Here is a 118,322-nt window from a genome sequence, read left to right as displayed (position 1 = left end):
CTTTAAAAAGTACTGATGTGTTTCCCCTAATTCTTGTGGACCCCTAACACCATGAAAACGTGCCCAGGCTACCGTCCTAGAGAAATGTGAGGGGGACCCAAGTCAAGGTCATCCTAGACCATCAGGCTCTTGCCAGCAGATGCATAGGCTTGTGAACAAAAACAAATGTTTGCTGCTCCACGCCACTAAAGTTTTTGTGGTTGTTTGTTACACAGCAATAACTAACTGACACAGTGTGTTTGCCTGAAGTTTTGATGCCTGGGGGCAACCCATGACTTGAACTGAAATGGTGAACAAATCCTTGTACTTCAGGCCACACTGATATTATAGTTAGCAATCTGGAGAGGTAGCTTGAGATCTCCATTCTAGGTAAACTGCCCTTTAATTGTTCCCTAAATACAACCTTCACAGCCCTGTCTCTGCATCTCTGTACACAATTTCCTTTCTCCCTACTGCAGCGTCCTTCCCTCTCTCCTTTGCCTGTGTAAATCACAAGAGATCTCCGAGGACCTACTTAAAACCAGCCTTTTCTGAATGACTGTGGCTGCCCTCTGCCTGCAGTGATCTCTCCAGCTATTAATTCATAGGGTATTTCTCATCAGAACCATAGTTTGGACACCCAACACATGCTCCTCATACGGCTACTATTTCTTATGTACAATTGTTTACTAAACTAGATTCTAAGCTCCTGGTGGGTGGGGCCCATCTTCCCTTTTTTTTTAACCCCCCGGCCCCTTTTCCCATGGTCCTTACATTAGATATTCTCTTTCCTTCCTTCAAATATCTGTATCTCTTTAGTTGCATGTAATATCTTTTAGGGGACCTCACCTAATTTCCCTTGTGTGATAGCTGGGCATGTTCTTTCTTTTGTGCTCACCTCCACCATGCTGCACTGTCACAAACGGGGGTTCCTAGACCAGAGGCCCCACTTTAATTCCATGTGCATCTCTAGCACCTGGTAAGGTGCTGCTCCTTCAGCAGGTGCTCCAGTATTCGGTTCCTACTTTGCCTGTCTCCCCTCTGTGCATTTATGTGAAATGCCCTGATTCAGGCCCTCATCATCGCTCATACAGAAAACTGCAAAAGGCTTGCAAGTGGCCTTATATCCCTTCCTTCCTTGTCTTTCAGCCAGTTAGCAACACGCAATATGAAATTCTTTTTTTTTTTTTTTAGGAAAATCTAGCCAGACCATTCTGCTACAAAACAAAACAGAACAAAACAAAACAAACAAAAACCCCTCTTAACGTCTCCCCCTTTCTATGGGGTGAAAGCCACGTTCTTAGCACGCGCGGCCCACTAAGATCTGCCCAGCCTACCTCTCCAGGCCCTCTCCCTTCACACCAGCCTCCACCTTTACCCCAACAGGGGGTCACGGCCGGTGTGACATTCTTTGTGCTGCACCGTTGCTGCCCAACTGTACCTGGCCCCTTCCTCCCAAATATTTCATTTGACCAGCCCAGCCCATCCTGCCCAGCTGTCCTGCCCACCAACTTCCCCCCATTCCCTTTCAGTTTCAGACTGATCGTGATGGTTTCAAGGTGGCATTCTGGTTGACCAAGTGGCAGTTTGCCGAGAAGCAAGGCTGAGTTGCTAACACCTTTGTAGGAGCACAGCCTCGCACCGCACCCAGAGCATAGAAAGAAGCACTGAAACAGTGTTGGAAGACTGGATGTGTCCAGGGGTCTGCCTGAAGTGGACCAGTTCTCCCTCGACCTGTCTGAATGTAGGCTCGACCGAGGGAACTGGCGTCCTCAGTGAGCTCGCCCCTTGTCTTCTAGGACTAGAATGGGATTAAGTTGGCTAGAGTTCGGCGCCAGCTTCTAGACACTCCCCCATCATCCTTGATGCCCAGGCCCACACTGGGCAAAAGAAGGTTTCCTTAAATGTCAAATGATGGTAGCTTATATATATTGAGCACTTAAACCGGGTACCGGATATCGTATATTGTTCTAAGTGTTTTAAGTAAATTAGTTCATTCAGTTCTCACAGCGATCTTACAGGGTACATGAACTATTTTACAAACGAGGGTTAGAAAAGGTTAATAAACTTTTCTAAGGTTAATAAACTTTTCTAAGGTTGCCTGGCTATTAAACAGAGAATCTGCGTGCAAAGCCGAGCAGCCTGTCCCGAGGGCCTGCCATCGTCACCGTCGCGTATGTCTCCCCAGGTTCACGTTCTGCCACTTCTCAGTCCTTCCCTCTCCCACGCTGGGAGGAGAGGTGGGGGCTAAAAATATATATATTTCTGTTTTATTTTTTAAAAATTTATTGTTTGCTTAAATTCCCATTTGAATACCTGCTGATGCCTATGTGGCCCAGACGAGGCCTATATTTTCTCATTTTTATCTGTGTAAACATATACTTACCCATGAAGATGACTTACATACCCAAATTGGAGCAATTAGCAAAGAACCATGATGCAACCAGTTGGCTTTCTGCAGGCCCTCTCTGTTTCTCAGCGGGCTGGAAACCACTGCTTCCTCTCTGCCTTCACAGTGAGACCATAGCGTTTGTCACTCGGCGTCTGAGCGGCTTCACCGACGCCACCCGGAAAGACCTGTGCTGGTCCGAATGGCACGCATCTCGTGTGTGGCATCTTTCTTTCTCTTTCTGAGTAAGTGCCATTATTCTGCATGTTCCTCTTGTCACTGGGGCTGTTGGGTGATGGAACAGGACAATTTGGTCTCGACATGAAAAACCTGGCCGCATGTCTCTGGTGTTGGCAATGATTCCTGACTCTTGTCTGGGATGCCAGATGCGTGCTGGCTCTGCCTTTCCCCTGCCTTGCTGGGCTAGCCCATCCCCCGAGATAGTAAGGAGCTTAGCTCCCCAGCCTGAGACGTGATCTTAAGGTTTGCCTGATGTCAGAGCTTGACAAGGGAAGTGTGCCTTGGGGATGGAAGGAAAGGTCAGGGAAGCACTTAGTAGTTTGAGGCTAAGCTAAAAGAAGGTTCTGGGCTTCCCCTGGGCTGAAGTAGGAGTTGACTAGTGAGAGCCTGAGAAGGGCCAGGGAGATTCACTTGGCTTTGCTGAGAAGCGTATGCAGGGGCCTCAGCTAGTGCAGGGGCATTTGTGCATGCTGGAACACGAAAGTACGGGGTGGGGGAGGGCGAAATTTGAAGGTAAACGGGAGAATGGGTGAACTGGGCAGGGAATGGCATGGTTCCAGAGCAGCTAAAGCAGGGAGCGGGTACTGTTTTGTGCTGGGGGCACCTTCACCATCTGGTAAAGCCCGCAGACCCATCTCAGAATAATTTCTTAAGTGCATAAAATAAAATACAAAGGATTATGGGGGAATCAGTCATATTGAAATGCAGGCATCAAAATATTTTTAAATAGTTGGTGATGTAGTCATTTATTTGTTTCTTTACACATTCCATAACAACCTACAGATGGTCTGTTAACCACCAAATTCAAAGCAGTAATGAACAGGAACAGCATTTCAAGATACCTGCAGCAAGTGTGATGTGATGTGAAAATATTTATGGTGTGTTTCTACATTCATGACTGAAGGAAATACTAAATTTCCAGGAAGATCAGTGAAAATATAAGAGTAGGGTTTTTTTCCCCTCCGCCCAGGTTTATGGCCCCTTTAATCCCATGTGTGGACCAGGCTGAGGGCTGCTTTACAGAGACGGGACTGGGTGAGCGCAGGGGTTTGAATGACTGGAGGGAGCCCCAGCGGAACTAGAGCAAATTACAGCCGGTGTGACCAGGGCTGTGGCTAAGCTCAAAAAGCATGCAGTGTTCAGCCAAGGAGGTACCTAATAGACATTGGCTTGAGTTCAGCCGGGCTCATGATGCAAGGGACATTGGGTAATGTGAGTCGAGGGTCAGATCCGGGCTGGACCGGTTGAGAGGTGGCCTGGTGGAAAATCACTAGGACTACGTGCTGGGTGATCGGTGTCCACTGAACCGGCCTGGGAGGTGTTGATGGCTAGTGGGGGAGGGCTTGCAGGGGAGGGCTCTTGGGGACCGTTGGCGAATGGGGCCCTGTTTGTGCTGTTCAGCTGTCTGAGTGTGATGCTCTAGTCGCAGGGGTGCCCAACTTTTTACATCTCTGGGCCACACTAGAAGAAGAGTTGTCTTGAGCACACATTAAATACACTAATACTAATGAAAACTAAGGAGCAAAAAAAGGGTTTTAAGTAAATTTACAATTTTGTGTTGGGCTGCATTCATAGTCGTCCTGGGCCGCATGCGGCCTGCGGGTGGCAGGTTGGACACCCCTGCGAGTGTATGCGCTTTGTCAGTTTGGGGCATGTGTTTGGCCTGTACGTAGGGGGAAGCTGGGCTTATATTGGGCAAGTCAGACAATTACAGATTCTCTCTCTGTCTCTGTCTCTGTCTGTCTGTCTGTCTGTCTCCCTCTCTCTCTGAGCATGCTGGAAGTTCTGGGGAAAGAAAGTAGTAACCACAGTTCAAAAAGTTCAGAAATACTAGCATCTTTTCTTTAATCCACTTAAACAATGGCCTACTCTGGGTTATATACAGGGTCTGGCAGAAATAATGCCTGCTTGAGTGTAGGTGGTAGGGTAATAATACAAGTGTAATAATTTATAGTTTTAATTTGAACATTTCACCTACAATATCATAGGGTGTGCTTGAGTGTGATACTGTCCTGTTACAGAAGCACACGCTTATGATTTTGTAATAAAAACGGGGCATTATTTTGGTGCTGGACTGTATATTTCCTTCTTCTAAATTCTGACTCATCCTCACCGCTGATTGTGTATAGAACCACAGTTTTTATGTGAAGAACACTTAAATCAGGAAGTAACTTGAAAAAACTTCAGAAGCCTGCTATTGGTCATCACGGATATTGAGGGGTGAATGAAAGGAATTAGGTGATGACAAATTGATTGATTGCATCATTTAGCAAAGATGTGCTTTGTCCTAATTTATTTATATTTTTGTAAACATGAATCCTGTTGTATTGTGCTAGATGAGGTCAGTATCACGGGTGAATGAGCTCCTGGATCTAGCCCATAGTTTTGCATACTTGATCTGTCACCCCTCACCCTAACTACATGCCCTACAAATAAAAGCCATTAACATGGGAGGGTCCTGGGGTGGGGATATTGGTTGTTTTACTGAAACTGTAGTCATGAAAAAAAATCCACAGAATTATGGGTGGAAGTTCTCCCAGCCTTCACGCGTATAGGTTTTTGTATGTGTAAAGAAAAGAAGGGTATGTTCTCTAGACAGGATTGCTATTAGGTGGAATCATTTGAAGTTGCTGTTTTTGTTTATCGGAAATGGTCAAATATGAGCCACTTTCTGTGGTTCAACCTAAAGGCTTCCATTCAAAGAATACTGGAATGGCAAATTTGGCTGTTCCAGTGATTGTTTTGAAAAAGCCAACACTGTTGAGGAATTCTTCTCGTTTCAAATGTATGAGTCCGATGTGGTGTGTCGGCACCACGCTGTGTGCCCATCAGTCAGTGAGACCCGCAGCTGCTGTGCAAGGGAATCTGACTGCTCCATCAAAAGAGGAAGCAATGGGACAGTCCTCCGAGGTATTTTGTTCTTTAGGAGGAGGAGGAACATGTACCGCACACCCCACAGAGAATATATTTGAAATCAAGTGCTTCCGCGTATGATTGCAACGCATAGACATTTCAATTGGTCTCTTTATTCCTTCCAACTTCAAAAATACCCGTGAAACCTCTACGCAATGTCTTCTGCTTTTCTGAGAAAGCGGTACCATCCCAGTCGTGGTCTTGACCTCACACCTCTACAGGAACTTACTTCATCCTTTCTCCGTCATCATCCGTCTCTCAATGGTCCCTGCGTCCAGCCTGACCCTCAGTGCTGCTCCCTACCCAGCACTGAGTAGGTGCTCAGTCCACCACGACTCTCCAGCTGCCATCTTATTCCTCTTCTTCCCTTCTCCATGAACCTTCTTGAAGGACCATATTTTTCTGTGTATAATGCACACTTTTTGCCCACATTTTTGAGGGAAAAATAAGGATGCACATTATACCCAGGAATTAGTACTGAAACGTGGGTGTGCATTATACATGGAAAAATACGGTAGTTTACACTTCCTCTGTTGGCTTGTGACCCTTGAAATCTGCTGCTTCTGCTTGACAGAAATCTCTTCTACAAAGGTCTCCACTGACACCCTCATCATTACACTGAAATGCTTTGCTTTCCCTTTAGACTCCTCAGCCTCAGCGGCAGTCCGCAGGGCTGACGAGCCCTTCCTTATTGGAGCGTTTTGCCTCCTTTGGTTTCCAAGTCACTGTCCTGGCTGCCCTTTCATCTCCCTAACTCCCTTCAATAGACCTTGTTCTTCATCTAACCCCCTAAATAAAGAGATTTTCTAGTAGTCTCTCTTTAGCCCTCTTCCTTATATTCCCTAACACTTCCCACTATTACTATGTAACCGGCTTAATTTGTATCCCTAGCCCAGAGCTCTCCCTAGCTACAAACAAGCACTTACGCGAAGGCATGAGAAACCACAGAGACAGCCAGAGATTTGGCATTTGCAAATCTAGCTTCAACTGTGGCTCAAATGTTTACAAGTTTTGACATTGCTAAATATGGAATTATCATAGAGTTCTTGAAAGGATGAAAATATATGTATTTTCAAAGGGTTGAAGACTTTAAAGCACCGATATACATATTTAAATGTTTCCGAATATTTGATAGATATCTTTCCTGTTTAGTCCATGAATGATCAAATTTAGTATTTCTGAGACTAATTGCATTATCTTCTTCCTCACCTTTGAACACACAACAGTAACTCTTCCTGATGTCCTTATTTCTGTTACACAGCACCACTTTCCTCCCAGTCACCCTCACAAAACCTGGGCATTATCTTGTATTTCCTCCTACCTTCCACCCCCTCCTTTCACTCTATCACCTCCAAGCACCCAAGACCCTGAAAAAGTAGATTTTATCACCACAGTGGCTTCTATTGTCTTGGTCAAAAAGTTCGTTGGTTTTTTTCTGTAAGATGGCTCTAGTACTGCTTCATTGTCTTTAACTTCATTTGAAACAATTTTGTTAGATTGTGTTGTGACAGCTGTCATATCAGAGTGCACTTTTTACAAAAAACATCACAATTGGTGAGTTTTTGTGTAGCCATTTTAATACTGAAGATTGAAGAAAATACGTAACATTTTCGGGATATTATGCTTTATTATTTCAAGAGAGGTAAAAACACAACTGAAATGTAAAACAGGATTTGTGCAATGTATGGAGAAGGTGCCGTGACTGATCGAATATGTCGAAAATGGTTTGTGAAGTTCCATGCTAGAGATTCCTCACTGGATGATACTCTACACTCAGGTAGACCAGTTGAAGTTGATAATGATCGAATTGAGACATTAATTGAGAACAATCAGTGTTATACCATGCAGGAGATAGCTGACATACTCAAAATATCCAAATTAATAAAGTTATTGGTGAAAGTGAAAAATGTGTCTTTTATTTTACAGAAAAAAACTAAACCAATTTTTTGGCCAATTCAATAAATCGTCGTCCCTTTCTTGCCATTCCTATTGCCTTTGTCACTTCTCTCCTGGGCTGCAATAATGAACTCATATCTGTTTCCAATTTCCATCATCCTACATGCAACCATCAGGTTCATTTCCCTAAGACCTTTCAAACACTTCCAGTGGATTTCCCATGGCCTAATCAATCAAGTTCAGACATTTAATCATGAAAGTCAAGTCCTTCGTGTTCTGGACTCAAATGTCCTACCTAGTCTTACCTTCTTCTGTTAATTAATCTTCATGTGGTCCGTCCCCTAATCTAACTGATTACTCCCTATTTCCTTTAACAGGTCTTTTGATTCCCACTCATTCAGTCTCTTTGGTGAAGTCGGGTTACCTAAGAGACCCTGTCTCCCCACTTAAATTGTCACAGTCTTTTCAATTCCCTAAAGTCCATTTCTAACATTGTCTCTTTTATAAACCTGACCTATTTCCCTCCTCAAAAAATATAATCTCTTCTTGCTTCAAATTCCTAAAAGCATTTTTATCGTATCTCTCTATGAGGACTATTACCCTACTTGACCAAAATATAAAATTAATAAGTCAGAGATGATCTCAAACTCATCTTTGTATCTTGGTTCCTGAAGCATCAGAAATACTGTTAGTGGTTGAATAAATACTTATTGAATTAGCAAATAAAGCCGGAGAAAAGGAAATGCTAGTTTTCACAATAAAGTGTTCTCAGTGCGGTATACCCATCTCTCTGAAAAGCCACGCAAAATGTTGGTGTTTCCTAGCTACCAAAAATAATGTGGTGGAAACATGCCCTGATATAAACAGGTTAGCGGTACCTCAGAAACCATATTTTTTAAAGACATTTTTATTGTGAAATATGACACAAAAGATAAGTTAGTGGAACATAAATGTGCAGTTGAACAAATAAGTGAAGAGTAAAGTCTGTGTAATGACTATCCAGGTCAAGAAATGGGTAGAATGTTGCTAGGACTCTACAGCACCCACCATCCTGCCATGCACCCCCTCTAGATCAAGGTTCCGCACCCCACGCACCGTCACTTTTCTGACTCACGGTAACCACTTCCTAGCTTTTCTTTCTCTCTTTAATTTTTTTTTTTGCCCAGTATGTTTGTATCACTAAATAATACAGCATAGTTTTACCTGTTTTAAAACTTTATAAAGAGTAGAATCATTCTCTGTACAGTTGAAAAGATTCAAAAGTATTTTGCATCTTTTATTAAACATGGTTATTCATATTATTGCAACTAGTTGCATTTATCCACTTTAACTTCTGTTTTTAATCCTCACTCAAGGATATGTTTATTGATTTTAGAGAGAGAGGAAGGGGGAGAGAGAAAGAGAAACACCCATCAGTTGCCTCCTGTACCCACAACCTAGATATGTGTTCTGACTGGGAATTGAACCTGCAACCTTTTGTTGTACAGGGTGATGCTCCAACCAACTGAGCCACCTGGCAAGGGCCATCCACTTTCATCCCTGTATGATATTCCAGTTCATGTATGCACTGAGTTCACCTGTTCTACTGTTGATGGACACATGGGTGTCTCTAGTTTGCGGCTGTAATGAACAGGACAGTGGTGGACGTTCTTTCATGGGCAGCCTGGTGCATAGGGCACAGGGTTCTCTAAGATACAGGTGTAGGGCTGGTGGGCTTTGTCAAAGGTGTTCCCAAATGCCTTTCTAGTGGAACTTTTTTTGGTAAGCAGTAATTTAAAATTTTCTCCTGGCTGGCATAGCTCAGTGGATTGAGTGCGGGCTGCGAACCAAAGTGTCGCAGGTTTGATTCCCAGCCAGGGTACATGCCTGGGTTGCAGGCCATGACCCCCAGCAACCGCACATTGATGCTTCCCTCTCTCTCTCTATCTCCCTCCCTTCCCTCTCTAAAAATAAATAAATAAATAATTAAAAAGCAAATTTCTCAGTTGGTCTAACTTCTTTTTCTAGGCATAATACAAATATAAAATAAATAGAAAATTGAAATTTATGAATAAATTAGTGTATTTTAAATTAGTACCAGAAATGTGTGTGGTTGGCTGATTGGTCGGTTGGATGTTTGTGTGAGTTTTGCATTGAGCATGTATATGCGGTTTGCAGGTGACTGTATCACGTGACCACTTACCCTCTCTGCCCACTTTTTGAGGCTCCTTCTATCAGAATTGTTTTCATTCCAGAATTTCTATCCTCAGCCTTAACATGGTCTTGGTAATGTCATTTTTCCTCTCTCACTTTCTTCCCCTTCAGTCTCCTCCACTCTTTGTCCTGTAGAGTCATAAGATTCGACAGATGCTCTGCTTCTTTCATATCTTCTTATAACCCAAATTCTGTTCATTCCTTCAGACCAGCTCTCCCAACCTGTGACCTCTCCTGCTGTCTCTCCACCTTCCCCTCCCGCTGGCCCTTGGCCCTGGGGAAGGATCTAGCTCACCCTGTGGCATCTCTGTCATCTGGTCTTTGTTCATTCTGTAATACAAACTAGCCTTTAAAATGACCATAATAAATAAACATTTTAATTTCTGCGAAATGCTTGGTTTTGAAAATATGTATATCAGAGAACATGTTTCTATTGGCAGTGAAACAGCGCCAGAACATTATGTTCGATTAAGCCTCGGTTCAGAAACCTCGGTGCTTGAGTACTGGTTAAGAAAGAATTCAAAGGCAAGACTCAAACTATAAGAGAAAGTTTATTTAGAAAGTCACAGAGGTAGAAGAAATGAGCTGTAGGAGAAATGGCTCAGGAAGCAAGTTACAGAGGCAAAAGAAGGGCCCTTGGAACTTGGGGGGTGGTGTAGGGGTCAGTGAGGGGAAAAGGGAGGGAGAGAGAGAGCCAGAGAGCCGCTGGGTCCTTCATCCTAAGGGCTTTTAGAGATGGGGATCTTAGGGGAGGTCCCAGAGGAGGTCCTCAATAGAATATTCATCAGCTTCCCAGGTGTGTCCTTTCAGGGTCATGGTCTCCACTGATAGGTCAGCACCAGGGCAGGGGTTCATTAGTCAATGTAGCTGGTCCTGTTGTCAGCCATGGTGTTGCCCTGCCTGGCCTTGCTGCTTTTCTGGCCCTGGAACTGAAACATGGCTGAGGTCTAGATGTTATCTCTAGGGTTTATTGCTTGAGGAAGTGGTCATGCAAGGGCATTTGTATAAGGCTATTTTTTGGTCCTCTTGTCTTTCCTCTAAAGGGGTCTACCATTTGATTGTTGATATGAAAGTTCAGCTGATATGACACATCAGCCCAAGACTAGCAATACGATAAGGGAGGAAAGGTCACCCTGGGGGCGAGGTCCCACCCTACAGTTGTCCGTTGCTAGGCCCCCAGGGCTTTCCATCCTGGTGACCTTTCAGTACCTGGCCCATCATTCCTACTGGACTCATACCTGTCTAACTTCCCACCACATTATCATTTAATAATGGTTCCTCCTTTAAATCTAATACATGAGGTTTGTCCCAAAAGGAAACATTCCATAGTGGTCCCAACTAAAAACTAGGGGTAAGGGAAGAACTAAAATAAATTTTGATTCCAGATCCTGTTGGACTTGACTGTCATCTTTATGAAGCTTTTCAATAAAGCTGTAGTGGCTCTTTTAAAAATTACAAAACAAAAATCACTCCTTAGTATAGAAAGGAAGTACCACTGTCTCTTCAGATGCTAATTTTAGCTGACGTTACATCAGATGTGGCCAAGGGCTGCAAATAGTTCCAACCAACCCACAGGCGAAAGCGTAGTCCCCTGGGCAGCACTGGAGACTTTTGATCACTTCTATGAGAAAAGCTACCTAAGACTTTGAGGCTTAAAGAAGTGCCCGCTGAGTTTTCCCAAAAACTAATGGAAAGGTGAATCATCATACATCATATTTACTTTAAAATAAGTGCACTTGGATAAGCAGATATGTGTCGTGGTAGAGACCATGTTACGTGGATGAAGCTAGACTTGTTTTTAAGAGACTAGAGATTACAATGGAAGTTAAAGTTATAAAAGAACAATTACCTCATCAAGCCTTTCTTCTGCTCCTTGGCCTGGAGAAGGTGTTGAACATTTGGGTTGATTATAGTTAATAACCCACGATCTCATTTACTAGAATTGTAATACAGGGAGCTGCAGAAGGTGGCACATTGGGAACTGGGACACTAATCTATTTTTATTCCCCTTTCTTTCTCCTACTTGCAAGCTAAGCTCAGCATTGGCCAGAGACAAGTAACAGTTCAGAAAGGACCACTGTTTAGAGCTGAAGGCTACCCCATCAGCATTGGCTGCAATGTCACTGGCTACCAGGGACCTTCTGAGCAGCATTTCCAGTGGTCTATTTACCTGCCAACAGCTCCAGACCAAGAAATCCAGATCATTAGCACCAAAGATGCCGCCTTCTCTTATGCGAAGTATGCAGGACGCGTGCAAAGCAGGGACATCTACGTGGAGAGGGTCCAAGGCAACTCAGTCTTGTTGCACATCTCAAAGCTCCAGGTGAAGGATTCTGGGGAATATGAGTGTCACACCCCGAACACCGATCAAGAATACTATGGGAGTTACAGTGCGAAGACTACTCTCAACGGTAAGCCGTTTGCCCTCCTCTGCTAGCCCACCCAAGAGGGAGACCCCCCATCCTCATAATACCTGGCGCTGTGACACGGCTTTGTATTGTGCTGTTTGCTTTGGCATAAGATCCCACGTTTCCCTCTGGATAGTTTGGAGATTTGTCACAAGGAGGTATTTCTTGTTTTCTAACATTCTCAATTTTTCCAATCAACATTGCCATGAAGATTGAGATAGGGTGTTATCTTCCCAAGGCCGTGTCTTCAGCTACCCATAGATGGATAATAACAACAGCATCAGTCAAAGCTTTGAGAGTTCTCACCCTGTTGTGTCTCCTCTTGGAGGCAGAACTTTCACTGGATAAGAGCTGGTATTGATATGACAGGTGGTAGGTCATTAACTTGGAAATGCTTCTTTTCAAACTACCATTCTCTAGCATATTTACCTGAAGGGAGAGGGTAACAGTTCTTCAGTTACCATCTTGTCCCTTTGCCTGTAATATCTTACCACTCCCTTTTCAACCTAGCAAACTCCTACGTATACGTCAAAACGCAGTATAGATATTACCTCTGCTGTGGAACCTGTCCTGACTGCCTTGGGCACTTTTCCAATCTTTGTTTCCTCTTGATGCTCTACTCACACCACTAATACTAGCACTCACCCATTTATGTGGTGATTTATGTGGTAAATGAGCCTCTCATACCTCACCCTGAGCTCCAGGAGAAGGGAATGTTTATCTCAGCTCTTTGCACAGGGGCTAGCCCTGAGTAGATGCTCAGTCAATATTCCCTGATTGAATCTAAGCATTGCCTTCCCCCAAGTTCAGGCTGTGTGACTTCCTGGAGAGAACAATAAGGTTGTAGGACAGTTATCAAAACTTTTGGCCCTGGCTGGTGTAGCTCAGTGGATTGAGCACGGGCCTGTGAACATAAGGGTCTCCAGTTCAAGTCCCAGTCAGGGCACATGCCTGGGTTGTGGGCCAGGTTCCCCAGTGCGGGGCATGCAAGAGGCAACCACACATTGATGTTTCTATCCCTCTCTTTCTCCTTCCCTTCCCCTCTTTTTAAAAATAAATAAATAAAATCTTTTAAAAAAACTTTTGTAAGGTTGCATTTTGGCTCTGAATGGCAGATAATGACAGATTGCCTCAGAATTTTATTTTATAAAGGCCCAAGAAAGTGGCGTGACTTGCTCCAGTTCATATAGTCAAATAGAGACAGATTTAGGGTCAGAATGTAGGTCATCTAGCTCCCTGGGGCTTTTCCCCTTTGAAAGCTCTGTGTCCAAGTAGCGAAATTGGTCACAGCTCATGCTAAACATGTAAAGTCGGGGTCAGCACGTCAGTGAGCCATCGGCTTTGCTGCGTTCCATCGGCTGCATGTGCACGGATGCTGACGCTTGCGTCGGCAATAGGGACCCTGGGCTACTGGAAAAGAAACTTGAAGCGTGTATTTAGAGACGAAGGGTCAGGGCACCATCTTCGTCTAAGGAGGCCAGTCTGATCGATGTGGGGCCAACCGAGTCTCATCATTTCTTCACTTCCAGTGATTCCAGACACCCTCTCTGCCGCCATGAGTCCCCAGACCCTCAGGAAGGAGGAAGGTGAGCCGTTGGAACTTACCTGCGAGGCAGCCAAAGCCACCGCTCAGCACACCCACCTCTCTGTCACCTGGTACCTGATGCGGGATGGACACAGCCCAGCCACCGAGATTATTTCCCTCTCCAGAGATTTCATGGTGATGCCCGGCCCCTCGTACACAGAGAGGTTCAAGGTTGGTGACGTGCGGCTCGACAAGCTTGGGGCCGCCACCTTCCGGCTGTCCGTGGGGAGCCTGCGGCCCTCGGACCAGGGCCGGCTCTTCTGTGAGGCGACTGAATGGATTCAGGACCCGGACGAGACCTGGACTGCCATCACGAAAAAGCAGACAGAGCAAACCACGCTGAGGATCCAGCCGGCAGGTAACGATCTCAGAAAATTCATTGATTTTGCTGGTAGTAGTTACTTACGGGATAACTTGTTGTTTTTGTCCAGTCTTTTGTTGAATCTGAAAAAAATTGTTTAGGGAGCTTGAGTAAATTTTCCTTTTGACATCTGGGAAGTGTAAGTAAAAGAGAGACATTGAGGTTTTTTTAAAAATTGTTTATGTTAGCCCTGGCTGGCGTAGGTCAGTGGATTGAGCACGGGCTGGGAACTAAAGTGTCCCAGGTTCAATTTCCCAGCCAGGGTACATGCCTGGGTTGCAGGCCATAACCCCCAGCAACTGCACATTGATGTTTCTCTCTCTCTCTCTCTCTCCCTCCCTCCTCCCTTCCCTCCCTAAAAATGGATGAATAAAATTTAAAAAAAAAGAAGAAAATTGAGTGCATTTATTTTAAAAAAATTGTTTATGTTATTACAATTGTCCCGATTTTCCCCCTTGTGCCCCCCTCCCCCAGGCCCCCCTTCCCACAGTAAACCCCACACCGTTGTCCATATCCATGGGTGGTGCATGTAAGACATTCAGTTTTCGGCTCTGTCCACAGGAGGGATTGTGGGGGCTGACCTGTGGAACAGTTCAGCAGATCCCACAAGACAGGCTGTATGCTCTGCCTGAGGTCACCCAGCCGCTGAGGGGTGGAGCTGGCCTTTGAGGACAGCTGTGTCCCTCAGACACCCGGGCCTCAGAATAACTGTAGTGTCCAGTGTGACATCTCATCTCAGTCAGTGATGGGATTTCCTTTCACCCGACCCCTTTTCAACTTGCAGTGGTGTCACTCTTCATGATCCATTGGCATTGCCATCAGAATTCGGCTGTAATTCTAGGTCTCTCTAAACAGGCTTGGTGCAGTAAGAGCAGCTCACTAAAGCCATTTATATCCATGCTGACAGTGGTGATCCAATGGATGACCATTGGAGGTTTCCTTCCTTCCTTCCTTCCTTCCTTCCTCCCTTCCTTCCTTCCTCCCTTTCTTTCCTTCTTTCCTTCCTCCTCTTCCTTCCTCCCCTTCCTTCCTTCCTTCCTTCCTTCCTCCCTTCCTTCCTTCCTCCCTTTCCTTCCTTCTTTCCTTCCTCCCCTTCCTTCCTTCCCTTCCTTCCTTCCTTCCTTCCTTCCTTCCTTCCTTCCTTCCTTCCTCCCTTCCTTCCTTCCTCCCTTTCTTTCCTTCTTTCCTTCCTCCTCTTCCTTCCTCCCCTTCCTTCCTCCCTCCCCCTTCCTTCCTTCCTTCCTTCCTTCCTCCCCCTTCCTTCCTTCCTTCCTTCCTCCCCTTCCTTCCTTCCTTCCTTCCTTCCTTCCTTCCTTCCTTCCTTCCTTCTTTCTTTCTTTCCTTCCTCCTCTTCCTTCCTCCCCTTCCTTCCTTCCTTCCTTCCTTCCTTCCTTCCTTCCTTCCTTCCTTCTTTCTTTCTTTCTTTCTTTCTTTCCTTCCTTCCTTTCCTTTTTAAAGCAAGAGTGTTATTCTATTCCACTAACAATCATCCTGTTGGTGCCCTGGCCAGTGTGGCTTGGTTGGTTAGAGCATCATCCCATAACCGAAAGGTTGTAGGTTCAATTTCTGGTCTGATCGTATATTTATGTTGCAGGTTTGACCGCCCCCAGCCTCCCACCCCGTCCAGGGGAGGACCATCCCCTCTTCGGGCATGTATGAGAGGCAACCAATTAGTGCATCTCTTGCACATTGGTGTTTCTCTCTGCCCCTCCATCTTTCTCTAAAACGCAACGAAAAACCGTCCTCAGATGAGAATTTTTAAAAAATTGTCCTATTGGCCTCAAGTGTCCAATTTATAATCAGCGAGCCCTAAGGGGACATATCAGATATGCTTTTATTTCTCCTCTTTGGAAACAATTGTTTTAAATGTAAAACAGTCTGTATTTTTCTTTAATTATTTTGATAAGTAAAAATTATATGTGTATATTTAAGGTGTACAACATGATGTTTTAACATATGTGTTCATTGTGAAGTGATTACCACAGTCAAGCTAATTAACATACTCACCCCTCACAGAATTACTTTGTGTTTGTGTGTGAGTGTGTGTGTGTGCGCGTGTGGTGAGGACGCTTAAGATCAACTCCTTCAGCAGACTTCTTTTTTTAAAATATATTTATTGATTATGCTATTACAGTTCACCTAGTATTTTCCCCTTTGCTCCCCTGTACCTGGTACCCCCATTGCCTCCGGCAATCCTCCCCTCAATTCATATCCATGGGTTGTACATGTAAGTTCTTCGGCATCTCCATCTCCTACACTGTTCTTTACCGCCCCCTGTCTATGTTGTACCTACCATTTATGCTTCTTATTCCATGCACCTTTTCCGACATTCTCCCTCTTCGCCCTCCCAGCTGATAACCCTCCATGATCTCCTACCTATTATTCTGTTCCTGTTCTGGCTGTTTGCATGTTTTGTTTTGTTTTGTTTTGTTTTAGATTCAGTTGTTGATACTTGTAAATTTTTTCCCATTTTAATGTTCATAGTTTTGATCTTTTTCTTAAATAAGTCCCTTTAACATTTCATATAATAATGGCTTGGTGATGATGAACTCCTTTTGCTTTACCTTGTCTGGGAAGCACTTTCTCTGCCCTTCCATTCTAAATGATTGCTTTGCTGGGTAGAGTCATCTTACGTTATAGACCCTTGCTTTTCATCACTTTGAATACTTCTTGCCAGTTCCTTCTTGCCTGCAAGGTTTCTTCTGAGAAATCAGCTGACAGTCTTATGGGAACTCCTTTGTAGGTAACTGTCTCCTTTTCTCTTGCCACTTTTAAGATTCTCTCTTTGTCTTTAACATTTGGTATTTTAATTATGATGTGTCTTAGTGTGGTTCTCTTTGCATTCAACTTGTTTGGGGCTCCCTGTGCTTCCATTGTCTATTTCCTTCACAAAATTAGGGAAGTTTTCTTTCATTATTTTTTCAAATAGATTTCCAGTTTCTTGCTCTTTCTCTTTTCCTTCTGGCCCCCTATGATTCAGATGTTGGTACATTTGGAGATGTCCCAGAGGCTTCTTATTCTATCCTCATTTTTTTAAATTATTTTTTCTTTTTGCTATTCTGATTAAATGCTTTGTTTCTTCCTTATTTCCAAATTGTTGATTTGACTCTAAGTGTCATGCCCTCCATTGTTGGTTCCCTGTAGATTTTTCTTTATTTCATTTAATGTAACCTTCATTTCTGCCCAGGTCTTTTTTATGCTGTTGCCATACTCAATGAGTTTTTTGAACATCCTATAACCAATGTTTTCAACTCTGCATCTGATAGGTTGGTTATCTCCATGTTGTTTAATTCTTTTTTTTTTTTTTTAGTTTTGTTCTGCCCTTCAATTGGGCCATATTTCTTTGTCTCCTCAATTTGGCAGCCTCCCTGTGTTTGTCTCTGTGTATTGGATAGAGCTGCTTTGAGTCCCTGTCTCAGTAGTGTGGCCTATTGTAGAAGGCACCTGTAAATTGTGTGGCACAGAGCCTTAGGTGATCGCTAGGGCAGGGCAATCCGTTTCACTACTTTGTGGTTCTGTTGAGGGGCGGGGGAGCTTCAAGAGGAGACAGTGCTGCTGCCTAGCTTCTGGAGTTGTGCCCAGGAGAAAGCTGTCTCCTGGCATTCACCCAGTTTCCAGTCACTTCACTTTCTCCCTGTATGCCACTTGTGCTCTTCCGGCTGTTGCCCTGGTGCTGATTCCAGAGGGGGTGGATCTGCATAAGTCCTAAGTCAATGTGAGTGCTTTAAGAGGAATCCCTGATAATCCTACAGTCTCTTCCTCTGCCCCAGTCCCCACTAGCTTTTACAGCCAGAAGTTATAGGGTTTTATCTTCCTGGAACTGGAACTCTAGGCTGCTGGGTAGTCTGTCTGGGGGCTTGGCTCCCTTGTTCCCAAGGTATCCCTCCCAGTTTTTATCCACCACACATGAATATGGGACCACCCATTCTGCCACCTTTCTGGGCCACTCCTGGGGCCCCAGGCTTCTCCGTGTCTCTACCCCCCTACCCATCTAGATGAATGTGGCTTCTTTATATCTTTGGTTGTCAGACTTCCACACAGCTCAATTTTCTGACAGTCCAGGGATCACCTCTTTGTTTTGTAGTCTAGTTGTCATTTTTTCTGTAGTTGTGCAAGGTGCAAAGATGTGTTTGCTTATGCCTCCATCTGGACCAGAAGTCCTTTAGCAAATTTCAAGTGTACAATACAGTATAAATAACTGTAGTCACCGCGCTGTACATTGGATCTCCAGAATTTATTCATCCTGCATAACGGAAGCTTTGTACCCTTAGACCAACATCTCCCCATTTTTCCCCTCCCCCACGCCCCTGGCAGCCACCATTCTATGTTCTGCTTCTATGAGTGCAATGTTTTTAGAATCCACATATAAGGACCCGTGAGATCCTGCAGAATTTGTCTTTTTGTGTCTGGCTTATGCCACTTAGCATAATGTCCTCTAGGTTGATTCATGTTGAAAATGGTAGAATATCCTTTTTTTCATTGCTGAGTAACACTCCATTGTGAATATATGCTACATGTTCTTCATCTGTTCATCTATAAACAGACACTTAGGTTGTCAACATATCTTGCGTGTTATGAATAGTGAACATGGAGGTGTAGATATCTCTTCCAGACACTGATTCCGTTTTCTTTGGCTATATATCCAGATGTGATACTCTTTGATTGCTAATTTTTAATTTTTTAGGGACTTCCATACTGTTTTCTATAATGGCCATACCAATTTATATTCCCACCAACAGTGAACAAGGGTTCCCTTTTCTCCACATTCTCACCAACACTTGTTATCTTTGTCAACCCTTATAATAGATGTGAGGTGCTTTCTCATGGTTTTAATTTGCATTTCCCTAATGACTAGTGATGTTGTGCATCTTTTCATATACTTGTTGGCCACTTGTATGGAATGTCAATTCAGGTCCTTTGCCCATTTTAAAAAATCAAATAATTTGTTTTCTTACTTATATGTCTGGGGTATTAACTCCTTATCAGATATATAGTTTGCAAATATTTTCTTCCATTTTGGAGACTGTCTTTTCACTCCGTTGATTATTTATTTTGCTATGCACAAGTGTTTTAGTGTGATGCAGTCTCACTTGTCTATTTTTTGCATTTTGCTGTCTGTGCATTTAGGGGTCAAAAATTATTGCCCAAAATTAATGTTGGGAAACTTTTCCCTTCATTTTCTTCTAGCAGTTTTATAGTTTCAGGTCTTGTGTTTAAATCTTTACTACATTTTGAGTTGACACTTAAATATGGTGTAAGATAAGGGTCCAATGTCATTCTTCTGCATGTAGATATCCAGTTTTCTCAACACCTGTTATTAAAGAAACTGTCTTTTCCCCATTTTATGTTCTTGGAACTCTTATTAGAGATCCATTGATGTAAATGTGTAGATTTATTTCAGGGCTCTGTTCTCTGTTCCATTTGTGTATATGTCTATTTTTACAGTAGGACCATCCTATTTTGATTACTGCAGCTTTGTAATATTTTTTAAAATTGGTAAGTGTGATACCTCCAGCTTTGTTCTTGCTTAAAATTGCTTTGGCTATTCAAGGTCTTTTGTGGTTCTCTGTGAATTTTATGACCATTTTTTTTTTCTATCTCTGTTTAAAAAGAAGCCATTAGAATTTTGATAGGGATTGCATTGACCATCATATTGCTTTGGGTCATGTGGACATGACAATTTGACAATATTAATTCTCCCAACACAGGCTATCTTTCCATTTATTTGTGTCTTCTATTTCTTTCATCAATATTTATAGCTTTCAGTATACAGATTGTTTACCTCCTTGTTTAAATTCCTAGGTATTTTCTTCTTTTGGATGCTATTGTAAATAGGATTGTTTCTTAATTTCTTTTTCTGATAGTTCATTGTTAGTATATAGAAATGTAAGTGGGTTTCTTTTTGCATATTGATTTTGTACCCTGCAACTTTAGTGAAATCTTTTATTATAATATTTTTAACAGTTTTTGGTGGAGTCTTTTGGGGTTTCTACATTTAAGATAATGTCATCTGTAAACTGATGATTTTACTTCTTTTTTTTCTAATTTGGATGCCTTTATTTCTTTTTCTGACTAATTGCTCTGGTTAGGACTTCCAGTGCTGTACTGAACAGAGATGGCAAGAATGGGCATCTTTGTCCCTGATCTTAGAGGAAAAGCTTTTCACTGTTCAGAATGTTAGCTGTGGACTTGTCTTACATCCATGAGCTTTTAGCTTAGGAAAATTCCACTTGATATTTTCAGACAAAACATAGAGTGAGAAGTCACAATTTACAGTAATTCAACATAGTATAAAAATCACATTACTGTATGCTTTACACATGTATGCATATATCCTGCTTAATGGGATTGCATTGAGAAAGCAGGTATGATGTTCTTTCTGTGTGATTTAAGAAATAGTCAAGGGCGTTTTTAATCCCGAACCTGAGCACCCACATGACATCCAATGCCTGCACTGACTTTATGGGCTAACACCTCTCTCTGCTGCTGCAAGGACAGATGCAGTGGCCTCTCTAAACACCTGCCTTGCTTTTGTTTCCTAGTGAGAGATTTTCAAGTCAACATTACAGCCACCAGCACGTTTGCTGAAGGGAAACCCTTAGAACTAACGTGCCTGGTAGTGGGCAGTGGCCAGGACCCACAGCTTCAGGGCGTTTGGCTCTTCAATGGTGTTGAAATGGCCCACATTGATGCTGGCGGCGTTCTGCATCTGAAGACAGACTACAAAGAGAGAGCAAGTCAAGGACAACTCCAGATTGCAAAATTAAGCCCCAAGGCTTTCTCTCTCAAGATCTTCGCTGCAGGGCCAGAGGATGAAGGTGCCTACAGATGTGCCGTGGCAGAGATGGCAAGAGCTCAGAGGGGTTCCTGGCAGATGCTCCAGAGAAAGCAGTCACCAGACAGTCATGTGCACCTCAAGAAGCCAGCAGGTAGGTAAAGTCGGGACCAGACATGGTGGGGCTGCTCTCAGACCCTCTCCTTGTTTAGCACAGGATGCCTGGTGGACAGGATGCCTGGTGGACACAGTGGAGGTCTCCTGAGGAGTCAGTGTCAGTCGGGTCACTTTGAGGGGGAGTAAAGGAAAGCACCCAAACTAGCCCAAGGCCTGAGTCCTACTCTTGAGCCATTAAATGGGTCATGGCTGTGGACACACCACTGTATTCTCCAAACCTTAGCTTCCTCAAATGTAACATAATGACATACAGTTAGACTGTCCTTAAGTCCTTTCTTGCTATCTTAGATTCTTTTATTGTATTTGCCATCAGCTCTCAGTTTTATACACTGGGTTTTTCTTCATGCAGAGCACACCTGTATGAATGAAGTCCTCAGTCTTCTTTAGTTGTGTGTGTGACGTGAGTAAGTTAAAAGGGAAAAGCTCCATTTTGCCTTCTGCCTGGGGCGTAGACACCCACATTACTGCCCCACGCTCTTCTGACATCTCTCAGGCACCCTTTATCAACTATCTCTTATCTTCACCTGACATGGGGGCTGGCCCTGAGTCTTAGTTCTGCATCAAAGCATGGCTCAGAGCGAGGAATGAGGAGGGAAATGAGAGTGGGCAGGCTCTGTTCCCTGCATTTTGCTGTGATGGAGCAAGATGCCCATCCAATGGGTCCTAGTATCTGTAGGTATGACACTGGACAGGCCGCTCAGCCGCCATTTAGTTTATGAACATTGGGTGACCTTAAATATGTTGGAATAGTCAGAGTTTTCTGTGTGGAGAGAAAACAGACCCATACACAGCCAATGCAGCGGTCTCTCAGTGTCTGCAGGCAGGTGGGTCCAGGGCCCCCATGGATACCACAGCCCATGGCTGCTCAAGCCCCTTATATAAAATGGCATAGCGTTTGCATGTAACCTATGCACATCCTCCTGTCTACTTTAACTCACCTCCAGATTGCTTAGGATACCTGCCACAGTGTAAGAGTCGTGTAAGTGGTTGTTATACTGTATTGTTTAGGGAATAATGACAAGGGGAAAAGTCTGTATGTTTTCAGGGCAGATGCAGCTGCCTTGGGCCTAACTGCATAGTACAGGTCAGCGGCAACGTGACCTTGAGTGAGTGATGTTTCTGACCCACGGCTGGCTGAGTATGCAGATGCAGCACCAGTGGCAATGGAGGGTTGGCTGTGTGAGGTCTCTGGGCTGAGTGTTAAATTCAAAGTCTAGAAAGATTAATTTGCCCAAAAGCAAAAACAAAAACAAACTAAAAATAAAGATATCTGTGTTGTACTTGCTCTCTGGAGGCATCTCCACAGATAGATACATTTCCCTTTCATGCTTTTCTTCGTCTCCCCATTTGCTAGGAGTGGAGACACAGAAGCCTTGGCCTGGACTGCACGGCGGGAAGTGCGTGGGTGTTAGTTTTCACACCCCACATTTGGTCTAACTGTCTAGGAATAGGGGAAAACTGTGTAGGTGGTTTAGATATTGACACAGAACGAAATCTCTGCTTTGCGTATCTCAGTCTCCCTGAATACACCTGCAACCCTTCCTAAACCCACTACGTGGGTTTGCGCCAAAGGGTCCCGTAGGTGTGCTTCCTGGCTCACAGACCCCAAGCCAGCAGTAGGGTGCCATTATGGGTGACAGATTTATTCAGGGTCTTGTTGAGCATTCAATTTGGAAAGTCAAACCATTATTTGAAATGTGAGCAGTTTTATCATCCTGTGGACATTTTAAACATAAGGGGGGCTCACTGGCCCTGTGAATGTAACCTGCCCACACTTAGTACTCACCAAGAGGCAATAATGACCACAGTGAACTAAGAAAACCTCATTTAAAAAAATTGATGTTAGCCCTGGCTGCTGTGGCTCAGTGGATTGAGTGCTAGCCTGTGAATCAAAGGGTTGCTGGTTCAATTCTCAGTCTAAGGCACATGCCTGGGTTGCAGGCAGGGTCCCTAGTTCCCTAGTGGGGGGTGTGTGAGAGGCAACCACACATTGATATTTCTCTCCCTCTCTTTTTCCCACCCTTCCCCTCTCTAAAAATAAATAAATAAAAATATTTTAAAAAGTAAAATAAAAATTTAAAAAATTAATGTTTGTTGAAACTAATTATTATGGTTATATTAGAGTAGTGGAATTATAACAATTTTCCCCCAATTTCTAAACTTTAGTTATGAATCTATTTTTAACTTGAAAAAATTTAAGTATATTCATGCCTCTAACGCCCCCAATTTGGAAATGTATATGTAGTATATTTGTAGACATTAAACTTCATTCTGCCTCTGTAACTTATACACATACATAATTAAAGCAGTAGAAGACTGAACTCCTGCCACGACAGGGAAGAACAATTTGCAAATTCAATTAGATCCTACTCAGGTTTCCAACGCCAGTTCTATTTTCTATTTCTCTCTTGGCTTTGAACTACCACTGTTTTCTCTAAGTGCCTATTCTAACATATAACACTAATGCTAAGAGCTAACCTTTACAGGCAATTTCCCTTGCCAGCCAGCCTAAGCCCTCTGTGTGTGCATTCACTTAGTTCTCTCAACACTGCGATGAGGTGGGTCTGTTATTACACCTAGATTTCCAGGAAAGAACACGGAGGCTCACAGAGATCAACTGTGTTGCCCAAGGTCATTCTGACTCCAGGGACCTTGGCCTAAGCGTGAGGCCGGGCTGCCTGCCATGCGTGAGCCCCTGAGGCGTCTTCACGTTGCCCACAAGGCACCCAGGGCCAGCCCTTGCAGAGGAAGTGCTTGCTGAATGAATGTCTGCCTTTCCACATGGCTTGAATTTCCCATCTGGGAACCAAATTCACACTTATAGTTTAGATAAAAGAAGGATCTCCCTTCCAACTATATATATAACTTGAAAGATAACTACATATACATATATATACGCACATACGTATTTTCCCCCAAGTACTTGTTTTTAATGGTAGTGCTGTGAACAGAAATCCTATTAACAATGCTCCTTTGCTATTGAAAACACATGCTCATTAGGGAAGGATAAGCAGGGAGAGGAGGGTCATTTTGAACTGTGAAAGTCTGAATTCCAAAAAAGTAAAACTTTAAATAAACATGGCTTCATTACTTTCAGGGTCGCACACCCACCCTAATTAATCTCACACAGTACTACCAGATGTTTTCCCAACCAGAGGTCCTCAAGGAAGGGAGGATCTAACACATTGCTAAAAATAAGACGAGTAATAAATTGTTTAAGTATAAATAGGCTCTCTGGATATTCTTTCTGCTGTCTGGTTCCCACTATTCCAGAGTTTCGCAAGTCCTTTTGCTGGGGTGCTATGGGAGTAAACAGCCTGATCGGATTTGTCACCAACCGGTCAGGCCCTAATTAATGAGAAATCATTGCGCTTTAGAAAATTTTTCATTGACTTGAAATAATTTGTTCTTCTAACCTGTAATCCCCAGCAAGAAGCGTGGTCTTGTCCACCCAGAGCGAGCAGCAAACGGTGTGGGAAGGAGAGGCGCTGACGCTGGTCTGCAAGGCAGACGGAGCCGAAAGCCTCCTGTCTGCGAGCTGGTGGCACTTCCCGCGGAACCAGACGCAGCCGGAGTTCGTGGCTGGCATGGATCAGGCTGGCACCGTGCAACGGGGTGCCTCCTATGGCGAACCCAGCAACCACGGCCGCACGAGGCTGGAGAAAATGGACTGGGCCACCTTCCGGCTGGAGATCTCCTCCACCAGCATCAGCGACAGCGGCATCTACGAGTGCAGAGTGTCTGAGAGGACCAGGGCCCAAGGCGGAGGTCTGAGCTGGGCTCAGAAGATGTCCGTCACTGTGAAATCCCTAGGTAAGTGTCACAGAAATCCTTTTCTGAACTTATGTACAGTCGGTACCTTCCTTCTGCAGCGGGGCGCAGTGGAATTTGATGGTGTCTCATCCTGAATCCCCTAGTTATGGTGTATGTACCCCAGGACACAGAGCACAGTCTCTGGATACCACGTCTGACAATTATCTCTGAAATAAAACTCAGATTTTATAAAGATCCTTGTTAGGGTACAACTTGTAAGTTGTCGTTCAAGGTTAAAAACGAAGAGATACAGGGAGTGGAGCTGAGCCCCACACACTCAGGCTTTTGGCGGCAGCAGCCCTAGGATGAGTCTCTCAGCCCCCGAGCAAAAGAACGCACTGAACCCAAAGGGGCGGGGTCATGGAGGGAGGGGTCTGCGGAGCGCTCCACCCACTCAGGGGCAGCTGTCTGAGCCGCAGACTGGGCAAACACTGCCTGTTTGTTGCCGCTGCTGGGAATGCTCTGAGAAGAGGGTCAGCTTAGGAAAACTGAGGTCAGAATCCAGGACAGACTGTACTGTGAATCCACTTCTACCCCCAAATACTTGACACTCGCAATGGATGAATGACGGCCTGATGCCTAGTTTTCTAGGCCGCGCCTTACTTTGATTTGATCGACATCTTACAAATTGCGTTTCACATTTCTGCCCACAGCGTCAAGTTTACAAGTTAATCTGATGAGCCGTCAACCACAAGTGAAACTAACCAACACCTTGAACCTGTCCTGCATAGTGGGTGTTGGCTACCCTGACCTCCAGGTGCCACTCAGCGTGACGTGGCAGTTCCGGCCAGCTGGGGCTCAGGCCTTCCACCAGCTGGTCCGAGTCACGCAACCAGGCACTATCGAATGGAGAGACTTCCCCTCCCAGTTCCAAAAAAAGATGAAAGTTTCGCAGTCTTCACTTCATTCTCAACTCCTGATCTACGACGCCACCAAGGAAGAGGAGGGGGTGTATCAGTGCAAAGTGGATGTTTACGACAGAAATTCCCTGCGCTCCAACGGCCCCGCCCGGGCTTCTGCTCTGTCTCACCCACTCAGCATAGTCATCACTTTACCAGGTAAACGCCACTCAAAATTAATGCCTGCTCTTTAAAAAAATACTACTCCCATTTTGGGTAAGTTATAAAACTGAGGCGTGAAATGCCTTCTCCTTGTGTTTGTACTGCAGAAGTCAGCACCATAGACGTGTATAAGTGATATCCAGGCTAACACTGTGTTGCTATGCACTGGTTGTTAAAACATTAAAATAGTTCCACACCAACTAATAAAACTGTTACTCGATCCCCGTTCCCCATCTTCCCACAAGTCCCACCAGCCAGCAACGCAAGGGCACCCCCTGGAGCAGTGGGGCCCCTCCCGGGCTGGCTGCAGGGTGAGGCGTTGTTTCAGACCGGCCACTGCCCCTGCTTACCAGTCATGAAACGTCTGGGCTGTCTCCGCTAGTGCTGTGGATAATGTCAGTTTCACCAGAATATATTTATCCACCCATTTTAATGTGTTAATGTGTGAGAGAGAATATATGATTATAGGAAATGTAATCTATCTTGTCGATCGGTAATAGCGCATAGAGGTTAGAAGCGCATAGACAATCTGGGCGGTTTTGCTGAGTCAAATATCTTCTCCCAAGACTTTCGTTCTCTTAGGACAGAATGTTCAAGAGCCTTTGAAGTCATTTGTAATAGATCTGACAAGCAGCATGGCTTCGGATAAGTCACTTAATTTGTCCAGGCCTAGCTACCTCACCTGTAAATTGCTCGTGTGCAGTTTACAGGTGGTGACATCCACAGGGTGCCTAGCGCAGTGCCCGCCACACCAAGCAGATGCTCTCACGTGGTGGCCGTCATTATTCTGTCTGCTGCTGAGCAATGTTTCCGTAATGGTAACGATCCCCTTATTGATTAACTTGTGCCTAAGTTGACTTGTCCTTTCTTTGGACTTTGAAATTGTTTGGCCCACTCTTTTCTTCTGGAAACTTCTTTTTTCCTTGACTTCATGATACAAGACTTTCTTGGTGTCCGCCCTGACACTCTGACTGCTCTTTCTCTTTCTGTTTTGCAGAATTCCCCTCCTCCACTGATTCGTTCCTTTGAGTTTCATCCTCAACTTCCTCTCTTCTTATGCTGTGCATCTGCTGAGGTGGGCTTATTCCCACCCACGGGTCCAACCTGTGTGCTGACAACTCCTGAGCCCATTATCCTGAAAGACTTTTCTTCCGATCTCCAGACACATCTATGAAGCTGTCTCCAAGATATGTCCACACTCAATATGTCAAAACATAAATGTGCCATTGTTATCCCCCCCAAAGCTACTCTTACCTTGTTCCCAGTGTCCCCAGCACCCACCGGTGACCCAAGTGGGGAACTGGAGTCATCTGCAACTCCCCCGTGTCCACCTCATACCCAAACTCCCGCAGCACCACCTGCGAGGTCTGTCATAATTTGGTACATTTATGTCTTTCCAGCATCATCTCCTTCCACGTTTCATCTTGAATTTGAACTTCAGCCACACCGAATTACTTGCAGTTCCTCAAATCCTCTGGGTTCTCTCTCACTTTCAAAGTCTTTGTTCAAGTTCCTTCTTTTGTGTGGAATTTCTTCAACCCTTCTCTAGCAGACTGATTAACCCTTAAGACTTAGCTTAGAGGTATCTCCTCCAGGAAGCCCTCCTCACTCCCATATTTGGTTTAGGTGGTCCTGGTGTGCGTTTTCATAGTCACCTCTGCCTACCTCTGTCCCACTTGAGTGACACAATCCTGTCACCTCTGAGCCTTTGTCCCTGTACTTAGTCTGTTCTTCTAGACTGTGAACCCAAAGAGGGGAGGCATCTACAGAGCCTGGAATAGCCTAGCGCATAACATTGTACATGCTTAATAAACGCTTATTGAAGGAAGATCAACGGTGATAAGCAGTTATAAAAGTAGAATCAGCGATGTCAACGAGAAGTTGGAATAAGCTTTGGGAGCAATGCTTGGTCCTTCTTCTTTCTGACAAAGCAGAGCAACTTTGGGGTTAAAGGAGAGTTGACTCTATGTGGATACAATATTCCCACAGTCGAGTGACTGCAAAGAGACATACAGTTTTGTTTTTTTTGGTCACTGAATGGGTTTAGTTATTGAGACATACAAGTTTAATAGCCTGCATACAACTTCCTCTTGTTTGCCCATGTTTAAAGGCGCATGCAACTGGGCTGGCAAGTTGACAACCCAGTACTCTGGCGAGAGAACACACGGGCAAAGAACCTCCTCTCCCTTTGAGGTATAAAATGCTGAGAAGAGAAGGTGTCTGCGCTTAAGTGTTTCCTCAGCAGGAGGAGCAGTGGGGGGCGGGGTGCTGCTGGAGCGGGAATTCACACATCTGCTGGATGTGGGAGGTGTCACTCTGCTTGACCTCTAGTGACTGTTCTGCCTTGAAATTCTGTTTTCTCACGAAAGTGCCTGTCTCCATTCCTTTAATGTAGAGAGCAAGCTAAAAGTGAACTCAAGCAGTCAAGTCCAAGAGCTCTCCATCAACTCCAACACCGCCATAGAATGCAGGATCTTGTCCCAGACCCCTGGAAACCTTTCGTTAGCCGTCACTTGGTACTTCTCTCCCCTCTCCCCTAATGCGTCCTGGCTGACGATCCTGGAAGTGGACCAAGCCAATGTTGTAAAATATGGAGATGAATTTCACAGCCCACGGAGGAAACAAAAATTCCACACCCAGAAAGTTTCCCATGACGTGTTTCGGCTGCACATTCTGAACGTGGAAGACGGCGATCAGGGCGCATACCGCTGCGCTGTGCAGGAGTGGCTCCTGTCCGCCAACGGCGTGGGGTACGGGCTTGGAGAAGGGACGTCAGGTCTGACAGAACTGAAACTCAGGCCCACAGGTAAACTGCACGCGTCTTTCTGTGGGACTGCCATCCTCTCTGGGGCAGCTGTTCTTTAGAGTGATTACGTGAAGGTAAAAATATGACCTGGAGTCCTCGGAATAGCGTCCCCTTCACAATGACTGTCGGGCCTGGAAGCCCACCAGAGGTGGGGGCAGGTCATTTGAGGTGAATCAACCTAAGGTTTCAAGCAGCTGGAGGGGAACACGATTCCTTTGCGTGTTTGCTGATCAGCTTGGCAGCCGGGTCCGTGCAGGTACCCAGGGTATCGTATCCTCAGATCTCCATAACAAGCTGTGTCATTCCGGTGGGGCTCTATTGTAATTTGGCAGAGAAAGAGTAATACGAAGCATATTTCTCCCACTGTGAACAGAAACTGTACAGCTCAACAGGGATGTGTGCAGAAATTGCTTTTCAACATTTGGCTGCCTAAACAGAAGGCAAATAAGAGTGGTTAACCATTGGAGTGGCTGACTGAGGGAATCTCCTCTTCCTCGGGAGACCTTTAAAAATGTAATAGACCTTCCACCCTCTTGCATTGGTCTAAGCGTGCTGCGCTCTAACAGTGGGCAGGGTTAAGTAGACCAGGGTTAAGGCAGATCTCTCAGCCTTAGTTAGGTCACCTCCACTGTTGATTAAAAGTAGATGAATGTCGCCCTGGCTGGTGTGGCTCAGTGGACTGAGTGCCGTCCTGTGAAACAAAGGGTCACCGGTTCAATTCCCAGTCAGGGCACATGCCTGTGTTGTGGGCCAGGGAATGTGAGAGGCAACCACCCATTGGTGTTACTTGCCCTCTCTTTCTCCTTCCCTTCCCCTCTCTCTAAAAATAAATAAATAAAATCTTTAGAAAAACTTCAGATGAATGTCATGGCTAAGGTTCGGGAACTGGATGAGATCCAACGGCACAATGCAAATAAGTTCATCTAGTTTGGCACTTAAAATTCTATTTTCAATGTAACATCAAAAACAGGACTATAATGAGCACTGCTGCACGGCAGGCCGCTGGGAATACGGATGGAAGGCACAGCTCTTGCCTGAAGGAGCTCACAGTCTGCTGGGCAGCAGCGAGCCCCCGGGTTCCCCTTCTCTGTGTTCCTCAGACCCCTCTTCCCCTCCCCGCTAACTGTGGGTGTTCCTCGGGGACAGGTCCCGGGCCCCGTTTTCTTCTTCTTCTCTGCTCTCTGTGGAACTTCTCACACACTGCCTGGATTTCAGGCGCCACCTTCGACGAAACGGCTGCAGGTCCTCATCCTCACCCCCTACCCCAACTGCCCGTCGGGCGTTCCTGCTGGGATGCCTGGGCGTCCCTCGCACTCAGTGTGTCCCCAGTTGCATCGGGCCTGTCTGCTATCCCACAAAACGCGTGCACACTTCTGCGTCCTCCGTCTGTGTGGCTGGCATTCCTTCCTCCCAGTTGTCTAAGCCAAATCTCAACAGTGTGTGCACACCCCTTTAAGGAGGCAGCCACTTCTGAGCTCAAGCCAGAGCTTCCCTTTCAAAGTCATGGGCTCAGTGTTTTCCGGCCTTTTAGTATCTCAAGAAGTGCCTAAAACATGTTTTTTTTTAATTTTGGGGTTTTTTTGTGACATTGCTTATTTTGAGAACGTTCACAACAAATTCAAATTCTTCTAAAATCCTGACGTGTCAAATAAAACATATTTGGCTGTGGCTGCTGGAGGGGGCCCTCGGTAGGGAGCGAGTTAAGGATCTAGTGCCCCCAGGGTAAGATGCGGAGAAGTGGTGGTCAGAACTGTAGGAGGACTGTTGTCTCTGAAATCAGAAGAGAAGACGTCAAGAAGAAAACAACTTCCGTGACCAAAACACCACAGAGAGGACAAAACACAGTGGAGGGTTCCTTGGGCCAGGAAATCGGGCCCTTACTGTGGACCTTGGCCAGAGTGTGGCAGTGGGATTGGAAGGTCGATTGCAGTGACACAGGGAGAAACTTGAGGGCAGGAAGCAGGTAAATAGTAGTTTATCACGTAAGCTGATGTTCACATGCTTTGCCATCAAGGGAAGGAGAGAGCAAAGATGGTAACTGAAAAAAAAAATCCAGGATCAAAGTTGTTCTTTTAATGATAGATTATCAATGTTTTTGTAGTAGAGTTGGAAATTCAGTGCACACTGTAATTTCTTTATTTTGTAACTACTCTGGCTTTCATTCCAAGTCCTTACCTGCTGGTTAGCAGAGAAAAAAAATGTTTTTAAGTAAATGTCAAAATCTGTTTAAAACATAGCCTAATTCAATTATTTAAATGGTGTTGTTGAGTGGTAGTCTAACACTTGCATTAAAATGTTCAGTCTCTCGGGTAGCCTCCTCTTTCCCTGTGTCTACAGCTGAGACGACACCCAGGTAACTTGCTGAGAACAAGGGTACGGTAGAATACGTGACGTGAGGGATGGGTGGGGGCGGGGCGTTCAGGGAAGCAGAAGAGGGGGCGGCCAGGGAGAGGTGAAAGAGGCCGGCAGAGCACCCACCGAAGCTGGGTAGCTTCCAGTGGCAGGTCCAGAGGCAAGAGGTAGGGCTGAAGGACAGAAATGGCTGGTTTGATTCATAGCTGAGAATGTTCTAGCAAATATGAAGAAGGACAGGGGTCAAAGAAAAGTGTTAAAGAGGAAAGATCTGATATCTAAAGATTATAAGATGGCATCTCCTCAACGAGAACTAGGTTTTCCAGAGGAGGTGTCTAGTCAAGAAGTCTGGGTTCTTCTCTGACTCAGTGCCATTTTGCTTCCCAGGAAGTAAGGTCCGTGTCTCTAACGTGCACTGGACAGAAAATGCGACCGAGCACACAGAGGTGGCCATCCACTGCGGCCTGGAGAGCTCGGGCGACTCAGCCTCCCTGTTCTCCGTGATGTGGTACCGGACCATAGAACATTCTAAAAGCAAACTGCTGGTGCACCTGCAGCATGACGGCTTGCTGGAGTATGGCGACGAGGGGCTCAGGAGGCACCTGCAGTGCTACCGTTCATCCCCTACAGACTTTGTCCTGAAGTTTCATCAGGTGGAGATGAAGGATGCGGGAGCGTACTGGTGCAGGGTGGCAGAGTGGCAGCTCCTCGGCACCCCCAGCAAGTGGGTCACCCAAGCATCAGATGAGTCACAGCCTGTGGTGCTCACAGTGCTGCCTTCAGGTAACCAGGGGTTCACCTGCCGCGGCTCATGGCCGGGAGAATCCTTGTCTCCCCTCTTATGCTTCCCCTCCCAGCTGTGGTTTGCTCCTTCTGCAGGCGGAAACCACTATCAAACTCCCTAACAGAGTGACTTTGCCTTTTCTCCCGATGGTAACGTATTTGGACAGATGAGGGCTGGATGAGGTTTTACCATAGACATTGATATGTCAGAGGACTCCGCCTCCAGTTCCAAACAAAAAAGCCCTCCATGTTATATCCCTTTAAGTAACTGAAGAGTGTCTGAAGCAGACATCCTTGGGTCTTGGCTGACCTTGAATCTCAGGGTGCTGATGTGCAGTGCCAGTAGGAATGAGAGAGGGACATGGTGACTTTGTGTTTGATCGGGTTGAACCAATGTCAGCTACATCTCAGTGCTCCCTGAGTCAAAAACAAAACAAGACAAACAGGAAAAACCTTTCTCAGTGGGTGAGGGCCAGGCTCCTTATCTCCCTGTGTGGACAACCAACTACCACACTTTCATAATGATGCTCATTTGGTGTGCTTCTCCTAATTGTACCTTGAAAGGCATCAGCAGAGGAAGTGTGCCTGGTAGAACTTGTTGACAGAAGACCATTGGCCAAAGGTAACCTTTCCCCGTGTGGGAAGGTCATCAGTTCAGCTGAGCACACAGATTCGGGAGGGATGTGGAATGAGATTTTGGAGAAGAAGAAGGCACCCTTCCAGCTAGAGCAGTGCCAAGCATATCATAGGCATTTATTAAGCATTTGTTAATGAAAGCAAAAATGTCTCCAGCCAGACCAGTAAATCTTTCCTGCCGGTCGATGAGCTGGCACAGGTTGCAGCCAGCTCATTCCCCGAGCCACTTCTGCCCGGTGGGGTTTAAGGAGAAGGTGAGAGGTGAGCAGCCAGCGAAACTTATGGTGGGAAGGGGTCACCAGAGAGACGGTGGTGTGGTCCTGGTTCCCTTCACCGGAGAAGGCACAAAGGATCAGTAATGAGAGCGTTCCTAGGACAGCAGCTGGCTTTGGTGACACTCCTTAGGAGGGAGTGAGGGCTGTGGAGAACATCTGGAAGCTTCCCAGCTATCCCAGCAAGGCTCCCAGAGTGGAAGTCAACATGATCTGGTTTGCTCTCTGGGGGTGCCGTCATCCTCTTCCCCTGTCCACTCTTCAGTGAATCTTCCTCCCAAGTCTCCAAGCAGAACTTTCCTTCCAATCAGCTATTCTTCCACCCCAGGAATTATGGGAAGTCCTAGACCTCCGAGCTGGTTCCATATACCTGTTCCCACCGGCATTCCTGGGCTCTGCAGAACCAGCACTTTTTGCAATAGAACAAATAGATAATAACTCTAAAAAGTATATATTCTGTATTTAAAAAGCACATCTCTTTGTGGGATCCTTATAAAAGCAAACAGATGGGCCCTCAAAAGAAATTGGATTCTTCACAATTGAAGAGGTTTGCAAGCCTGTGTCATGGTTTTCTTTGCAAGCACAGTTAGAGGTTCCCCAACCCATCTTTGCAGCCCAGCATCTTGTTTCCTGTGCCTGGATGGTTCTTTCTGGGAGTGGGGAGGTGGTGTGGGGAGGAGAAAAAGGCCAGGGTGAGGAATCGGGCAAACCTAGGCTCAAATCTTAGCTCTACCACCTACCTACTCGCTGTGAAATCAAAGCATCTAGCACAGTCCCTGGATACTGTAAGTGCTCCAGACAAATGTTACCTCTTCTCTCCTGTGCCTCCAAACATGCCACACACACACCCAGAAATGCACATGCGCACGTATATGTCCATCTACATAACAAATACGGTAACTTATTTAATAATGAAGTATATGAGGTTCTGAGGACATGAAAACATGTGTTGCAGAGCCTGTCCCCACAGAGCTCAGAGTCCAATGGGGGAAACGAAGTCCAACCTGCAAGTGCTGTCAAAGAAATAGTCTCAGTACACTATGACAGGAGCAGAGGCAGGGCTGGGGGGAAGGACTGGACAAGGAGGAGTCTGGGAAGGTTCCCCGGACTATAGGGCCTGAAAAAAGGAGGAAAGCCATTTCATAAAAGGGAAAGGGCATGCAAGATGATCGTAGAAACTACGGTAGGGTGGGAAGAGGTGAGGTTAGCGAGGTGCGGAGGTACCCATCTCAGGCGTGTCTTGCATATGAAACTGAAGACAGTGCACTTTATCAGAGAAGTTGTGGAGTGCCATTGAACGCGCTCAAGCAGGCGAGGGACATCCTCAGACTTGCTCTTTAGAAAGCTCCCCTCTAGGAGCAGAGTTCACAGTCAGTGGGAAGGGAGGCAGACACAGAGCAGGGAAAACCATTTCGAAGCAGCTGCAGAACCCAGGTAAGATGAGATGAAGGCTTGAATCAAGGCAGTGCTCATGAGGGCTGACAGTAGGACAGGCATTTGGGATTAGGAGGTGTACCCTTAAAGATTTAAGACACTGATTAGATGTATGTGGGTGGGAGGGGGTGAGTGAGCAGAAGGGGAGACTCAAGGGTGAACGTCAAGTTTCTGGCAAAGGTAGATAGTGGAACATTCACTAAAGAGAAAAGTCTGAAGGGGAAGATGAGTTCAAGTTTGAATAAGTTAGGCTGGACTTGAGTTCGGAGGACCTGTGAGTTACCCAGGGAGACCTCTCCAGTAGACACCAGAACTTCCAAATGAGATCTTTGCCAGATTCAAAGTCAACAGCTTATAGCCAATAATGATGCCCAGAGATGGGCCTTGGAGATACCTCACCATTTATTGGTTAGGGAAGTGCAGGAGAGGGGCCCGCGAAGGAGGATGGGGGAGGAGAAGAGAGGTGAGAGGAGAACCAAGGTTTGTGACAGCACAGGAACCAAAGGCACAGAGCGGCCAAGAGGCAGGGGAGAGCCAGCAGACCGCAGCTATTGCGAAGAGGTCAATGAAAGTAAGAATGGAGCAATAGCCACTGGATTTAGCAATATGGAGAAATAGCAGAAGCAGAGAGAGGAGTCAGGCTGCCTGAGAGAGTGGTCACAGCACACACAGGTTATGCTTGCAAGACTCTTGATGTAAAGGGAAATAGGAACCACCGTAACAAATGGCAAGAGGTGCCGGTGAAGTGTGCTTTATTCTGTTTTCGTCTGGAGACCGTGGGAACTTGAACACGTGGACGTTCTAGAGGGGAAGAGCCCACGGAGAGAAGGGGAAGAATAGAAGACAACAGACACGAGTGACAGGCCAGCATCCTGCACAAACGCACGCCACCTCTTGACTGGAGTGCCCCTCAGGCCCGTCTTTCCCTGGCCAGCACGTGCTAATAATCCTTTCCCTGCCAACTTGACTGTCACTTTCTGAGTGGCCCTGCCTCACTGTCTTGGTCATCACACCTGCTTAACATCCGTCAGCACCGTAGATGCTGAGAAGGCGGAGACTCTGAGGGTCTCATCCCCGGATTAGCACGATGCCTGGAACATAGACGCTCAAACACCCTCTGGATCACAGGGCAATTGCGCTCCTGATAAGGACCCGCTCCGAGCATTAATAAAGAGCAGATCCAATATGATGTACCACCAATTCTCCCCTCCCAAATGGTTTTCCACCGTCCCTACTTGGCAGCTCCGCGTGCAGTTAGTTTGGGACCACGTAACAAAACTGTGAGGCCTGTGGTTTAAGTGAAGGTAGGGAAGTTCAGAGGCATGTCCCTGGGGAATGGACCTTGCATTTTTTTCTTCATCTTACTTCCTCAGCTCTGGCTAAGCCAAGGCAGGGGCTCCAGCCACCTGAGTCTTTTAACCTCACCCTCAGACCCCAGACATAAATGTCTTCTTCTAGAAAATTCTCTGTGATTAATTGATAGGCAAGGCTATAGAACTTGTTGGGGGCTGGATTATTTGTCGTAGTATGGCGTTTGTTACTATTTCCCAGCTTCTGTTTGGATAAGGCTACACTCGAAGAGCAGACCCTCAAAGGAGATGTGTGCCCTGCCACACTGAAGGTTCCGGAGAGACCATGACATCTACCCATGTTCCCTCAGTGTCTCCAGGGAGGCCTGACATGGAGCGCTCCGCAAGTGCTTGCTGGAAGAATGAGCCAGCCATTCTCCTGTTGGGCTGAAACAGGATGCTGCCAGGGATTCACTTATTTGAGGACGCACTTGTATCAGCTTACCTAACCCTTCTTTTATTTTTTTGGCAAGAGTCAACTCTCCCACAGGGCCGAAGTCAGTTGCCCAGGTTTTGGTTGGGGTGGGGAAAGAGCCAGCAGCCCCCTTTCTTCTTCCGAGGTCACATCAATAAGGAACGTTCCTCGTGATGCGTTTGGCTGTGGGGGGCAGCGTGTCATGGGCTAGACCTCATGATGAAGTGTTCTCATTGCATTTTTGGCTCAGTCTTGCAGGCCTTGCACTTTGAGCCTTGGGCACTTACTCGGATTAATTCAGAATGCCAAGCCTTAATGGTTTTGACTGTACTAATTCTAATCCAGATATGGGCGAGAGGCAGATGGTGGGAGAGGGTGGATGTGGGGTCCAGAGCAAATGCCATCCTTCCAGGAGAGGCCAAACCAGGCGGTGGAGCCGATGGTTGCCGGCTGTGGGCCAGTTCAGCAGCACCGTGAGGAATGTCCTTTGACTGCAGACCCCTCTAAGTGGGGCAGCCTCCTCCCCATTGAGATAGTCAAGGGCCCTGGCAGTCCCTTCCTGCTGAAGGTTAGCGTCCCAATGGCAGAAGAGCAAGTACCAGAGTTCTTTTCACCTTCTATGTGCTGGTCCCACCTCCCCATCAGCACACCTCCATCCTAGCAATGGTGATACATGGGTTCTGTGGACCCCACCTCCCAATTCTCTGCCTCCCATGAGTAGGAAAAGGAAGCCAGAGGCTCCTGAGAAATCATGTGACTCTCAGCTGAATGTCCCCCAGTCTTGGGGACCGAGGGCTCGGAGGTTTAAGAAAGAGGCGTGGCCTGCAGAAGAACGCGACCCAGCCTGGGGCCCCTGAGAGGAACCAGCGGGCTCAGCCCTGTTTTCTCTCTGGTCTCTCAGGGGAAAGTTGCCTGTGATTTTCCTGACTTTCTCAGTAGCATTCTAGCTACTATTTATTCTCTGCTGACTCAACAAATGCACCAGACACTATATTAAGTGTTTTATTATGCATTATCTCATTGCGGCTTTAGAAATTATTATCCCCACTTGATTGATGAGGAAACTAATGATTAGAGTGGTTAAGTAACTTGTCCAATGTCAGACATGGTCGGTGGAAGAGGCAGGATTTGAACCCAGCTTTCCAGGGTGGAGGAGGTACTCAGTAACTAGTCCGCACGTCAATGGCGTGAAGTACCAAGGCCAGCACCCTTAGCCTCTTGTTCTTCAGCTCCATTCTCTTTGAGCATCTCTGTCTACACCTCCGGCTTCACCACATGCCTTCAAATGTATTCAGATGAGACGTGGCAGAATTACTGTCGCCAAGCAGGGCCTTAGAGGGGTTAGGGAGGATGTAGAGAAGGGATAATCAAGGACTCAAAATCTAGCTTTTTCATTGCCCACCCTTTCAAAATCAAACACGCAATTTACGATGGAGCTTACGAATGAGACCAGAGGAAATCCCAACGACGAAGCCCCGCAGCTCCTCGCCAGCCTGTTCAGAGCCGCCGTGTTCAGCGAGGGTTTCGCTCTGTGCAGAAGATGGCGGCCGCGCCCCTGGGTTCCTGGGCTCGGAATTCACTCTCGTGACCCGTTCATCTGTCCGTCCCCATTGATGACCTGTGGACAAAATGCTGCACAAAAGAAAAAGATGCACAAGACGTAGGCCCTGTCCCCCAGGAGCTCCCAGCGCAGGAACTGGACCAGGGTCTGGTTACTTGAGTTCCAATAAAGACATTCTTCAGGGTGCAAAATGCATCAGCAATGCCAAAAATGGAATCCTTGAAGCATGCGTTTGATCAAAATGACCTCGGAACCTGTTGTTTTCATCTCAAAGAGTCTGTCATCCCAAGAATCCTGTGGCTTAGCCTCTGAAAAAGGAATTGCTTATGCTATGACAATTTTCCAACGAAAGCACAGCCACTGTTAGCATCAGACTTTCAGAGCAGCCTCATTTGGAATACCCTGTCGTAAGTGAATGTAGCTGGAAGGCTACATTTTATAGTTGGTGTCTCATGAAGCATGTATCTTTCTCTCATCGGGACTGTGAGACTAGTCTTTTACTAGTAACTCGAGGGTCTGTGTCCTGGAGCCTGTGTGGATGCGGTCCTCTTGTCCGTGTCCCTGCTGTGTGGCTGGGACCCACTCTGAGGCTGCATGTGTGCATTCCACATGTCTGGTGCTGACAACACTCCCCAGGAACCGCAGCTGCGATGGGGCATCTTCAGCCAGTCTTTACGTGGTAACTTCTGCCCCATTCAGTCCAGTCTCGCTCAGCGAAAGTGATCAAGCGCATGTGCCAGGCACTGCAGGGGCTGTGGAAACAAGTGGCCCCGTCAGACACTCACGCACCTACGGTAAAACAGCAGAGAGGGCTAGAAGGGGACCGGGAGAGGTCTGAACAGGTCTGAGTGAGAGGGGATACAAGAGAACTGTATCCGAGGTGAGGTAGGACCCCCTGAGGGAGGAAGTGTGCTCCAACCTGGGCCAGGGGACCCAGAGGACCCAGGGGACCCAGAGGATTAGGGTGCAGAGAGCATGATGGGGTGGGGGGCAGCAAGAAGAACAGCACAGACATGGGGCTGAGTGGAGGGGGCCTGGAGAGGGGGGCGAATTTGGAGTCAGGAAGGGATGGTGAGTCTCACTGTAGGTGTTATTTTATGAGGACCATGCATATGAGAGAGAGAGAGAGAGAAGGAGGGGGGAGAGAAAGCGGGAGGGAGGGAGAGAGGCTGATTAAGAAGCAACAACAGTGGGAATAATTCAGTTAAAATTTCAGGCCCGGCAGCAGAGTTGACGAGGGTTGAATTATACATACCTTTTCTGAGGAAAGAAGATTAAAGGAGTGGTTTTCTTTTTTGTTTTGGCTTTCTTTCTGGCTGTTAGTTTTAAGTAGGTCATTGGAGCCTCCAGTGGTTGGAAATTGCTGGGCCAGGCAGGGTAGGTCAGAAGAGTTCTCGGCTCCTCACACTCTCTCCTTTGCTCCTCACGGGTGATTTAAGGGGCTGGTTCTATTAGGGCCCCTTATTGTTACAGGTATTTGCCTGTAACAGTGAATCCTAGAAGTGTTTATAATTGAATTAGCACAAATAAATCAAAGACTAATTATTTTCTTTCTTTCTCTTTCTTTCTTTCTTTCTTTCTCTTTCTTTCTTTCTTTCTTTCTTTCTTTCTTTCTTTCTTTCTTTCTTTCTTTCTTCTTTATAGAGCCCACGTTTCCTTCTAGGATCTGCTCTTCAACATCTTTTATCTATTTTTTACTTGTCTGCCCCTTCATTCTGCTCATTCTTCTGCTCATTTCTGCCCTCTGCTTATACTGGAAGACCAGGAAGCTGTCAGCACTGAGACTAGCGTCCCAGAAAGAAAAGGCCCTCTGGGTGAACATGAACGGGGCTGGAGACAGTCCCGCCAGCAGGTGGGGAGAGGAAGAGGAAGACCATTGACTCCCAAGAGGCTCCCGCAGTCCCGTGGGAACAGTGTGGACTTTGCAGTTGGACTGATCAGACCAGCGTGCACATGAATCCTGGCTCTGCCTTTCTCTTGTCTGTGGCCTTGGGTACATTCCCCAGGAATCTGAGGAGATGTTCATTGAGTGTGTATGTGGTGCCAGGCACTGTTAAGTGTTTCTTTGTGTGTGACCTCATCTACCCCTTGTATGCCCCTCCCCCCAGGAGCGGGATGGCATCATGACTCTGATTTCACTCACTTCGCCTTATGGAGGTTCAGGTTCCCCATCTGGGAGGAGAGAAGTCCCGCCCTCTCACAGCCTCTGGGGCTCAGTGAGATCCTGTGGCCAAGCCCAGTGGGGGGTGGGGGGCTCTCTCAGCTCTCCTGGGCTCTCAGTCACTGATTGCCTGGAAAACGCCCTGAGCTGCCCTCACCGTGGCTCTCGGTAATCCTCTGCCTCCAGGGAAGAGGTGTAGGAAGGGGCCTGAAGTAGCGAGGTGGGAGGAACTGGGAATATGTCCTTCTTTCCCATTACACCTGCCTCCCACTGCAATGCGGCTCCCTTCGAGGCAGAAACCCCCCTTTCCCTTCGTCCCATCGATAAGAGCCACGCAAAAGCTCTGCGTAGTAGGTGCTTAATTAGTGTTGTTTTTCTTTATTAAATAATAAAGCATTTTGTAGCCTGAGTTTTTTTTTCCCCCTGTAAGACTAAGTCATCGCTAAGGAAAACTTTTTTTTAAATCTAACAACAGTGCTCCAGTCAGCCCCCCAAGATTCGTATCTTCCCTTGCTCCCCACACCACAAGGCCTGCCTGGCTCCCGGCTCTTAGCCAATGCCCTGTCTTCTCAGACCGGACAGCACTCTGGGGCTGTGGTGGTTATGTGGGGGATGAGCGGTCCACAGTGCCATGTCCCCTCCCATGGCAGTGGGCTAGGGGTTCAGGGGGGCCGTGGGTCAAGTCTGGCTCCTCCGGATCCCCTATTCTCAGCCAGGTAAAGTCGAGAGGATGGTGGTGAAGTTGGGGTTCATGGCTTAAGGCTTTCAACGCTGTCCCCCCCAGGAGTAGACAACTGTCCCCACTGGACCTGAGGTCCCTTCCCTTTGTTTCAAAAGCTACTCAGGCCCCATTGTAGCCGGAATGGAAAACCAATCAGTGTCACCTCACAGACTTGAGAAAACACATCTGTTTATTGTCTGTGTGACCAACAGCATTGCTTTCACACTCGGTAATTTGCATTTCCAAGGAGAGCGATTTATTTTTAATTATTGTATCAGGCGCAGACGTCCTCTCCAAACATAATTAGTTTTTTTGCAAGAGAATTATCAGTGGCTGCGAGAACTCCCACAGTAGACCCACTGGCTCCATGCACTCTTCTCACTCCAAATGTTTCCTTCCACACTTCCACACGTTTGTTTTTCTCAGGTAAGGAAGCATAGTTTTCAGAGAACAAAGCTCAAGGTAAAGACCTCTGAGAAAATAAGATTGATGTCTCCCCCTCCAGTTTTCCCAGAAACCTGTATTTTCATTGGGATGCTGAAGGGAAAGAGCAGAACTAAGCCCAGCAGAGACTCAGAGTGGATTCCGGTGCCTCCCCTCCCCCCACGGCCCCTCCTCTCGCCCGGACGGCGCCTTTCCACGCTGAGCTCACACATGCCACTTTCTCTCGCTCGCTCGAAGGCAGCACAGACATCGTGAGGGCAGACCCTCGAATGTCTAGCTGCTCCCTCCCCCAGCGGGCTCTGGGAATGGTCGTCTCCCGATGAGCCTGCTGTGTCTGGCGCGGGAGGGTGCGAGGGACCCAGGGGTAACGCAAGCGCACGGAGCCCCGGAGCCCGATTACCTCGCTGGGCTGGTCGCTTGCCCGGCCTGGACCCTCTGCTTCCATTAATGGGATCTGGCACAGGTTCAAATTTCAAAGAAGCCAGTTTGCACTTTTGGCTCATTGTGAGTGTTCAGGTAACTAAAACCCCAGTCTGATTTTTTTCCTTTTCGAATGTGTAGAATAAAATTTGTTTTCATAATAGACATTTTACATGAAACCTATATTCGGTCCAATTATGTACTTGTTCATTGTAGTTCTTAAAACTTAATGGAGAACGTCACTTTTCCTCATTGATTTCAACCTTTCCATTCTGTGTCACCACTGGCTTTTCCCTTACTTTCTTGTGTTATAAATTCTCCTTGGCAACAGGACAAACCTCTGTGTTAAGAGTTGGCTGCCTCGGGCCCGTGGGCAAAATACAGCCCAGCACCTGTATTTTAAAATATAATTTGTTGGAATCCAGCCCTTTCCATTTACCTATGTATTTCCTGCAGCCAGTGTTCTGACAAAATGGCAGAGTTGAGCAGTTGCCATGGAGACAGCATGACCCTCAAAGCCTGAAATATTTGCTATCTGGCTCTTGATGGAAAATGTTTGCCAACCTTGCTCTCTTAAAGTAGCTAATGTTCTGTGTGTCTTCTCTGTGTATTATGTTCCTGGGAAACTTGATTGGACTTATTGTATCTCTCGTGGCTATGTATCTGAATTAATTTAATAAACAGTCTTGGACTCTCTGTATTGGACTCTCTCAGTCCAGCAGTTCTGAAGGCTGGGTTCTCTCTACCGCACTCCTACCGGAGATGGAGACTCCACGTCACCCTGCTGAGTGCTCACTCTGTAAGACGAGATGACCCCGGGATGACTAAGGCATGAGCAGGCTTCTTTCATTATCTTTAGTCTGCCCAGACGTTTATGGGAACCACTGATCTGTGGCAGCAGATACGCGCAGTGGCAGAAAGTCACGATGATGTCTCACAGTCCTACGGGAAGTGTTCGTCATCTCGGAGTTTCACGGCCTCCGGTGCAAAAGGGATTGTTATTCCCATCCCGCAGGCAAGAGACTGAAGTTCAGAGAGGCTGGGGTTTATCTAGGATCGCCCAGCTTGTGCAGAAGAGGGAGAGTTCAATCTGGGGTCAGCTGACAAGTCTGGGCCTCTCGCCACGGCATACGCTCGGCTCAAGTTCAGTGGGACGGGGGAAGTCTGGTGATGATCATGTTCACCTCACGTGGTTTTTATGAGGATCCGATTAGATACTTACATGGAGATAAGTTTTAAACCACTTCAGGTCATAAATGAATTGTTGGCAAGACCCACGTTTTTCCAGGCCTTACTTGTCTGTGCACATAAATAAAATTACGTCAACAATAATGATCCAAGTTCTGTAGACTTTTGTCCCCAGGCTGCTTACACAGAGTCCTGGCCCCATAGAAAGTGTTCTTCCAGGATTTCAAGGGGGTCCCCTCGGATTCTGGGAATTCAGACGAGCACAGCAACAAGCCCACTTGCACGCCATCTGCTGTGGCTCTGCTCAGCTCCGTGGGCTGCCATGCAGCTGGGCTGCTGGTGCCCAGTGGTAAGCAGGGAACAGCGCCTACCTCTCATTGTGTCTGCATTGCCCTCTGTTTGAATTGTAGATGAATGCAGGTTTGCTTGTGCCCCAGGTCACTAAAGATTCCCTTGTGAAAACAGCCTATTCTCTCCAGACACCAGCCAGGCCGGGACCAGTCTGGGAGACAGACTGCATGCTGGGCTCTTGGTTCCCCATTCTCAGATCCCAGGAACCTCTGTGTTAACCCCTTCAGCATAGGCCCCCCATCCCTCCTGCAGGTGGGACATGCAAATGAGGAGGCTCCGCACATATCGGACAGGCCCAGAGCAGGTTGAAGTCCCTGGAGGTTCAGCTGGGACTTCTGTTATGCTGGTTATTTATTTTTACCCCTAGTGCAATAAAGTGCTGTGGTCACCGAGAAACCAGAGACAACTCCGCAAAGGAGATGTCATTTGAAATGGGTTTTAAAAGTCAGAAATAATTGACAGGAGAAGTTGGAATAAACAGTAGTCTGGGGCAAAGGTAGTCGCATGAAACACTAGTGCATAGAATAGCTTTGGTTTGCTTTAAATGTCAAGTTTATGGAGAAAAGTAATAGGAGATAAATGTGGAAAGGTTGTGGAAAATTCTGAGGGTGGGGAGGGGCAGGAGAATGAATCTTAAACATGTGTAAGAACTTGGACTTTATTTGGTGGACCATAGTGAGCCACTGGGTGTGATTTAGGAGGGAAGGAGCAGCCATACTTTAGCATGAGAACAGCAGCAGCGTAGGTGACGGGTGGGGGGTTGGGGTGAGGGCTGTGGTAGTACCGAGGCAAAGTAGGGCAGTCAACCCTACCAACACACCAACTGCATGACCGTCTGTGTGCATGTCACAACATGTGTTCTGCAAGAAGCTAGGAACAGAGTATGCACTGTATGAGTCCATTCGTTTAAAGTCCAAGAACCCGCAGAAGAAATTTAGGTGGTGATTTCGTGGGCATATACATAAAGTCACTGAGCTGTCATTCCAAGACATGAGTACTTTACTATATGTAACTAACTTAATACATAATACATATATATGCTGTACAATAAATAATATATAACAATATTATAATATAATAACATAATAATAAATAGCTTACATGTAAATAACTTAAACCTGAGGTTTTTTTAAAAAAAAGTATTTTTCTTTCAAAAAGTATTTGAGAATGAACTAGATGACCAACATGGAGTGAGGAATTTTAATGTATAAAAGAAACGATAAGATTAATTTGTTCCACAAGCATCTTCTAATATTTAGCATGCGCCAGGACACCCCCTAGGAGCTAGGCATGCAGAAGTAACTAACATTGCCTGTCCTCCCAAAGAGGAACAGAACGGAGTTGACAAGTTGAGACTGCTAACTACTTGCTTTTCGGGTCTTCTACCTCAACTTTTGCTCCTTCCAGATGACAGGCCCGGTGAATACTTCGGTGACCTCGCAGTCAGGAATGTGAGGTCCGGGTTCAGACCGCCTAGATTCAGACCCTGACAATGTCATGCGCTGGCTGTGTAGTCTCTGTCATTTCATCTCTCTTGGCCTGAATTCCCTCATCCCTAAGATGAGACCAATACCCATTACTTCACAGGGCTGGCTGTGAGGATTACATGAGTCGTTCATGTGAAGGAGTTAGAAGTCTTAGATGTCATCATCATTTTATTGACATCAGCAACAAGCTGGCCATTTGAATGCTATTTATGAAAAGGAAACCAGAGAGCTGCATTTTACTACCTATTTTTTTTTTAAAAATCCTCACACAAGGACTTTTTTTTTTCATTGCTTTTAGAGAGAGAGGAAGGGGCAGAGAGAACTATCGAAGGGTGAGAGCAAGGGAGACAGAAGCATCAGTCAGTTGCCTCCCATATGCACCTGGACGGGAGATTGGCACCCGGACCAGAACTGAATACCTCCAGACCCAGACAGGGGATCGAACCTGCAACCTAGACTGTGCTCTGACTGGGAATCAAACCTGCAACCTTTTGATTACAGGCAACACTCCAACCAACGGAGCCACACTGGCCAGGGCTTACTACCTACTTCTCAACACAATAGTGAAGAGAACAGGGCAAGGGAATGAAATGTTAGCTTGGGCTTGGCCATGAAATGGGGTCATTGCTTGGTTCCTCAGCCCCAAAGGCTAACCTAGAGAAAAAGAAGTGCAGCATTTCAGAAAGAGTCAGGACAATGTGGACAGAAGAACATTTGCATAAAATTGTCTGAGTGCTTTACAGTTAGATGAGAAGCCAGGATAGTTTAATCCAGGAGTTCCAAGTGAAAGTATATAAATATATGGGAATTAGTGGGAAATGAAGTCCCTAGAGGCTGCTATCCTGAGCTACTTTATACCTGTATTAATTAGCTAATTCAATTTGCATGTAGACTTGAGTGCAAATAGTTAGCCTGAAAATTTGTACTAGTTTGCTCAGACTGCCATAACAGCAGGCCATAGACTGGGTGGCTGAAACAATAGGAATTTATTTTCACCCAGATCAAGGTGTCAGCTGACCCGCAAGGGCCCTCCTCCGTATACACTGCCAATTCTTTGGTACCTCCTCACAGGACGGAGAGAAATATGTCTCCTCTGGTAAGGGCACTAGTCCCAGCAGAGGGCCCCACCCTCATGCCCTCACCAAACCTAATTTTCTGCCAAAGGCCCCGACTCCAAACACCATCCCATCAGGAAGTGGACCTCCAACATCCGGATCTGGGGGACAAAATTCAGCTCATCGCACTGGAGAGGGTACACAACTTAAAAGCAAAACCAGTCAGGCGAGCAGAATCTCCCCCCTGGCACTTAGCCGTGCGCCAGCTCTTCCATCAGAAATGGGTGATTACTAAAGCGGCAGGAATGGTGTCATCTTGAAACAAGCTTAAGGGTGAGAAAGGATTGCTTAAACATTCAGGCAGAGCTCTGGGTAGGGACACAAAGAACTGGGCGATACCTCTTCCTCAGCCGCCGCTGTTAATGCTGCTCTTGTCTCCCCCGGGCCAAAGAGGTATTGAGGGTTGGAGGGCGGGGCTAGAGGGAAAGCAGGAGAAAAAGAGAAATGAGGGAGGAGAAATGGACAGTTAGCTCTCTAGACTGAGAAAGCAGAAATAGATGCCAACAAACCACAGAAAGGAGAACCTCACGGCCCTGGCCCTACCCACGCGCTGCTCTTAGGCACAGGTGGGTCTTTGATGCCCCAGACCAGACAGCTTCTGAAGGAAGCCGCTGACTGACAGGGAGGAAGACTGCCAGCCTGCTGGAGGAGCCCTCAGACACCAGCAGAGGCAGTGAGCTCCATAGCACGGAGGTGAAACTTCGCTGTCTCTCTGGTGCAGAAGCAGAAAATAGGTTCTGTCCGCTGTGTGTGGGAACAGGTTTGTCAGCTTCTGCTTAGAGTAAGGTGGAAGTTCAGTCCAGGAAAGGGAGGGTGAGAAAGTACTAAAGAGGAACTGAAGAACGAGGAAGAGCTAGACCTTTTGAAAGGGATGCTCTGGGCTGCCCAGGAAGGCTGCCTCAGATCTTCATCAAAAGAATTATTAACTCTACCCTGGCTGGGGCAGCTCAGTGGATTGAGCGCCAGCCTGCAAACCAAAGGGTCGCCAGTTCAATTCCCAGCCAGCACACATGCCTGGGCTGTGTGCCAGGTCCCCAGTAGGGGGCGTGCAAGAGGCAACCACACATCGATGCTTCTCTGCCTCTCTTCCTCCCTTCCCATCTCTAAAAATAAAAACAATCTTTAACAAAAAAGAGTTATTAACTCATATTCTTCTCATTGTTGGACTGTAGCAAATCCCTCACTCAGCCTTCATCCAAATGCGTGTAAGTCTTGAGAGACGGCCAAGGGGGAGAGGAAGGAGGTGGAAGGTTAAAGACGTGAGATGTGACAGGTGCTGTGAGGCAAATGGAAGAGACAGGGGATGTTGTGACTGAATGAACCAGTAGCCTAGTACCAGGCGACAGACAGCCTTTGTCCTGAACTGCCACATCCCGCTGTGGCTTCTAGGCTGCTTCCTGTGCTGTTCACCAAGAAAAAAAAAAACAAAACACCTAGATTAACCTCACTTCCTTTTCTGCTATGCTTCGCAGGCTGGTAAATCAAGGGACAGCTATACAGAGCATGCAGGATCTGCAGGGAGGCACTTAAACAGTAAGGGACAACATGGCAACTATGTGTCTCTGGGCCTGACTAAGTGACCATACATACTCAAAGCATGGTGACTGAGGCGGCATGTTTATCTGGAGGAGGTCTCTCCAGCTTGTGCTCGAGTGCCTTGTTCAGCATTCCCACTGGCAACTTGAAGTCAAAGGGAACAGGCTTGTCAAGTGCTCCGCTGACACAGAGTCAGGAGATAGCACTAATAAGTCAGCTGACGGGAACCAGATTCAAAGAGATCTAGACAGGTTAGAATGATGGATCAAAACCAACGATATGAAAGAGATAGAATCCACAGTTAAGTCGAAGCAATTAGATGCACCAGGTGAGGGAGACTTGAGTTCATGTGTGAGAAATGAAAGCAGTGGTTTGGGTTGATTGCACACCTGATAAGAATTACTGGCATGATGTGTTAGAAAAGAGAAAATGTTTGCAGCTTTATATTGCTTCTATAGAGTCATATCGAAATAAAGGCGATAGCATTGGCTGGTGTGGCTCCGTGGACGGAGTGCTGGCATGCAAACCGAAGGGTCACCAGTTTGACTCCCAGTCAGGGCACATGCCGGGGTTGTGGGCCACGTCCCCAGTGGGGGGTGAACAAGAGGTACCCACACACTGATGTTTCTCTCCCTCCCTCCCCCTCTCTAAAAATAAATAAAATATTAAAAATGCATTACTTTAAAAAAATAAAATAAGGGCGATAATTGATCCCACAAGATTCTTCTTATTGAATTCGATTTGAGATGCCTCCAGTTAGGTAACATTCATGGAGAAGGGCTGGGGAGAGACATAATGGAAGCAGTGGAAGAGGAGCGTGGGGAGGGTGAGATGACCACATTTGAGTATTTGAAAATGACGTTGAAAAGAATGAAGTGTAGTATGTTTAACCCCAGATGACAAGTAGGTGGAAGTTTCAAGCAGAAAGACAGATTTCCACTCAATATACATTACAATTAACAGACATTTCAAGATACCCAAGTAGAGAATTTGCTACGACCAGAAGGTTCTGTGCTGAACCCATTAGGCATGGTGTGGAAAAGATGAGGAGGGCATGCGAGGTGACCTTAGGGCCCCTTCCACTCTGTGGTTGACTTTGTTTCACCTAACTGATACATATTCAATTGCTCTGTGCTGTGTATACATAGTGAGTGGTGAGCAAAGCAGAAATAAGTCCCTGCTCTTTTGGCACCTACATGCTCTGTGGAAGAGACAGACAACAAGTAGACAGAGGTAACTACAAACTAAAAGTTACGCAGAAAGCAAACAGGATGCCGAGAGAGAGAGACAAGGAAGGGCCTGCTGCATAGATGAAGTAGCCAGGGAAGGTCTCGCTGTGGTGGTACTTAGCTGAGACCTCGTGGATGAGGGGCTCAGCTTTTAAATACCCAGGAAACGCATTCCAGCCAGGAAGCACGTCTTGCGCAAAGGCCCTAAGGCCAGAAAAACCTGGGCCCAGTGAGGGACTGGGCACAGACTGGCTGCAATGGACGAGAAGCAGAAGGTGAGAGAGAGGGAGAAGTAAGCAGGACCAGATCACAGAAACAGTCCTGGATCACAGGACTCCAAAGGAGGACTTAAACTTGTTTCTTAGATTAATAGAAAGCCATTGAAGAGTTTTAAGCAAAGAGCAACAGATTCCAATTCATGTGATTAAGAAGCGGAGTTCTTTAAGACCATTTTAGTACTGAAAATTAGCAGACAACAGAGGCTGTTCTGTTCAGCCCCTAGGCGAACTCAGACAGGAAGTGTAGGGGGAACAAGCTGGAACTCCTGCGGGCCTCTCCCCAGCCTCCAGCATCCCAGCCTCCAGCATCCCAGCCTCAGGGAGGCTCGCCTCACGGCAAAGGCTCTCGAGCCCTGGGCCGTGTATTGGTCCTCAGCAGGAGGACCGGAATCTACTCCAGTGCCATGTGTCGCCTCCCAGTAGAAACACCCCTCAGGGTGTCTGCCAGAGAACAAATGCATGGCCACAGAGGCACAAGACTCCAGGTCACCTGTAATTTCCAAAGAGGCAAAGTTTTAGGGAACAGGCGGGAAGTGGCCTTGCTCACTAGTAATGTTTGGAACCGTGGTTGAGGATAAAATTAAAATTCAGCACAATAACTAGTATAGAGTTAAGGGAAAAGGGAAAGGTGTGTTGCTATAAAATTTGAAATCGGATACCCACAGGGGGTGGGAGGAATGGAGACAATAAAAGAAAGGTTAATTATAGGGTGGTCGAGACTGGCATGAGTGACAACCAAAGGAGCTTAACAGGTGCTGCGCTGCAGGTGTGCAGGTGTGGTCCCACAGTCGCGCTGCTGCCCACGGCAGTGTACCCCTGCATGCTGTGCGGAAAAATGGGCAGGAAGATCAAAGACACCCATAATCCTATCATCTTAAATAAGCATTATTATTCTTTTAGTATATGTGCTCTCTTATTTTTCCTATCCGTCTGCTTTTAATGTCTTTGTTGGACTTTTAAAAACCACAAGAGCAATATTTCCGAATTTCAGAAATTAAAACTACACCCATCTTCCAACCCAACCTCTCAGAGGTATATACATATATATAAATATATAGTCTTCAAAGGAAATGGTTTGCTGTGGTTAAAGTATTTTTCTCATGACTATAATTATAATAAGTATGCAATTTTGTTAACTTTATACAAACCATTATTATTTCTTTGATCTGCTTGGATTAATGACAATTAATGTCATTTTTTAAATCCTCACCCAAAGATATGTTTATTGATTTTAGAGAGGAAGGGGGAGAGAGAGAAACGTCGATCAGCTGACTCCTGTACGTGCCCCAGCTGGGGATCGAACCCACAACCTCAGTGTGTGCCCTGACCAGGGACTGAACTCACAAAATTTGTTGTATGGGATGACCCTCTGATCCACTGAGCCACCCAGCCACGGCAACAATTAATGTCATTTTAACTTAGGTTTTAGTTTAATTTCCCTACAAACCTTTAAAGGAAAAAGCCTTTCAAGACCACTTAAAAAGAGGAAGATGATGGCTAATAAGCACATGAAAAGGAGCTCAACATCAGTAGTCATTAGGAAATATGAATTAAAACCACAAGAGATACCCACTAGAATGACTATAATAAAAAAAAATAGGCAATAATAGGTGTTGCTGAGGAGGTGGAGATCCAGGGAACTTCATACATTGGTGGCGGGAATATAAAATGGTACAGCCACTTTGAGAAACAGTTTGGCAATTTCTAAAATAGTTAAACATAAACCAACCATATGGCCAGCAATACTCATAGGTGTCTGTGGCGGATCCTGGCCCGCAGGATCTGTGTGTGTTTCAGCTGCTCGTGAACAAATGCACACGGACTACAGAAGTCCTGTGGAGAAAAAGGGACGGCATGGCCGCTCTCTGAGAGAGCGGGTGAGGGGGCCAGAGAGAGCCAGTCCCTGCCTGGACAGGCTTTTGTTCCTTCTCTGGGTGCATTATATGGAGGGTGGTCCTCATTTACTATGCACAGGTTCACTGCAGGGGACTGACTACCTTTTACAGATAACAAAGGAAAGAATGTTGCTAATTACTTCAAAGAGAAGGATGTTGCAGATCAGGGGGAAAGGTGGTTGAACTGGTCACACTCCATACTTGGGGGGTTTAGCTCAGATTTTAGGAAGTTGCAGTAAGCCCTATTGCTTCAATTCAGGGTGAGGGAGTTTAGGCAAAAGCAAGTCTCATAGCAGTCTGGGTACAATGCAGACCTGATTCCCCCACAGGAAAACCTCTCTGTGGGTGTGGTCCTGCGTGCCACTCGCTCCCCACGGGTTTTCCACGTGAGGGCTGAGCCACATTTCCACGCCATGCACAGCGGGTCCCTACAGGTATCTACCGAAGAGGAATGAAAACAAATACCCATATAAAAACGTGTACATTAATGTTCATAACAACATTATTCCTAACAACCCCATAGGGAAAACAACCCAAATATTTGTCACTGGTGAATGAATACAATGGAATACTATTTAGCAACAAAAAGGAGTGAAATACGGATACATCCTATAAAACATGAGTGAACCTCAAAAGCATAATGCTAAGTGAAAGAAAACTGAGGCAATAGACTACGAATTGTATGACTCCATTCATATGAAATGTTCAGAAAAGGCAAATTTCTGAAGACAGCAGATCTGTGGTTGCCTTGCGCTGAGACTGTTATTAGGGATACAATTTTAACACCACTGAAATTTGGAACCTAATACTACTACAAAGTATTGATACAACAAAAGAAGTTTAAAATCTCTTGTGTTTTCAAATTATAACCTGATTTGTTCTTACTATAATATTATCCTGACGGTGCCTGTGTTAGAGGACAAGTTTAAAATGGTCTTTTTTTGAAAGGTACACAATGACATGAAATTGAATTACCATTACACACTGTTAAACAAAAAAATAAAAAAGAAAAATAAAACCACAGAAAGGGAAGGCCTTCAGTTTGGCTTTCATGTTAATATGCTGCCACCTAGTGGTCCCTTATAAAATGGCAGGACTTTGTTTTGTCTTCTTGGATTTGGTAAGCCATGTCTGTGTACCACAAGGATCTGAATGCTTGGCTATGGGTAAGGGAAATATCTGAGGGAATCGCTGAATAACTTACGCATCATAAAACTATTCTAGTGGCAAGAATTGGATTGGGAGTCTTGAAGTATGGCTTCCAGTCTCCAGTGTGAGCTCTGTGACTTTGAGCCGGGAAAGACTGATCTGTCGGAATCCAAAGTCCTAGGAGAGGCTCCAGAAGGTGGTGATCAGGAGCGGGCCCCAGGACTCTAGGCTCTGGAACTTTGGACTCTAAACTTTATGCTTTAAAATGGGGACCAAAGAATACCCACTTCCTGGTAGTTGCGAGAGCTAAGAATGCATGTAAAAGCACTTAGAATACACCTCAGAAAAAGACTATAATGATGTTTCCCTGCAGTAACAATATGCCTCATGAGAAAAAACTCTTTATTATTTAAAATTAGTTACCCACAACTCCCAGTCAACATGGCAGCATAGGTAAACACAGCTCACCTCCTCCCACAACCACATAAAATTACAACTACACTATAGCACAACCATCACTCACAACCATTAGTAATTGAGTTGAACAGAAGTCTGACAACTACAGAATTAAAGAAACCACACCCATCCCGACTGGTAGGAGGAGATGTGGAATGCACCAGTCCCACATCCATGTGTGGTGGATAAAAATTCAGGATGCATACCTCGAAACTGAGGAGTCCCAGCCCCACACCAGAACCCCATCCCAGTGTTCCAGTGCCAAGAAGATAAGTCCCCATAACTTCTGGCTGCAAAAACCAGCCGCAATTGAATCAGTGGAAGAAGCTTCTGGAGTCCCAAGCAGTTCCTCTTAAAGAACCCACACACTTACTTACTCAGACTCACTCCTTCTGAGCTCCAGCACCAGGGTAGCAGCTTGAAAGGCACCAGTGGCATACAGGGAGGAACTGAAGCACCTGGCATCAAGGTGAGAGCTGGGGGACAGCTTTCTCCCAGACAGAAAGGCAGAGGCCGCTGTCCCTTTTCTGAACCCTCCCTGCCACCACAGAGCCACAAAGCTGGTGAGCAGGCGCCATATCTGAGACTCCATCAACTTGCCTAACACTGTTTGTCCCACCCTGGAGATGCCCTGAGACTCTGTCCCACCCAACTTACAGGCCCACCCACACTGTTAACAGAGACTTTTCCATAAGAATGGCTGACCTTGGCTCATGCTTCACAACTTCCTAAATTCTCTCAAACAAGCAAAGCTGGCCTCAGTGAGCCCCCAGCCCTCATACCTCTTGCTAAATGACCCCAGGCCTGGCACTAGAGGCAGCCAGTCTAGGTTTACAGCTTGGCTTTGCCTGGGAATCTCCAAGCCCAGCACAAGTAGCAGCCATCTCAGATTGCTTTATAGTTCAGGCAGGGTGGCCCTGGGAAAGACACAGGTGGAGGCTGACCTTGGCCTGTACCACCTGGGAAACCCCAGGACCTGTGTACCCAATGAACAGCTACAGACCATGTTGGAGCACCATCACCCTGTCCCTGCACAGCTGACCCTCCACGGAGGGTGGAGATTGGTGTTAAGTGGTTACAGCCAATCCTTGCAGCTGACTGGCCTGGGTAAATCTCTGCCATTGAACTACCAACAGCGACCAAGGCTCAACTACAAGAGGAGAGGTACTCAGCCTACACAAAGGACATACCTCAAGTACCCAGCTTGGGTGATAGGGGAGGCTGGGCCACTGGACTCTATAGGACACCTACTACATTAGGGCATGCTACCAAAACAGGGAGTCAAAGCAGCTCTACCTAATACATAGAGACAAACAGTGGGATTCTGTAAAAATGAGAGACAAAGAAACATGGCCCAAATGAAAAAACAGGTCAAAACTCCAGAAAAAGAACTAAACAAAATGGAGATAAACAATCTATCAAATGCAGAGTTCAAAACACTGGTTATAAGGATGTTCCAGGAACTTAGTGAGGACCTCAGCAGCATAAAAAAGATCTAGTCAGAAATGAAGGATACACTAATTGAAATAGAGAACAATTTACAGGAAAACAATAGTAAAGTGGATGAAGCCAAGAATCAAATCAATGATATTGAACATAAAGAAGCAAAAAAAAAAACAAAAAAAAAACAACCAATCAGAACAACAAGAAGAGTCCTGGCTGGTGTGGCTCAGTGGATTGAGTGCCAGCCTGCAAACCGAAGGATTGACGGTTCAATTCCCAGTCAGGGAACATGCCTGGGTTGCATGCCAGGTCCCCAGTTGGGGGTGTACAAGAGGCAACCACACATTGATGTTTCTCTCTCTTTCTCCCTCCCTTCCCCTCTCTCTAGTAATAAATAAATAAGATCTTTATATATAAAGAACGGCAAGAAGAAAAAAGAATCCAAGAAAACAAGGATAGTGTAAGCAGCTTGAGGGACAACTTCAAGGGTTCCAACATTTGAATCATAGGAGTGCCAGAAGGAGAAGTGAAAGAGCAAGAAATTGGAAATCTATTTCAAAAAGTAGTGAAAGAAAACTTCCCTAATTTGGTGAAGGAAATAGACATGCAAGTCCAGAAAGCACAGAGAGTTCCAAACAAGATAGGGGCAAAGAGGCCCAGTCCACATCAGAATTAAAATGCCAAAGGTTAAGGATAAAGAGAGAATCTTAGAAGCAGCAAGAGAAAAGAAGTTAGTTACCTACAGGGGAGTTGCCATAAGACTGTCAGCTGATTTCTCAAAATAAACTTTTCAGGCTAGAAGGGACTGGCAAGAAGTATTCAAAGTCATGAAAAGCAGAGACCTACAGCCTAGATTGCTCTGCCCAGCAAAGACACCATTTAGAATCGAAGGGCAGATAAAGAGCTTCTCAGACAAGAAAAAACTAAAGGAGTTCATCATCACCAAGCCATTATTATATGAAATGTTAAAGGGGCTTATGTAAGGAAAAGATCTAAGCTATGAACAATAAAATGGCAATAAATACATATCTATCAACAATTGAATCTAAAAACCAAACTAACAAAAAAAGAACAGAGGCAGAATCATGGATATGGAGAGCATTTTGGCGGTTGCCAGATGGGAGGGGGTTGTGAGGGAATGGGTGAAGGGGTGAGGGGTTTAAGAAGTAGAAATAGATAATTACAGAATAAACTTGGGGATATAAAGTACAGCATAGGAAGTGGAGTAGCCCCCAAAATTTATACACATGACGCATGGACATGAACAATGGTGGGGGGATTGCCTGAGGGAGTGGGGGATGCTGGGTGGAGGAGGGCAAAGGGGGAAAAATTTGGACAACTGTAATAGCATAAGCAATAAAATATAATTTAAAAAATAAAATTAGTTACCCTTCTCCACCTCATCCCAAAGCAATGAGCAAAACTGAGAGGGATATAAATTCAGAAAATACTTAGGTTAGCAACTAATTGGATAAACACACTTGAATAATTCAGTCTTTAAAATACTGAGTAAGGGTAAAGGTTACATAAAAGTTGGAATTTTACAAAAAACTTGAAACTTGGCATTGCTGATTGTTTTTAAACAATATGGATAATGATGGGGATGTCAAGGGGTGACTGTTCTTGCTGAGCCTCTCACCATTGCTGTCTTCTGGATGTCTGACATGTTTATATGAGGTCTGTCCAGAAGGTATCCAGCCATGTGCTATGCAAAATAGAGGTATTTATTGAAGAAGATGCAAGATACAAGAAACACTGTACATAGGACAATGATGCCTCTGTCCCCTTCAAAGTAGGCACATTGGGACCTCACCCAGTTCTAATCGCCATCAGCTGCCCCGTTGTAGTTTCCTGAATTGCATCTATAGCTTGAAATCTCTTCCCTTTTGATGGTGATTTTATTTTTTTAGTTAATTTATTTTTTAAAAATTATTTTATTGTTGTTCAATTACAGTTGTCTGTATTTTCTCCCCACCACTCTCCCCCGCCCCCTCCAAACCCACCTCCCTCCCTTGTGAAAGTGATTTTAGTTTTGGGAAAAGCTAGATGTTGCAGGGTGCCAAATCTGGGCTGTAGGGGGACCAAGTCACCTGGATGATTTGATGTTTCACAAAAAACTCTGCACGAGACGTGATGCATGAGCGGGTACGTTGTCTTGACAAAGCTGCCAGTCACCAGTTGCCCTTGGCTGCAGCCTCTGAATCATCTGAATAGTTTCCACAGAGGAATGTTCAAGCTTAATGCAGAATCTGATGCAGGTTCGTTGCTCTACTGGCTGAGTCATTTTGAATGTGATGGCCACACAGCACACATGCTCACTCAATGGCAGCAGCTCCCCCCACTGACTAGTACAGTGAAGTCATCATTGTTCACACATGAGCATTCCAATCTACTCTCTTGGCTGCCAGATTACATTGATATTGTGCAAACCATTCTTATATATTAGCAATGGCTTGACTTTTTCTGGGCAGAACTTATATATGCCAACCAGCACAATGCTGACCATAGGAAATATGTTTCTTTCATTTTCCCAAGAGTTAAAATGAATATATTTGGCCCTGGCTGGTGTGGCTCAGTGGATTGAGTGTGGGCCTGCAAACCAATGTGTCACCTGTTTGATTCCCAGTCAGAGCACACGCCTGGGACGCAGGCCAGGCCCCCAGTAGGAGGCACGCGAGAGGCAACCACACACTGATGTTTCTTTCCCTCTTTCTCCCTCCCTTCCCCTCTGTCTAAAAATAAATGAATAAAATGTTTAAAAATAAAATGAGTGTATTTGAACCACCCTAGATTTCATTTTACAGGATGGAGAACCAGTCTACTTAAGGAGCTACATCATCTGAAATGGGCGAGTTTCTACTATTTTACTTCTTCACTGTTTTCTTTCCTTGGTGTGTCAAGATAGTTTAGATAATCAGTCTTAGCTGTTATTTTCCACAAAGATGTTTTGACATTGCTTACACATTGTATCTTTTGTTTCTTTGTTTTGTTTTGTACATCTTTTATTGTGGGATCATTTAGAAACCCTAGAACTCACCTGTCTAAAGTGTACAGTTCTGAGTCTTAGTAAATTTATATAGTTGTGCAGCCATTACCACAGCCCAGTTTTAGAATAAACCCATCACATACTTTGCATTTGACCAGCTCCATATGGAAAGAATTTATTGTATCATTAACCTGTGTATTTAAACCATGTACCTCTAGGACCTAGCCTAGGCATTTGTTTTGAATAAACCAAGCTCTAAAGTAAAACCAATACAGACTCTAAATTTGACTCAAAATAGAGGTCCATAAAGCACATTCTCCAACGGTCTCTCTACAGGTCTGCAGGTTATTAGAGGATATAAGCTAAAAATATGGACAAAGCATAAAAGTTAATACATATACCCTGGTTTACATGTATATTGTATAATTCATTAAAGTTAATGCTGATATTAGGGCCACCTTTCACCCAGACAAACTTGTTTGTTCACTCTTATGACTGTGATTAGGTGAGACAAGCTGTCCAGAGCCTAAACACTCTGATCTAGCATGTCCCAGATTTATGAAAGAAATACCCCCCTTTCTGTGATCCGGCTGCGCCCGTTTTCATGGGGTTCGACCTGAGATGTGGGCTGGGATTCTTGCAGAGGAAGAGCTTCTTCCTGAATGGGGTAGGTAAAGAGGCCCTGAGTTTGTCTTGTTTCAAAAAGATTATTCAAGAAATAATTAAATTACCATCCCTCTCTTCCTGCAAATCCAGTATTCATGGTCTGCTTCTCCCAATATAATATCTATTAAGTATGTACTTAAAAATCTCTCAGTGCAAGAATTATAATCTGGGAATAATAAAAATGCTTCTATTTATGTATTTGTTGTTTTTTGCTCCTGTCTTATCTCCAAGTTTATCTATAGGTGTTTCAGAGGAGTAGTTATATATAAACTAACTACCTCCACTTTGGTTTCAGGTACATCTTTATCTAGCCCCAGAGACTTTACTGTTAATTCCACTATTTTATATTGATATTTGTGTTCAGTCTCTACCAAATATTGAGTAAGCTCTTCGTGTTTAGAATAGTTATTATAAACTTTGTGCGCATGTGTGTGTGTGTGAATAAATAAATGCTACATTTCTCAAGCACCCAGTCCTCACTGGGCACACAAAAAAGCTATTTAATATGGACTTGTTTAATTAATAAATGACATCTCAGATTTGCCTCCCCTCTCCCAGACCCCCATGACATTTACATTTATCATAGAGCCCAGGTTTCCTAGACATGACAGATTTTGTCCCACTGTCCCCACTCAGTACAGTAGCACGTGCCACACCATGTGTAACCATATAGTGCTCAATAGCCATCTCTATTGCAATGTCTGATTTCTATTCCTCCCTTTTTATTAATAGGTTTGATTACGATTTCAAATACAGTCTCCTTTTATTTAATTTCACTCTTGATTTTTTTTATATTACCAAAGCATTACTAGTAGGAAAAATTTGACAAAAAGTACAAAGTAAAATTCCCCTTCATCAAAGATAATCTCAGGGCTCCTACACTACGAGCGTCTAGAAACATTCCCTACACGCACTAGGCAGCTGCGCGGTCCCCTGGGCACCTATCGGAAGATCGCCCATTCATTGACTCTAGGGCCTCAGGTGAGGCACTGGAACCTGTATGAGTCACGGGGTTCTTCCATAAAATGCTGTCCACCTCACCAGGTTGTCGAGTCTAGAGACGTGCATTTAAGCGCTATGCAAATTTAAAGGATTGTTGTGGGGTTCTTTATGCCTGCTCTGTGACAGACTGACTTGTCAATTCACCAGGTAACTTTAAAGGGCGCCCGCATCACCTCTCTCTCGCACCCCATCTTGCCCCCGCCTCTCCTGCACCAGCAAATGCTGCGGCTCCTCCTGCGATGGCCGCTTCTCCAGGCTTCTCCTCCTTGGTGAACGACTGAGCACAGCGACAGAGCCCAAGAGCGCCAGACCCTGGCGCGGGAATGACTGGGAAGCTCGAAGAGTTCTCGGCTACCGAGAGGAGCGAGCCTTCTTTGTTGCTCTCCTCGCTGCAGCCTGTAAACCCGTGTTTCCTCTAGGGCCGCCACCGGGTCTTAAATGGGAATCGGACTCATCCAAGCCCTACTCTTACCCGCTCCTTTCTCGGAGGAGCCCCAGACAGCCACTAAGGCTCCCACCGCCTTCAGCCACGCCCCACTACCCGAGCCCCTGTACCCTACGCTTCCTAGTTTATTTAATATCGGAGCGCGCTAAGCCTGAGAATGGCTATGATTGGTTGGAGGTGAGCAAACCTCCCGCACGATTGGCTGATAATAGCTAGAGGGTGGGATTAAGGATATTGATTGGTCCTGCAAGGCGGAAGCAAGTGTTGGCAAAGGAAGTCAGGACAGAGGCAAGAAAGAACGCGATGGAACTAGTTAGGTGTCCCGTGCACGGTGAGGGGCCAGGGTCCTAGGGTCTGTTGGGGTCTGTCCATCTATCGCGGCATAATTGTGGTCCACCTTCTCTCCTCAGGGACCTTCTGCTTTCTGAAGACTGGCGTACGCGAGGGCCCGAATAAAGGAAACAGCTTCTACGTGTGCCGGGCGGAGGCTTGCAACTTCGTGCGGGCCGCTTAGTAGGTCTCGAGCTGGGCGCGAGTCCCTGCGACTGCGCGGGCGTCCAGGGAGGAGCCGCCGGCTCTCCACGCCCGGCTTCACTGGGCCTAGGAGCGGTGGGGCTTTTGGTTTGGGGATCCAGGGCCCTTCAAGTAGTCGGTAGTCCTAGGACTGCATCGCGTCTTCTGGAGACCCTTTGCTCCTGCTTGCTGTGTGACCCGAGGCTGGTCACTTACCGTCTCTGGGCCGCCGAGAGCTGTGTAGTGGGGGATGGGATACATCTGGGAATCTTCTGCTTCGACATTTCCCCGCTTCCGGCCATCTCACCCCATTTAAGCGAGGACCTCCTTAGGGGCGTAGTAGAAAATACTCGGTCCTCGCTTTGCACTAGTTTTAGGCCCAGCTGGGTTTTTAATGTTTAGGGTTAAAACACTCCGATGGCTCCATCTAAAAATAGGATTTAAGTGGTGAGAATGAAAATCCAAAGAAACAGACTACGCTAGGGATTAACGCTGAAAGAAAATCAGATACTTGATTTTACAAAATTGAAAGCTGAGACCCAGAAATAGAGCATCTTTAAAATGAGAAAGTTAATACTGTTATCAAAGGGTTAATGTGTTCTCAGTGCCAGCACAGTCTCTAATGAACTTGAAAACGCTCACATCATTAAACATTCTTTCCTGCTCTTTGCTGAACTTGGTAGAGAAAAATAACTTTCCTCCACATCATGTAAAGCACACAGTACTGGATATCAACTAGAAAATAAACTTTTTTCAAACAAAGAGTTAATGTATATTAACTTCCTAACATTTTTTTTTATTTGAAGAAGATTATGGGGATCCACTTTAATTAAGTACAAAATGATCTTGACTAAAACTGTCAAATCTTAAGATAGAGGGACCAACCAAAAATAAGCTATCAGCAGCCTATTATGTTAGAGTTTACTATTGCTAGTTTCTATACTGCGCTTCTTAGGTTCTGTATCTAGTTTTGTGAAACACAAAAGCATGTTCATATTAGTAGGAAATAAGCATTAACAGTAGCATAAGACACGGTTTTACACTCAAGGAACATACCCTTATATAGAGTGCCATTTATACAAACGTTCTACTATACACACTAGTGCAATAACATTTGACTTCAAGACAGTAATTTAAACTTGCTCAGTTTGAGATATGTCTGGTAACTAGAATATAAGCAAAGTAAAGTACCATAGGTCATGGGAGAGTAAAGTGTAACAATACTTAAACCTGTTTCCTCTCAAATGTTAAATCAGTTCTGTCATAATGAGTAAGAAGCTGCAGGAAAGGAGTTCGATTTATGCCAAGTGTGAACAAACAGGTGTGTGGCTGGAGTAGGTGTCATGTGAACAAACAGGTCATTAGAGGAAACGGGGATGGAAGAAAAACTGATGAAGCTTAGCAGCCAGTCTTACATGCTGCAGGCCTCCCTGGAGTCTCAATGTAAAGGTCTGTCCACAGTGTAGTTTTAAACTTTTGAGTCATCAGGAAAAAGTTCTTTGTGGTCACTCATGATTTGGGGGAGTGGGGAAACGTGAGCTGTGGACCACAGAGACCTAAACGTGTATGGGATTGACAGACTCCCTGGAGGTCATGCGTGGGCTCTGACGTTGAAAACCCCTAGTCTGGATTTCATTTTATGGTGTTAATTCTTTTTCTCCTAAAACAAAATTTCAATTTTTTCCCCTCTAGCATTCCTGTTTCTCACTGTTTATTGCATGAGGACTTCGTGGTGGAGCTTCAGGGCCTACATGTATCAAAGGACACGAAAGACTATAGGTAAGTGTCCAAAGTGAGTGTGTTGGCTTTTTTTTCCCCTTGCCTGGAAGAATTAGAGCCAAGTACGTTTTTCTGCAGTGGGCAATACTTTATTGACCATTCAGTATAAAAAAAAACCAACAGTATTTCTGTATTTATTGAATATCTTCTGAGCTTCCCTTTCTGCTGAGCAAAATTTCAGGATTAAACTGCTCCACCTTTGTCCTCTTCAGCTCTCCTGTAGACAGGAACACCAGCCATCATGGTCATTAACTTGCAGTAACTTGTCAACACTCGCATTCTGGTAGTCGGATGAGGTAATGTGTGAAAATGTCTAACATATGTTAAGTACTCAATAAGGGTTTGTTGCCTTTTCTATGGAAACTCAGAGGAAGGGCAGGAAAGTCTATAAAGATGACGTATTTCTCATGAGTACTGAAAGATAAGTAGGAGTTCACAAGGAAGGGATCATATTTAGCTGGTTAATACCCTGCATTAGGGTACTGAGGCATGAAGTAACAGGGAGTTACCAGCATTTGGTTCAGGGATAGTTTAGCTTCTGTTTGAGTAGAGATTTCAGGAGGCTGGCCAGGAAGGCAGGGGCCAGTGTGATGGTCTTTATAGGATATTCTATGCAGTTTGGAATTCATATATTCTAGCTTGACCCCTCCCACACACCCCCAAAAATAAGGCATTCAAATGGCATCGTCACAACTTTGACATAACTAAATACTGCCTGTTTTACCCTTTTTCTTGATTGAGCTATGTGCACAGTGAGAGGAAGCAGAGGGCTTAAGTGCTCAGCTGGTTGAGTTTTGACAGATGTATGTACCCATATGCACAACCAGACCCCAGTCAAAATACAGACTATTTCTGTTACCCCATTAAGTGCTGTTGGACCCCCTTCTGGTTAATCCCCTTCTCCACCACAGGCTGCTGTTTTGATTCATACTGTATGTGTTCTTTTTTTGTCTGACTTCTTTTATGTAACAGTATCTGAAATTCTCCATCTGGTTGTGTGTATCAGGAAGTCATTCGCTGTTGCTGAGTTGAATTCTATTTCAGAATTCCAGTTTGTTTCATGTGCTCATTTGTCATCTGTGTATCTTCTTTGGTAAAGTGTTTAAATCTTTTACCCATTTTTTAATTGAAATTTTTATTGAGATAATTGTAGATTCACATGCAGTTATAAGAAATAATACAGAGAGATCCTCTGTAGACTTTACCTAATGGTAACATTTTGAAAAATTAAGTATGATATCACAACTAGAATACTGATAGAGATACAATTCACTGATTTTTTGGTAAAGATAGTTTTATTTATACTAAATGTATATACATTTAGTTATATACAATTTTATCACATGTAGTTTAATGTATTCACCACCACGATCAAAATATTGAACAGTTCGATTACCATAGTAACCTTCCTGTTACGCTTATGTAACTGTACCCACCTGCCTCCCACTGCCCCTTACTCCTGGCAGCTGTGAATCTGATCTCCGTTTCAAAAGTGTTCCATAAGTGGAATCAGACAGTATGACTTCTGGGGATTTTCGCCTATTTTAAAAATTGTAGTTCTTTTTGTTGTTATTGAGTTGGAAGAATTATTTATACGTTCTCTGTACAAGTCCTTTGGCAGATACATGTATTATGAATGTTTTCTCCTGTTTGTGGTTTTCATTTTCTTAACTATCTTTTGAAAAGCAAGAGTTTTAAAATCTTTATAAAGTTCAGTTTATTATATTTTAATGGTTTCTGCTTTTTTTCTTCTCTTTGAGAAATCATTGCCTACCCAAGATCACAGATTTCTCCAGTGGTTTCTTATAGAAGTTTTATAGTTCTTTATTTGTTTGTTTAGTCTATATATGGCCAACCTCAAATTAACTTTGGGTATCTCATGAGATAAAAGTAGAACTTTATTTATTTTTTCATGTAATATAAAATGACTTATTTAATGGTTTCTACACTGTTTTTTGAAGACATGTCTTTCTCCATGGAAAGGCTTGTAAAAAAAATTAGTTGATCACCATGTGTGGGTCTGTTTCTGGACTTGATAATCATACAATCAGATAAGATAGTGTGCCTCTTCCAACGTTATTTTCCAAGACTGGCTCTTATAGGTCCTTTGCATTTCCATATACAACACAGAATCAACTTTTCAATTGCCTCAGAAAGCTCTGTCGGGATTACACTGAATCTGTATAGATCATTTTGGGAAGAACTGACTTTAATATTGATCTAGTTCCTGAGCATGGTCTATTTATTTATCACTTTAAAGTTTTCTCTTAATGCTGTTGAATAGTTTTCATTATGTAGTTCTCGGCCCTTTTTGTTAATTTTAGTCCTCAATGTTTGTGGGTTTTGATGCTGTTATAAATGGAATTTTTAAAAATTTCACTTTCCTATTGTTTTCTGCTGGTGGAGTAGGGCTAGTAACCGAGCACATGGAATCAGGGTGACCGCCTGACACCTGAAGCTCCTGGCACACTGCTGGGGGCCCTCTGCTGTGCAGAAACACTGTCCTTGGCCATAGGAAACCACTGAAGAATGCTTGACTCAATTTGCGTTTGAATAACAAGGGAGAATGAATTAGGAAGTGAAGACAGTGGAGGAAGGGGGACCACTGAAGTAACAGCCACCACGAATGCCGACTACATAGCTCACCCTCTCTTGTTGCCTCAGTCTCTGCGGTGACAGGGTTCAGTATTCCTGTTTTACAGACTGCAGCGGAAACCTTGAGAGCGGTTAGGAAAGGAACTTGAGCTCCCGTGGCTGTGAAGTGGCGCTGCTGGGGTTCAAACTTACTGAGAGATGGGCTTGGATTGAGGCAGGGGCAGGTGTTGGGTGTATTGTCTGCTCAGTACGTGGTTGCTGAGTCGGGGTTTCTGGGTGAGGAGCTTATCCTTACGCAAGACAGGAAGGAGGGGGAACAGCAGGAGAGGACTGGGGCGTGGCTCACGGAGAGAGCTTGGGACTGACCAAGTCGTGGGTGCGTGTGAGACCGGCTGGAAGGGTGTGTGCGCAGCTCTGAAGGAAGGTCTAGGCGAAATGTAGACTTTTCAGGACTTACCATTAATATTTTTCACATGAGGTAGATGTAGCTGAGAGGTGATCATTATTTTAAAATAGAAAAAGTATATATATGCTTAGCCCAAATCTAGGACGCCATTACTCGAGCTTTAAAAGGGTTGTTTTAGGACAAATAAAATACAGTTCTATAACACACAACAAATTTAAAACCAAACAACAACAAAAATGACATAGCCAGACAGGGGATGCAGCCTGGAACTGTAAGCCGAATTAGACACCCCTGTGGGTGCTGACTTCCTTTGCCAGAACTCCTGTGCTCTGGAGAGCGACCTCAGTGAATGTAGCCTCCCCCCACCCCCCGCGCACTGGTTTTGTTTTCAAGAACTTAAGGTACTTCACTTATCCTTGAATTAATTGGTGCCATTATGTAATTGGCAGAGTAACGGAGGTAGCCGCGCTGGTGTGCAGTTCTCCAACTGAAACACCAGGTGGCACCCCTCACCAGCATTGGACCAGCCCTCTGCGAGGCCCTCTGGCCGGGCTGTGTAGGAAGCTGTGAGGATAGTGGCTCCGGAGAACCAGAGGGAAGAACTCTCACCTTGACACGAGTGATTTACCACATAAAAGTGGCACACCTCGATTCACAATGCAGGACGTTGTCACTGAGCCCCTGAGTGCATGTTTTTCTCTTTGTTTTCTCTCCCCAACCCGTTTTCTTTTACTTTTTATTCTCAAGGATATGGGTCAGAATGGGTGGAAATACACTTTTACCTATAAATAGTAAAATAAGTTTTAGTTCTTTAAGTAACTTGTTATAGTGGCATGCTCGAAATACTTTTAACAACACCTGTGTGGTTAGTGTTGGGGTAGAACTGGCATGCAGTTTATCTAGCCCAGTTATGATTATCTAGGCCCGTGACAGAGAGGCATTACAGAGTGGGCCAGAAGGACCTTAGGCTCCACCCACAGTGGAAGAAGCCCCATCGGTGAGCCAGCGCTCAGTAGGTGCTGTGGAGTGTCATTCATGCACTGTGCCCTACAATGGGAGTAATTCATATGTAAAGGCCATTAGCCCTTTGTAATAAGTGTAGCAATTACTTTTCCCAGTTTGCTTTTTATCTTCGAATTTGCTTATAGTAGTTTCACCATATGGAAGTTTAAAACTTACGTAGCCAAAATTACTGAATTATTTATCTCTCAGCTGCAGGATTTTATGTCTCTTGCTGAGGGAAGCCTTCACTTTAGAATTACAAAGATAGTCATCTGTTTTTTCCCTAGGATATTTACAGTGACATCTGTTACATTTCCATTTTTGTTCCATCTTAGATTTTAGTGTAAAGGCAGTGAGCCCACATTCCTAAGGGCCCTGTGATTCTCGTCCCCGGGACGAGAATCAGGCGTAGGAAGGCACTAAGCAGGCCAGCTCTCTCTGCACATGCTGGGGTGCTGACGTGGCCGCGTTCAAATGCCAGATGCTCCTGTGATTGTAAACCTGCAGTGAGGGACTCTGGCTAATGAAGATCACTGAGAAAGTGGAGGAATTCAGACTCGAACTGGGTCTTGAATGATCTTTAATATTTGGACAGACAAAAGGACAAGGAAGTAAGTGTTCCCGGCCGTACCCAGAAGCGTGATTATAGGAATAAGCCCCTGTGGCAACAGCAGTGGACTAATGATTGCTGTTACTTATTAAGTTCTTGCTATACATGTGTTAATGCATTTGATCTTCACAGTGACCAAATGAGGTAGGTAGGGGTTTTTCTTTTGTTTTTTGGTTGTACCATTTTACAGAAAAGTAAACTGCCACAGGGGCCAGTTAAATAAGGTGTCTTTGTTTTGGAGCTAATTATGTGACAGGGCAGGGATTTGAACCAACAGTATGGTTGTGGAATCTGGAAGAATCCCAGCCTGGATCGTGATGCTGGGTTGGACAGTCAGCCTCTAGTAAGAAGGGAGGATTTGCCTTCTGACAGAGAAGACAGAATCGAAGAGGCCCAGCTTCCTCTAGCTGGTTTCTTCATCATTGTGGTTTGTAACCTGTGTCTTGGAAAATAATTAATATACTGCAGAAATTACATTGCTCTTCATAGTGGAATCAGTATTTGCTTTCTCTGTGAGAATGTAGTTCCTCTGCTTTCTTTGTTAATTTACAGTTTAATGCACATAGCAAGCTTTTTAACCTAAATAAAAACAAGCCACTCCAGATCTATTTTAATAACAATGTGAGATAAAGCATTTCTAGCATTGTGCCTAGCACATAGTAGATGCTCAGTATGCGGTGTTTTCTTTTTTCTCCAATCTTTCCTATCTCTTGAAAGTCTACATGGCTTGAGCTTTAAAATAGATACTATTTATGAAATATTCTTTCACTAGATATTTCAGGTGCCAAATGCACTTTAAACAACAGCAGCAATTTGTTCTTGATTTATTTTGATAAGTCATAGTACTCCCTAATATAGCCAGTGTTTTGAATTTTTATGCATTCAAAGCATTTCAGAAATTTTATTAAACATGGTCAATGTAGCCCTGGCTGGCGTAGCTCAGTGGACTGAGCGCAGGCTGCGAGCCAAAGTGTCACAGGTTCAATTCCCAGTCAGGGCACATGCCTGGGTTGCAGGCCACAGCCCCCAGCAACCGCACATTGATGTTTCTCTCTCCCTCCCTCTCTCTCTCTCTCTCTCTCTCTCTCTCTCTCTCCCCCTCCCTCCCTCTCTAAAAAAAATAAATAAATAAAATCTTAAAAAAAAAACATGGTCAATGTTATATCCTGTTGTAGTGAAGAAAAGAGACCAATGCACTTTTTTTAAGCTGTGGACTTGAATGGGAAAACTGAGTTTGTACAAGAGGGGCTGGACCTATTTTCTTTTTAGTTTCATTTTTGTGGAACACTTCTCTGTTTTGGGCTTCTCACCTTTGTTTACCTGTCCAGGTAAAGTAAAGGCCTCGCGGGATCAAGACCTGCTCAGGATTCGTTTTCAGTTAGGACTCAGACTGTTAAGATTCACTTTAGAAATTAGAAGAACAAGAAATTAAAGAGAAGGAATTTATGTAGGTAAAAATTGAATTTGAATTTGAATTTAATGAGTTAGAAAACTGTAAAAAGAGAATAAAATCCGGAAGCTAAATGATCAAGGAAAACAGAAAGCACTAATCCACAGTACGAGAAGCAGGTTCCCCTCCGGGTGCATTGAAACACATGTGAAATGACAGGTGCGTGAGGTGCTTTGTTGTGACACTGCTTTTAATAGCAGGGGACCGGAAACAATCAGTGTCCATCCAGAGGGGTCTGGGTAAATAAGTAATGGAACATCCACATAGTAGCCGTGTGTGAAGCTGTGCGGCTGTAAAAATATACATGAGGGGGACCCTAAAAAAACCGGAATTATCTTCCGGAGGGCGGGCCCTGTGTAGTGCGGGCTTCCCCTGCTAGGTCAGCACCAGTTTTTGACAAAAAACTGCACAGCCCCCGTGCCCCACCTTCCCTGTTCCCCCAGTCTCGCTCCGGAGCGACTTTCTTTTGTTTCCTCGGATGAAAAAAGTCCTCAAAGGGAAACGTTTTGCCGCTGTGGAAGAGTTGAAACAAAAAAACGACAGAAACACTAAAAGGCATCGAAATCGATGTGTTCAAAAACTGTTCTGAACAGTGGAAAAAAGTCTTGAAAAGTGTATTGCATCAAATGAAGAGTGCTTTGAATGCGACTGAAGTTTAAACATGTAAGAGGAAATACACAATTTTTTATAAATAAATTCTGGTTTTTTGGGGCCCCCCCTTGTATGTAAAATATGTATAGGGTATGGTGAGGGGTTCTTCTCACTGCCATTTTATAGTTTTTGATAGAATACATTACCTACAGCTAATACATTTAAACAACTAAATAAAATATACATGTTTGAAGGTTTTATTTAACTGATTAAAAATCTTTGAGGAGTTATTTTAGTTAACAAAAAAAATCGATTGGCCTGGCTGGCGTAGCTCAGTGGATTGAGCGCAGGCTGCGAACCAAAGTGTCGCAGGTTCGATTCCCAGTCAGGGTACATGCCTCGGTTGCAGGCCATGACCCCCAGCAACCGCACACTGATGTCTGTCTGTCTGTCTGTCTCTCTCTCTCTCTCTTTCTCCCTCCCTTCCCTCTCTAAAAATAAATAAATAAAATCTTCAAAAAAATCGATTGATTCCATTGTTTCCAGCAATACTTAACTATAAGGCAAGGCATTGTTAGAAATAAAGAGATCATATGTGGTTGTTGCCTTCCAGTTGTTAAAAATGTAGTCAGGGAGACAACCAAGCCCAACAAAAATGCAAAAGCAGTGCAGTGGCTGAAGAAGGAAGGGACTGAGAAAACCCCGCGAAGGAGGAATGACTTGAACGGGACGTGGAGGAACCTGAAGGACTTTAATAGCCGGTGACGTGGGGCTGGGGGGCAAACAGGGACGAGAGGCATGCTTTGGGCAGAGGGGATGCACCCACGGAGTCTGGGAGGCCGGAGAGAGCACGGCTGGATCTGAGTGAGGACAGGGCGGTGCAGCCATTGCTGGGTAGCTGGAGTGCATGCTGTTCGCATGCGCAGGGACCAGCCTGCCCTGGGAAGGAAGACGCTTCGTCTTCCTCGTTCACGGGAGATCGCAGACACGTGCACAAGGGACAGGATGGGGCAGTGCAGCCAGGAGCTTCCACAGCGAGCAGCCCCTGGCTCCTCTTGTCGCTTCCACACCTGTTCCCGCCATATTTGGAAACGGATCCCAGATAACGTGATTTCCTCTGTAATTATTTTAGTATGTAGCTCTAAAAGGTATGGGCTCTTTTTGTTTTTTAAACAACTTTGAGGATAAGTTTCTATTAGATTCATGAATATCATAAATAGTTTATTTTTTAGTAGTTTTGGCTTTGTTTATATCAAGGCCCACATAAGGTCCACACAGGGCAGCTGGTTGATATTTCCTTTAAGTCTCTTAACTTTCCTCTCCGTGATTTTTCTTTTGTGATTTATCTGCTGAAGGGACCAAGTTGTTTGTCACAGAGCAGTTGCCACTTGCAGGATTTTGCAGATTACATCTGCATGGTCTGGTTTTACATGTTTCTCTGCTGTTTGCACATCTCGTAAATTGGTCATTGGATCTAGGGGTCTGACCAGATCAGGTTAGTTTTTGTTTCTTTCTGTTTGGCTTAGTATTCTGTCTGTCTGTCTTGTCTGTTTTTAGCTTTGTAGGTAGTATTGCCGCTGCCCATCAGGGACACATAAGGTCTGGGTATCGCTCTTCTTCTGACTCGAGCAGCTGCTGCTGGTCAGTGTCTTCCTCTCAGTCGCTCTTCACTGAGTAAAAAGAGTGGATCGGTGCAGGCGCCCTGGTGACCGTGACACCCCGTTTCACTCTGCAGCCCCTGCGAGTGTCCTGGGCAGTAGAGGATTCTTAGACATACACAGAAGAGTAACTGGTTTCAAGTGACCTTTCAAAACCAATATCAAGTAGTTCTAAAATGTTTTCTTGGATTAAAAACAAGTTTATCTCTTGTCTTAATGGGTTTTCACAGCCTTAATTGTTTATGTTTTGCACTTCATTAGATTGTTCTTCCGGTGCAGTAGAAGTAAGGCCGAGAGGAAGCAGTGGTGTGGGTGTGTCCCTTGGCAGGTAGGAGTTATTCGCCTGTTTTCAAACGTGCTATGTTAAGACTGTTTAATCTGTGCCATCGCCTGAAAAGACATTGAAATACAATATAAACTACATGGTCTTCATTATACTGTCTCTGAAAGGCAGTTCTTTTCTTTAAGGAAGGTAGACCCCATTGGGACTTGTAATTCAAAAGACTACTTCGTTATATTCAAGATTTAATTATCTGTCTCCTATTTCATTTACCTAAATATTTCCTGGGGTCTTAATGGAGTCAGTATTCTCCTAATTAGGGAAAAATTTAATTTACTTGACTAACTTCAGCATCCTTTTATAGACTGCTATCTCCTTGATATTGGTAAATCAAGCCAAGTGTAATTTGTAAACTTCTGGAATATGAAAACTGGGAGACATCTTATAAATACCCCCTATGTGGGAAACCAGGCTGAGCGGGGGCGGGGGGGGGGGTTGGTGACAAGACTTGTTTCACTGCAGGCATAACCTGAACTGGCGATTCTAGACTCCCGCAGTGACAGCTTCCTAAAGCCAAATCGAGTAAGGGTAGGGGCTTACTCCAGTTTGGGGAAAAGTTCGTCTCGAGAGAATAGATTTTCATGAAAAGGATCCACTGCAGCTGTTGCCACCAGAAAGGCCCTCTGACTCTGGCGCTACGTGTCACCAAGGCCTGGAAAGGCAGGGCCCGTGGCCAGAAGGAACCAAGCATTGAAGTCACTGTTGAGAAACAAATACTTCATGAGTTTGGCTTGTGCTCTTTTCTAGAGGCAGATGGTCCCAGGCATGTTCAGAATTACTAGACTGTTTCCATTTCCTCTGAAAAAAGACACTGTAGATAGAGAGTCTGCATTAATATATTAACATTATGTTCTTTGTCCTGTAGGATCCCAATTCCAAAGAGCATTCTGTAACCAGTAAGTCCCAGCGTGCACCTGAGCCACTTCGTTATCCTTCCGTCCAGCAGAGAAACCCGTTCAAGGTACTTGACAAGAATCAAGAACCATCTCTCTGGGAACAGTTCGCCAAAGGTGAAGACAAGGGAAAGATGGCTGATACGAAGCAGAGGGAAAAGGGAGACCCGCTCCGGGATCAAAGGGAAGAACGGAGGCCTGAGTCTCACTGCCAGGTGGAGCAGGATCTCTCCCCGGGCCTGGTGGTAGAGGAAAAGCCTGCAGGCCAAGGGCAGCAGCCACAAGGGAAGACAACAGAGCTCTGGTGTGAAGCACAGCAGACTGAAGGGAGGCACAAAAGGAACCTTTCTGAAATTAAATCCACACAGTGCCATGGTAATGAGCCGAGAAAACCATCTGCTTCTGCTCAGGAAAAACCAAAGGGTGAGAATCGTTACGTCCAAAAAGAATCAGAACCTCCGAAAGAAAAGGAAACCAAGCCTTTACCTCAAATTGTTCACAGCCAGAAACCACTATACAAGCCCCCGGAAGGGGAACACCTCAGCAAGGAGCAGCCCCAGAGCTGGGAGGCCGGAGAAGCAAAGGCGAAGGATGACCGGAGCGCGCAGGCCGCCCAGAAGACGCTGCTGCAGGGCCATTTCCAGGCTCAGTCGCAGGCCCCCCGTGCACCTGCTCCACAAGGACCAGCCGCCCAGTCCACGCGGCCGGCTGCGGGGCCTTCCCTGGGCGAGCGGCGAGAAGCGGACACAGGCAGTGGTGACAGTGAGGAAGATGATGTGGTTTTTGTTTCCTGTCAGCCAGGGAGCCCCTCACCCTTCGACCTGGCTCCGGACCCACAGAAGAAGGAGAACCTTCAACTCCCTGGTCAAACCGTGCAAAGAAAAACGTCTCCTGTCTCAGGGGTTTCCAAGAAGGTGGAGCCTTTAGGCCCAGCAGCCCAACGCGTGCACCTCATGACCCAGCTGAAGCAGAAGAAGGTAACTGCTGGCTAGAGCTCTGGTCTGCAGGTCAGAGCTCTGCTTGCTGTGGGCGGCTGGGGACTGCACACACGAGTTAAGAATGTGAGCAGAGTTTTATGAGTGGGTGTTTATTTCCGCCTCTTCCTATGTTTATATTTTCAGGATTGGTAAGTCAGCCGGGTTTTGTTGTTGTTTTTTTTTTAAGTTTTGGTTTTCACACACAGTTAAAAGACCATCATTTCAGAGTTTTAGCATTTGGGGTAATTTAATCTGAAGCATTGCATTTCTAACAGCTTGAAAGGAGTGATCCTTATTGGACCTGTTTTTCAGAGCACACTGGCATCGGTGAACGTTCAGGTTCTTCCGGACAAAGGTCAAAAGTTGTTCGAGCAGATCCAGGAGCTGGAGGACGCCCTCGGCGCGCTCGCCCTCTCCCCAGAGCAAGGTGAAATGGGTCGTGCCCCAGAACCTGAGGTTTGCACGAACTGCGCAAGAGACACTCACGAAGCCATCTTGATAAAGAATGTTGATTCATTCACCTTCCCATTTTGTTATCTACTTCTGAGCTTCCTTTTAAATTACACCTGTAATTTAGAAAAGCTTTCTCCTATTCCCTGTGGTCCCAACTGCCTTTCCCGTCGTTGTATGCACCTGTTTAAATGCTACACTCTGTAGGAGGCCTTCCCCAGCTCGTTGGAAGGGCGGGCATCCCACTCCCCCTTGCCCTCACCTTAAACATATAATTGCTTTACTTGTCTGAACTTGACTCTGTTCTTCCCATGTTTTTTGAACAGGCACCGATGAGAAGAGTAACACTCAAGTACCACAACAGAGTAACTTCGCCAAAACGACCTCTGACCCGCCCCTCTTGGTGGCAGCCAGACCCCTGCCGGGTCAGGATCCGCCGCCTCTGGGTTCTCTGGGACTGCAGGCTCCCTTCCAGGCAGCTGCCGGGCGGTCCAGTAAGTGCTATGGAGGTAAGATCCAGGGGCCTGGCCCTGGCGGGGGTGGCTGCTCCTATGGGGTCAGATTCTGACCAGCGGATGTCTTTGTGCGCACGTGAAGGCAGAAGCCACTCCTGAGTTGTAAGAAAGATCGTGATGCTCAGCTGAGCTTTGCGCGGTGTTAATTAGATCTGTTTGGGGGCAGGCACTGTGTCTGCCTCGTTCACCGACCTTGGTCACTTGGCCCAGTGGCCGGCCCATAGGAGTCATCTAGTAAATGTGAATGAAAACTTGAACTCACGTCATGTTGAAATGGTTAGGTCAGCAGATCCTCGTGTCTTCCTTCTGTGCGTGTGTTAAGGCAGAGCAGACGGATGACCTGACGAAAGATCGATAGCCGGTAGACCCCCCCAAAGAGCAGTGACACCCTGTGTAGCTGAGTGTTCCTGTCCTGAGCTTTCCAGAAAACAATGAATTCAGCAGTAAATGCAGAACAAAGATCCCAAGTAGAGCGTCAGGTGTGTGGCAGGATGGGTTGGAGTGCTCATCCTGAGGTAGGAGCTCAGGTTGGCGGGCAGCGACCAGCAAAGCGAAAGCCAGTTTTCCCCCAAATGAGAACTGCTCGAGGTGATGGAAGGGAACCAGAGAGAAGACAGCTAACAGGGAGAAAAGGAAGATGGGGAGAAAGTTGGAGAGCAGCAGTTCACAAGGCGGCATAGACTCCATGGCAGACGAAGCCAGGGTCAGTCAAAAGGGGGCAGACCACGTGCTCGTTAGAGTAGCACAGGGACCACGGCTGCACGGGACTGCTCCGAGACGATGTCACAGCATCGTCTGTCCTCACAGTGGTGACCGAGTCGCCTCGAGGACAATTAAATTACATTAGATTATTAAGGTCAGAAAGTATGGAATCTGTTTGGGGAAAAATTTTATTAAAATAGCTTCCCTTTTGAAATCGTTCTAACATTTAAAGGGTTTCATGTTAATTGGTGTAGAAACCTCTTATTTGAATATTTCATTCCTAAAATTGCAGCCAGCTGAGGTGCTGGCATTTGCTAAGTAACTTCCCTGGAAGCTCTGGAGACTGTGTGGGCTGCCAGCATGAAGCGTGTCCCAGTGAAGGGCAGTTGGCTCGCGCCGGGCCCTCCAGGGTGGTCTCTCCATCCGCCTAGACCCCGCCGGGCCGGGCCTTTTCTGTCGCCAACTCCTCTTTGTGCCCAGCCCAAGGGACCTTTTCTTTCTAAAACACTGATGTCATTCCTTTTCCCTGCCGTATCTTCAAAGCTGGGGGAAAAATCTACTAAAAATGTGATAGGTTATCTTATTGTTTCATTTTATCTTCTATTATTTTATCCCTTATTATGTGATTTGAAAAAAAGAAACAGACAGAAAATGGGCATAGAGGAGCCTGTGGGGCTAGGAGAATCCGGAGGCAAGAATTTTTAGCCCCGAATTGTGTGTCAGCTCTAATAAAAAATGAATTTTAAGTCCATTCAGCTCCATTGTGTGGCAAACAAGGACTTGCCCGTTTGCAGCGATAGCCAGGACATGGCACTCGTGCACCGTGGGTGACACCTGTCTGTCCGCAGGCTCTGTGAACCAAGGTCGCCCTCACTCCGTGTGGAAAGCCACAAGTGACGCCATCGATGCCCTGCATCGGTCACTGGAGTCATGTCCTGGCGAGACGGCTGTGGCAGAGGACCCAGCTGGGTTGAAGGTGAGCTGGAGGGTGTCCCGTGACAGTGCCCCAGAGCCCATGAAGAGGGCGGCCGCTGCGAGACGGCTCAGCACAGCGCCGTTCTCATGTGTTTCCTGCAGATAATGCTTCAGTGGCTCCCCTGGCACTGTTTTCTCCTTTTCTGTTTAACAGTGAGAAATAAAAAGCATTTTTTTTCTTATAGTTGTCAAGTTATACAGTTGCCCTTCAACAATGTGGTTTGAACTGCGTGGATCCACTTACACTTAAAGGCACCCACGCTGTTCAGAGCTGCATTGGTTAAGGGCCAGCTGTGTTTTCAATGTGTGGTTGGGAATGCCTGTGTGGAGGGCTGGTTATAAGTTACATGTGGGTTTTGACTGCGTGGGCGTTGGCGTACCCAACCCCCTCGTTGTTCAAGGGTCAGCTCTCCGTGTCTGTAGCAGCCATGGGTCTGCTAATGGCCTTCAGTAGGAGCCAAAAGGATACAAAGGAATTGCTGCTCTTAAAGAACTAGTGGAGGTGAAAGTGCAGGCACAACACACATGAAACAATTAGAAAGTGACTTCAAGACAGAGATAAAATGTGCATTGTAAGGCACCATAGGCTGCATACCAAGTGCAAAAGGGATTCAAAATAAAGGAAAGTCACTCTAGGTCAGTAATTTCTTGTTGCCTGCCCACCTTGTGCCTTGAAGCTGCAGGCCTAGAGGCAGCTGGGAGGACTCCCCAGTTAGAGGGAGTGCTGGTTCGAGGGAGGAGACAGATTGGTATGAGTAAGTGCAGCAGGTGCCACCGGAACCCGAGCTGGGAGCGGCAGGAGACTTACTGAACAGGAAGGCTCCCTGGCGGCAGAGCCTGGCATTGGCGAAGGATCTCGCATCACACTGGCTCAAGAGACAGGGAATCACTGTAGAATCTGGAGCAGGGGTGTTTGATGAGGATTATTTTTGTCTCGGAGCACAGGATAAATCCAAGTAAGAAAGGACTAGAGAGAGGGGGGCCAGTTAAAGGGCTGTTGAAAATTATGGCTGGTGATGCAGACTGGGACGCTGGCTACGGAGAGGAGAGTGCAGTGGAAGAGATCATAAGAGAAAACCGACGGAATGGCTGGTGAAAGCAGGCTGAGCCGTCGGAGGCGTTGGCTGCAGCAGTAGAAGCTGACTTTGGCTGGTTAGGCAGACAAACCGGGACTCTCACTTGAGGGTGAGAGAGGGGGCTCTTGATGGACGTGCTGGACAGCTGGCATCAGTCACACTGTTTTGGGCAGAACAGGCCATATGGATACCACAGGTGACAGGGTAGAGTCAAGGACTTCATAATGAAAACGGCTGCTTATATGACATCTAGAATATTAGGAGGATTGCTTATAGAAAAGAAAAGAGGAGAATGTGGCATCCAAGTAGGCAGGATACAGGATAGCTACTCAGGAGGAATTTATACTTTCGGTCATTCCTTTTGTCAGGTCCCTTTGCTACTGCACCAGAAGCAGGCGTTGGCCTGGTTACTGTGGCGAGAAAGTCAGAAGCCACATGGAGGAATTCTGGGTAAGTCTGGGATTATGGAAAGAGCCAACACGAACATCATTGTATTGTTTCATTTGATCCTCTCAAAAACTCTGGGATTGTTGCCCCCTTTTACAGCTGAGGAAACTGAGATTAAGCATGCTTGAGCAACATGCTCAGGATCCTGAGCTGTAGGATCAGCCAGGTCTTGGTTGCAGGCAGTGGACGCCGACTCTGGCCCACTAAGCGGAGGCAGAGTTCATTCTGCATGGCCCCCAGCATCTCTGGGAGGTGCGGAGTGGCAGGCTGGAGACCAGACTTCTAGGAGCAATGGTCAGAGCCAAGTGATAGCCAGTGCCTTGTGGAAACCGTCACGGCTGCTTTGCTCCATCAGGCGCCGCCACCCCAAAATCAGAGCCTTCTGTGTCCACCCCCTTCCTGCAGAAAAGGTTTCTCAGGGAGACTCTTTCCTCAAGTTGCTTACACCCGAATCGCAGTTCACGTGAGCCTGTGGTCTGTGGAGCCAGGTCGTGTTGTCGGTGCCTCAGCCGCAGGGAGCCTGGGAAGCCCGTGTTTCAGGCTCCACATCAGGGACTCGTCACACTAAGGTTTTCCAAGTTGCTCAGTTTCTGGAAACCATGACAGATGCCCATTGAGGGCACGCAGCATGGAGTCATGCTCATGGCTGCAATGTATTACAGAATAAAAATAATAAAACAGTAGTTTTGATTGGATACAAATCAAAGTGAGTGAAGGGGGAAGGCACGTGGGGTAAAGGCCGGGGGAAGCATGGGCTTCCAGAGGCCTTCCCCAGGGCAGACACACGGGACACAGTAAATCCCCAGCCGTGAGAAGTGACAGCACACGTGAAATGTTGCCAGCCAGCGAGGTTTGCTGGAGATTCAGCGCCCGAGGTTTCTACGGAGGGCCTGTGGCACAGGCAGCTGCAGCCTGGGATGTACCTAAATTCCAAACTCCCAGAAGGAAGGCAGGTGTTCGGCATAAACCATGTTGTTTGTACAAACAGGTGAAGCACAGCGAGCTACTCCTGTGGGTTCGCGTTCCCAGACGCCGGCCAAGGGCCAGCCTTGGAAGCAGGGATTTCAGTGGAGAGCTGTGTCCCTCTTCTGCAGCACCGCAGCAGAGCCCGCACTTGACCAGAATTCCCGCTGAGGCATTATACTTGAGTGATTATTTAAACTGTTGAAATCGGGCTAGTACTTTACAGGGCATTAATAGTAAATTAGATAAGTTCAGTGACTGGCACACTGGGAGTTCTAAAGGACAGTTAATTTAGGCCTCTGTCCGAGGAATGAATTAAGGGAACCGAGGGCTGTTTTGAGTTAAGCACAACTCCAGACATGCGGAAGCACCAGTTGGTAGCAGGACGTTTCTTTCCTCGAAACTGAGTTGATTCCTTGCCCTATGTCGTCGCCTCTCCTGTTGTTTTTCTCTTCCAGCGGATGACATGGGATTAGGAAAAACCCTGACAATGATCGCACTCATCCTGACCCAGAAGAGCCGAGAGGAAAACGAAGGAAAGGACAAAAACGTGGCTTTGACTCGGCTTCCCAAAGACGGTATTCACGTGCCTCCGTGGCCTGCCGTCTCCTGCGTCGTTTGGGCCAGTGGAGAGTAGGAACTCTTAAGCGACAAAAGCACAGCTTTGGCCGTATTTAGTTAATCTATGGGAAATGTAGTGTTAGACTGCTTCCCTGTGGTATCATTTCTGACGCCAAGTATGCTTTTCAAGTGATCGTTTTTCTTTTTTAATATCAACTTAGCTTGACCTGTCCGTAGGAAAATTTTATGGAGAAAGCTAAGGCTCTAGAAAACGTAGTCTAAATATAATGATTATTTTTATTAACATTGTGGAAATAACTACAGGATAGATCCCAATTAGTTCACGTATTATTTTTTTAAGGAGGCTCTATCACTAATTCAGACTTGAGCCACAAGAGCAGACGCTGTTTTCCATGTTTCTGAAATTCCAGAAGTTTCCAGATGCTAGACAATTTCTCTTTTATTTCAACCTCTGTTTTTAAAATATAAGGACTATAGAAGTACTTTAAAAGTCCTGTGTATTATTTAGAGACATCGCCACATGCATGTTGCCATGCATCCGAGTACGTTTCTTGGTTGGTTAGGTAGTTAAAAAGCTGGCTGTGGCTGCCAGCTCTCAGGGCCTCCGATGACCACTGCTGCTGCTGGATCCAGTGTTCCTGTGTTGGGTGGCAGCATGTGTGTGCATGCACACACACTTGTGCACACACAGGTGTGCACATACACAAACGCAGGGATGAGGGGCAGCGGTACAAACACTCCACTGGCTCTGACGTAACGTTTGCTGATCTGAGAGGGTTTTGTATTTTTATTTTATTTTTATAAATCTATTTTTCAAGACTTTATTTATTTATTTTTAGAGACAGGAGAAGGGAAGGAGGAAGAGAGGGAGAGGAATATGAATGTGTGGTTGCCTCTCGCCCACCCCCTACTGGTGCCCTGGCCTGCAACCCAGACATGTGCCCTGACTGGGAATTGAACTGGTGACCTTTTGGTTCACAGTCTGGCACTCAATCCACTGAGCCACACCAGCCAGGGCTATACTTACATATGTTTATGTAGATGTAATTAAGTTATGCTTTTCAGAAAAAAATAATACTCTCCTATAAAGCCCAGGACGAGTTAGGATATGGTCTAACTTCTACCTTCTGGCCACTGAAAGTGCACTGTTGTTCTTTTTAGACTGAGGTCATGTCCTGCCCACTTTCATCTCCCTTTTTAGACTCTTCCTGTCTGACAACTTTATGGGAGGAATATGAAGTCATTAAGTGTTTGGAGTTAAAAGGCCATATCTTCCATTTCCTTCTACTACGAGCTATGTGTAGAAATAAGAGCAGCAGTTGTTAAAATACTGATTGAAGGAATAGTTGAGTGAAAGGTGATGCCTCTAAGAAGTTAAACGCCATTTCATGGGTGTAACTAGGTGTTGACTTCTTCCCCCCCTCAAGACGCCACCCAGTTTATTTCCCGTGGAACACTTATCATCTGTCCTGCTTCCCTGATCCATCACTGGAAGAAGGAGGTGGAGAAACGAGTGAGCAGCAACAGACTAAGGGTCTGCCTCTATCATGGGCCGAATCGGGATCAACGTGCGAAAGTGTAAGTGCAGAAACACTGTCGTCACTGGGAGGTGCTCAGCGCCTTGGCTTAAGAGACCGTGTTGCCCGCACCTGCTTTCCCTGAGGTTTCATTTGATTGGCACTCTCATTACCGTACGTACAGCCTTCACCTGTGTCAAGAGACGCCTCCTGCGAGGAAATGGAGTTCTTTTGCCACATGCTTGTCGCTGTCCACAACAAAAAGCTGCCACCCGAGCAGGCCTGAGACGCCTGGGTTGCCCACCCGGTAGCCACAGCGTTCCCTGGTAGACGAGGCCGTGTCACAGTTATTTGATGATTGTGAATTTCTGACTACAAATTCCAATTCCTGCTAGTGTGACTGGAAGTGGCCCAGTCTTACAGAGCACCTTGATACAATACTAATGATGAGTTGATATAGGTTGATTATACTTTTATGACTATTTTTCATATAGGAATCATCTAATAAGTTTAGGTTTCAAGAGTTTAGGGTTAGACCATATGAATTCTTGAGGAGGAATGGTCAGGAAGGAGGAAAGAAAATGTTTCCTCAGCTGTTAATTGGAGTCCTAGTCTTTGCTTTTTGGATTCAAAGAAATTTTTTATTGTTCCTAATTGTGACGTGAGGGTCTGGGTTGAATACTTGCTGAGCTAGTTAAGGACAGAGTCATTTCTGCTTCTCTCCCCCACCTCTGATCGTGGGTATTTCATCTCCTAAAGAATGGGAAGCAACCCCTCGGGGTGAATAGCTGGATTGGTGGCCCTCACAACACCCACTCCCCTGACTGACAGTCCCTTCAGCAGACTGAGGGTGTCAGGGCGGCCCACACGCTTCTCCAGGAGAAATGGCCTGCCTTTGTTCTAGATTTTTATTTAGAAATAAATTGCATCTCACTGGATTTGCACTTTGATTATACCTGGTTTGGTATTCAGAGTGTACTGGTTGGCCAGTGGGACTCGTTCTCAGTTATACTTTATACGGTCCTAAGGCCGCAGGTAGTTACTGCTGCCTCTCTGAATCAGGCATATCGTTTCTATCAAACGTGTAGCTGGAAGAGCTCTCAGGTGCACGGTATTAAGCTTATTTGGAAAAAGATTTCTTCCTTTTATTAAGAATCTTTGCCTGTAGAGAGTGTAGGCAAGGTAAACTGAAAGTTTACAGCATGATTCTACCCAAATATCAAAGCTAGATCGTGGGTTTTTACAGATCCATTAGAACAGAGGGGAGGAAGCATCAGTGATGAAAGGCAGACTGCTTGGAGAGTCTCCTGCTTAAGCATCCCTGGGACTTCAGCATCATTTCTATCAAATCATTACTAGATGTTAGTTCCCCTCCCTGCGTCCTGTACCTGCCAGATATTATCAAGGTGAATTCGAGCTCAGCTGGTTTCTGTTATGACTCATTGGGAGGGAAGAAGGAGGCTGTCCTAATCATAGTCAGTAGACTGTAAAAATGATCAGCAATAAGAGACAAGGAAGCCAAGTGAGCCAGGTTTACGCTCCAGAGTCACATGTGTGGGTGAAGGAATACATGAATGAACTCTGCCATCTGTCCTTCAGCCACAGGCATGTTTATATAAAGAGATCAACTCTGCCTCCTGCTGTCAGTCACAGAGGCATCGTTTGCCATTTGCTTTGTGTTATATCTCCGCAGCCTCTCTGCATATGACATCGTCATCACCACCTATAGCCTTGTGGCCAAGGAGATCCCCACAAAGAAGCAAGAGGGAGACGTCCCGGGCACAAACCTCAGTACAGAGGTGAGGCTGGGGCTGCCAGGGAGGGGGAGCTGGAGCCCTGCCTCCCTTAACTCGAGCCTTGTCACAGCATTGGGGGTAGCAGAGGCACTGCCTCTGAGGTCAGGAATGTCCTAGTTGGTCCACCTGTGGAAACGAAGAGCTCTCTGTCCCTCTTTTATTTTACATGGCCTCCTTACTGATAAAGAGTGAGGTTAGGCACAGTATTTAGCTGTTTTATTTTTAAAGATTTTATTTACTTTTAGAGAGAGGGGAAGAGAAGGAGAGAAACATCAATGTATGAGAGATACGTTGATTGGTTGCCTCTCACACGCCCCCAGCTGGCATGTGCCCTGACTGGGAATTGAACCAGCGACCTTTTCAGTTTGCAGGTGGGCGCTCAATCCACTGAGCCACGCCAGCCAGGGCTTGCTTTTTTCTTTTTTTTTTTTAATAACTAATGATAACTACATTGCAGTTGTGCTGGTTATCACATGATTATAAGAAAGCCTCACTTGCTGCCATTGTTATTTTGGGGCCTATGGGGTATACTCTCAGTACGTGTTTTATATTTATTTATATTAAAATACTAGTCTTTTAGTACTAGTACTTTAGTACTAGTATTTTGGTATTAGGCCTCTCTCGACCTCTGAGGAGAAGGGGCTGAAATAATAAGGCTACAAGGGAAACCAAGGGAAACCCCCAGTGTTTGCCTGTGCGCCCAGGAGAGTCTCAGCTGTCTAGGGCAGAGGCTGTATTGCATAAGCGACTGTGGGCTTTTTTGTTCTGAAAATGCAGTGTTGTTCCAGGAACTCGTCTTTAACATATGTTTTCCTAATAGAATATTCGCAGATTTCTGTATTTGGGGAGATCTCTGAAATAGAGACATGACCAGCTCTGACTTTTTGCAGATGATTAACTTCATGGATCCCTCAGTGGCTCCTCATTGCTTTCAGGATAAAATTTTTATGTGATATATTAGGCTTGTTATGACCTTGTCCTACCTGCCTGTCCCTCTTCACCTGCACCCAACCCTCCCTGCGGCACCTCTGGCTCCGCAGTACCAAGGGTGTTCCCTGCTCCGCCAGGCACCGCACAGCTGTGCCTTTGTCCTTCCTCTAAATGGAGCACTGCCGGAGCACTGCCTGCTAGCGGGGTTAAACGCGTCTCCTGGGCTTGCTTACGTCACAGCACTCCCCTCGTTCAGCAGATGTGGAGCTGCTGTTTCAGGGGTCAGGGGCACAGCAGTGCACAAGGCGGGGTGCCTGCGGTCTGTGCCGAATTATGCGACGGGACTCCCTGTGTGTGCCTGCGCTGCAGGTACCTGGATGCTCGCCTTCTCCCCTGCAAGACGGTGAGGGTGGGAGCTGTCCTTTTGTCTGGGCTAGCCTCTTGCATATCCAAGTAGACTTCCAGTACGTTTTTAGTGAATTTTTTGTAAACTTTGTAAATATTTTATTGAATGAGTGAGTTTGCAGGCTGCAGTCCCAACCCATAACCGTTGCTCAAAAGTGGGTTGAAAGAATAAATGAGAACTCAAATTAGAAAACATTTTATTGTTAAGCATCTTAAGCTCAAGGATTGGGGCTCCCAAGGGACGGACTTGTGCCCGTTGGGAGCTCCCACTCTTGGTTCCTCAGCCTCGGTGCTTTTCCAGTGCCCCTCAGACCTGAGGGTGAGAGCGGGTCCTCAGTGCTTGTTTGTTGTTCCCCCTCGTCTTCTTGGAGGCGTGTGCCTTTTCCCACAGCGTGGCTGGGTTTCACGGGTCTTTCTTCCAGGGCATCTCCACACCTTTGCTGCGCATAGTCTGGGCGCGGATCGTCCTGGACGAAGCGCACAACGTGAAGAACCCCCGAGTGCAGACCTCCGTAGCCGTGTGCAAGCTGCAGGCCCGTGCCCGGTGGGCCGTCACCGGGACCCCCATCCAGAACAACCTGTTGGACATGTACTCCCTGCTGAAGTGAGCAGACTGGGGGGCTGGGTACATGTGCGCCCTGTCGGTGACCCTTCGTAATTATTTCATGTCTCACGAGAAAGCTCCGGTGTGCGCCAGGTTATCTCCTGCCGCAGATGGTGAGCCTGTCGACCTTTAAAGGGCAAGAGAATTCATATTTATGAGAAAAATAATCTGTTGATTGACTGGCCGATACAGGACTTTGATTACATTCAGCCACTGTGGATGGAAAAAAAGTAGGACAGATTAAATTAAAGGAAACAATTAAATTGAAGTCATCTTTCTTCAGTTCAGTGAATGTTTTTTGGCTATTTCTTCTTTAAAGCATGTGACCAAGGGTCAGGACTACAATTTATTTGAAGCAAACAGAAAAGAATTCTGATTTTAAAATACTTTCTTTTATTAAAGTCAGCCTGTAAGAGGATATGGAATTTCTTTGCTAGCCTTTGAAGCTTCAGGAATAAATTCTAGCTCTTGGTTATATGTCCTGTTGTGATGACACGGATATTGTTAATGGGGAAATTCACATTTTTATAATGCAGTTTTCGTTATTGACCTGGATCCTTTTGATCTGGTTAGCAGAGCTTTGCTATGAAATTCACTTTTTGAAATGATGGGATGACAGATGTAACAGAAAATCTGATTTGTTTTTCATCTGACATCTCTCTTTGAACCTTTTACTCCATCCTCCCGGACCTCTCCTTTCCTACTCTCTGTCCTCCTTCCCCAACAACAAAAAAAGATTTCTCCGTTGTTCTCCATTTGATGATTTCAATCTGTGGAAGAGCCAGGTTGACAACGGTTCAAAGAAAGGAGGTGAACGGCTAAGTATTTTAACCAAGAGCCTCCTGCTGCGGAGAACAAAGGACCAGCTGGACTCTGCTGGCAAGCCCTTGGTAATCACATTTCTGTGTGTCCGTGGGGGAGGCGGGGTGGATGGCGGCCCTGTCCTTGTCTGGGGTTGAACAGCCATCTGCTCTGCCTCAGGAGCCTCTGGGCCTCCCGTTTTCCTCTGCCCTGGGGTTGCTGTCCTGCGCCTCGTGTCACCACAATCCTGCGTTCAGGGGACGGTGGGAGCTGCCCTCCAGGCTTGGCTAGATGTCCGGTGTCAACTCCGGGACTTACTCTGTCATATTCACTTAATGTGTGTAACTTCATCCCGGCTGCTTTTTTTCCTTTTCCTTTTCCAAGGTGCTGCTGCCCCAGCGCAGATTCCGGTTGCACCATTTACAGCTTTCTGAAGATGAAGAGACTGTCTACAGTGTCCTTTTTGCGAGGTCAAGGTGTGTGCCATGAAGAAGCGCCTCCTCACATGTACTGTTGCTTTTCTGTCCTTGCTTGGCAGTGAGTCTAGTTTTTCCGAACGGTGTTCATGGTGTCATCGATCAGGTGGATATCTGCGCTCCTGGTTTTCTACTCTCCTTCCTCGCCCTTTCCCCCGTCCCTGGCTCACCTTTGTTTCGTTAGCACGTTGGAGCCTTTTGAGCCTGTCCCTCAGTGGCTTCCTGGCACAGAAATGCCAGGTGCGGCCGCTGTGTGCCCGTCACCTGGTCCTCTCCGGCCCATTGGGAAACTGCGCTTCTCTGACCTTCTCATTGGGACTTTGAAAAAACTGCCTCATAATCCTTCTTGTCATCTGGTCTTTGTACTTTCTCTAAAACTCTTCTTCCCTGAATTCCAGATTTATTCTCCCACTGCCTCTCACTTCCAGCATAAATATGTTTTTTCTCTTTATATACTTTATATTTATTAATATTCATCAACATAAGTAATATTATTGTGTTATACTAATATCAACATACCAGTACATTGCATATTAATAAACATCATTTTGTATTACTATATCCATTACTTATTAGTAATGTTTAAATGATTTGGTTTTTATAGTTATTTTTGGTAACCTTTGGCCAATGCTTGTTATAAGCCTAAGTCCTTTAGCAAGTTCACTTTTATCATTTTTCAAGGTCCTGCTGCCAGCACAGTCAAGCAGTGGCCATTGTAAACCTGTTTGTTTGTGGCAAACATTATATGTGCATTTTCTGTTTTGATCTGAGGCAGGTCGGCTCTCCACTCCTATCTAAAAAGACAGGAAAGTGGGGGCAACCAGTCTGGACGAAGCCCGGATAACCCATTCAGTAGAGGTAAGCGATGGACACTCATAAACACATACAACAAATGAAAGGGTGGGTTTGATTCATAACATTACCACGATGGGAGGCTGTGAGTTCTTGGTACCAGAGACTTGGCCTCAGCTAGGAACCTCCAACTAAAAGACAACACACGGATCTGTAAGCATCAGCCCTGGTGATCTAAGCTGCTCTTTAAATCACTTGCACAATCTGCTCAATTAAACACAAGTGGGCTTACAAAGAACACCAGCCTTTAATCATTTGGCTTATTCAGAATAGGAGTGAGTATGTCATTGGAACCTCAGACCAAAGTATTTGAAAAGAGCATCATTTAGTTCTCAGTTCATCCCCTATTTCTCTGCTTGAAACCCTCACTGTTTCCCGTGGTTCGTTTTCCTTTCTGAAGTGGCGCAGGAGTTTGGGCCCAGTGGGCCTGGCCGCTGGGCGGCCACAGACTCCCAGCAAGCCAGCACTGTCCACATCCTGTCACAGCTGCTGAGGCTCCGCCAGTGCTGCTGCCACCTGTCTTTGCTGAAGTCGGTAAGAACAGCCTTCAGCTTTGCACTCAGAGGCGCTGCCGGGGACTGCATCTCAGGCTCTGCCCGTGGGGTCCCGTCTGCTGGGCCACGGGAAATGCGGTTTGGGTGGGTGTTTGGCTGCGGTTCTTGGAGGGGCAGAAAAGCGGGTACCTGCTTATTTTACTTTGTTTTACATTCATCTTTATTGATCTTGGTAGTTCCCGTGGTGTTGAGAATAGTTTCTATTGTTTGTTTTGTTTTAACTAAGCTTTTTTTTTAAGAATGGAAAATGGCATTGTGTTCAAAACAAAACCATTTATGAATACTTTGGCATTTTCACCTGTTATAAAGCTAATTTAGTTACTATTTTTTCTGCCCTCAGGTAGTATTAGGGCTTTTAAGTCTAATGTATGAAAACCCAAGTATCTGTACAATTGGAAAAGTTGCCTTTACATTGGAGAGAGGCACATCCATTATTAAGAGGAGTTTTTTATTCTTTTGAGGCATTGCAGTAGTATATTTTGATTATCAATAGTTTAATTGACTGTACTATCCCAGCTGGGGGAAAAAATGATCATGCAACCTGCCTGGCACGTCACTAGAAAGTTCCATCATTTGTTTTTATCTTTAATCTGGTGAAAAAACTTGCAAGATCACATGTTCACCAGAGTTTCTCTGAGGAGACACTGGTGATAAACTAGAAGGCACTGCGCTGTGTGGAGTGTTCACTGTCAGCTCTTCATTGGCGCGTCAGATGGCTTGCTGCCTCACGTGTCCGCCTGTCCTCATCCCCTGCCTGTCCTCCGCGCAGGCCCTGGACCCAACGGAACTGAAGGGCCAAGGCCTGCTCCTTTCCCTGGAGGAGCAGCTCAGCTCGTTGACCTTGTCCGAACTCCAGAGCTCAGAGCTGTCTTCCACTGTCTCCCTCAATGGCGAGTGCTTCAGCACGGAGCTTTTCGAAGACACGAGAGAGAGCACCAAGGTAGTCTGGCGCCTCTGTCCCATGGGAGGGACTGGGGCTCCTTGCACGTTTGTCCAAGTGGGCACAGCCATCAGGTGGCAGAGCTGGGGCTGTTTGACTGTGGCTGGTCCAGCTGTCCCTTCACTCTTAAATTCAAATTTTGTTTCACCAATTACACTCAAGTTACACAGTGGCCTTTCAGGGAGTGGTTTGGGCCGGCCTGGGCAGGGTGGCAAATTTTCCGTCCTGGGTCACTGGGAAGGGAACCTATCGGGTTTCTGCCAGCCGAGGGGTGGGGGCGGAGCAAGCAGGGATCTGGGTCCGGGAGGCTTTGAAGGAACACAGCAGGAGCCGGACCCTGGAGCTGGCTGAGCACACCTGGGTGCCAACTGCCTGCACCCGTTGAAAGGCTTCCGTCTGCAGTTGTGTTTCCTGTGCAGCCTTCTGCCCTCATTGGTCACCCTGTTCTGCCCTCACTGAGGCCGGTTCAGGCTGCAAGCCCCGTGGAGGAGGGCTGAGATACTGCCGTAGCTCGAGTCCTGCCTTTCCTCTCAAACCCCTTCTCAGCCTCCACCTCTTGCTCCCAAGGCTCCGTTTAAAGAAGGAACCAGAGAGGAGGTCCCTGCCAAGGGAATGGTGTTACTTCAGAATGCTTTTCATTACATTTTAAAACCATTTATATCTAGTCTCTACCACTAACAACAGAGAAACACAAGAAGAGCACCATATGTGGCCGGACTTTCTGTCCTGGCGCCTTCAAATCAGCTGTGGGCTAAAACGTACATTCCTAGTAATGCGTGTGCCTTGTCTAATACTCGGGCAACATGTATTCGCAGGGCTTTTTAGCATGAGCCCATTAATAGTAGCTCACACCACTTGAGGTGGTTTTATGAAGGGAAGGGAGTTTTCTGTGGTAACGTAGACCTAAGCTCAGGCAGGACGTTACTGGAATTTGACTCAGCACATGGGCCACGGATCCTGCTTTCCCGCGACAGTTTCCTCCAGACACCCATCACCCTCTTGTTCTTGTGGCAGTCGGAGCACTTTCCAGGACCTTGAGTTGTCACGATATCACACGCTTCACGTACCTGCTTTTTTTCTTCCTACTAATTCAAAGTGGGACAGTCCTGTGCCTTGCCTGCTGCCCGGGCGTCCGCCTGTTTGTTCAGACTGGGAAGCAGCGGCGTGCGTGGGGCCCCTGCAGGGGACCGCCGTGGCAGCAGGGCGCACTGTCGGGGCTGAGGACGCCTCCAAGTTCACCTGGCCCAGCCCCGCCTTCCCGCTGAGGAGTCTGAGCTCTTCAGTGGGAACCCTGAAGTGACACAGTCTTGTGCCGGCAGAGTCAGAACTTTCTTCACCTTCGGATTCCCAGTCCAGTCTTCTCCCTCCTCCGCTGTTCTGGGGGTGAGCTCCAGGGCCCTTCAGAGGCTTTTGAAAGGTCCTGCACGTTAGCATTCGGGAGGAGCGAACTCAGCTGCTGTCCAGTGTCATGCCCACGTGTTCCCGCTGACTGACCCCTGTGGACTCGAGTGTACCCGAGGGGTTTTATTAACCTCCAGAGAGTAGTTTGGAAGCTTTCGCAAGTGTCCCTCAGCCTAGACACGCCCTGTTCTTCAACAACATTTGGAGCAGGCCTTCAACTGGGCAAATCTTTCATCTTCTCCTTCCACAATGTTAGGGTAGTGCCTTCTGTGGTCTGGTAATGTGCTAGGTGCCAGGTACACAGACATGAACCAGATTCTGCCACCTTGGAGCATCCCGAGTCATGAGAGCAAGAGGTGATTAAATAAGCAACTAATGCACAGCATGAAAAAGACCATGGTAACGGAAGCAAAACGTGCTGCAGTGGCATGTAGGCAGTGGGCAGCTAGCCCGTACTTGGGGGCCAGGGGGGACCTCCAAGAAGAAGTGACATTAAGCTGACACGTAAGGGTGTCCTAGGAAGGGGGAACAGAATTCGCAAAGATGAGACAAAGCATGGCTTGGTGGAGGAGGAGTTTTGGTGTGACTGCAGTGTTGTTTGAGGAGGGCGTAGTGAGAGACGAAGCTGGAGGCGCACCCAGAGGCCGGAGCGGCCAGGAGCGTTGCAAGGAGCTTGGCTCTTGCTCAGTGGGAAGCCCCTCCAGGGGCTCTAGCCAGCGGAGGAGAGTGACAGACGGACCCTTCAGAAGTAGTTCTCTGGCTGCAGAGAGGGTCCAGACCGGAAGCAGAGAGGATCTTACCATCCAGGATTCTGCTTCGGTGATCAGGTGAGGGGGAGTGGAGAAGAGTGCTTAAACCTGCATATGTTAATACAACCTTTTCCAGATCTCATCCCTGTTGGCAGAACTGGAGGCGATCCGAAGAGATTCAGGGTCCCAAAAGAGGTAAACATGTTGCTTCGTTATCCAAGTATCGTTTGTGATATAACTAAGAAAGAAAGCCTGCTGTTGCTGATAGTTATAAATCTTAGCTTTTTCTACCAAGGACGCCCCGCAGAAAGCACTGAGGTCACAGCACCACTTCCCTATGGTTTCTCATTAAAGTGCGTGTGGCGCTGACTGGAAGGAAATCCCTAGAGGGTCAGAGTAGGCTAAGCCTCTGATGTGTGTAGAAGTAGAGAAGCACCCGCAGGGAGCAAGGGAGTGACAGAGCAGAAGGTGGGAGAGCTGTGGGCAGACAGGGGCCCCGCCGAGCTGGGGATATTCTTCAGGGGGGAGGGATGAGGGTCAGGAGGTCCCTTTGTTGTTTGTTACCACTTCCATGTATGTTACAAATCTGTGTTTGCAGATGGGAAATAGTTTAATCCAAAATCTTAAAACTCTAATGAAACAGCCTGGAGGGGCTGGATAAGGGGAGTTGAGACGTCCTGGTCATTTGTTCACATGACTAGCAAAGGGCGGCGGCCTGCGTCCCTTCTCTGCGGGACCAAGGGCGCCTCTGCGTGAACACCAGACCCCCAGGTAGCCGGAGGCCTTTGTGCTGAGTGTGGTCCAGTCCCCACTGGATCCTGACTGCCGTTAGCGCCAGGCACGTCACAGGCTGCATCTGGAAACAACTGGGAGCATTACCATCTTTTTAAAAATGTCACAATTTTTTTATCTCCATTACAATCTTAAAACGTGCCTTTCCCCCTTAGGCAACAAAAGGCCTTTCCTCCTCCACATTTGACAACTGAATGTTAAGAATTATAGGGGCATTAACGCCTTGCAGATGAGTTTAATCTGTTTTGGGGGGTGGTAATCTGTTTATTCTTGCGCCCAGTGTCGTCGTGTCTCAGTGGACAACCATGCTGAAGGTCGTAGCGTTGCACCTGAAGAGGCACAACCTGACTTACGCCACCATCGATGGCTCTGTCAGCCCCAAACAGAGAATGGACTTGGTAGAGGCATTTAACAACTCCAGGGGGCCTCAGGTATGAGCTGGTGGCATCGGAGTTACATAATTAGGAGCAAATTCTTCTCAGACAGAGAATTCTAATGTAGCAGCTCAGGTGAAATATATTCATAGCTTTGATCCCTCCAGGTCTTTTTGATGTATTAGCCATTTATGGGGTGCATATCAAAGTGTGCAGATACTCTAAAGAGAATAAAATATGAGGGCTAAACGGAGAGTGGGAGCAGACCTGGTCTGGCTCGAGAGCATCTTTGTGGAGGAGGCAAGCCGTGGAGAACGGGCGGGGTGTAGAAATGCGGAAATGGGGGGGAGGTGGAGGAACGAAGGCATCTGATGATGGATGGTAAGAATTTGGAAAACATTAGTAAGTGCTGGGCAGGAGGAGCAGCGGGGGTGGGGGTGCAGCGACTGATGGGGTAGACAGCATCTGGGTAGAGGAAAGCTCACTGAGCTAACCACGCCCAGTCCTCTGGAGTGTGCAGGATTTGTGTATTTGGCAGGCGCACAGTGTCATGAGATTCACTCACCCAAAAGATGGGAAGTGAGAATTTTTGCAGAGGTGAGGCATCTCACAGTTTCAAATCACTGCCTTCACGACAGCAGAAGGAGAGTTGGAAGGAACACAGTCCTTATCTACACTGATCTGGGGCTTGAACCTGAGGCAGAAGGAGAGGCGTATCATGAGACCAAATTCTGTGAAGTTAATGGTGCGTTTTCTTTGGAAGGTTATGCTAATCTCTCTTCTGGCCGGAGGTGTTGGTCTAAATCTAACTGGAGGAAACCACCTTTTTCTGCTGGATATGCACTGGTAAGCACTCGGGACTTCTCCTGCAGAGCAGGGAAGTGGCCAGCTAGAGCAGCAGCAGGGCCCCCTGTGCAGACCATGCTCCCTCTGGGCGAGGAGGATGCCTCTGTGCATGCGCGTGTGCAGACGCAGATCTGAGCAGGGCGTTGGGCCCGTGGTCAGCCCTGAGTTCCGGAGCTGCGAGGCTTCCAGTGTTGCTGAAAACAGTCCATTCACCCTATTGTTATTCTACATCTGTTTCCATGGAAACTGGGAGCAGGGCTTTCCCTCACAATTAAGAGCTACATCCCTCAGTCCTACCTCTTCAAAACCCCACATTTAAGACACAGTTGTTGATGTCCAGGGAACTCTCAACCCCGGAAAAGAGGGAGCGGCTACTCTAAAGGAAAAGGGGGAGGAATTTTCTAATTTTGTTAGGGACACAGCCAACCCGTCACCCTTGGCCTCCCAGGTGACAGCACCTTTCCTGGAAGGCAGATGAATGAGTTCACGGTTGTTAGGAGAAAGTGTCATAATTAGCCCCAGCTTCTGGTTTTCCAGTCGTGCCGGTCAGGGGTTGCCGCACATCGGCCGACTCTCCGGCAGCCCCGATGGGCACACGCAGGCCGGCCTGTTACCACCGTCCTGGAGGAAGTGTTCGGGTCTCACCTGGGACTCCCCTACGCCTGGGAGTGAGGAAGGCACACTGGGAATTAGGCTGTTTTCCGCAATGGAGAAGTGTTATCTAAGATTTTAAAGTGGTAAGGAGAGAGACTAGTTGGGAGGCGACAGTGGGACTCTATGAAGAAGGAAACACGTTGTCTCCCCAGTTGAATCACAGAGTATGGAAGCTGAGAAAGGCATTCGAGATCATTAGGCAGCTCTCATGTTTCCAGGAGCATCTGAAATGTAGGGGTGGCCGGGTGGTTTGCCCAGATCGCCCAGCTCCTTAGTGGCCCAGTTTGAACGTTGGGTTCACCTCCGTTACCTACACTTGTGAACCGGCGACAGTGCTGAGTTACTATTCGCAGTGACCCCGGTTTCTCATCAGAGGCAGGAAGATATACGACACTTACCTTTCTGAGTTCAGTGTGGCCTAGGGCTGGGACCTGAAAACTTTTTCTTGAGCTATTTCAGGCTTTGTAGGCTACGTAGGTCTCTGTTGCATATTCTTCATTGTAGGATTCTGTTTGTTTATTTTTACAATCTTTTGAAAACGTAACAACCATTTCTAGAGTCATGCCAGAGACAGGCTGTGGGCTGGGTTTGCCCATGGAGTTGGCCGCCCCTGGCCTCGGCTGTCAGCGCCTCTGAGCTTTGCCTCTCATCCGCCAGGAATCCCTCACTTGAAGATCAAGCTTGTGACCGGATTTACCGAGTAGGGCAGCAGAAGGATGTTGTCATACACAAGTAAGTAAAGGTCGCCTGGGCCCTAGGACCCTCCCTAAATCTTGCTTTTGTGCAAGTCTTTCTTGGGGGGTGTTTTAATAGAATGTGAAGTATTTGGTGATCATTTGACTAATGATGCTCCTGAGGCACATCCTCTTGGCACTCGCAGTCGGGAAGGGGACACGGGCAGTTTGGGGACGACCTTGGGGGTGGCCTCTGCAAAAGAAGAGCAAGCTTGTCTATAATGGTGAGCCTGTCTCAGCCTAGGCAGCCCATGAAAGGACCCTCTCCCTTTCTCGCTCTCTTGCTTGACTTTTATTTTGACATAATTCCAGACATACAAAAAGAATGTAAGAACTCTTACAAGAATAATACAAAAAATGTCTGTATGTGTGTATAAACTTTTTTCTGGGCCATTTGAGAATAAGTTCCAGGCATGATGCTTATTTACCTGTTAATACTTGAGTGTGCATTTCCTAAAAATAAGGACATTTTCTTATGTAACCACAGTGAAAGTATCCAAGTCAGGATGCTAGCAATGATACAGTACTACTGCCTGAGCTGTTTTGCCACTTATCTCAATGATGTCCTTCTCAGCAAAAGAAAACCCGAGAACCTGCATAGCTTTCTGTTGTCATGACTCATGAGTTTTTTTGTCTCCTTTCATCTGGAACAACAGCTCCGTCTTTTTTGTGTGTTTTATGACACTGACGTTTTCGGAGAGCACAAGCCAGTAGTTTTGTAAGTGATTCCTCTCTTCAGGCCCCTCTTCTCTTTAAAAACAACAAAACCTGCCTTTAGCACTAACGCTTCAGTCCTCTCTCTAGCTGTGGACCTCTCTTTTTCTCTTTTCTTTTCGGGGCCGCGTTTCCTGAAGAATTAGAAATCACCGTCTTTATTTGCTTACCTCCCGTTCATTCCTCAGCCTTGACCAGCTGACTTTCACCGGTGTTGTTCCACTGAAATTGCCCTTGTTAAGGAGACCAATGAATCTGAAAAGTTGCCAAACCCAGCCATTGTTACTTTTCCTGTCTTTAGCTCTCGTCTTGCAATTGGTGCACCTTTCTTGAGAATCCTGTCTACTCCATTAACTCCAAAATCTGTGTCTTCAGTTCTAAGACCCCCTGAACTGCAGACCCGGACATCCAATCCAATCTCTGCTCAGGGTCTGGATCTGGCTGCCCACACACTCACCCGTCGCTCAGTCACTCCTGCGCGCATCTCATTCAACTCCGAAAGCTCATCCCATTGAGAACTCACTGTGTAGTAACTGCTGTTACACCAGGGATTCAACATGTTGCAAATGAAATTGTTTCTTCCCACCACCTCATGGCTATTTACTCTTCCGAATTCCTTGTTTGTATGAAGACCGTCACTGTGTGATCATAGCACCAGAAACTGGATTCCTCCCTCTTTCTCACTTTCCACCACCAAGTCCATAATTTTATTTCCTTCCTTCCCAGCTTCACTGCCCCTTCCTTCTTTCACATCTGCATTCCTTAGCTTGACATGCAAAGCCACTTGGGATCTGGCAGCCTCTCCAATTTCTGCCGTGATAGTGCAGCGTGGTGGAATCCTTTTGACTTCTGCCCTGGCCAGACAGGGTGACTTGGTCTCCGTCCCGCACACCAAGGGTTATACAGCCCAGCCAGGGCTCTGCATATGCTCCCGTTCCACAGGATGCGCCCCCACTCCTCCATCTGGCAAACCCGCTCACCCTCCAGCTCGCACACGGACAGTTACCTCTTCAGCGGAGCCTCCCCGGTGCTCCGGACAGAGTTCCCCTTGCTCCTCTTGCACACCGGACGTATATCCATTATTGCACTTTCTGGGCATTACTATTATTGTTTATTTTTCTCTCTCGTGTTCTCTTTGAGAGCAACACTATGAATCTCTCCATACCTACACATGGCATACAGTGACTTTTTAATCAACAATGGACGAGTGAGTGAATGACAGCAGGGGCATTTCCTCAGTTTGGAAAACTTGTTTTCAGTGTGAATTAGCCCAGATCTAAGACACTCTATTTTTTTTTTTAAGATTTTATTTATTTATTTTTAGGGAGGGAAGGGAGGGAGAGAGAGAGAGAGAAACATCAATGTGTGGTTGCTGGGGGTTATGGCCTGCAACCCAGGAATGTACCCTGGCTGGGAATCGAACCTGGGACACTTTGGTTCCCAGCCCGCGCTCAATCCACTGAGCTACGCCAGCCAGGGCATAAGACACTCTATTTTGAAACCAGCACACATACCTAGCAGAAACTTGGTAAGCTTTAGGGCTCTAGAGCCTTCCGATCTTATCAAGATGGAGCTTTTTGTGGGAAAGCTGGATCTCTACGTTTTTTTGGATAGGGGTATCTTTTGCTTATTCCGGCATTTCTCAATTACCTGAACTTGAGAAAGAAAAAACGTTGGTTTGAGTCACATCATTTTTAATGGACAGGCACTTAGCATTGTTTTGGATCTCCTAAACGCAGAGTTCCGAACCAAACCTAAGAAAGCGTAAATGAAGGAAGAAACTTGATGTAAAAATGGAAGCATAGCAGAAGTTGGAATGTGTTGCATCAGATGTGCGCCTCGGGTCCCTGACTGTTCACGCCCCCCTTTTTCAGATTTGTCTGTGAGGGAACAGTAGAAGAGAAGATCTTGCAGCTCCAAGAAACGAAGAAGAATCTGGCCAAACAGGTCCTGTCGGGATCTGGAGAGTCTGTCACCAAGCTCACCTTGGCCGACCTCAAAGTCCTTTTTGGCATCTGAGTTCCCGCTTACAGAGCTCAGAGCAGCGCCCCTGTCGGTCGGTGGTGGGCACGGTCCTCTGAGCTCTCCGTGGTGTCCCCGTTCACCAGCAGGCCTTACGCCCTCCTCACGGGAAGCCGTGTTCCTGTTTCCAGAATGAGGATCAGTTACATTAACCAGTTGCTCAGTGAGTCATGTTATTCAGCTTATTTAATGAGTGGCATACACAACAATAAATGACTTCGGATAAAAAAATTGCTTTAGTGTCAGATAATTGTGGAGAACACTCTGGAAGAGTTGTGCATACGCTTCAGTAAAAGCTTTGTTGCCACCCTGGCCAGGTGGCTCAGTTGGTTGGAGCATTGTCCCATACACGTAAAGGCTGCAGGTTCAATTCCCAGTCAGGGCACAAACTTAGCTAGTGGGTTGAATCCCTGGTCACAAATCCTGGGGAGGCAACTGATCATTCTCTCACATCGATGTTTCTCTTTGTTGCCTTTCCCTCTCAGCTGATGGGGGACCGAGGGCTGTTACCTTTTCGGACACGGGCTCCATCCGGTCTCTCTTTCCCTCGCCAGTGAGGCTGCAGCCTTCTCCTTGTGGGCTGAGCAGAGAGTGGGCCCCTTCAGCCATTGCTCCGCAGTGTTCCCACTTCCGGGCACTCCTCCCCGTCAGGGTTAAGATCGAGGAGGCGCTTTGTACATAAAGAGATGTTTAATGTTTGCGTCCTCGTATCATTTAGTAGCTGGTGTCTTATCATTGAGTGTTATATCATTCTGTATTGCTATCATATGGTGTACTATTTGTATCGGTTAATATTTCTATCATTTTTATAATATTTGTATTTTTACATTTGCAGCATTCGTAACATCTAGTATTAATGCTTCATTTAGCACTGCTGTGTCATGTAGTCTTTGTCCTGTTGTATCGTCTGCCATTGGTATTGCCGTTGGCGTAATCTAAGTGTGTGACAGTGTGACAGGCGTGCTGCTGTTTTCACTGAACCGCGTGTCCTGCTCCTGCCGGGCGCCCAGAGAGAGTACAGTGCCCCGTCTCACTGCGGTTACCGGGGTCCTGTCACCAAGTTCTCACCGAGGGAATGAGGACAGAAGTGGTGTAGTCGTCCTTTTATCTTTCCTCTAAAACTTTGCAAATGATCCTTCAGGCCCGTTCTTTTCTCGTGGGCCCACTGGACGCAAAGGACCTGATGGACGACTCCAAGGCCCTAGAGAACTCTGAAGCCTCTGGATTAGGGTTCTTACCTGATTTTTGGCCATGGACCCTTTTGGTTCCGGAATGGAACAAAACCCTCCCCATATGTGCCCCCCTTCTCACCCCAGCTTACCCACATTGGACTGTGACATGGTCAAGAGATAATATTTTTTTTAGTCACTGAGATTTTAGGGTTGTTAATGTAGCAGTTAGTACCCTAATACAAACTCTTGAGACTTCTACATTTTGGGAAACCATTCAGATTTCCTTCTTCCCGTAAGCAGTTGTTTCCAGGACGCTTAGTCTGCTGACTTATGGTAGAAAGAACTGTAGTTCTTCCTAGACAGAGCTGGCACCTCCTTTGAGTTAGGGGTGGGGAATGAAATCCTGTGTTAGCCCCGTCCTGGGATGGACTGGGGCAGTGGAACCTGAGCGGAGATGCCTTCCAAGGACGAGGTCTGAAGGCCGGCGTGGTCAGAGGCAGTGTGCCTGGCGGGAAGGGTTTGGTGCAGAACTTGGACTTCACTCTGGTTCCACATTCACCTTAGCTGGGGTTGACCTGGAAAAAATCCTTAACTTTTCCACCCTTTGGTTTCCACATTGTTTTTCAATCCTTTCCTGAGGATATATTTATTGAATTCCTTTCTTTCTTTCTTTTTGGAGAGAGAGAAAAACATCAATGTGAGAGAGAAACATCAATCATTGATTGGTTGCCTCCCATACACACCCCAATGGGGGATTAAACCCGCAACTTATGTTTGTGCCCTAACCAGGGATTGAACCCGCAACTTTTTGGTGTATGGGGCAATGCTCTGTTCCAACTAACTGAGCCACTCTGCCAGGGCAGGTTTTCACATTTTTAAGGGCTTTGCTTTCAGCACTCAGCAGCTGCACTGAGGTCCCTGATAAAATCAGGCAATGAAAGGCGTGTGACTGACTACCCTCCGGGAGTCCTGCTGTAAGATCGGCACAGCGGGCAGAGGGCAGTGTCACCTGAGAAGCAGCGCCTCCCAGGTCGGCGTGAATGTACAAACCCGCCTCTGCCATTCGCTGATCGTCTGACACGAGGCCAGCCACAGATGCCCTGCGCATCTCCATTCTTTCGTCTGTGCGATGTGTGGATCAGCACACACCTCCCTGTGCTCCACTGGGAACGCAGTAACAAACACACATGCCGCAACCCTTTTGACTAGGTGGACGGCAGGCCGTCAGGCAGAAGGTGCGTTAAGACGAACACTGGCGGCATCTGTTTCAAGCACTGGAGGGAGGGGAGATGTTAGCCTTGAAGTTCAAGTATTCTTGCTTTCAGTTTGGAGGTGGACGAGGGAATGATAGCCTACAGTATTCAGAGTCCGGGGACAAATGTAAGCCACAGTGAGACTCCTTCTGGTGTCATGGATGGTCTCTAGTGTTCCTTGTTCTGAGGCTAGGCTAGCAGAGCCTGTGGGTAAGCCCCCTAACTACCCAGTGGCTTGGGTAAGTGTTCCTCCGGCAGTGAGATGCTGCTGATTTGAGGTGGGTGCAACAAAATTTGGAAGCACTGCCTTGATGACATGAAATATACTCAACGTGCATCCTTAAATCCTAGCCCGGGGGTGAAAATTTCTCGTGGGTTAAATAATGTAAATAAAGTGGCATCCTGGTGACTGTCTCAGGCTCACGTTCGTTTTGGTCACCATGAGTCGGTTTTGTAGGGTCGGGGCATGACCAGGTGGGTCTGCGCACCCTTCCCTCCAGCAGCGGGCTGGTCCCCCAGTGTGGTGGCCTGACTGCGGTGCCGCCCGGTGAGTCCTGCCGGTGCCGGCCGGCCCCCTCTGTGGCACAGCTGCAGGTGTTCTGTTCCATCCGCCTGCCCCCTTCACCAGATGTGCGCGAAGACGGAATGGGGAAGTAAGCGCTTTGTGAAGGGTGGCATGCCTTACAGACAGCGCCACTGCTGTGGGCCAGGCCTGGGAACCGGAGAATCACAGAGCAGCGTGGGTGTGGCTGAAAGCCAGGTGGTGAACCTCCGCCACCCAAGCACGTCATTGCTGAGCACCCAGTTCACAGGGTGTTTCTGATGGGACAGAATCGCCTTCACGGAGGTTTACAGTTGGACTTGGCTCCAGCAGAGCTGACCAAACACGGGCATTCATTGTGCAGCCGTGGCTGGATGGGACCCGGAGCCCTTTACCCGCCCCACTGCCCCCCCACTCCTGTCGTCATGCGGTCACCGTGAACACCAGTAAGCAGAACAGTATCTTTGTGGGACACGACCCACTTCTCTAGCAGTCGGGATTTGGAATGGCTACACCGGAACCTGGGTCGTTTTCTCTCTCTGCTGCCCAATGAAGTGGCTTTCAGCAAGGCTCGTGGGTGAAGCCAGGCTCTCCTGCACTGATGGGAGGACCCTGGGGGCGCCAGCGCTCACTGTGGCCTTTCTGGTTGTCTGAAATCGTGCTGCCTACCACAATGCCTTGAGAGAACTGGGCTTACAGAGTGGGATCTTATGCTGTTCGCTGTGTAGCCGCTAGCCCTAGGAAAAGACAATTAAGAAGTGTACCTGCAGTCATAAAGTAGGAATTCAGAATTCCTAGGTGTATAACCTAGATTTAAATGTTTTAATAAACAGAAATGAAGCTGGGGTCAGTTACAGTGCAAAGCGCCACAGGATTCCGTAGGGGACAAAGCCCAACCCCTCGGGAGGGACAGACTCGCTGCTACACAATGTCCTGTCTTTGCTGGCTTGAGTCATTTTTTCCCAAACCCTTAGCTGAAGGTGAGTGTAGCAGGAGATTCCGTATGAAAGGAAAGATGGGGAGAACACTCCTACTGCTTAATTATTTATACAGTAACTCAAAAATATATAGTAAGTGCGCCAGGCAGGCACTGCTGGGCATTGAAAATGTAAAGCCCAAACCGATCCCTGTCCTCCCGAGGCCTGCAGTCAGGGGGGCAGACAGGCGCCACTCAACCCCTCCTGCGTGACTGCGAAGGGGCAGTGGTGACACACCACACGGAGAGATCCGTGTCGCTGGGGGGGACGGGGGCAGGGCTTCGAGCTGGCCGGGGAAGACTTCTCGGAGGAAGTGATGAAGGAGTTAGAATCAACAGGCAGAAAGTAACAAGACCAAAGAAGAAATGCCTCTTCCTATATTCTGCATGTAATTTGCATTCACTTCACCCAACCAGCTCTCACCTGAGGCAGACCTAACTAACGCACAGGTACACGTGCTCCGGCGTAAAGCCGAGCAGCTGCTGCATTTTAGAGATTAGAGAGTAAGTGTGGGCTGGCGCTATGTGTGTGCGCTTGTTATCCAAAACGGCCGAGGTGTGTGTCCCGTTACCACATCCCAGAGGACGGAGACTGTAACTGTGGCCCTTTTTTCTTCCCTGTTAACACCAGAGGTATAACTTACATCACAACACTGCATCGTGTTGATGCTTCAGCGCTCACAACTCCAAGGTGATTTCTGGAACACTCCGTGACACTGGGGACGATTCCTCAACCCTCGGACTTCTTTCCTCCTCTTGGGCTCTGCAGACACTCTCAGCCAGGCTCTGCAGCCAGCAGGGCAGTTAAGTCAAACTGAGTTTATATTCCACCGTAGCGTAGGCCGAGGAAGGACCCCCAACCCACCACCTGCACAAACTTTCTCAGTATCTGTAAGGGAACTGTTGTCACTGATACTGCTTAAAGGCTAGCGCGTTTGCCAAAACCTAGATATCTTATAGAAGTGTTATCTGCAGTAGAGTTATCCAATTCCTGAAATCTTTTTCCAGCTGAAACAAATGATAAGCTTTTTATCCTCATTTCTGAAATCTGATTCACTAAAAAAAAAAGTGGGGAGAATGATGTGAATACAATAAGCTTCTTCATGGCAAGCAATTCCCTGGATGTCTGAGGTCATTAGAAAATCCATGGCTGGTCCCTAAGGTGCATGTAATTTATCCAGCAGGTTTGAGAGAAGGCCCAGATTTTTTCTAAGTGGGATTTTGTCAAATGGCAAATATTGGGGTTTGGGGGAAGGGAAGTCCGGCTTGTAGGAAGATACCAAGGAGATCCAAACTAAAAATTCTACCAATTAGATCTTTACTCACTTGGCAAGGTATTAAGCCTCAACTATGCACCAAGGACAATGTAGTGTAGCAGTTAATAAATGCCACATTTCTGCCTTCATAGAGCTTACAGTCTCGTGGAAAAGGCAGACAGTAAACAGAGAATATATATGGTAGATGGTGATGAAGCCAAGTAAGGGCACTTAGAGCCATGGTAGGGGGGAGGGCTGCTACTCTACACAGGGCACTTAGGGACCTCTCCAGTAGGGTCTTCACAGAAGAGAAACCTGAGGAAAATGAGTGAATCACGTGGGTATCTGTAAGACCATTCCAGATGAGGGGTGGTAAGGCTGCAAGACAGACAATAGGTGGGGAGTTTGAGGAGCACCAGGCAGGCCAGTTTGGCTGGAATGGAGTGATGGGCGGGGGAGGGGATAGTAAATAAGAGAAGAGCAGGTCATGCAGGGTCTTACTCGCTGATACAAGGACTGCCTTGGTTCTGAGTACAGTGGGAGGCATTGGAGGGTGTTTTAAAGGGACCTTTCTGACTGCAGAAAATAGATCATAGGAGATTGGGTGGAAGCAAAGAGACAAGTTAGACAGCAAACTCCAGGTGAGGAGTGTGGGTACCTCAGGAGGGCAGCAGGCGGAGCGCGGTGCTCAGCACATGCATGTGGAAGGGATGGCTGGTCGGAGTCACCCGTGGGTGGGCTCTGGTGCATGAGAGGGAGTCAAGGCTGCTGATTCCACAGCCTGCAAGAGTGGATGTGGCCTTGCTTCGGAAGGGACAAAGAGGACCACAGGAGAAACCGCTGGGTGGTTCAGGCGGGTGGGCAGTGAGAACTGGAAACTGGGAGTTCTGTTTTGGACACTTCAAATGTGAGTCGCCTGTGACATATCCAAGTGGAGATACTAAGTAAGGTATCGGATATAATTCTTTGGAATTTGAAGCTGGAGATAAATTTGGGAGTCGCCGGTGTATAAATGGTATTTTAAGTCATGAGAGAATGAGATCATCTAGGGAGTGGGAAGGAATGGAAACGCAAGAACTCATCCTGCCCTGGCTGGGTGGCTAAGTTGGATGGCGCATCATCCCCATAGGCCAAGGTTGCAGGTTTGAGTCCTGGTCAGGGCACATACAAGAAACCACCAGTGGCCCTGGCTGGTGTGGCTCAGCGGACTGAGAGCTCGCTTGTGAAACAGAGGGCCACCAGCTGGATTCCCAGTCAGGGCACATGCCTGGGTTGCGGGCCGGGTCCCCAGTAGGGGGTGTGCGAGAGGCAACCACACATTGAATTTATCCCCGTCTCTCCTTCCCTTCCCCTCTCTAAAAATTAATAAAATCTAAAACAAACTTTTTAAAATTAAAAAAAAACCTGAGTGCTTGAATAAGTGGAAGGACAAATTGATGTTTCTCTCTCTCCCTTTCTTTCTCTAAAATCAATTTATTGAATTTATATAAAGTCAATTATAAAAAGAATTGATCCTTAGGGCTTTCCAGCATATAGAGACTGGAGACGAAAGCAGGAGCCAGCAAAGAAGACCGAGAAGGGAAAGTCAATGAGGTAGGAGAAGTACAAAGAAAGGTGCCACAGAAACCAAAGAAGAAAATGTTTCTGTAGGGGAGACCCGTCAGCTGGGTGCTTCCTGGGCCAAGAATTCTCTTTCGACTCAAAGAGCTAAGCAGGCACACTCTTAGGAGTCAGCCCTTCCAGTTAGGTTCCTAGGTATGCAGGCAAAAGTGAAGACTACTCTAAAGAACCCAGTGCCGACAGATGTGAGGACGGTGAGGGTCCCTGATCCCCTGGGAGGAGCAGAACTGCAGTAAACGTACGAGGTTCCATGTCGGTGTCATTTCCCTTTATTTACTTACTACTGGTTGTGTGTTCCTTACCAAGTAGTATCTTCTGGGCTCTGGGGGTACAAGATGAACTTGGCACAGAGGGGGAAGAGGGATAATTCCACCTCAACAGCAAGATCACATTATAATCCATTAAAACTGTGCTAGTGAAAAGTGGATATGATAAAAGGAGGTTTTTATTTCTGAGGAAAATACCTATATAAAATGTAGCTCAGGGAGCAACAAAAAAGGTTAATTATCAAAAAGTAAGGATGCAAACTATCCCCATGATCTCCAAGTTTAATGGCACAGAGACCTCCATTCCCGCACAAACGGAAGGCAGCCTGCTTTGGTGCAGAAAGAACTGCTGAGAGAAACAGTGGTGGCCTCTTGTACTCAGCCATCGCACATGCAATCAGTGAGGAACTCGAGAGTACAGATAAGGCACTTTGTTTTTAATTCTTTCCGTTTCTTCAGAATTAGTCAAGGCCCGGGTCCTCTGATACTGTGGAGTCATGTGGCTTCGGCAGGCCGGCCCGGGTGGCCGTCAGAGCGCCACGGTCCTGAGCAGACTCCTTGCTGCGTTCTGCCCACCTGCCCACGTGCACTCTGACTTCTCCGTGAACTTCCCACAGCATGACCAGTGCGGACGGCCTGGGTGGCCTTTGTGCCCGTGGCCACAGCCCAGGTACCCACCTGCGTGGTACAAAGAGGAGAGGGGAAAACACCATCAGAGGGAAGTCAGCAGTTATCGCGGAAATTAAAGCTCCTGGCCACATGCAGAACTCCTGGATGTGGGGACATCTAACACACACCCGGTGCGAGGAATAAGCTGCCGGACGCCTGCCTCTGCGGTCAGGAGGACTCCCAGGACTGGTGACAGCAAACCATCTAAGGTCAGCTGAAGTTCTGAGACAAGGGCTCTTCAACATTGCTACTCAAGGAGATGAACTGGTTTGGATTTTAACTCCGAAATAATCAAAATAAAATAGAAGGTAGAGTAGTGGAAATAAAAAAGAAGGTAGATTCTAAAGTATTTATACCAAAGGGTCAAAAGCTCCACTTAAGGTCTCATTAGAGTAAGGACACAATAGAATAAAAAAACGAAACCAAACAGAACCTAGATCTCTCGCCTGAGCTCACCCACCTCCCCCCAAGAGAAGAGCCAGACCTGGTGCACTGGGTTTAATCATCCACGCCCCCATCCCTGCCTTATTTGGAACTGCTTTAACCTTTTTAAAGGAACAGGATGGGTTAACAATATTTATATTGCCAGGATGCTGGGAAGGGTGGAAACAGGAAACCAAGCATCCAGGGAGAAGCACAGGGCTCCTGGGGTTGGTGAACTGTATCAAAACTAGAAGAGCTCAGAAATTGTAAGCCTGCTGTTTCAATGTTCAGAACACAGAAGCTTTAAACGGAAGTTTTAGAACAGTTGTATTTATATCCACAGTCTATATTCTTTTTTTTTAATGTTCAACCAAGGATCTGATTATTGCTTTTAGAGAAGCATCAATCAGTTGTCTCTCGTATGTGCCCTGATTGGGGATCAAACCCACAATCTTTGGCGCACAGGACGCTCCAACCATCTGAGCCACCCGGCCACAGCCAGGCTAGATTCTTACAAACAAGCCTAAGTCATATTCCAAACCTAGTGTCCGCGCAGTAGCTGACTCCCACTGCTGGAGAAGGTCCCAGCAGGGAAGGACTTTCGAGAGCGACTGGCCCCCCTTACCTGGCATGGTGCCCCCACAGGCACAGCGAGCGGTTTTCTGGCCTCCACTGGAGCAGAATGTGCAGCAGTGAAACACGCCTGGGTGTGAGCGGTGCCTTTTCTTCACGGTCATGGTGAACGGCGAGCCCTTCGGTGTTCAGACCAAGAGCAAAGAACAGCACCTTACGTGTGAGTCAACAGGGACGTGCTGAGCATCACATATGCTAACGGAGTGCAGGGCGCAGGGCCTGCCCTTGGGCAAGCACAGCGGGAGGGAAGCACTAGGGGACAGCAACTAGCTGGGCGCCCCGCTGGATGGGCCCAGATCCAAATGCAGCGGAAGGGTCTGTGCTGCCCTCCCAGCACCCAGACCGCCTGACGCCCTAGTAACCCTAGTGCTTTCTTGTCACCGACTTTGGTCTCGATCTTCTCCGTTCTTTTTTATTTTTTAATCCTCCCCCTCACTGGAGGACATGTGTACTGACTTTAGAGAGAGAGGAGGGGGTGGGAGAGACATCGGTCAGTTGCCTGCTGCACATGCCTCAACCAGGGACTCAGCCCACAACCTAGGTGTGTGCCCCGACTGGGGGTCAAACCGCAGCCTCTGGTGTACAGGATGGTGGCACTCCAACCGAGTCACCCAGCCAGGGCTGCCTTCTCCATTCCCGGGGACCCTCAGGGGTAATGAGCAGGGCGCCACGGCCACAGACTGCGACATCCTGTGGTGCTTGCTCCAGTTTCTCAGCCAAACACCTTCTCCCCGCACACACTGAGCTGCCTGCTTCCCTTCTACCCTTCCCTCCGGGACGTCTCTGTTTGCCCACCCACTTACTCCGGGGCAGTGCAGAGAGTTGCAAGGGAGAGAGTTTAAGAGTGTGGTTTATAATTCTCAAATTAGAAACTCTCCAATTTCTAGCCTGTGTTGGACAACAGATACTCAGTGAGTGCTGATGCGGCCCGGCCCTGTGTGCCGTGCCCGCAAGAGCACAAGGTCAAGAGCCTGGCGCCTTAGAAGCCTTTCAGATGTTAAATCTCTCTGCCTTTAAAGAGTTTACAAACTATTTTTAAAACAACTTGGAGTTCAAAAAATGGGGTCATGTTCTGAGTTCGCTGTGCAGGTACTGTGCATCTTGGCAAGTCTGGTTTCTCGCCCTAACTGGATGGTGACCTCTGTGCCTGAGTGGTCTGGGAGAAAAATGAAGTGGCGCGTGCAGAAACACCTGAGCCGCAGAGGCACACTAGGCAGGCGGGCAGTGAGTGGCAGGTGACCACCGGGCCTCCCGGTGCGCAGACCACCATGTCATGGCTCCGGGTGGTATTTTAGTGTTCCTGTCGGTGCTGATTTCTGTCTGCGGGGACCTCTGACCACTCAAATGTCAGCAGAGAGATTCTGCCAGATGTGCTGAGTGTGGCCCCAATTTTTAAAAATTTGTCGTCTCTAACCAGAAAGTGTAACACTTGTCTGTAGAGGTGGTAGAGTAACCCTGGTAACATATAAGCACACGTGTAAACAGAGTAGAGAATCACACGTGCAGCGGATGGTCAGACAGACAGAGGACCGGGCAGTGAGAAGAGAGGACTTCCGTGTTCCAGGAAGTCCACCTCTGGCCGTAGCCTCGCAAAGCTGAGCATCCCCAGCTAGATCGTATTTCTCGGCTGCGCATTCCTGCCTGCTGGTAGACTGTCCCCTGTGATCGAGGCCTCTTTCCCAAATTAAGAGTTCCAACAAGCCAACTGGGAGAAGGGTAAACTATGAGCATAACTGCCAGGAGGTGAAACAGGACTAGAGTTTTCAGAGTCTCCGGCATCCCCTAGTAAGAATGAGTCACAAAACCTGGGCCATTTTTAACAGGAAGGGAAGTAAGGCCTCCTGTCCGGTCCCTCTATACAGCTGATCCTGTGGGAAAGGTCTCCATGTGCTAGGGCGACAGAACCCACGGGCCAGGGCGAGCTGAGCTCAGGGAAGCACACGCACAGGTCTCACCCACCTGCACGTGCTGCTCCTTGACGCAGACCAACACAGTATAGACGCCGGGTTCCTTGGGGGTGAAGGAAACGCAGTACGTCCCATCCTTGTTGTCTTGCACCATCGTTCTGACGGGACTGGGCGGAGATAAGAGTTCCAAAACGCCGCTCACTCTCACAGCCTGCCTCAAATTGCCCACTATTTCAGGATGTGAGCTATACCATTAAATTTGATCTTAATCTTAAATGTCCCCCAAGCAGGATGCCACTTCTACTTGTCTCAGAAATAATTTCACCACAGAGGGGAGGCGACATAAATGCTAATTCAGTGCGCTGTGTACGGATGAATTCCTTGAAAACTCCATGTCCTCTTCGACTGGCTTCTGCTGTGCCCTCCTGCACTTGGTCCGCCCCTTTCCCTCCTCTAATTCCAGAGCCTCACAACTCAGCTCCCAAGACCATTTAGGAGCTGGATTTTCTTTTTAAACTTTATTTTTAGAAAGAGGGAAAGGGAGCGGGGGAAAGAGGGAGAGAGACATCGATGCGAGGGAGAAACATCGATCGGGTTGCCTTTCCTGTGCAGCCCACAGGGACTGAACCCACCACCCGGGCACGTGCCCTGACTGCGAATCAAACCCGGACCTTTCGCTTTGTGGGATGACGCCCACCCAACGGGGCCACACTGCTCAGGGCGAGGGGGGCTGAATTTTGAGAAGGGCACCATTCAGTCTGATACAGAATATTTTCGGTCTATTCAAAGCTTGGGATGAAGACAGCTGGGGGGCAGATCAGACCTTGGGAAGATAACTGAATAGAGGCCGAAAACCTGCACAAGAAAACACACCTTTCAGTAGCACCACGAGGACGCAGACGGTAATGACCGCAGTGACAAGTCCACCATTGCTAAGGACCTCAGGTTTCCAGTTCCATCGCCGCTTAGGACCCACAACACGACTGGGCAGTACCTACCTGTCCTTCTTATCTTTTGGGACTACGGCGACTTGAATGTTGTCTCCTCCCCTGCCCATGCTCTCCCCCGCCGCATCCTTGCAGAGCAGGGTGAAAGAGGCGGTCTGCTTCTCCCTGGCTCGGTGGAGATCTGCAGGGATAAACAGGCAGTCCTCACCCCCAGGCCACCTGCGGTGACCTCCTCCCCAGATCAGACACCATCCTGCTTTTTCTCTTCAGAGCAAAAGGCTGTGCTTCCTGTTCGTGGGGATCACCGTGTTCCCTTCCTTCTCTCTTCCCATCCTGCCTCCCAGAGCATTCCTCCTGGGAGTCTCTCCTGGTGAGTCTGGTTCTCAGCCAGCAGCAGCTTTTGGATCACAGGATCCTGGCCCTGAAGTTCAGCCCTAAAGAAGCTTTGAAAATACTCAGGATTGGCCTAAGTATTTAGAGAAGAAAACCTCTGGGCCCTGAGGGTGAGGGTGGCTGGTAACCCCAAAACTACCCTCCCTCAGCTATACACACTGCTGGAATAGACTTGGGCTCCATGCTGTGGTAGCTCACTCCAAGGCTGAGGGGATATTCAATAGTAGGGACACAACAGAATACTTAAAAAAATAATGAGATCTCTTGCTTGAGCTGAGGCCCCTCCCAAGCAAAGAGCCGGACCTGGCTCAGTGAGTGCGGCCATCCACTCTCCTATCCCTACAGCCCCTAGTCCAGCAGTCAGACGAGACAGGGCTTCTTAAGGTTAAGCGCCTGCCCAGGGGCCTGTGAACTGCTGTGAGGTCCATGGAGAGGCTCATGAACAGTCTAAGAATCTCCGTACGCCCAAGGAGTGGGTGTTTCTTGGGGAATGATCATTCGCAAAGGGATCTGTGACCTCCAAACAGCCACCAGTTCCCGGGCCAGAGTCGGCAGGGCTCTGGCATACAGCCCTCCTGTCAGGACTGACTACATGTGTTTGAATGACACACTTCCTTTGGAACAGGACTCTGTGGTCAGAGATGCTGTTTCCCCCGCTGGATGAAGTGCCTGCCGTCTTCTTTTCACTGCCAGTGGTATGTGGCTTATGTGAACCGAAAAGGGCACAGGGGAAAGCAAGCCATCATCTCTTTCTCACTCCTCTGAAACTCTCCAGAACTCGACCCAAGCAGCCTGGGGCCTGGCAGGCTCCTCCCCGAGCACTCGGGATTCTGCCCTGCCCTGAAGTCCGTGCTGTTACCTCCCGTGGGCACTGTCTCTGCTCCTTCTCCTGACAGAAACGGCATGGCCCTTGAGTTCTTGGCAGACACTACATTTCCCAACTGGAAAGGCATCAAGCCTTCTGCTAGGGATATTAACTGCACCCTGACCAGGACTAATCACGAAGGGCAAGGGAGGGGGTCACGGTCCTTTAGTAGGGAGCCATGCCTGGCTGGAGGAAGGCCTGGCTGAAAAAGCCACACATCTTTAAACACCGTGTCCCTGTGCACCACCCTCTCGATGCCAGTGGGCATTCCTACCTTCTCCTTGAAGGACACATTTGGCGGGGTCGACCTCTTTGGTATTGATGACCCCAAAAACTTCGTAGCCGCGGCACCGGCCTGCTTTCTCCTGGGGAGAGAAGCAGATCTTATCGTTTACTCTGGGGTGGGCACTGTACTCAACTTGGTTCAGCTTCATGAGCCGCTCCACCACCACCCCCTTGGTGATGAGGATCTCCAGGTCAGAGCCGCAGGTCAGCAAGTGCTCGGTGAACTCCACTCCCGTGCGCATGTCTGCCAGCAGCTGCTCCAGCTGTGCCTTCTGCAGCTGTAGGGAGTTCTCCTTCTGGGCCCGTATGTCTTCCAGCTGCTTCAGCAGCTTGTCCCGATGCTCCTCGATGGCCTTGACGTAGCCCTCAGCGAATGTTCGGACGTCAGCTGCCACGGCCTCCACCCGCTGCTGGAGGGCACTGCTTGTCTCTTTGATCTGTGCCAGGGCGTTCTCCAGGGCCTCCACGTGGGGCTGGGTGTCTTTGAGGAGCTCCCGCACGGAGTCCCCATGCTTGTGGATAACGTTGCTGGTGAAGTCACAGGGATGCTCCCGGTGCTCACCCACCACACAGTCGCGGCACACGGGCCGGTCACACAGCTCACAGAACAGCCTCAGTTCCTCTGCAGGGTGAGCGGGACACAGAATGGCTTTCCCAATCCGGCTGTAGCCTTTCAAGTCTTCCAGGTCCACCATGGTGTGGTAAGTCGTCTTCTTCTGCCGTCTAGGGGCAAACAGAGTCGGGAACAGGAAATCAGGGAACCATTCAAGTTGGGAACTGGTCCAGCAGTGCTGAGAGCATGGGCTCTGAAGTCACACAAACCTGAGTTCAGCTCCTCGCTCTAACCTCTTACTAACTACATGACCCTCCCCGATTCCTGTTCCTCACCTGTGCAGTGGGGAGAGTACAACAGCTGCAGCCTGCTCCTCCAGCAAGGGAGAGGTGAGAGCAAGGTGAAAACCCAGCACCAAGAAACCAACTGGGCCAGACGGCGGCATAGCCGTAAACCCCAGGCGATTGAAAAACAGCTGGCTGGCCCTGACAGGAAGCCTCCCTCAGTTTTTATCTAAGATTTTGGGAAAGCATTTCCTTTGGCCAGCGCCCATGCCACCCAAAGCATCAAGCTAGAATTTTCCTCAACAGGGTTATCAGCATCAGAGTAAAATCAATGGCCAGAATCAAAGTTCTTTTAATTCCCCCTTTCCTGTGGCTCTCTAGAGATTCAGGGGCATCCCTAGGAACCACAGGGACCGTTCCAGCCACTTGAAGCTTCTACGCCTGTCCTGGCACCAGAGGAGAGGCTGGAGAGAAAACAGGGTCAGCTGTTTAGCTGGCAGCAGGGTGGTCACAATTCAATTACTAGTTAAAAATAGAAAGACTGAAGACTACAAACTGGTTCTGTGGGTGAGGCTAGAGAATAAATGGAAGGCCGACTTTACAATCTACTTGAGGCTAATCCTAAAACCTTGGCTATTTTATAGTCTGATGACCTGGAGTGGGGGAGGGGATCAAAAAGGGGCAAATATTCACACAACAAACTCTTCACCAAAATGCCATAAAACACACAACTGGTACCCCAGAGAGCACCTACCAGCCCACCTCACCAAGCTCTGACTCTAGGGTACAAGGCAAAGGCTGAGGTGGGGCCCTGCCAATCAGCACCTTACACTGGGAAGGCAGCATGGATTCGTAGAAAGCAGAGAATGCAGGCAGATCTGGATTTAAAATTCAGTTGTTATATACTACTTACCAGCTGTGGGGCAAATCACATATTGCTGAGCTTTTTTCCTCAATAAATAGGAGTGGAAACAGTGCCTACTTTTCTATAAGAGGTGCAAGGATCAGATGAGATCGAGGCAGGGGCTGTGCTATTCTGTTCATTCTCCTGTTTCTCCAGCACCCAGTACAATTACCCAATATACAAAGGACTGATGATTCAAGGACACTGAATGTGCTTTGCAGACTGAAAAGGACTGTGCAAGCCTTTGACACTGTTATTACTATGTTATTACTATATACAAGGCTGCAGGGGTTACCAACTATTCTAGAATATTTGCTATCACACTGTAGATTGCTCTCTGACCTTCCATGGCATTTGAGAAAGCTTTCTTTTCCATCTGCTCACCAAGGAGGGATTTCTCTGTCTCGACACCCCTTTGCACTCTGCTTTTAAGCCAAACCGAGTTGAAGTATCCCATCTTTACCTATGCGCCTGGCAGCAGAAATGGCAGAGATTGGCTTTGCAGGTCTGACACCTCTTCTCCACTTCCCTGTCGCTGCACAGGTCACACACCAGGCCCTGGCCTTCCCCACGCAGACTCTCCAGCATCACATCATTCATGGCCAGGTGGTCTATGGTTAGAGCCTTCACTCCTCCCACGGGCAGGTCCACCTGAGCATCACATACTGGGCAGAGGATGCCGATCTGCGGCTGCAGGCCGCGTGGCTTGAGTTCCTGGAATATTGACCCCTCAGAGCTTGTGTCAGAGTCTCCCCCTCTGATGTCCACTACTGAGAAGGGCTCCAGCTGCTCCAGACACTTGGTGCAAACTGTGTGCAAACAAGGCAAGAGCCTGGGAGTTTTGAAAAGCCCCATGCACGAAGGGCAGTGCGTCTTGCCTAGGTTCCCAAGGGCAGTCCCACTGGGGAGTTTGCCCACGAAGCCCAGCAGCGGCTTCCTCTTTTCTGACATATTCCCCACGTTTATGCCCAGTATCAGAAATGGCGCTGGACAGTTCTGTAATGAAGTAGGAGATTAAGCCCACCGGAAAAGAAAGTTTCCAAAACTTGAACAGAGACCATGGGGACTCTCTCTTTAGCAAATGAAAGGGCAAAAGGGAAGAGGATTCCTCAAAGGAACCACTCACAGATCTGCTCAGGAGGGTCCCCTCCTTTCCACTGCATCCCATACCAGACACGCCCACGCCCTCCTCCGCCCCACCAAGTCCGCCCCTGAAGCGCTTCCAGGTCTAGGTCTCGAGTTAGTCTTGCGGCCTCCTTCCTGGACCCCTGCAGCCTTCAAGCCCTCCACTGCTACCCCCCCTTCCTGCCCCCCCCTCCCCACTGGACCCACGCCCGACACGCGACAAGCGCCACCCTCGCCCCCCGTGATGAGGTGGGGCGCCTCCCTCTCCTTCCCCCGACCCAGCCCTTCGGGGTTGGGGTCGCAGCGGGGTAGAAGGCTGCGAGCCGCACCGGCTCCTCGGTGGCCACCGCCTTCCCAGGTGTCGACCCAAGGTGCTGAAAGGCTCTGGTCCCTCTTCGCACCAATCCCAGCCCTCTTCTCAAGCAACTCCAATCACCGTCCGAGAGGGGCGGCCTTCGCCGCTGGGGGCCCCGGCCGCCTTCCAGAGTGACACCACCAGCACCCAATAAGCTTTGGAAATCCCACATCTTCGCTCGTCCTCTCAGGCCCGGAGGGGAGAACCAAACTGAGAGCCGGAGGCGGAGCGGCGGGAGGGCTCGGGGCTCAGGGGCGGAACAAAGCCAGGAGGGGATTCAGCAGCATAGCGCAGCCAGCGTCACCACTTTACAGGGATTGTCCTTCTCTTTGTAACTGTGTTGACCAGAGAGCCCAGAGAACCACAAATAAAGTCGCGCCGACGTGCTTCAGGGATGGCCTCCTTTGCGCCCCCGGATTGGGCCCGTGAACCCAGACTGGGCTCTCCCATTGGTGGGTGAGGCTGTCAGTCATCGCAGAGTATTCTGGGAGTTGTAGGATGGAAAGTTTTCCTGTTTCCGTAGGCCTCGGATTCAGAGACGGAAGTTCGTGCTCTGCGAGGGTGTGTTCCTGCTCCGCGTGGGTGTGTCCCTGCGAGTTTCCTCTCGGGGTAGTGTGCCCGCTGCGAAGGCCTCGGCAGCTCGCTAGCCCCTGGCGTTTTCCGGGACTAAGGCCCCCTCAGGCCCGCCCTCGTTCTGAGATCCGTTGAACCCAGGGCCGGCCAGGAGGCCTTCATGAGGCCAGCGCCGGGAGCTCCCGACTCCCTGGGGCTGGAGAAGCCGCTGTTTCACCCACCTGGGCCAGGGGTGCAAATGACCCAAGGGGTGAAGCATTTGTCACCCAGAATTCTAGAGTAATGCATAATAGAAACGGAGCAGCTTTGCCCCGATGTTTTTAGCGGTCAACCCACGGGGGCCCGTGATTGGTCATAATGAGATAGTGGAGGGTGTCAAGGAGGGATAAGCCCTTTGTGGGCTCACTAACTAATTGGGAAGATGAACTCGCTGAGCACCCTTCATTTCGCTGTCTCTCCTTCCAGTGTTCTTGCTGTAGTCTCGTGGTTCGGCGGTGTGGGGGCTTTGCTACACCTGGAATCTGGAACCTGTCTGTATCTCCCAAGATTCTGGAAATGGTAGCACTAGCGCCTCACGCTCCACGGGTCTCGTTATCTCCAGCCGCTTAAGCCTGCCTAGTAGGTTCCCTTTTCTCTCTGCTTGCTTTGTTCATGACCTTCTGTATTTGACTGGTTTCATGGATGTCTTCGTTTTCCGTTTCTACTATAGGCGCAATGCTTAGGCTAAGCTTTAAAAAATACGGAAATCTGAAAAAATGAAACCCAACCTTGTCAGCTCCAAAATATGAAAAAAAAAAAAACCTTACTTACAAAAATTGAAATGTTTAGCTAGTTCCAAAATACATGTAACACGCCAGTGAGTCCGGTGCCACTTACACAGGGTGGGGCAAAAATAGGTTTACAGTTTGTATGAAAAATAATACAATAATAAATAATAATATAAAAATGAACTTTCTCACATTGACAACTGTAAACCTACGTCTCCCTCCACCCTGTATATAAAAAGTACACGTGATTCCCAAAAGTAAGCCTGCCTACCCATGTCTTAAATAGTCCTTACCTGGATTTCTTCAGCTTCTCTTCTCTCCACACCTGCCCTGACTCAGAGCCTGCCTGCCCCAGCCAGTGTGCTGCAGTAGGTCACACAGACAGTGCTGACTCGCGTTTGCTCTATATTCTCGCTCCATACTTCACCTGAGCCCTCCCTGATGGCAGCGATGCTGCTCTTCATCTCTTATTCATGCACTATCCCATTTCCCACGTAGGTGTTCCAAGCTTCTCTTGTTTAAGAAGTGCTTTGTAATTTATATGTGCGTTATCTTGTTTAATCTTTTAACAACTCTGAGAGCAGTCTGGTGGTCAGCCCAAGGTAATATGCCTGATGACCTGAACTCAGTCTTAGGAGGCCCATGGTCCAGATCCCTCCCCAACCACCTCTACCCTTCCTTTCCCAGCTTTTTAAGCATCTCAGCAGGTTTTGTAAAAAAATAATAATAATAAAATAAAATAAATAAAATAAAATAAAATAATTTTTTAAGATAAAGCATCTTAGCCTTTAATTGAGAAAAGCGAAGCTATTTGGAAAACTTCCTTATTTTCATCTTAAAAATCTGATTGATCACCTCTCCTCTCATACCTCTCCTGCCTGCCTTTCTTCTATTTCAAGGGTGGAATAGAAGACCTTTGCCCTTTAATTCCAGCCTCCCCTGCCTCCTTAAGACCTTGCTGCTTCTACATTTTCAATCAATTATTTTTTTAAATGTTTACATTACAGTTTACATTCAATATTAATTTGTATTGGTAGTTTCAGGTGTGCAGCATAGTGGTTAGACAGTCATGCTTTACAAAGTGTTCCCCCTGATATTTCTAGTGCCCAACTGGCACCATACATGTTTATTACAATATTAGTAACTATATTTCCTATTTTGTACTTTACATTCTCATGATTCAATCAGTTCTTCACTAACATGTTCTTCTGCCAAGAATTACAATCAAGTCTTGAAGGGGGATGCAAAGTCCCCCTTGACTCCGCAGCCTTTCCACTTTGTGACTCTCAGCACTAGTTTCTCAGAGTAGCCTCACTCTCTGCTTTCCTCATCATCTTCCCATCGTCATCATCACCACCCACGTAAACTAACTTTTGACTCCTCTTTCCTATTGGAACGTCGCTCATGTAGGTCACGAGTGATTTGGTCACGGGCCTTTTCTCAAAATGCAGTCTCTTTGGTATTCACCATTGTTATGTACTTCTTCATGCTTAAAACGTGCTTCCTCCTTGACTTCTGAAACACTCTACTTTCCTGGCATTCTTACCTCTTGGGCTGCTTCTCACACTCTCCTTCCTCACTGGTTCCCCTTTGTCCACTTTATCCCCTACCTTTTCTCTCTACATTCTCTCTTAGCACAGGTGACTCCCAGGTCCCCACTTTCAGTATTCATCTCTCTCCTAAGCTTTGGTCACAGCCATTTATTATAAATCGCGCCCAAGTGTGTCCCCATCACCTAAGTCCCACATGTCTTAAACTTCATTGACCTTTTTGCTCATGAAACTGCTGCCTGCATTTTATTCTCTTGAAGATACCATTACTCTCCCTTTCCTCCAGCTTGAAACCTTATAGTGTTCCTGGCCTCCTTCCTCTTTTTCCATATCCAGGCAGGTACCGATTTCTTTCCATCCTCACTGCCAACACCTTACCATGTAGAATTTTAGGATGATACAGAACTTGATCATCCTCACCTCAAGTATTACAATAGTCTCTGAAGTATCCTTCCCCTCCATTTTTTTCAATCTATCCTACACAGGTTTTCCAAATTAATTGTAAAACACATGTAAAAACATGGTACAAGTCAGTCTCCATTCTGAAGGCATCAGTAGCTCCTTATCTCCATAGCAGAAAATCTGGATTCCTTAAAAGATCCACAAACTGGCCTGTTAGTTATTCCCTAAGCGTTACTAAGCTTCCTTCTTGGTCTTTGCCAATTTCGTCTGCAGTATTTGTTCATCTTTATTTAAACCTGCCCTTCCTCCTGTGTCAGGTCTGTTTGAAACTTTCCCTGTTACTCCGAGGCTTCAGAGTTGAGCTCCAGTAGCTCTTTGCCTATACCTTTCACTTTTAAGTTTGTGCTATGTTGTGGTAGCAAGTATTTTTATTTATAATGTATGTATATGCATACATGTAGACATGTGTATCTATACATATATAATGATACATGTATATATACACACCATACACACATATATTCTTCATCTCTCTGTTAATATGAAACACTCTTGGCTACCAACCTAGTGCCTTCACGTAGACAGCTAATACAGACTGTTACTGATGAGGCAGGGAATGATGGTCTCAGATGAGGGAAAACAAGCAGAACTACACACAACCAAGGGTTTTGTGGCTCATGCAGAGCAGGAGTGACATGGGGCGAGATCATGGGCGAGGATTAGTTAAGTATTCTCCTTCCCCAGAACAACTTCAGGTTTTTATTCCATCCTCACATACTTCAAATAGTTATAAGAAGTACTAAAGTCGTGGAATCAGAGGAACAGGACTGTTGAAAATGATCAGGTCCATTAAAGTATCTAAAGACTTTCAGCCCGCTTCTGCAGCCCCAAAAGAGCTGAGTACCAAAGGCAAGAAGGCCAGGAAGGCAGAATGACCCATGAGGAAGTCAGGCAACTGAGTGAATATATAGAAAGTGAGCCCGAGAGCGAAGTCAGATTTATCTTTGACCATTACTCCATCACCATCCATCCTTCCTCCTTTCTTATTTCATTTTTTTTTAGTATTTTGAATGTGCTTTTAGAAGATAAGTGAATACTTTAAAAATTTTTTTTTAAATTTATTTTTAGAAAGAGGGGAAGGGAAGGAAAAAGAGGAAGAGAAACATCATGTGTTGGGTTGCCTCTCACACGGCCCCCACTAGGGACCCAACCCGCAACCCAGGCATGTACCCTGACTGGGAATCAAACTGGCAGCCCTTTAGTTCACAGCCCACGCTCAGTCCACTGAGCTACACCAGCCAGGGCCCTCCTTTCTTATTTCAAAGGTAGGAGAATCCTTTCTCCTAAGATCTGTGCTCTGAAGCCCAGCCTCATCTGCATGCTCCTCCTCTGTCTTCATCCTCTTCCCCTCTTGTGGATCTTTTCTTGTAGCTCATAACATGCTTCAGTCTCTCCTTCTACCCTACGCCCCTCTCTAGCTCCTGATTTCTCTCTGCCTCTTAATAATAGTTTTCACTTGCTTCTCTAACTCCCCTCACATTTTACTGCCAAACACAGTACAATCTGGCCTTTGCTCTTGCCATTCCTCTGAAATCGCTTTTGTCAAAGTCCCCAGTAACATCCTTCTTGCTAACTCCAGCGGATACTTTTCAGTTACCATAATTTGCCATGTATAATGCACGCCCAGGCTTTTGGCTCAAATTTTCAGAGAAAAAATTTTTGGTTTTAATTCTTTAATTCAATTATTTATTTATTTAAATTTAGATCTTTTTTGTATTATAAAGGGATTTTAGCATTTATTTTTGAACATATGGTACAAGAAATTTAATGTGACAAATAATCACAAAACACAAGAACAGATACAAGGTGTTTCAGGTACTACCCATCTATAATTCACATCCTTATTTTCCCTCAAAAATTTGGGCAAAAAGTGCACACTATACATGGCAAATATGATATTATCTAACAGAATTTGCTATAGCTTTGACATTGACAAGATTCTCCTCCTTAAAGCCTTATCCTCCCTTGGTTGACATAACATGGTTCTTGTTCTCCCCACTTCCTGCCTCTCTCACCTCTCCTTTTCTTCTCCCTCTACTTCTTCCACCTGCCTCTCAAATGTTGCTAGTTCCCAGAGTTCTTAGCTCTTTTTTTAAAAAAATAAAAGAAACAAAAAAACCCCTTCATCTTTCCTTGATTGTTATGGGATTTGGCAGTAATGTATTTAAAACAGGAGCCCACTTTTTATATGGGGTCTCTTTTCATTGTTATCATTACTACCGCATCATATCTGAATTGACTTCCCTTTCCTCCACACTATTCCTGCGTTAGTTCAAGTTCTTTTACTTTGTTTGGGTTACTAATTAGGGTCATCATTTCCAATCCATTCTCTCTAATTCTGTTAGATACCTTTCTGAAGTTCCAATTTGATTTTGATCTTCAGTGTCTATTCAGTACCTTCTTTTATCCATTAATTACCCTTTAAGCACCTGGAATATGTTTTTTTGGAATGTCTTCATGGCTTGCCTCCTCACTAGAATAGTAAGTTCCATGAGGCCAGGGACTTTTGACTATGTGCCAGGATCTGTCATTTTGTAGAACAAGCAAAACTTCCTGCTCTCATGGAAATTATCTTCCATGAGGGGCTTCCCTTGACTCTCCCTCTGCCATCTCGGCCAACCTCATTTCTTACATTGCCCCACCCTGATCCCAGCATGCACCCTGAGCTTCAGCCTCTTTTATAATTGTCCCAGTCACTTGTTCTGCTTAGGACACCCTGCCTGCACTTCTTTGCATAATTAATCTCTAGTCATTCTTCAAAGCTGTTTTCAGGCATCAACTTCTCTAGCAATGCTCCATCGACCAAGTCTGTATTAGGTGCCCCTCTATGTGGTACTGATGGTACTCCGTGATATCCTCTATTAAGTCTTTAATATTCTACATTTCAATTTAATGCTTGCTTATCTGATTTCCCCCCCGTCCTCACTGTACCTGCTCCCCTTCCACACTGAGAACTCATAAGGACAAGGAACGTTTTGTTTCTGCATCCCTAATATTCAGCACAGTGGCTGAAACATAGTATAGGTTAATAAATGAGTGAGTAAACTGACATTCATATTAATCTCTAAGAAACCATTCATAATAGCAGGACAGATGCCAGGGAATTTATTGTTTATTTCAGATCATTTTTGCCTTCTGATTTGGAGTCTGATTCCTAAAACACAGTCTTTAGTGCCATCTAGTGGCAATAGCTGCAATAAAAAGCTACTGTAACTTAACAAAGCTTGGACAGTGCACACTTCCATTTTGTTAATTTTGAACCGGGACAGAGAAGGGAGAACTTGTTTGCATTGAATTATGGTAGTTTGATTTTTATCTAGATATTCACAGGGCCCTGAGATAATTCTAATTGTGATATTTAACAAGCATAAAAAGTCCCTCGTAACTGATACTTTGTGATAAATGGGCAACTCTTCTATTTTGAGAAGGTATAGGGTGAAATGGCTAGAATGACCCGAAGTTTGGAGCTCTCCTTGTGTAGCTGCTTTTAGGGCAGGCTGGAACTAGACGAGACATAAGTTTCCATTATTACGCACCCTTTCAGAAGAAATTCTTCACTGCTACCCGAGGTCTTCTGACACCTTGTCTCTGCTCATTTGACTCCTGGTGGTCCGACCGGATACTCTGCCGTGACCCCAGACGTTCTGTAGTGGATGCAGTCAGGGAGCTGTGCCCAGTCTTAATGGGTTTAGCATGAAGATGTTCTTAGGCTGTTTATACTTCACTGTCCGCTCTATTCATCTCTTTCTGTGGACTCCTTTTTCTAATAAAGCTCATTATTAATCTTTTTGAAATACATGTTTTCAGAAGCAACTGATAAACTATATTAATGTATTTATTTAAAAAATTAATTTGGATAAATGCTTTGTGACTACATTATATTTTATATAAATTTATCTTCCATATAAAATATACACTGGGTAATAATATAAAGAAAATGGGTAATAATGAGTAATGGATAAATGGGTAATAATATAAAGAAAATGGCACATTTAGAGACTAGATTTTGTGTTGCATATGGTGATGATTCTCGTGATTAAAATTAACAGCAGTTTGGAGTACTCATACTGCTGTGTTGAAGAATGGATCATAAAATACCGCATTGTAATTTAACATACAGTTTTTTTCCTCTTAGGATTCTTCCATTTTTATATTTAATGAACATTTCAACTTGCAAGATTAATCATGAACATTTTGATATGTCTGGAATATGTTTGCCCCAGGTGTCTTCATGGCTTGCTCTTTATCAGGATGGTAAGTCTATTGAATTCTCTGTGTACCCATAGTGTCTAGATACATGCCTAGCCCATAATTGGAGCCCAATGAGTATTTGTTAAATGGATGTATGAGAGCACTGAGGCACCGCTAGGTTAAGACATTGGCCTAAGGTCACATGTGAAGTTACTGGCAGAACTGGGGCAAGATTCACGTCTTTTGACTCCTACTCTGTTGAGAGGTTTCACATAATACCTTGTCTCTAATCAGTAT

The 118,322-nt window shown here is 46.7% G+C and overlaps 3 protein-coding genes across 6 annotated transcripts; 2 read left to right on the top strand and 1 right to left on the bottom strand.

Annotated features, from left to right (window-relative positions):
* Positions 1-2,501: 2,501 nt before the first annotated feature.
* CD101 (CD101 molecule) lies at positions 2,502-41,897 on the top strand. 2 transcript variants are annotated; one of them, XM_045817335.1, is made up of 9 exons: positions 2,502-2,613; positions 11,641-12,021; positions 13,557-13,961; positions 20,507-20,893; positions 24,346-24,729; positions 25,383-25,787; positions 28,186-28,596; positions 31,336-31,731; positions 39,043-41,897. In XM_045817335.1, the coding sequence occupies exons 1-9, from the start codon at positions 2,571-2,573 to the stop codon at positions 39,276-39,278; spliced, it is 3,048 nt and encodes a 1,015-aa protein (XP_045673291.1). In that variant the 5' UTR covers positions 2,502-2,570; the 3' UTR covers positions 39,279-41,897. The 2 variants fall into 2 exon arrangements, with proteins under 2 accessions (XP_045673291.1, XP_045673290.1); XM_045817334.1 differs by having other exon boundaries at positions 13,548-13,961.
* Positions 41,898-58,639: 16,742 nt separating this feature from the next.
* On the top strand, positions 58,640-94,286 carry TTF2 (transcription termination factor 2). Of its 2 annotated transcripts, none has more exons than XM_045817125.1 (23): positions 58,640-58,701; positions 58,781-58,883; positions 60,576-60,662; positions 69,236-69,302; positions 70,180-71,184; positions 71,497-71,611; positions 71,961-72,128; positions 73,700-73,827; positions 75,271-75,352; positions 76,771-76,890; positions 78,322-78,472; positions 80,105-80,210; positions 81,965-82,146; positions 82,883-83,036; positions 83,332-83,423; positions 84,199-84,281; positions 84,676-84,809; positions 85,599-85,769; positions 88,056-88,114; positions 88,992-89,142; positions 89,849-89,931; positions 91,243-91,317; positions 93,908-94,286. In XM_045817125.1, the coding sequence occupies exons 1-23, from the start codon at positions 58,674-58,676 to the stop codon at positions 94,050-94,052; spliced, it is 3,489 nt and encodes a 1,162-aa protein (XP_045673081.1). In that variant the 5' UTR covers positions 58,640-58,673; the 3' UTR covers positions 94,053-94,286. The 2 variants fall into 2 exon arrangements, with proteins under 2 accessions (XP_045673081.1, XP_045673079.1); XM_045817123.1 differs by having other exon boundaries at positions 71,961-72,143.
* A 6,855-nt stretch (positions 94,287-101,141) lies between these two features.
* TRIM45 (tripartite motif containing 45) lies at positions 101,142-110,305 on the bottom strand. Of its 2 annotated transcripts, none has more exons than XM_045816705.1 (6): positions 109,466-110,305; positions 107,251-107,984; positions 105,770-105,899; positions 104,824-104,938; positions 102,857-103,017; positions 101,142-101,817 (listed from the first exon to the last, which is right to left on the bottom strand). In XM_045816705.1, the coding sequence occupies exons 1-6, from the start codon at positions 109,951-109,953 to the stop codon at positions 101,601-101,603; spliced, it is 1,845 nt and encodes a 614-aa protein (XP_045672661.1). In that variant the 5' UTR covers positions 109,954-110,305; the 3' UTR covers positions 101,142-101,600. The 2 variants fall into 2 exon arrangements, with proteins under 2 accessions (XP_045672661.1, XP_045672662.1); XM_045816706.1 differs by having other exon boundaries at positions 102,857-102,983; positions 109,466-110,304.
* Positions 110,306-118,322: the final 8,017 nt, after the last annotated feature.

This window comes from Phyllostomus hastatus, unplaced genomic scaffold (genome assembly GCF_019186645.2).
Source record: "Phyllostomus hastatus isolate PE091 unplaced genomic scaffold, TTU_PhHast_1.1 phas_scaffold_216, whole genome shotgun sequence".
Taxonomy (NCBI): domain Eukaryota; kingdom Metazoa; phylum Chordata; class Mammalia; order Chiroptera; family Phyllostomidae; genus Phyllostomus; species Phyllostomus hastatus.
The sequence above is the reverse complement of the archived record's forward strand: the minus strand, read 5'-3'. Positions and strand labels throughout refer to the sequence as shown.

Excerpts from the sequence above, each read along its gene's own strand:
- TRIM45 (XM_045816705.1), bottom strand. The coding sequence starts at position 109,953 with ATGTCAGAAAAGAGGAAGCCGCTGCTGGGCTTCGTGGGCAAACTCCCC. Across the intron at positions 105,900-107,250 it reads ATGTGTCCTTCAAGGAGAAG|ATCTCCACCGAGCCAGGGAG; the intron begins GTAGGAATGCCC and ends TTATCCCTGCAG. Across the intron at positions 104,939-105,769 it reads CCAAAAGATAAGAAGGACAG|TCCCGTCAGAACGATGGTGC; the intron begins GTAGGTACTGCC and ends ATCTCCGCCCAG.
- CD101 (XM_045817334.1), top strand. The coding sequence starts at position 2,571 with ATGGCACGCATCTCGTGTGTGGCATCTTTCTTTCTCTTTCTGA. Across the intron at positions 25,788-28,185 it reads CATAGTCATCACTTTACCAG|AGAGCAAGCTAAAAGTGAAC; the intron begins GTAAACGCCACT and ends CCTTTAATGTAG. Across the intron at positions 28,597-31,335 it reads ACTGAAACTCAGGCCCACAG|GAAGTAAGGTCCGTGTCTCT; the intron begins GTAAACTGCACG and ends TTTGCTTCCCAG.
- TTF2 (XM_045817123.1), top strand. The coding sequence starts at position 58,674 with ATGGAACTAGTTAGGTGTCCCGTGCACG. Across the intron at positions 82,147-82,882 it reads GACATGTACTCCCTGCTGAA|ATTTCTCCGTTGTTCTCCAT; the intron begins GTGAGCAGACTG and ends CAACAAAAAAAG. Across the intron at positions 84,810-85,598 it reads ACCTGTCTTTGCTGAAGTCG|GCCCTGGACCCAACGGAACT; the intron begins GTAAGAACAGCC and ends TCCTCCGCGCAG.